Below are 144,179 nucleotides of genomic sequence, written 5' to 3'. Positions count from 1 at the left end.
GTACAGCCATTAAGTACTTTGAAACCAAATATGGCCGCTGTTTTAGTAAATCATTTTGCATTTTGATGTCCTGTAAACACCAGTAAAAAGTGCTATATAACATCATAAATATGAAAACAGCTCTAAGGTAATATTATTTAAAGAAGTGGTGTACATAATTGAGTCAAATCCCTTTTAAACGTTTGTGAATGTTTAAAACCCCACTTATATAAATAGAAACATTTGAGCCTGAAATAATATCCAACAGCAGCACAAACTACATCTTCACATCATATTGTTCCATCTGCACTATGAAAAACAAAGCTTTTGAAACACTTCTTAGTTGACACATCTGGACATGCTTATCTTATGTTGTACTGTCAAAGGAGAAAACGCACCATTTAGAAACGCTGACATTTCTTTGCCAGCTATGACTTCTCAGATGTGGCCAAATACAGAGCAGTAACAATGCAGAAACCAACTTTTTGTCATTTCCAACCATCTTTGGGAAACCCATCAATGATACAATAGAGGTTTTATCAGGAAAATACTTCAGTATAAAGTACAGGTTTAATGGAGAGGAATTGTTCAATAGTTTTTGTTCTTCTGCACAGGATTGATCATTTTAATCATTTCCACATACCTTATACACATGGAGTTATTTCCACACAGTTATATCCATCACAACAACTGTCTTGGTGTATATGGCCATACTGAGACACAAGTGAAATGACTTCAGAGAGTCAAAGATGCCTGAAAAGCAGACACTGAGAGGTATTTGACCATGTTTGTGTCTTTACTACATGATAACAGTCATGCACAGTGTTTTTTGCCAAACAAAAGGAAAAAGGAATATATATACATTAATATTGATAGTTCTTTTTTTAATTTCAGCATTAACAGCAAACTTAAAAAACATCCTCAGAGCAATCCTCAATACATCCCCTAACCCCTATCAACACACACACACACACTCACACTCACACTCACACAAACACAAACAAAACTCATTTTATCCACAGTGGGATCATTAGGGACTGTTTGATGAGTAAGTGGAGAGACTAGTAGCAGAAATGTTTATCTCTTCAGGCAGAGAGCAGCCTGGCATTTAGCCCAATCGCAACACTCCTATCACCACTTAGGCTGTTGTTGTGTGCATTTGCCCATGGCCACATTTGTGTAAGTGGGTTTTCAAAATCCTGTGCTCTGTCTCTGGAAGTGTCTAGACCTGTGACTTCATAAATCCTCAGCTCATTTCTTGAGGAATGTTATGAATGCTTGTGTTTGGAGAGTTGATGCACATCGTCCTGAAGGTAACATCGATTCAGGAAAAAAAAAAAAAGCTTATGTCTATTTTTTTTTTTCATCTGATTTGTTCAATTTGGTGTTGTAATTTCTAAATCTCAAAAGATTCTATACTTTCTAATTAATTTTCTAATCAATTGATTCTACAAACAAGCATAGTGTGTGCTCTTTAGTCTCTGCTAGAGCTTCAAAAACTATTAACAACATTAATGAGCCATTACATTGCACTAATGAACATGGGCGCTGTTTATTTTGAGCCAAACCCACATACAATGTCCCACTGCTTTACTCACTAGTGCAAAAAAATATGTATTCACTTACAGCTGAAATTAGTCTATGGCATTGTTTACTCCTGCTTGAGTAATAGTTGTTAAAAACTACACTGGCCAGCTATTTTAGGATCTTGTTTAGTCTTAAAAAAAATATATATAATTTTATGGCTCATTTTTATGCAGCATCTTGATTGCCGCATACAGGATAGGGATATCAATTAGGCAAGCTGTGTCCTTTAAAGTGATCACCATACAATGTAGGTTTGAAGTCAGTACAGCTATCTACATATATCTTTGTCACCTCTGACTGTTTCTGTTCCTCCCTCTCTCTCTTCACCACCTCTCTGTCTCTCTGCCTCTCTCTTTGCCTCTTTTCTTTTCTGTCTGTGGTTACATAAACTGGTGTGAAGGCCTGGTTGTGTGGGCTGCAGAGTGGAGGAGGGCCTCACCACTTTCGGAACTTTCATTCACTAAGGAGCTCCAGGTTCAGCAGCCTAGCAAACCTTCTCAGCCAGCTCAGTGTGTCAGAGCACAAGACTATTTATTAACCCACCCACATTTCTTGGCACATTAGCATCCCCAAACCCTTTGTTTTTTTTAAATATCACGGTCCCTCCAAAACTATAACATGCACCTTTTGAAGTAATGCGTGCTCTGTTTTGTCTTATATTATGACACCATTGTTGAGTTGCATATTTTTGTTTCTTGTCATTGTGTCACTTTGGTGTGATCTCTTTTTATTATTTATTATTTATTTAAGCGTTCCATTATAAAGCAATAGTTACAAATTCACACATTTTAAAATGTACAATTGTTCTTCTCTTATTGGAGAAACTGGAAGTGCATAACTGCCAAAACAGAAAAATCCAAAAGAAAATGACTTTTGCTGAACAGTGACCACTGTTGTCACAAACAATATTACACACACACACACACAGATATTCAGATTTAATAACATCACTTGTGCAAAGGATATGAAAATGTATGTTTCAGGGTGGTAATGGATGCTAGAGTGAGTGATGGCTTTAATGTAGATAAACAGCAATGTATTCATTTAGAAAGACAAACAAATGCATTCCAGATGTCTAGTTATACTGTGCAGTTACTAATAGTTAATCCACCCCTGCCATCCAATCAGATTCACACATTTTCATTGGCCAAGGTAAAAGAACAGAAATAGATCTAAAAGTTGCTAATATGAGCTACTGGCCATACTAGACAGAGTGAGGCTGTGACATTGGAGAGCACTGAATTGATTAAGGGAACCCAAGAGAAAAGAAATGTCCCATTTCTTCCTTTAAAGTTTACATGGTGCCCATTTAGAGCCCTGTGTCATGTGTATTTATCCCTGTGCTCTGAAACAAAACATGCTGTAGTAGCAGACACCATACAGACAAGAATAACTGATGGCTGAATAAAGAAAGATCGTTCGGGTTTTAATTTCCGTCAGCGCTGATCTTGAAGACACTGTCCAGGCCATACGAAGACAGTCTCATGATGTGGATAGATGGGATTAGTATTAGCGCTTAACAAATGAAGAACATCCTTCATGCTAATCTTTCGTCTGTCAGAAATGAGTGAGCCAGGGGAGACTTCTACTCCCTCACTCTAGATCAGCTTACTACTAATGACACACCCACTGCAGCTTTCCATCCCACCATAATAAACACAGCAGCAGCAGCATGACTAGCCAGACATGCATTTATATTGAGCATGTATCTAATGTGTTAGCCTATTAAGGCTAAATTTGTTAGAACTGTAAAAGGAACATCATTCTTCACAAGAAGCAAGAGCAAAAATTGGGAAGGGAAGACAGAGTGACACAAACAAGAAACTACTTTAACTTTTATAAGAAAGTCATTCATATGGTAAGTTTTTTTAGTTTTTTTATGGGTTTTTTTTTGAGGATTTTTTTCACATTCACTAATTACAAGCATTTGGCTGCAGAGAAAATCAATCACAGCCTATCCTGAGTCATCGCACAAATTCATGCAAAATCATTCACAGTAAAATGATGAAGTGGCAACCATCTAACACTCCTCCTTCTGTCACTCTAGGCTAATAGTGTTCTCCTTCTGTCCTTCTCTCTCATTGCGTCTTATGACCTTCAATAACTTGCTGCCTCCCAAAACCACAAGTAACTACTGGTTTCGTGTTTGCGTTTGTCCTTTGTGTTGTTATGGGTGACTGAGCAGTGCTTTCTGCTCATGTTCTTATTCCCTTTCCAGTACAAAGTCTCAGCCTGTCCCTTGGTTGCTTTTGCCTGTTTATACTGGAGAGAAAAGAGAGGGCTATTTCCACACAAACTGATTAGGTTCAAGGATGTGTTGATGACATGGGAAGGTATGCTAAATAAATGCTGCAATAATGTACAATTTAATAGTGCTGTGGTGGAGAGTTTTCCCAGTGTCATTCAGAGAAGCTTGATCGTGTGTTGTCAGGTTCAGGTGATGCTTCATTTCCGTGGTCATTGACACGCTGGGCAATTAAAAACCAGTATGTTTGTTTTCTTAACCACATTTGGAGCCATTATAATTCCAGACAAACAGGCCACTAACCACAACACATGAATGTGTCACAATGATGTAGATGCTGAACAGTGACAAAAAGAAGTGTCATTGAATACTGCACTGCAATTATTGAAATTATAGCTTGGGTGCACTCACAATATGTCTTTGCTTGTCTCTCTCACCCATTAGCCCAGGATGAACCGGAAACACTTAATGCATGAATGACACAGTGCAGGCAGATGTTCCAACAGCTGTCTTCAGATGCTCTCCCACTTACACAGGGAGAAACAGCACTGTTTCATGCACATGAGCAAGTCAAGATGTGTTTTTTTTCTTATTTCCTGACTTCTGATCTCAGTATTTGTTTTTAGTTCAAACATCCAAAATAATGCAGGTTCTTCATTCACTGGAATGGAACCACATTATTGGTGCAGAGGTAGCGCCAATGCAGAGGGCTTGTGGATAAAAAAAAATGCAGTATTGTCTGGCAGAAAAGTTGAATTGGGTTAAATGCTGTTGGCTAAACCAATACATGCAGGCACACAATACAATTACTTATAGATCTGGGCTTCGTGGGTGGGATTTGATTGTCTCACTGATACCTAACAAAACACACCCACAAAAATGCAGCAGCTTTAAATACAGGACTGCTTTGGTCTGAATTAAGAGTTTTAGGTGCTTTCTTACCTTTACTGGATGTCTGCTAAGAGAAAGGTCGATACAAAACAAGGTATGACATGGAACATGGTCCTCGGATGAAGTTAAACAGGGAGATTTTAGGTGAATGCTGTGCACCTACAGTCAGCCTTTTTTTATACCATCTGTCATTTTTTTCTTCATTTCGTATTTTTGGTCTGAAAATGGATACCTATTGCCAAATATTGAGTCAGGATAGTACTGAGTCACATTATGACATTAAATCCTACATTAAATATTAACAATATAATATTTGTACTCAATATTATAGGCTCTAAGCGGACACAAAGTCATGTAGAAAGAGATCACTGGTTTTAAACATCCACTTCATTACTTATACAACAAGAAAGTGGCATCATTTAATAAATTGAGTGTTTAGCTGTTAAAGCATAAAGTGGGTGGATTTGACGGTCCAGTCCATAGCTGTGTGGGTCTGCCTGCTCTGTCACTGAATTGTTAATGCATTTCTGTTATTCTCTGCTGTTACAGTGCATATGATGAATTTGTCCAAAACCCTTTGTCAGTCAACAAACCTAGCCTGCTTGTCTGTCAGTCTGCTCCTTGCAGCTACAGGGACGAAAAACTACAGACTTCACCTGCCTAAATAAGAACCACTAGAAGAAAAAGTAGCTTTTGATGACCTTATTGCTATTTAATAACAGCAAAAATAGAAATGATAAAGGTCTGAAATATTCTGAGGATCTTCTTTTTTCTTTCTGTATAATTTCTCCATAATTCAGTCCTCGTGTTTATCCTGTGGGCAGAACTAGTAGTATGGTTAGAGTGGATTAAACAAGTAACAACAGCAGTGAAGCCTTTGGACTAAAAGTCAGATGAAAATATGCAGTTTTATTCTCATGTCCTCACTTCATGTTTACACCATACTGCAGCATTAAAAGTCACCACTGTGACATAGAAAAGTGAGAAAGTTACATCAGTACAGAGTTAAGGAACAAGACTAACGTGTCATCCACAGTAGGACTCTGATACAACGGAGCTTAGAAACAATGAATAAATCATCTCTGCTGCATTTTAAAACCGCTCCTTCTTTCCTTCTACCCGTTCAGACACTTGCTGTTATTGCTGTTAATGTGACAGAGCAGAACGTAGAGAACGGAACAATTAGTAGAATAAATCGTGGTCTAACTCTGGTTCAGCGCTGTGGATTTCTTGTTGCTTTGAGGCTGCAGCAGGTAAGGTACTTCACTTAGGACATAAGTAAACTGTCAGTTAGGACAGTCTCTTATAATTCATTGAACTCTGTGTGCGAAAACTTTGGACAGATAGATTCAGACATATATAAGCACACAATGTGAGAGAACCTTTGTGTCTCTTAAAAGGCAGGGTGTAAGGCAGTTAGAGGCAAGGAGACTCAGTCCACTTTCATCCTTCTCTGCCCTACGTAATAGTCTGTAATTGTTTTACACGCTGAGTGCTAACATCCCGCGGGCTTCTCTGGGAATGAGATGGATTTTATTTCCATTTTCAGTTCTATGTGGATGAGTCCTGGCCTGCATTACTAATAAGCAGATTCACCACACTTTAAGGACTGGCTTAATTACTGATTCTTGGCTGACCTTGCTGTCTGAACTTTGCTTTAGAGCATCAATTGTGGCTCGTCAATTTCTATGTTAATGAACACTTGAGGCGATGGGGAGGGACAGGGAGGGAACAATTGTTTTCAGACAGAGTTGATGTTCCGAAGAAGAGTTATGTGATTAAAAGACTCTTAAGTAACCTTGTGTTAAAAGACAGATATAAAAGAAGTAAGATAACAAATGTCTTTAAATGGTTTACTTTTATTGCTACATTTTTGCAGGATTTTACATCTGTCCTTGATCATGAAAATAGCAATGTTGAACTCCATGTATTGTGACACTTGTGTTTTAATATTTCTACCTCTGCACTGTCTCAAATAGAAGATAATCAACAACAAACTTTGAGAAGAAAATACTCAGAAGTTATTGACTTTTGGCAGTAAATCTTTAGTCCATATACGGTAATCCCTTACAGTTCCAATTTTTTATTTTTATCTTAGCATATTCCCATTTGACATCTTTAAAACTTTTTTTATACAGTATATGGTAAAAAGTTAACAACTTTGTGCCTGACAGTCATGGCTTTTCATTTATGTTATATACAGTTATGGCAGTGAGTATTTGGAATATTATTAGTAATATTATTATAGTATTTGGTATTTGCACATGTTCTGTGTTCAGCACATTCAATTTGAATTTAAAAAAAACAGACTAATATATTAAAATGGCACATTTCAGTTTTAATATAATTGAAGTGCATTAATGTTCCTATAACTCTGGGACATGTAGTCCTTTAAACATGTAATGCCCGGTGTTTAAAAGGTTTAAAAGTAATCGGATCAATCAAAACCATCATATTTAATATGTGGTGGACATTCCTCTGCAGTAGCCGTACAATCCCCTGGTGATGCTCACCCAGTCCTCACTGCAATCACCTTCAACTCTTCCTTTTTATGGGGTCTGCTCTACTGCAAGTGGACTGAAACTGGGTGACTAACACAGCCAGCTGAGGATATGCTACCTCTTCACCTTGAAAAGCTCTTTAGTTGCTTGGGCAACATGTTGAGGATCATTGTCCTGCTATATGATGAAATTTCATCCAATTGGTGTTAATACATGTGGTTGAATCTTGTACCTCCACTTTCATCCTTTTGCTTCTGTCAGCAGTGAAATCATCAATAAATGCAGTTTGCCAGTTCCATTGGCAGCAATACACATCCAAGTCATCACAGAACCAGCACCACGTTTGACAGATGAGGTGCTATGTTTTGGAATATGAGCTGTTCCTTTTTTCTCCACAGTTTCTCTTTTGCATCATTTTGATAGAAAATGTTTGATGGGGTGTAAACAAAGTTACACAAATATTTATCTAGATGTTGAATTACACATCATTTTTATAAAACTTGCCATTTATTTAATTTGTTTACTCTAAAAATGGACCGAGAGATTTACAATGTCTTCCATGTTCTTTTATAACTCCCACCAACATGCACACATTAAACACCTAGCATGATGTAGAGGGAACGTTTAGATGGAGCATGTCAGTAGGGCTGTCAGACAGACAATAACCTTTCTCCTCTCTCTCTTTTCTACCTTTCCCTGTATTCCTTTGGATGGAAAAGGCTGATCCTGTTCCAGTCTTCTGATTAAGGGGAAAGCTTCAAATGGGAAAAAAGCTCCCATGATGACTCAGGCTCTTGATTGGCCTCTTGATGTATAATTCAGATTAGATGGCAGACCTTAATGAGACTGGCTAATGATGTTGACAAGTGTCTGTATGCACAACACCTGCAATCGGATCTGTATAGCTTGAATTTAGGTCCATGTAGTTAAGCCATTTTGTAATTTTTATTTCTTTTTGAGTAATGTTTAAGGTACAATGTGTAAAAGTTAGCAGTATCTGAGATGGCAGAATGCAACTTTCTGAGCAGCCCTCACACCCCACCCTGCTTTTTACATGGGCGAGTGCGGGTATGGTGGACGTCACCTTTAAAACGAAATGTTATTCCCTATTTAGAGCCAGTGTTTGCAGTTTGCATGTTCTCCCTGTGCTTGTGTGGGTTTTCTCCAGGTACTCTGGTTTCCTCCCACAGTCCAAAAACATGTATGTCAGGTTGATTGGTGACTCTAAATTGCCCATAGGAGTGAGTGTGAGTGTGTGAGGTTGTTTGTCTCTATGTGGCCCTGTGATGGACTGGTGACCTGTCCAGGGTGTACCCCTGCCTTTCACCCAAAGAGAGCTGGGATAGGCTCCAGCAGATCCCTGTGACCCTGGTTAAGGAATAAGTGGGTATAGCTGGATGGACAGATGTTTGGTTTGTCCATTCTGGGATTCTGTCGAAATAATGTTGGCACAACATGGCCGAGACTTTTTGAATGAGTACTTGCTTCAAGGTCTTGGGAAGGTTGTATGGTTTAAACGTTGCTGTCATCACACAGCCTATTTATTTATTTATTTATTTTTCTTTTTTTTTTTTTTTTTAGATTTTTTCCCTTTGCAATCAGTGTTGATTAATTTGTGGTTTGTAGTCAATGTAAATGCATTTGTTTTTTTTTTTCATCAACACTGTTTTCCAGTAGTCTTGTACCTACATGTTATGTACCTAAAATTGCGCTCCTTAGCTTTCCCACCATAGTTGTTCACAAATGCATTTTCATAGCAGAGCTTTCATAGTGCTGCTCACAGAACGCTTCCTCCTCTCTTCCTCACTGTTTCGCAGAGATTCTGCAGCTTTTTATTTCTTGTGATAATATCTGTGGGTTGGAGACGGTTTGTTGGTGAGCTGCAGAGGGAGAAAATCTAGTTCCTTGCTGAAATATTTAGCAGTAGTCAGCATAGGAAAAGAAGCAACTGTAAGCTGTACAATGCCATGAACGTTACACTAGTTTCTCACAAATTCTTAGCGCAAAGTAAAATAACAAGGCAGAGAAAAAGCTTGGACCGATACAGTGACTACTCGTGCAAGGTCTTGTTACAAAACAAACAATTATGGTCATGAGATGAAAAACAAAAAGGACTGTGACTGTGTCAAAGAAGAAAATGTACTATTACGTTGGAGCGTACAGTAATCACAGATTGACCAATGTTGCATTCAAATATAGGTTGTGTAGGTTTTGTTCCCAGTTTTCTGTCATAACAACATTTCACCACAGTGCCACAATAGCTGCTACATAAGTGTTTGTAGTTTGGAACATCCAGCAGTGGGTGGTACATTCTTGTAAGAGCCCAGACAGACAAGATGTTCTAAACCTACCACACTGTGTGTCCTGTTCTTCTACCTTCCTTTAATACCTGTAATCTCTTCTTTTGTCCTATATTTAAAGTAAGAATCCACATTTGATTTCTCTCAGACACTGGTGACATCTGACATTACGTTAGACAGCTGCACTCATCAGGGAAACTGTACTCCATTTGCCAAGGGAAGCAATCGCAGCATCAAGGGGATGAATTGGCCAAAACAATGAAATAATCAAGAACAAGAAAATGTCTACAAATGTCCCAGAACATTTTCTGTTTTGTTTGTAGTTCATGTTTTCAGCTTCATACATGCACTTGTTGGCAGTATGATCATCTATTATTGATATAGCACTAGCATACAGGGACATTGTGAAAAAATTTACATTTTGGAAGGTAAATCAATGAACAACGAACTAATTCTCATTCTCATATTTTGGGTCTGTTTCCGTTGTCTTCTCTAGCTGTCAGTGTTTCTGTGCTGGCACAGATGTGCATACCAGATGAGCAGGGGAAATGGCATCATCTACAATTACAGGAAGGTCATGACCTGCTGTCACAGCCACTGCTTGGCATCCGTTTGGAAACTGCTTGGCACCCGCAACCTGCAGATTTCATAAACCTGCAATTAGGCAGTGGGCATGTATCAGTCAGCACACTGTGTGTAACATCTGTTTGTTTGTGAGCCCCTGTTTGTACGTTTTTCATGTGTGCATGTGTGTGTATAACAGTAAGAGAGATTAGAGGAAAGACAAACAAATTGATGAGAGGCAGATAATCATTTGGTTGGGCTGCGATACAAGATATTTAGCTGTGTCCTATTCAAGAAAAAATTGCACAAATCCAGTGGACTGATTTATGTTAATGTGAAAGTACTGTCATTGCAAAATTTGGAAGTTTATAACTGAACACAACCTAGGCAGCAGAAAAATAGCAACTAGCTAGTGAACAAAGTTTATTTTAGCAAGTACATGTAAAGAGCCAGATATTCAGAGCTGGTAAAGATTAAACCAGTCAAAAACGTCAGTGGATACTGGAGTTACATTCACCAGGTGGCCAGAACAGAAGAATATATTTTTTAAATAGACAGACTGTAATGCCTCAGCCTGAGCACCCCCATATATGTACCGCTGTACAGTAAAACATATACATTTATCACTTTTCATTAATATTCACTGGTGAATATAATCAGTTTTTCTGTGCGGTCCATCTTTGTGGTACCCACATATTTCACAAACCATGACATCTGTTGTAGTACAGCATATGTTCCAGTGAGAATTCACATTATTTTGGGGATTTTCAATTGGAACCAAGGAATTAATTGTTTCTTTATCTGATTGCATTTTAATGCAAAGTCTATTTTTGTCTGAGCAAAAAAGTGGGACATGATGCTAATTCAAGATATTGCTTTTTAAAGCAAAGTTGGTCCTTTTTTGAACTTAGTGAGCGCTTTCATATGGAGATGTTACTGTACTGTCATAAAAGCTGTTGTGGAGAGTGATTTAGTAGAAGGAGACTGGACAATACAGCAGCAGGAAGAAAAAGAAGTGTGGGAGTAAGATGTGATGGGGTCCTCTGATCTCCCAGCAGTTTCTATGGCATCACTCATGCACCATTTATCTACTGAATATTCAGCACGCTGCAATATGTAAGTGAGCGAGTGAATGAATGAGCGAATGAGGGAGTTTTATAAGGAGAATGAAGAGGAGGATTTATGTCATACCAACCAGCATCTATATTTTCTGCCTGATGGATAATGGTCAGGTACCTACTCATACTCCAAAAGGAAAAACTGTGGAGGCAGATAAGTCGGTGACGAGTTTCCTGAGCCTAGGGCGAGTGTGGTTATACAAGACAGCACTCTTCTTTCCAATTTAAGTTTATAGATGCCGCAGATCTTTATGGATTGTGATTAAGGGTGGGTGCTTATCCTCATATTGACACAAACACACAGGTGTGTTTTCTGTGCACTTCCACTCTCCATTTTGGTTTCATTTTTATTTTCTATCCCTCTTTTTAGAATCCTAGGATCACTGTCACAATTGCTGTTGACTGAGGATAATTCATTTCTAATAAATAAGCACACCTATTGATAATCTCTGCAACTGAGATGATTATATTTAAAAAGGGTTGATATGTTTTTAAGTGACCAGCAGCCAAAAATGAAGAGGGAACTGTGAAGAACACAGTTCGCCTAGCAAAAGTTCTTGGATGGATAAATGAATATTCTCTGTCTCAGCAGTCACTTTCATTTTCACAGGGTTTTGAGCAGCTTTTCTGTATTGTACCATATTGAGATATCATAATTAATACAACAACACAAGATAATATTATTTTAAAAAATCAGATGGTTAGACAAGGCACTCCACGACAATTCAGAGGGAGGGTACCTTTTACTCCACCACATTAATTAAAGGTTTACAGACAATATATGATAATCTTACAAAATATCTTGTGTTGCTATAATCATCAAACTGTTTTTTAGTTACAATTAGCCTTTCCTCTCTAAAACATAAATCACATTAATACATTTGTAATAGTGAGCCAGTGATTTGGGATTATTGCATAACACTCAAAGGGTACTTTTTTGCTAATTTTGTTAAAAACTGTAGTTTTATGTAAGTAAAAATTGGAATACATGTATTGTTAACAGAGTATGTTTCTGAAATGTGTTGGCATGATGAGAGCTTGATGCTGAGTTTTATAGATCTGTATTTGTGTAAATGACCTGTGCTCAGTAGGTGGATGCAAATCATGCAGACAAGGAAGGTTAGAAGACAGAAAATGTCCACAGCACAAATAGAAGAAAACTGTCTAATTTAAGGTCAAATTAAAGGAATGACATCCAGAAGTTAAAAAAAAAAAAAAAAAAAAAAAAAAGCTAAATTATTTGTCAAGATGATGTTAATCATTTACTATTTAACATGTTTTGCAAAAATTGCTAAATATGGCTTAAGTAACATGGTCTTTGTGTCTTACAAGCGAGATAGATTTTAGAGTAGTGAATTTTAAAACGACAAAAAAGTGCAGGGTTTGTAATTATGCTAATAAGATGTATCTGATCAACACCTACTGCTTCTGACAAAAGAAAAGTGGAGTTGAATACATGGACTAAGTCATTAACAATTGTTTTTGTACCTGCACACCCACACAAGTGTTTTCACTAAGTAATAATGTTTACTTCTTACTGAGTATGAAGAGTAATTAAGTAGCTTTATCTCTCTGTTTTTTCTGCACATTTCTTCATAAAATCAGCATCTAGGTCCTACTCTTCAATTTGTAATTTAAATAGCTTTTATTCAGCCATTCATTTGCATTAATCTTCTGTGGAATTTCCTCTGTTCATGAACGATTTGATCCAGCTAATCAGTTATCCTTTTGTATGATGTCCAATACTGTTGTAAGCAGCTTCATGTTGTTGTAGTACTCTTGCAAGAAATTATACTGAACTACACATCGCAGGCATATCTCAACATTACCAGAGGAAATTATGCACCCCAGTATGTGATGGAAGTGTCACTGGAGAGGGCTTCTGTGAGATCTGTAAACGTGATCTCGTCCGTCCTCTTCCTCAGGCTCAGAATCAGACGGAATTGTTAGTTTGATGTATTTTAAACACCTGTTACAGATGTGCAGATGTCAACTTTGGTAGAAATAAAGTCTGAAATGTGGCCTTTAAATTTGATTCCATCACCACATATTGCTTCTTGAAGCAGCTTTCAAAAGTCTTTCTGTGTCTTGTCCCTGCTCTTTGCACATATTTTGTCTATAAATTATCTAAATGATGTAGGGTTAATACCCGCTGTAAACTGGAATGTCACTGAAAAAGATAATACTGTAAATCATTACTAAGTAATGCATTACTGCCCAACACTGCTGATGGACATCTGCTCAGGTTGAAGGTGGGAGGTTTTACAGTATGTTGGGAGATAAGTGATGTAACTGGACTCCGTGTACTGATAAGCTATTTAAAAAAAGGTGTAATATGTCTCACCCTAACAGCTGCAACAAGCTAACATGAGATTCAGATGTCAATCATGTAAAGTCTACAGTATAGCCACACATCTACACCGTCCCTAGAAGAGGCTTAATTAGCCAAAATATTTAAATCACCTGTGTGGGTTCACCAGGGGTGTGCAGCTCGTTTGAACTCCAAGTAAAAACCCATTTAGTCATCACATCAGTTCATTTCTTATATAGTTTACTCTTGTCTCCAGCATGAGTAGATATGCTTTCACAACCTAAACTAAATGTGTCATTTGTAATTTTGTATTTTCTGGACTAATGGAAACTGAGGGAGACTAAACACAGGAAGCAGTATTTTCAAAGAAGAAGAGAGACGGGGGGGAAACCTGTGCTGCAGCTAGCTGACAAGTCAGCCAGTCAGTGTGTTGTTAATAATCTAGCAGTGATTTTTAAGTGGCACCAGCATCTAACTCAAGCAACTGACATTTGTGGGTAAGTTTACATGCTGTTGAATGTGCCTCAGCTACATGCTGCAAAATGACATTAGCACTGCACTTTTCTCCTGAATGTTTCTCAGCTAAGTTGAAAAAGACTTTGGGCCTTGAATCTAATGTGGTTTGCATTTTGACGTCTGGCCTTTGGGTTGTGTTAGCAGGTCTCTGTGTGGCTGCCTAAGACAGAACTGAGATGTTACTGCTGTATACCAATGTTTGATTGACTAAATATTAACATCTTTATCTACATAGACAAATTAATACAAAAATAGTGGTTAGCATCATGAAACCAAAAGATATAGCTGTCTCCCTTTTTTCCTGAAAGAAAGATATGTACAGTGCTCTGTATCACATGGAGGGCAATTTAATTTCAGATGGAATCAAATATTTCATCTGTAGGTGTTTTCTAACATGAGATTACAGGGAGGCAGCTGGTAGACATAACCTATAGGTTGCTATGACTGCACAGCAGGACCTCATCCTTCACTGAGTACAACCGTTGTGAATTGCTTAAAGCTATGGGATGTGCTTCCAGCAGAATTGAAATATCACTGATGCTATAGTGAAATTGCTCCTAATGTTGCTTTAACTGTAAGTTGTTTCTCCTGTGTGCAGGCCAAAAACAGCTCCAAAGTGCTCACATGTTGCCTTATTTAAAGAATCCAGGCCACTTCAATAAACACCACAAACACTTTTTGCCTGGAGCTTTTGATTACTGGCTAACTGCATGATAACACTCAATTGGCTTGAGTTCCATATTGCTCATTATTTCACTGGTCTCTCACTCTTCCATTTCATTTCTCTGTTGTTCAGTCATGCCCTGCTCTATTAAGAACAGCAGCAGTGAAACAGTTTAACTGGAAAAAACAGAGCACCCATTTTAACTTGTCTGCACTGAATCATTTAATTTGCACGGACATTTAATTTAAATGAGAGTTTCAATTCAGACTTTATTCCAGGCTCTTGTCTCGCATGAGGCTGGAACATCCGCATTCTGCGGGACTAACTGTACTGGGGGTTCAGGTTTTAGCCTATTCCCTCTTTCTCCGCTGCTCTAGCTCTCTCCCCTTTTCCCATTTCTACCCACTTCTCTTTCTTCTATCACTCCCTTTCTCACCCCCACCCCGTTTCTCTCTCTTCCAACAAGTGAGGACCCTTTTGCGCATCTCGTTCTTTTCGGCGTTGAAGCTTTTAGCTGAGTTATAGATGTCTGCTGGAATTTTTCCCCCCTCATCTATCTCACTGTTTAATCGATGGAAATGACAGAGTGCAGGTGCAGCCTTGGCGTTAGAGCCAGCAGGGGACGGTGTGTGGTGCACTAGGACCGGGGAGAGATCCTTCTCGTCGTGAGCATTGCAACTACAGAACGAAGCTGTGGAGGAAAACCCCCCATCAGATTTGGCCATTATATACATACATTTCTTTTTCCCACCATCACCGCGGCGCGGCCGAGCGCACTGGATCACACCAACCAGTGCTTCTGGGATGGTCAAGCCCCCAGGAGAGAATAAGTAGCTAATTGAACCCGATTTGCGCAAAAGTCAGCTGTCAGGTTTTGGGGAGATTCTCATTTCGCAGCTTTGCCCCCACGCGTTTTGACATAGCCTATATTTTTTTTATTATTGGCTGTAGTGGTGTTTTTTCTTTTTTGATTTCTACCCATAACCGTTTTATTTCAGGCGCGCAAAGGCACATCTGCGTAGGAGCGCGCTTGGCGCACTTCTTTCCCAAAAGACAGAGACAAGATCTCCATTATTCTGTTTGGATTTACACCGGACGACTGGCTGAATGGGTGACCTCGCTGAAACACAGACTATCATTGACTTGCACCCATTTTATGGAAACGTGTTTTATCTATTGGCTTGGAGTTGTGATGTCCAAACCCTTCCCTACTGACTGACAAACGGCGTTGTACCATTTTGGAATCGAGTTGGTAAGGTAGGCCAGTTTTCCCTTTGGCTTTCAGACATAACACGTTTTTTCTGACCGTTTGACAAAGTTCGGAGACCGAAATTTTCCTGCTTCTTTAATTATTGCGGCAATGAATTGGTCGCCTGTGACTCTGGGTTGCTGTCGGACAGTTGCAGCATTTATTCTAGTAGATAACGCGGTGGGGAGATATAATATTCATGAATTTAAAAAGGTTCTCAGATGAATTAAAGAAGGGAAGTTTCGCACCTGCTTCTATTACAGCAAAGAGAATAGCTCGAATGTGGACCATTATACGCTCCCAACCTTCAGAAAAGCAATAGTTGGATCATTACACTCTATGATGTGTCGCAGTGTGAAAGGGAATCTCAGCGTCTGTAGGTTTTGGACGGAGTGTCCCTGTTTTGTATATTTGGCTTACGATGTTTGTTCAAGAGCTCAGTCGTGGAGCTGCCGGAGAAGCCCTCTGCAGTGCAGTGTGACACACCGGCCCGCCGGGCTCACTGGAGCTCTGTGAAGAGAGGATTTAGATAAAGGTGTAAACGAAGCGGCAGCTTCCCTGAAGGCAGTCTACCAGTAAGCCTTATTATTTGCACAATCCTCTCTTTATACGGACGATAGGCCGCTGCTTGTACTGAGACAAGGATTTAAGAATTAAATCAACACAAGTTTTTTAATGGCTGCACCAAAAAATAACTTAGCCTATCTCTCTCCCTCTCTTTCTCTCTATCTCTCCCTCTCTCTCTCTCTGTGTGTGTGTGTGTGTGTGTGTGTGTGTGTGTGTGATTGAGTTTGAAATGAGTGCGTCACGTTACAGAGTCTAAATTGGAGACACAGGGTACGTGAGATGCCAAAACTCTCGCACACACTGTCACTTTTTATCTCCCCGACAAAGCGCGTCCGTATAACTATGGTCTGTAACTGTACTGAAGTGGCAGCTCTATGCTTCATCAGCGTATAACATAACAGGCTTGCGTCTCTTGCTATTTCAACCTACTGTACGAGTATCCCATGGGGACCAACAGCTCGGTCCCTTGGGTGGAACCGTGCGGATACCGAAGCATGACGCAGGAATATGATTGATGATAATCCTATTTGTGGAAGTGCGCCTGGATGAGAAATGACGGAGCACTTGGTGTCAACCCTCAGGAATGGTCAACCTTATTTATTGTTGTTTTTATGCTGTGTTTGCTCGACCCCGCTAAAAGTCGTTTTGAAGAGAGATGGTGGTCTGTCTGTCACTGGCTGTTTGGCTCATCTTGAGCATGTGCTGTAAGTGAGTGCATAGCGGTGCCAAGATAGACTCTCTCTCTCTCTCTCTCTCTCCCACACACACACACACACACACACGCGCAAACAGAGACACGCACACGTTTGTTTTAATTCCTCTTGGAGACTTTACATTGACTTACGTTCATTTCCTGGAGACTTTCTAGCTTTGCCCATAATCACTAACCTTTAACAGAAACTTCACTCTACATTTCACTGATTTACTGTACATCCGGAAGACCAGCATCCGGGCCCCGTGAGGAAGGCGATTCCTCACAATGAGTACTACAGGCACGCGCACACACACTGTTTTTTCTGTAACTGTGAGGACTCATTTCCATGATGCATTCCCCAGCCTGCTATCCTAACCTACCATCCTAACTAAATGCCAAACTCCAACCCTTATCCTATAACAGAAACCTAATTCTAACATTAACAAAACCTGGTCTCATCTTGAAAAACAAAACTTTGAAATTGTGAAGTGATGGGATCAAACTAAAACATGTCCACATAAGACATGTACACATGCAGAAGCTATTTGATTTGCTTAACACTTCGGTGAAATTCTTCCGGTGCTGTCTTGTTTGTTGCTTGCTGGATTGCAATAGGAAAAGACACTAAGTTAAGTTCCATGTACCCTTAATCAGAGCTGACAGTGTTTTTAGTTTGTCATGTGACTTATATCTGTTTGTGCTGGCAGAGGCCAGTGGGAGGTTAGTCACATCTCCAATTCATGTTTTTAACCAAAAGAAAGTCATGAAAGAAAATGTCTCAATGTCAGTCTGGATTTTTGGTCTAATTTTTATGAGCATGGGGTCTTGCCTTAATGAATTCATAAAGTCACTTCTTTCTGATGTTACAAAGTGCAGCAGATAAAGCTGGCAGGCTGTCACCGCTGCCAGTAGCACCTCGGCGCCGGGAAGATGACAGGAACTGTCCGTGGTGCTGAAACAGACAGCTCCTTTGTTCAGTTCTGGGCTGATTTTGTAAGTTGAAATGTTTGGTGACTGCAGTAACTCTGGCTTCAGTTACATTCCTGTTTAAAAGCATAAGTATCTAATAAGTCACATGAACATGTGCCATTGTGAGTATGTCACAAATATGCGTGTGGGATTAGAGTGCATTATTAAAAAACACATTTAAAGAAGACAGAATAGGCCTACTTTGTCTGCTGTGATGTCTTAATAGTTGAGAAGTAATAGTGTTAATTCTATTTGAGGTTATTTTGCTTCATACATGTTACATGTTACACATCTTATTTGAAACAGCTATATTGTTGTACTGCCCATTGTATAACAAGTTGCTTCATACATCCTGGGCATATACCCTGTGACCCATGTTTTTCTCAGTTTGGACCATACACAGCAATTTACTTTGAATGGAACCACCGTGTGTACTTAGTTGTGTTAATCATCATGAAGTGGTGCTTCCCTTGGCAATGTAAGAGTCTGTTTTGTGACAATGTAACATACCCATGATGCTTATTGGATAATATTTAAAAAGAAAAAAATTATTGCCTTTAATGCTAGTAAAAAATTATAAATCAATCACAGAAAGAATCACACAAGTTTTCTTTTCTTGTCACACATGCAAAACATGCTAAGACATACTAAAATAAGGCACAGAATATAAAGCCCCTGAAGGCAATGTTCCAATACTGAATTCAGAGATTTGCTTTTTCACGTCACATATCAGATTTAGTGTTGTGCTTTATAAATGTGGCTCATAGTAAAGTGCCATCGAGATACATTTGAAATAGTGATGGCTGCACTGACTAAAAGCATTTAATCTGCAGTAATTTCTGTTTAGCTTCTGTGCTTTTTTAATGAACATGGACACACACCATGTCTGCTATAAACACAGTTGAGGAACCAATATACAACCCATATGAAAATCAAATTAACCCTACGGGAACCATGACGTCTACTGCATGCATAATCATCGACACCATTACATTTCTGTGATTATGATTGCTCAGTATGTATTGATGTGTTTGACCCAGTGTGTATGAAAATATCTTTACATTAAAACATTGTATGAGCTGCTCAGTGCCCAGAGCACAACAAGAAATTTGTTTGTGTGTTAATGGTCATCTAATAAGAATAAAGTGCTGATTGGGTCTTTTCTGATCCTTTCTGGATGAGTCTTGTGTTGATAATGAATGATGTGTGTATATTCCCCTAATGTTGATTGAATTAGGCTACACCACAGACCCACTGCTTTTCCAAGGAGTGCTTGGAGGTGATCCTGCAGTGATGTGTATCAATGAGCGGGTGGATGGAGTGTAAGTGGTTATGTTGCTGCGGGCAGGCAGCCGGTGTTGAGGAGGGGGAATACGCTTAGGGAAAGCCCCACTGATCACACAGCAGATTGGAAGCCCTTGGTGCTAGCGTCTGTCGGTCACTGCCATGGGGGGAGAAGGTGGAGCCATACAGAGCTGAACCAGAACCAAACACTGGGCCAATGTCAGTTCAGCTTCGTTACTGAATCCAGCTTAGGTTAGCTGTTATTATTTTTTATATTTGTATTCTCAGGTGCTTTTTGCATCTTCCCTGGTCTGTGTAGCACAAGCCCTTATTCAGTTATTTCTAGAACTGTGATCAGGCGATTGGGTAGTTGATTGTCAACAAAGCTTCTAGCCAGCGCAGTGTTTTGATGGCTTTGTTTTGAAGGCTGGTTGCTTTGACGTGGACCCCCGTGAGGCCACTGGCAGCTGAGCTCCCACTGTGGCAGATTGATATTTGTAATTTAAGGGAAGCTGTCACACAGCATCCTCCAGATGGAGAGTGTCGCGGAGGCACGCAGTCAATTAAACACGGTTTGTTTAGAAATAATCATTTGGATGTGGGAGCTGAGGATTCATTTGAGGCATTCTGGCTCAAAGGTTCAAAATGTTCAATTATGCACAGACGCATACAATCACATAATAACATTCACATGCACATTTTCATCACTAAACTGTTGGAATTGATATTTGGAAGATGGTCATATTTTAAAAGACCATCTCCTCCTTGTCATATTGATTGACAATAAAAAAACAACAGCAAACAGCATAGAGCGACTACTGTTTGATCAATTGCCCTTTAAAAGAACCAAATGTGCAATAAATTAGGTTTCACACTCCTAAATTAGGACCATGGCATTTAGACACAGCTTCGAAGCTTGAACTCTTGAGGCATTTGTGCTTATACAGTTAAGGGCAGAAGTCCCCAGTATTTATTTCTCTGTGGTCCATTTTATTGATAATGTTCTCGCACACTGGCTTGGAGGTAAAACATACGTTGGGCTGTTTATTTCCCTAGACTCAGCACACAGCAGAGATCCCAATCCATCGATACTCTTTTTAGTCTTTCTTTTAATCTAAAACTTCTGTCTCTCTGCCCAAATTACCTGGACCACTTTCTTAGAAAACTTCACTTCCACCTTTAATGTGACCTTGATGGCCGTTGGTGTGGTAAACAAAGTCAGGCCTGTCAAAATCACTTTCATGAGCCTGGCCTTTTCAATTCAGCCACTCGAAAGAGTAACCTATCAGCAGTTAACTCTATTTAGACTAAAGTGGTGTTGATTTTTTTTATTTTATTTTTTCTTTAGCTCAGTGTCACTTCACCCAGGGAAACCCTTCTTTATGTGTAGACATCTATGCAGAGCTTTCAATGCAAAATGGGCAGTGTGTCTAAATCAATGAGACAAGGAGAAGGACAAGGAACAGAAAAAGAAAGGGAAGCAAGTAGAGATAGAAAATGATGAAAAAAGTAGCACTTAAGGAAGGCCTGATGGGCAGAGTGCAGTTAGTGAGAGGTGGAGATGAGGGGATTAGGAACTGTAATAAATGAAAGAAAGTGCTCAAGCTTGTTTTCATTGACTGTACAGCCGGAGTTCTTATTTGCTCCACTGGCTTTGAACCAGCCTTTCCAAAACAAAACAGAGCAAGAGACTTTGAAGGATGATAGCACAAAGAAATTGGCAAGAGCACATACGTTGGAGGCAAATCTTTTAATTGAATGTATACATGCATATAAGTACGTAACGTCTATAATACTAGTGGCAAATTTGCCTCAGTGGTATTGTACCAGAATAAAACTGTTGTCCTAAGAAAAACGAGCATGTCTTTTCAGACATATGTTTGCATTAAAGTGAGAAAGCCCTCTAGTGGCTGTAGCAATTATGAGTCTTGTCCATCTGGAGCAAAGGTATTAAAAATAGAAGTGTGATGTTGCTATAGAGCCACAAGTCTGCAGGGTAGATAAATTAGTAATCAAAACATTCGACTTTAACTTCAAGTGACCACTGTTCACTTAGTGTTCATTTACTACCAATGGTGAATGCAGGTTTCTTTTCACACTGACAGCAGCTGTTCCTAAACAAGTAACTGTTGACCATGATGATGACAATCCACAACTTTGACAAACTGATTATTTTAACCCAAACCAGGATTTATCTAACTTAACTAACTTCTTTATATGCTTAAACCTAACTAAATCTTAACCATAGTAGTGTCTGACCAGGACAGCGCAAATGGCACAGACCAAACATTATTTTGTTGTTTGATTTGGAGGACTTGTTGGTCCAAATACATACAATATTAAATAACAGCATCTTGGGAAACTGTGGGAACTACTAATATACTTGTCTTGTCCTGATGAAGCAGATGAGCTAAGTTAGACTCTGAATAAATGATACTGAATCATGTTTTTCCCCTGCAGCTTATTTAGTTTTGAATTAAAGAAAAAAACAATTTAAATTTTAAACATTCTGGGCATTTTCTAGATTAGGTCTTTTTAAGGCTGTGTCTAGCACAATACAATTGGTACAATACAAGTCATTTAAAACCTCTTACAGAAGAAATGGGACTGAAATCATGGGTAGAGTCAGTGACTGTGGCACAAGAAACCACTGTTCAAACTGTTATTGGGGTTTTCTATTACCCTTTCCCTACCCTAAGCCAGGGGGGTGATTTATTTTTTTACCATGACTACAATCTTCCTTCAGTCTTAACCAGCCGTAGTTCAGACAACATTCATTAGAATAGTTTTTTATAATCAGTTTACAGAGATAAAAAACTACTACTATTACCAGACTAGAGGCATGTAGAGCAAAGTATTTGTAAAGGTTTACAAATACTACGCTGACATTTAATAGTGTGCTAAAATAGGTGCCAGATCTCAACATATGTTGCAGGTTTCAGGCCTCTCAGCTGGTAGTGTAAGCAAAAATGACTGCATGTCTTTTAGGAGAAAAAGCAGCCTGGACAGTGTTGATTATTTCTCAAGTGATGCCTGGTATGGGAAGAAGCTTGAATAAATCTTACTTCTGACCTTATATATATCAGGGTTTCCTCTTACTGTTCACATGCTGCCATCAGTCCTGTCATAAAACAGGAAGGCTGGAGCACACCAGCAGTAATGGAATCATTCTCTCAGCTGTCACTTTGCATTGGTTCTGGGGAAATCTTGCCAATGTCCCACGGGCAAACATGTAAGAAATGAGTAATTCCAACACATGTGACCATGCAGTACACACCAAATGAAAAGACTACAGGCATGTAGAACAAAGAAATGCAGCCTTTCTTTTCTCTGTCTTTCTCTGTGACACACACACACACACACACATACACACAGTTCGCAAATTGCCTTGTCTTTCAGGATGAAATTGTATTTAAAGGTGTAATTTAATCATTTCCTTTTTGTAGAATTGGTGTGAATTGGAAACTGAATCACTTTAGCTGCATTCCTTGGAGACAGATGTTGAAAATCTTAGACTTGGCAGAACTTGTCCGAATTTTAAAAATCAGATTTGCTCACAACAGTTGTAACTGTAAGCTGTGATCTCTGTGGAGTGGACCACAAAAGAGAACGAAAGAGGAGGAACTTCATCTCAATTTTATGTTGCTTGCTTTGTTAACTTGTCTTTGATATCGACTAAGATGTCCTTAGCTCCCAACTATAAAGAAGGAAATACAAAAACAACAGACAAGGTTATGTGAGAGTTGACAAGAAAGACAAAGACAGAGGCATAAAAGATGGACGAAAAGAGAGAATGAGAGGTGTTTCCACTGTTTCCCAATGCTAAAGCATTCTGCCCTGTTATTTTGTCAGCTGCAGTGGTCTGTGCTATGGTGCAATAAGTCCCTAGGGAGTGGGGACTGCGATAAATATTGTACTGTGTGAAATAGTTGTCTCTGATGTGGGCTCACATTGTGTACAGGATGCAGGCCATTAGTGCCATTGGTTGGTAATGAGTCGGTGCCGAGTTCCAGTCAACTGTTAAAAGTCTTTAAACACTCATCCAATCGAGTTCATGGCGGGATACACACATGGCAAGAAGTTAAGAGCAGCAGACGGGCTCCTTGTTAGAGGATGAGCTGAGATCAGAAATTCTTGGATGCACGAAGCTCAAAATATACAAGCACAATCAAACTGCCTTTTAAGTATGTATAATGGTGGACGTTATGTGCTAGTGCCTCAGTTTGTTAGAGCTGTGACATTGCAGTGTGTTTGTGGAAGGTCAGTGACATCTATGTGTCTGTTCATCTTGCATATGCTTGTGTGTGTGTGTTGTGTGTGTGTTGTGTGTGTGTATGCGTGTGCGTGTGTGTGTGTGTGTGTGTGTGTACGCTTGCACACACAGGCCCAGTCAGTCCTGTTCTTGGCTCCAGCAATGATCTGGCACTTCTCCTAGTCCTGCAGCTCCTGCCATGCCACCCCTTCTCCCACCCTCTCCCTGTCCTGCTGCCTCTCCTCCTCTTCCTCCTCCCAATCTTTATTTCTCCCTCAATCCGCTACACCACTGTAGATCAGCCTGCCCAGGGTTTGCAGGTTGTCAGAAAAAAAGAGGCGAGCTGACTAAACTTTCAGCCTGGCTCTCCCGACATGTCTTTTCATTTCTGGCTCTCATTGCAATGGTTTGCTATCCTATGACAGTAATATGGTGGAATTATGTACCCAATTATCATATGCTGCACAAATGATGCAGAATATATGCCCCGTGAAGAGCTGTGGCTGTTCATAACAACTGACAAAGCCCTTTCCACATTTTTTTTAGACCACCCCTTACAGCAGAGATATACACAACTCATACACACGCAGACATATAAGTCTTGCAGTTCTGTTTCTGTTCACAAAAATCCTGTAATAAGATTCTGTCTGAGATAACTGGACTGCTCCCTGCGGGGCCTTTTCCCTCTCTGAGACCCATCGCAGCTGCACAGAAGAATGGATACAGCAGTGGTCTAAGAACAATCAATGATACTGAGTGTGTGTGTGTGTGTGTGTGTGTGTGTGTGGTCTTGTACTGACGTGTGTCTGTGTCTGTCAAGGGCTTTAGATAAAAATTTTTAATCAACAGCAAAGGGAATACTAGATATTAAAGTGTAACAGCCACTCTCAATTTAAAAGGACCAAAACAGTTGTATTGAAATAAATTGAATTCATAAATTTTAATTGAATTTGTGTCAATGTATTTCTGTGTAAAATTAGTGAAAAATCTATCATCTACAGTTTGACACATAATTTCAATATCAGTAAGTCTCCATATTATAAACTCAAGACACAGAGCAATAAGAGATAAGAGAGAAGACAAATGCGGTACATTATCCATCTTAATGATTATTGTCATTATTGATTGGTCTGTTGATTATTTTCTTCATTAATTTTTAGTGTGTCAAAGAAGGTCCAAAAAGGCTAATCACAATTTCCCACAGTGCAAAGTGGCATCTCTCATTGTCTTTTTCCAACCAATAATCTAATACTTCCGTCCATCCATTTTCTATAGCCGCTTATTCCTTAACCAGGGTCACAGGGATCTGCTGGAGCCTATCCCAGCTCTCTTTGGGTGAAAGGCAGGGGTGCACCCTGGACAGGTCACCAGTCCATCACAGGGGAAGAAACCAGAGTACCTGGAGAAAACCCACACAAGCACAGGGAGAACATGCAAACTCCACACAGAAAGGCAGGGTTGCGAACCCAGGACTTTCTTGCTGTGAGGCAACAGTGCTAACCACTCATCCACTGTGCTGCCCCTAGTCTAATACCTGAACCAGAAAATGACTGAAACAATTGATGAAGTGGCTACAGATTAATATTTCTAATCAATTACTCTTTTAAGTGTTGCACTGGTTAAATGATGATACATTATAATGCACTATGTATCATTAGATATGACAAACTTTCAGTCTTCCCAAAAGAAAAACATACACACATCACCTCACATACACAAAACATATCACATTTTTCTCTGGACATGCTGTGTGCAAAAGAAGAAATCCATAGGCATGCATTGACTTTTGTAGGTGCTGGATATTATACTGTATGCTCAGCAGTGCCTTATTCTGAGATATTGGTTTTGGAGTCCCATTGTGTAACACTGTGTGTACAAGAGGGGTCAGGAATGAGACAAACAGGTGAACGTGCCAAGTTGAAAAACAGGAGGCAATTGAAGGTCAGTGAGATGTGTTTTGGGGGTGTGATTGACACAGAGGAGCAGTACTGAGATGGGGGATGTGTAAATAAGAGGACTATATAACAAAGTGAGCACATGTTGAATTAAATATTCTGTGATTCCATATATCCCACTCCCCATTCACCCACTCGTCCCCAGTGAGTGCATGATCCTGTCTGCTCAATAATCTTCTGTGTGTTAGGGCTCGCATACACCTTCTGTTGCTCTGTTTGTGTGTGTGCGTGTGTGTGTGTGCGTGTGTGTGTGTGTGTGTGTGTGTGTGTGTGTGTGTGTGTGTGTGTGTGTGTGTGTGTGTGTGGGTGTGTGTGTGTGTGTGTGTGTGTGTGTGTGTGTGTGTGTGTGTGTGTGTGTGTGTGCGTTTGTGACTTTTGGTTGGCTGTACCTGTTATTCTGAAACACCCACAAGTTGCTCTCATTGGTTCAGTCGCTGATGAAGCCCATATATCTTTCTCTGCCAAAACTGACAGCATCTTAGGTCTTGTAGGCAGCAAAGTATAGAACAGAAGACTTTTCCACCTCAGTGCAACTCTGATATTCTGCTGTTTGTAACTTCACTTTGGTAAGTTGCTCTAGTATGTTTGTGCATTAGACAGTTATTGTTATTTATTGTTATTTTTTTCTGGGATTTGATCGAGCACACGTTGTCCTGGATGGTATCTTACTGGATAATGTCGAAATGATTTGATATTATGCTTTTTTATATTTTACATCTCTGATTTCTGTCATTTTCACCAAATCAGTGAAGTATTTTTCTTTAACTTTACTGTCCTGGTGGAAGGAATCCATCAATAGGAGTTAGTTGTTGCCAAATTGAATCAGACTCAGCCTAAAGTTTTGGTACATAAAGTTCCAGTCACTGTTTTATAGCAATATGCACCCTCTGAAACATTGTGCTAGCTCAGATGAAACATGAGGTGGGTTCAACTTCTGAGTTTTTTCTACAAAATTAAACCTTCAACAAAAATAGCTCAATCCCTGCAGTTGCTTTAAGCCTGGCTTCTGTCAGTCATAACCCAGGCCAGACAGTCAACATGCCACTTACACTGAGTCAGATGCTACAGTGCAGAGAGATGAAGGAAAAGCAAACACACACACAAGAAAAAAAAGCCTTTCTGTGGGCAGAACTCTTGAGTATAGTACAATAATTTGCTGTAGAGGATACGTATGTAACACAGAGATGGCTGTGTGTCTAATAGTGTATCAAGTATATGCACATTTGTATAGTACAAGGAAATGGTTTAAATTCTTTTTGCCACTTTCTTCTCCATTTGTTCCATTTCTCCCCACTCCCAGCCTGTCCCTAGTCAAGCAGAGAATCGATTTTTAAACAGGCAAGACTCTGGGGATCGAGCAGAGGACCATTATTGGTCTCATTTAGGCTCCATTGCCATCGCAATGGCTCCTCTAGACAATAGGATAGACTCACTGTCATGGATACCAAGGCGTAAATGCACATTCCAGCTGAAAACTGCTCAGGCCAGCATTTCCTGTCTTTAGGGAGCTTTATTTAAAAAAAAAAAACCCTGTTGGTTTGAGAAGATGGACTGTGCCTTTCCACAAACTAGTAATATACACACATCTAGTGCAAGCTAGATAGAAGTGTAGTACTGTATATGTACTGGCTTTTTTCTATGGTATTTACTATTTTGGTATTAATCACAACCCTCCTTGTATACCTAGGATTGAAAGGTTTCAGTTAACCTTCTGTATTTCCAGCTACAGCTTATGGACTCATATTGTAGTGATGAAACAGCCATGTCTGTGAACCCCTGGGCTTAGGTTTTTTATGTATTGATGAAGAAACCATTATTTGGAAATTCTGTTACACTGACATTGTCCTGAAGCAGATCTGCATCAAGTGTGTTGTTGCGTGAGAGTTAAGGCAATGTCATGCACCAGCGCACATGCAAGAGGATCACTGAGGTGCAGGAGGGATGCACACATGCATAGTTTCAAACCAAAAACAACATTTTGGACACAAATTAAGACATCTCCATGTAAGTTTGGCATTATTCTTACTTGATATCACAAAACAGCTAGGAGTTGTGTGACAGTAAGTTTCTGACAATGACAATGCCTTACATGTTTGACATATATATATGGAGACGTGAAAAAAACAGTCACACATTGTGTGTTGGCATTACACTGGAAACTTGGATGCCCTCTAGCAACCGCTGTCAATATCCGACTGCAATTTGCCAAATGAAGGACATTATGTTCTACGCCCAATAAAATAAGCATCAATTTAAACTAATCAATAACATTTGGTGGTATTTTTTATTTAACTAATGTGACGAGAGGACACAGTTTAGCATCTATAATAATACTTCGCTCCGATGCTTCGCTACATGATTCAATATGTTGCATCATAAAGACTGACCTTTATATCCAGCTCCCACAACACATATGTGGGAGCTGGATTTTAGGCTGCTTAAAGACTGATAAAGAAAAACGCTAGGGTAGAGAGTTAAGAATACATAACACTGTACATAAGAGTGAAGGCTTAAATGTGTTTTATGTGGAACAAACTGGAAGAACTAATATGAATTCAGTGAATGCTAAAAACAAGATACTGTAGAATCACAAAATAAGTAAAAAAAATACATATATGAAAGACAAATGAGTAGTTAGTTGAACTTTGTAAAAAAATGCATAAAATATAGTTTAAAGCCAAATATTAAGAAAGAACCTAATGCAGCATGAATGTATGTGAAAACTGTTGTGTACGTGCAAACCTCAATATGTTTCTCAGCCTGTGTGCAGGCATGCGTTTGTGTTTGACAGTGTTTTTAGTCTATCTATGTGTCAGTAGTTGTCCGTCTGCTCCCAGTGGGGCGTCTACACTAAATGGCTGAGGAGTTGGCCCCTGCTCTCCATCAAAGGCAGCATTGACTGGAAGCATGAGAGCGTCACGGCAGCCAGGCATCCTTGGACAGCTGACAATGGGCCTGGGCACAGGGGACATAGCTGAAAGCAATCAACAACAACTGGAGGGAAATGCTCCACTGCTGGTGGAATGTGTCTGAACTCAGACCTCACTCGCAACAACCCAGAGCTCTGCTCTTGATTAATCACGTGCAAATGGCTTTAGTTAGCCTTGAAGCTCTTTTAATTAATTATGTACAAAATATTGCTTTTTATGTGTTCACGTTTGCTCTTTACGTGCATGTACTGTTTCTGCGTGTCCATGTGAAAGGTTTGGAGAACAGCAGGGGTGTGGATTGCTTCAGAATCATGTGGTAATTAATCTCACTCAGTGAAGAGGTGCATGTTGGAACTGAGGCAGGGCATTGCTCACTGCACCTTTCTCGTTAACTCTAACCACCTATGGCCAGCCTCTTGAGATTAACGAGGGCTGCCCATGGTCAAAAGCGGTCAAATGCGTTTTAAACAAATGCTCTTTCAGCCTACCACCATGCTTATTTTTTATTCTGAGGCAGTGATTTGCATTACTGCTAGAAAACAACGCGCATGGGGCCTGACTCACACTGACACATCTGGCAAACAGAAGCACAGACACACATGCACACACACATGCCACATAGTACCACCACAGTAACAGGTAGCCATACAGTAATATTGCAATGTGCTGTGAAGTTTATTTACAACACCATTGTGTGTCATTGTATCTGTGACACAGTGACACACAGAATCACCTCCGATACACTTGTTGTGTCAGAGGTGCTTTTTCTTTTTTTATCTTCATCTCTCGGGCTGCTGTACACAGTGGTGTTGCAAAACTAAAATAAAACTACAGATGGAGAGAGAAGAATAGTGAAAGTGAGGGAGTAGCATCTGCACAGTATTATGACCAGCTTGCAGGCCACAACAAAAAAGTGAGATGCACAGCCAGTTTAACCATAATAAACGAGGATTTATTGAATAAAATAGCATAAAATAAATCTGCCATGTGGTGGTGATTCTCAATAATGTAGGAGAATGTGGGAATGCATTGGCATGTATGATGCCATGTTGTAAGTGTAGAACAAATTTAAAAGGATAACAACAAATGCCACAGACACACAGCATCAAAGCAGAGGGCAACAACACAAACTCACTTTCACTTTACTTCTGACTTTCTCTAATTGTTGTGTTTGACTCCAGCATTGAACCTGACCATTACCAGTTGGCTTATGTGTCTCATCAACCATAGCATCAAAGGTTACTCTGGTCAGCCAGGAGCTGCTCAAGCACATAAATAATGTAGCATGGTGATATGGAATAGAGAATGCTATGAGTCTATCACATGTACATATCTTCATATCAGCACATCAGGGCTATGCTCTGGAGAGTATTTTTCCACCTGCCAAATTCTCATTTGATATTCAGCAGTTATTACTCATGCAATATTGATCAAAAACCACTTTTGGTCTTGTAATGTGAGCGTGACAGAAAGTTTAATTTCTTGTATTTACAGCTGTGTACAGAGAGCAGTTCACTAGTTATGCATCTATTGTAGTTGTGTCGCAACATACTGCTGAATGCAAGGTGATGATCCATTCACCTGGGGTACACAATGGAGTACTGTGAATGTTTAGTGCAAAAGTGCTCAACAAGCAACACAACATATTTTCACTGTCTGCATTTCCGGTCCTGCTAGGTTACAGAGCCACATCAAATAAATGCTAGGAAGATGTGCTTTACAAAATACCACAGCGAGGGTGCCTTCAAATTGGATTAAATCCCTAAATCACATGATCAATAATCCACAGCTTGCTATGCCAAGATGGCGGAGCTTTACTTCTCTGTTTTAAGATGGCACATAGCAACAGTAATATAGCTGGAAAAGCGGTGTTTTTAGTTTTAGCATTGGCTCTGTTTCTAAATTGTGAATCTGTGTGACCTGCACAGTCTCAAGAGATTAAAAAAAGTAACGCACACAAAGTTCAGTGCACACACACATCAGAGGGAGTGTGCTAGCAACAAATAGTGTGAGGTGATAATTGAATTTGGGAAACATTAGGGGAAGAGCAGGAAGAGATACAGCTATCCTGGGGGATCCAGTCCCAAAACAATGGCAACAGACAGTAAACTCTTCTGCCCCTTTGTCAGAGCAAGTCAGCAGGAAATGCTGGGCCATGCCCCTCATTCTCTGATAAAAAGCAGCAGGCAAATGGAATGTGGTTTACTGCGTGTGGTGATGTGTGTGACTGCGTGTGGTGATGTGTGTGTGCTTCATGCATTACTGAAGTGTGGATATCACGCCATGCCTCTGTGTGTGCCTCCTCAGACACACCTGCTCCTGACGCCATAGGAAGCAGGAGCAAAGCCAGAATGTCATATTATAAGAAGACGACATGTCTGTACTATACTTTTAACTTCTTTATAGTACGTATAAACTTTTTATAGTCACTCTTCTTTTTTATTAGTCAATCTGAATTTGCTTTCAGAAGTTTTGGGGAGAGTTTCATTGAGCAAAGGCAGCTCAGCAGCACAGGAACCTTTTGCCACGTTACCCTGGAAACAGTGCAGCTTCTAGGCAGATACTTTTACACAAGGCCAGATAAGTGTTAATTGAGAAATTTGTCTTGTAGAATTTAAATAAACTAAATACGCGAATGGTTTGCTAAAATTTCTGGCTTTATTTAAGCATTATAGAGGTGACTAGTAGATAATTTCATGTATGCCTCCTCTGTGTATGACAAGTTAATGAAAGAACCTTCAGGACTGATTGTAGATTTTAAAAAATGGCTTGTTTTATGCTACAAGTTCCTAATAGCTAAATTCTTACATGGCCTAGATCGAGGCAGTACAGAGTCTACAGACTGATGCTTAATACATTAATGGTTTCTGACAATCTGTCCACCAACAGCCTGTAATGGAGGCTACAATGAGAAGTCAGTCTGACCTGTGAGCTGCTGGGTTTTTTGAGCTTCTGTGTCACAGTTACAAATTCTTTGTGCTGACACAGGGAATGAAGAGGGAGGAGATGCGAGGGGACGAGGTGTGTTTGGAGTTTGTGGGGGTCATGCAAGAAGCACAGTGCCCCTCTTAGTGAGGATGGCAGGCTGGTGATGTCATGGCTGGCAGGACCCAAAGTCCACTGAGCGTGTGAAGGCATGACATCACTTGGACATTGTTGTATCAAATCAGACTGTGACCAGGGGGGGCTGGGGGCTTCATCCTAACAGAGTCACAACCTGCCAGTCATTCAGTCATGTCAAATAATCAACTTGTGTAACAACTAGTAACTAGAAAGAAATTCATTTCACAGTCCATGGGCAGAATCAAATCCTACCGAGGGAGTATGGTGCGTGTTCTAACCCCTATAAGTCTGGACATCCCATAATGCAATGAGCTTATATACCATTGCCATTTGTTCCACAAAACTCTGTAAAACAGGATCAAACCACACATAAATCAAGGGTGTCTGCACAGGCAGATTATTTTCAGTTGCTGTAATTAAAACAGGGCTTTAATAATGATTACTAGATTAGGTGACATGTTAAGATAAACAGTCCTGAAATGCAAGCAGACAGCACATTGCTACAGTTAACCAGCAAATTATGAATCAGAAGGTACTGTAGACAGGTGCAGTAGGCAGCCGGCACTAGCAATAAAGAGATTTACAAAGAGCTAGAGAAAAGGTTGTTTACTACTGGTTTTCAGTAAGTAGCCAGGAAAAACTAAATATCATGGTACTAAAGTGGTGGTTTTGTTTCTTTTTCTTTTGCTGGAGTGTTCATAACTTTTCAATTTTATTTCGTTGTCATTGTGTAAGTTAAGTTCCTACCTTGTACTCGTTTTGTTAAATTTCTGGGATGCTATTGCAGGAAGTCTTAGGAAGTGTTTGGGATTAGCAAGTGTAAGTGTCAGTCATTAAAACTGAGGGTTTCAAAAATCTGTAGTGACTTTCAAATTTGTATTTGCACACAGCCATACACTGACCCTCGGGTTACAGCTACAGCTACACACACACATTTCGAACTAACCACCCTATCTGCAAGTGCTTCTAAAGGCTTTTTAGCCAAACAAAGACATGCCAATCCTTCAGTTGTGGCGTTTGCCAGAATGTTATTGGCAGAGCGGTGTTTATCGTCTGAGCACTGTTTCCTAGTAGAATGTGATCGAGGAGGACAGAAAGCCTTCTTTTCAGAGCGGGTCTTGCAACTGTCGTGTAAACACATACTGAGTGAGGCTCCTTTCATTAGCTATGCTAATCTGGAGTGCACGTGACTTGCCACAGACTCCAGGGTCCCTCCTGGCTCTGGCTCTCTTAGCTTCTCTCTCCAGAGGCCAGGATCTGTCTTCTTCTTTGTGGTTCATTGGGCTAATTTGCTATGTTCCATGCTCCCCTTTTCTTAGTCTTCTCCTCTCCTCTTTCTCCTCTAACTCTGGGAAAGAAAGCCAATAAGAACATTTTATCAATATGTTGACCTTTTCCTTTAACACATGTAACATTCAAAACTTTTGCAAATTTCATTCTCAGGTGTTTTTATTCGTTTGTTTTTTTTTTTTTTATTGGAAATTTTATAAATTTTGTATTTATTTTACTGGAAAGCTTCTGTTCTGGTAGAGTGATGGTTAATTTAGATGAGCATTGCTGTCAATTAGCATTCTACATGTTTCTTTAATAACATGTTTTTAATTCATTTACTGTGAAATGAATGCTGTGTATTAGAAGGCAGTTACTACATGTGAGATTATGCCATTTAGTAAGAAAATATTTTGAATATGGAATAAATCACCTTCATCAATTCATTTGAACTGGAATCCACAAGGGATATAGGTGGGATTTTTGCTGCGTCTTTGTGAGTCATAAGGTGATCATTTGAAATTCCCAGCAAGGTCTCGGCATTTTTTAATGAAGCTGCTGATTAAAAGTGGTGTTTCTTACACATGTAATTATTTCTTTATTGATTCGTCAGCACCTTAGCTAATGGTTTCTCATGAAATATACCCCTGTTATAATAAGACGTCTCAGTTGTAATCATAAAAGAAAATCATTACAAGAAAGACTCCCCAGGGAAAACGGCACGCTGATACAAGTGTCCAAGGATGTATGTGTGCAGATTGTTGTACTGCAGTGTGTATATTCTTGTTGTGGTGTTTGGGCTGTTACAGAACATCCCCCTACACTGACACTTACTCTTGTCTCATAGAAACAAGGAGCTACTTGATTTCATGTACAAGCAGTGACTGATGGCTCTTTTTATCCTCTTCCTGCCATCCCTCCTCTCCCTTCTTCTCTCATATCTTTGCAGGCTGTGAGGACGGGGGGAAGATGAGACCTCCCAGCCCTCTGCTGATCCTACTGTATGTGACGCTGTCCAAGAGTGTAAAGGTGGTCTCTAAGAGAGGCTCAGGTATTTAACACACTTTGTTTCTCCAGTTCTTTTGTGACTTCCAGTCTGATGCGCATGCATGTACCCTCTGTATGTTTTTTCTGTATGCCTCAATGACAATGGTTTATAGCATGTGTGCGAACATGTTCTAGTGGTTTTACTTCATCGTGTAGTTATCACAAACCATCAGTGGCTGATTGTGATGACTGTGTTGAGCTGGTGAAAGATTTTTAACTATTGTTTATTGTTGACATTTTCCAAAATGGTACACTAAACAGTTGAAAACTATTGGTGTGGAACTGGTTTGTGTGTTACCTGCTTAAAAAACATATTCTTCAAATAGATGATAGGCAGATAATTGTAAGGAACAATGCCCTTCCCATTTCTGAGAGCGAATGACTGTTGAATGAAAGTTGAGCTGAGTTGAACGCTGTTGAGCAATTTAGACTTTATTGCAGCTTTTTTGCCTGTACCTCATGTCAAATAATGAACAGATATGCATTGTGCTCCTTAGAATTAGTTACCTCAATCTAGAGACAGTGACACAGCTTCCAAATGACCCAATTGCTCAGTGCCTGGGTCACCAAGTGTTAATGTAAAACTCATTTTGGCTCAAAATACCATCAAATTGAGCACCAATTGTGAACAACTGCAAATGTCAAAAGGGAAAATGGAGACAAAAAGACTGAAGTGCATATTTTTCATGACAGGAATACATATAAGGATTCAGGCAATTCTCTGAAGGCAAGCTGTCATTACACCTCTATTATATTATATTATTATGCTGCTATTTTGTGCACTTCATATACAACATGTTAGTCAGATCCATGCTTAAAATCATGCAGGATAACAGTTTTTGTTTCTGGAAAATCCATTACTTGTGTACTCCTCACTCACCAGGGTTTATGTCTTTTTATGTGTCTGAGTGTGTTTTTATTGCAGACATGAGTGAACTAGATTTAAGGACTGACCTTTAGCTAAATGTTTTATATTGAAGAAAGCACACTCAGCACACAGAAACAGATACAAAAAACAGAAGAAACTTATCAATGGATATTGTCCTATAAATAGCAAAGAAGATGGTCACTGGCACAAACACACTTACACCTACAGTACTAAACAGAAAACAAACTTCAAATTATATTAATCAAAACCTATGGTCCATGTAACAGCTTCTAGAGGCAAAATAGCTTCATACTGTAGGTGTAATGTTTTTGTACAAGTATATTCTAAACCTCTCTGCCCACAGTGCTGCAATTACCAACCACCAGCAGTAATAAAAGACTGGATAAGAGTAGATTGTTTTCTTCGGAAAACTAATAGATAATTTTATGCATGGGCAGTAATGCACTAGAACTAATTGTTTAAGATGATGAAAATAAAGCTTGGACACAAGGGTAAACTCATATCAATAAAAGCAGTCCTGTCTTGCCCCTAACAATTGCTTAAAAAGATCAAGGAATATAATCGATTAAGCACTTTAGCACTGTATAAATATTATCCAACTAGCTAAGAGTATATGATGGCTATGGCCATTTAACTGTCACAGCGACCTTTCTGTCTTATGGTTATGTAACATAGGAAAACAGCAGGAGAATAATTCAAATGCATATGCATGCAAATGAATGTGGTTGCACATGTGTGATTGTGTTTTTTTTTCTGTATGTCTACACACACACACACACACACACACACACAAAAAGTATATCTGTGTGGTTGTGCTCTTTAATCTGTGGAGGATTTCCATATAGATCAAAGCAAGGACAGCACATCAGCTCAATCCAGTGGGTCCTCTGGGTCCTTCAGTCAAATATTGATTGGAGTTAAGTCAGTATAACCTTCAAAGAGGTCAAAGGTGATGGAGTGTCACTGGGTGGTTTGGCAGTTTAATGGCACTTTGAAAGGCTCCTCGGTTTGCCTGGAAGATTATAAATAGGGGCGTTTAGAGAATCAGCCAAGCTGGTCTTAAATGTATGATCTGGGATATGAACTCTTTGTCATTTTACCTTCATATGAAAAAAAAGGTAAAACAATGAGTTGGAGCTGGATGACAGTTAAGCCGCTATTACTGTAAATGTACAATGTAATGTCACTGCCTTTTGTCTGGGTGGACAGTACAGATTTCAAAATTTTTACTTACTTTTCATTTTTATAAATGGCATTGCCTCAGCACCCGTCAAATTAATTTTTCTCCCTCATTCTCTTATTTTCTCCAGTACTGGTCTCTGACGAATTGAGGAAGATGAAGGTCAGGTGTCTGTGTTAAAGATGAAATGCTGGGGTAAAGGAGATTAATTACCTGATAAAACCTCTTGAGGGTGATTGTTTTCTAGTTCAAAGGTTTGAGACGTTTGTCTTCATATGCTGGAGATGAAAGAGATGGAGCAGCTGGGCTCTCATGACTGCTGTTAAATTAACTTAAAATTTAATAGCACCTTGCTTTCTACCTAGGTCAAAGTTATTTATAATTGGTTCTTATTATTCTATAAGTCAAAAACAAAATTTTAGTATGAAGTGGAGAAGAAAGTTTGAGACAAAGAACAAAAATATTTGGATTGTTGTTCAAATAAATTATTTGTGGGGACGTTGCTATAAGACGGGAATACTGTATTGTTTTGTAGGATTGTGGAAAGACTTGGGAATTTGGCTCTTCATGAATAGTTGAATAGTTACAGACAGGGATCGACTTGATTGGACCTCAAGAGACACTGGATAAAACAGCTATACAATTGATTTTTTCCTCCCAATATCTGGATGGCATTCCCAGAACCTGTACACTAGCACCCCAAAATCCTTTAATTATTCAATGGAGCCTCCACTTGGGGCTGTATCGCCCAGACTAATGGGTTGCCCAAACCAAAGGTGTGAGTGCTGCATGTAGGGATGGGATTCATACACGCATATATAGCTGTGTTTTACCCACATTTCAAAGTGTGCATGCTCTGCTGCTGTAAATGACGGTTTTTTCTCAAGGTGTTCTGCTCAGAATGCCCTCACACCTCAGCGCGATTGTTCAGTGGGCCGACCAAGACCATGCTGACATTGTGTGAGATTAACTCCCAGGGACTCTGAGCAGGTATCTGACAGAGACAGGCTGTCAGAGTCCATCCATCAGAATCCAGCTGTCTCTGTCTTGGTCCAACTGGGCCCAGTCAGGCCTAAGCAGGCCTGTTCCGGTATTTCTGTTGGATATCAGCTCATAAAAAGACTTTAATCAAACAAGACAAAAATTCTTTAACAGGGGTCTGTGTCTGCTCACAAACCCAATTACCAGTTTCCACCAGTAAGCCATTTTATCCATCTAAGCCATCTATGGCTTAGAACTTTCAGCCGAAATACAAAACCCAGTGGTCTGCACACCACAGCGTTGCATTGTCAAATATTGTTTAAGCAAAGAGACTGGGGTGAATGTCATGAAACTATACAGATGGAAAATTGTATCTATAAGCAGTGCTGAGAGGACAAGTTGATTCAATAAATCTGACAATAGTGATCAGTCAATTAGTCTTTTATCGGGTTAAACTATCCAGCATATTTGACAGGGATGTCTTTCTTTGATTAGATTTCTCAGTCAGTTGACTGATCTCTATTTTTGTGGCTGACCTAAGGCCAAATAATAAAATATTAATTTTTGTAGACCTCAACTTCATGGAAAATAGGGTTAGGGTTAGGGTTAGCAAGTACAGGTAAAACTCTGAATGTTCCTGGTGAGCCGTTTCCTTTAGCTTTTACAGTGCCCATCTGAATGTGCTGAGAAGGTGTCTGGCAAATGTGTAATGTGCATCATGAGTGTGAGTGTCAATTAAGGACAAGAGTACACATTAGACGAGTCATACAGACAGGAGCAGTCGAGGCAGTGTAGCTGGAAGGTGCCAGTCCAGGGAACCAACATGATGAAATCTCGGTTTCTCAGATGCTCTGATCCCGTTAACTCAGTGACACACATCGAAACAGCATTCAGTGTGTGTGTTTACATTAGGTTTACATCAAGTGCAACTAGTGTGTTAAACCATTCACTTCAAAAGCTAAGTAACCTATACAGGGAGATCATGTAATAACTAACTTTATCTATTGCAGGAATATCAGGGTGCATGAAACTGGAGCATGTTTGGGGTCAGAAGAAAAAGCAAAATTAGACATACCCCTGTGGAGCTTGACAAAGCACGTGCCCCGCTCAGGCCACTGGACTGAGACAGAGATTCAGCAGAGATCAGTCAAAAAAAATTATCACTGTGGGAAGTACCAATAGTACCCAGTCAACCAAAATAAACTGCTGTTCCTCCATAGATATGGACTTGGGACTGACAACATTCGCCTCAGTTCTTGCAAACACAGGGACCATCGCCAGCCCAGCTGCACAATTTTTTGGGTTGAGCCCTGACTGTCTGAAGGTTTTCTCAGTGGCTCACCAGGTGCGGAGAATGAACTCTGCGTGGGGACATGCAGTACCTGACCATAAATCAGTATGATCTGGTCAAAAGTTGAGTGTAGTGTATCATCATGAGAATGGTCCACAGGGCTCAGCGTGTGTTGTCCCACTGCCAGATTATAGCCTTGATTATGAATTACTCACAGCTGTGACTCTGGGCTGGGACAACCTCCGAAGCCTCTGTTGTCCCATAGGGAGAAAAAATTAAACACTGCATGAAGACTTTGTCCATTTATGCACTTCAAATGTTGTGACAGAGCCAGACAATACACATCACTAAACACATCCAAGGCCTGCTGACCAGTCTGTTAGCTGGAATAATGTCTTTTAAACACAGCATGCAGGGATGAGTGAACATGCTGCAGCGGAAAACAAGACTCTGCACTCAGCTCAAACATAACAATGGGCGTCTCTCTATGTCTTGCACTTAACCCAGTGGAAGCATCATCTTACAGCAAATGTGTGGCAGGAGTTCTTGAGTTGATTTAATTGCTTGTAATGTGGTTATTCACTCTAATTTAAAGGACTAATGAAAACAAAAGGATAACCTCACTGCAAAAAAGTCAGTTAAACCTGCTGAATTCCGCTCTATATGTAAAACAACCACTGATTTACATGCTGAAGAAATTAGCTTGGCCTTTAAATAGTAAAGCCTTTAAAGGGTAAGGATTGTTGTGGAGCCAAACTAAATTCAGAAACAGAGTATAATTGTAAAAACAGATAGTGCAGGTACCAGCTGTGACTGCTGCTTTAATGTAGCACAGCCACTGCAGTCAGCTCACTGTCTGCATATTCTGATATAACAGGGCATAGCTACCCAATGATCCCAGCAGGAGATGTCAGGAGTGTGTGTATGCACTGTGTGGTTGTATTCATCTGAATGTTTCTCCATGTGTGACTTGCGATATCCTAACCTTGGCCTCTTACTGTTTCTGTGAGTGGGGATAAAAAAAAATGATACAGCCAATATTCTCGATGACTCTGCAAAGACCCGCTCTAAATCCCCGATAAGAGCTCGTCACGGATAACTGTAAATCTGACATGGCCTCAAGGCAGCGTGGGGGATAAAGTCCATGGCACTGATGCCTGAATAACTTCATGATAAGTGCATGGACTGGAAAACAAAACCCAGTCGGTCAGTCAGTTAATTTATTTGTCAAGGTGCTCTCCTTGCAATTCAAAAATCACACTGCTGCAGATTCTCACACACTTGAAAACTGAAATGTGCCTATCTATACATTTCCTCTGTCAGGCATATAGGATAAATGACATACACATTTAAAGTGGGGGGAGACCTTGCCTTTGCTTGTCAGATCTTTCTCATACCCCAAGATATTTCTATTGAACATTCATTCCTCTCATTTCTAGTGCAAGACACCTTTACCTTGTCTAAAATAATAATTTATGTTTATAATATTATATATTCAATAATGTTTGTATAGAATTGTTTAATAATTGTCAAGAGCAATTTTTGCTTTTACTGGGTTCCTCTATTTGCTAAGCCAACAATGCTATGCTCATTCTTGCTGCCTGCTTTCTTGATGTAAGCCAATAAGCAGAGCTGTCTAACTAAAGATGTATTGGAGTGGAGAATATGCCTACCTCTATCAACCAACAAGACATCAATATGGAAACAAGTCAACTCATGGATGACGTGAATGTTATACTACTTTTTTGCCCCTGATTTTCACATATTTACAGTATATAAGCATACATGTACAAGTACACAACAAAGAAACACACAAACTCACAACACACAAAAATGCACCACGGAGGCTGTCCTGGCCTGGTCAATACCGCTCTCTAAATGATGAGGAATGGCCAGCGCTGCAGTAACACTGTGCTGGGAGATTGATCACATGCAGACTACTGGAGATTAAATGGCTTTCTTGTAGAGAGCCAGACCTCCCCTGGATGGTGCATTGTGTAGATAGGAAGCCTTTCCTTCGTTTGCAACAGCTGCACAGCCTTGGGACAGGTCAGCACAGGAAGGCAATCATAATACACTGATTTTTATCGAAAGGTGTAGGATTACATCTGACTGCATCATTTCGTTTTCTAAAGTTAAGAACAAGGAAATTGTTGATTGTATCATCTGTCAAAGACTGGAATTGTTATATTATTGCTTTGTGCCACTGTTGTTCATACCTGAAAGTCTGAGAGAAACTCTATGACAAATCTGTTAATATTTTTACTGGTACATAACGAGGGTAAGATTTTATCGAGGGCAGGTGGAGGGTTACACTTGAGACAACTGCATGATAGTAAGTAGTTTTTATGCAGTAGCCTGTAAAATCCCCTTTGTTTCTATTTAAAGGCCATAACAGTGTGGTATATTACTCCCTCTTTTTAATGTGTATTCGGGAAGATTACATGCATGTGTGTAATACTGTGTGCGTATTTATATCTATGTCTGTGAGTGATGGATGTGGTGTGTGGAGGAGGGAGGCCATATATTCCAAAGCAGATGATTAGAGGGATGTGTGCGGTGATATATGTGTGCTGGTCTTTACTGATAATGAAACAGTTATGCCAAGGAATCATTCATGTTTGTGACACAAGTACATATAGTGTAATATTCATCATGTGCACTGCTGTAACGTGCGAGTTTATGTTTGAGCGAGTGGGTTTATATCTACTAGAGGACTAGATTGCCAGGTAATTAAATGTTCGTAAATGAGGAGAAGTGCCACTAGATGCTTTTATAGACGTCAAGGCAATTTAGTTCGCATTAAATGATTGGGATATAGTGACAGGCTGTGTGCTCTGTTTGTAAATGTGGTGTGATATTTAATTCCCCAGATGCTTTGTGTCTGTATTCCTATCTGTAAAATTTTCCAGCTAAAATCCCTAAATTCTTTTCTTTAATACTGCACAGCCAGTGATGGCAGAAAAATAATATACCCCCCCCCAGAATGTATTTGTGTAGAAGCCTAAAGGTGCATAAAGTCTAAATTATTTTTATGGTTATTGATGTGACTGAGATATTGTTTGTTGGCACCTGGCATATGGAGATGTGTGTGATTCTTCTTTGACAATGATTACGTCAAATATCTTTGGAAAACCTAGAGGTTACACCGCAGGCAGCAAAACTACAAAGACCAGCCTTCTCGAAACCCCTTCAGGCCATTTTAACTACAATTACCCACAGTCCTCTGTTATCTCCTTCACTCAAAGTCATATGCATTCAGTTGCTTTAAGAAGCGCAGACCCACAAGTGTTACACGTAGTAATAAACACACACCCATTCCCAGTGTTTGTGTGTATCTAGCTACCATCCCTCATTAAGCAAAAAGTTACGAAATAGTGAGCTCCATGCTGAGACTGTGGGGGAGGGATCACAGTATGTCTCCAAATGCTAATGAGAGGAGCCGGTTTCAAAAGACTGCTTTGTCTTTGTGTGTATTCATCTAAGCACGTTTGTGTGTGTATGAGTGCTAGCGCTGTGTGTGTGTTTTGCAAAGGTAGGGCGAATTCTAAGCACAGTTATTTTTACATATCATTAGTAGCCCAGTGCAGCCCCATCACCCTGACAACTACATCCCTTCCTTTCTCTTGTGCTTATCACCATAACAACTAATCTACCGTAAATAGTGCTGTCTCCCTATCTGCCTCGGTGTCCTTCTTTCTCTGTTTCCCTCTATCAGCCTGTATTTCTCTTGCTCTTTTCTGCATTTCACTTTCTTTCCACTCCCCTTGTTGCCACTGCACCCTCCCTTGTCTTTCACTGCTGTGGTTCCTTCTGTTCTTGTCTAGTTGTTTTGTTCGAAGTTCATTTTTCTGTGCCGCTGCAGATGTGGGTGGTTCTGGTGACTGCACAATAACCTTTCTCGTGCTTCCTGTTGTCAAGTGCCTGAGCTCAGATGGCGATCAATAAAAAAAGGCAGCTATAACCAGCTATCCAGCAAACTTCCTAACCTTATATTGATTTTATACTTTTTAAAATGCAGCTTTTAAATGCACAACGCTTTGCACATACATAAAGGTGTATACTTTTTTCTTATATTTATAGCTGATTTGATGAAGGTATGTCTTTAGAAGATTAGGCCTTCTCCATGCCTTTGTGTTTGACCCAAATGTGTTATTGATGGTGAGCCTGGACTGACAACTTGATTGGTTTGCTACACTCCAGGATTAACTTGCCAGCCTGGCAGGCCTTTACAATCAAAGCACAAGCCAATGGTCTGTTTGGCTGAATAGCTCTGGGATTGACTTAACAGCCTGATGTGCTAATGCCGTCATCCCAAGGTTGAACAGCATAACAGGGAGACACACATGCTGTTTTGTGGTACATGTAGAGTTGCAATCTACATAGAGACACAAAGTATTCACAAGGTATTTGGAAAGGTGACAGTACACACTAAAATGTGTTGAGAAAGTCGTCTAGAAACAACAGCAAAGCATGTTTATTGCTTCAAACTAGCTTATATTTTATTTATTTTTCCTGCCTCGAATGTTTCCCTTTGCCTTACCCCCCTCTCTTTTAATCACAGTTTAAAGTCACTGTTTCCTTCCCCCTCCCTTGCTTGTCTGAGTCAATCTTTTCATCAGCACACAACCGGTCACCTTTGTGTATCTCTGCCCGATTTCCCAGCTCTTTTCATGTTCTCCATGTTTATCCCCTCTGCTCTTTTCTTTCCCTTTCTCCCCAAAGCTCAAGGGAAGCCCTCTTGGATGCCTTCTTACATAATTGCCCCCCACCCCGCTTCACACACTCACCTGGTTAAGGGCATGTGTAAAAACCAGAGGTAATATCAATATCATCTGTGTTTATTAAATATTAGGTTTTCCACTCTAATGGACAGCCCTGTCAAAGCTAGGCAGAATGAAGCATCTCCGATTACGGCCCAGGATTGCTCCCTTGAGATTAAGTGGAAAAGTGTGAAGAAACAAACAAGAAAAAAAAAAATCATACATGAAGAGTGTTTGGAGCATACCAGTTGAAATTTCACTTGAAAGGACATTCATTCAAGCTATATTTGAAGGCAGCTTCTCATTGGTTCCCATATACATGCTTCAGTGGTTTGCCATACGTGATGCTGTAGCTTGTGATGTTGGGAGTCTGTGAAAGCTAACAGTGCCTACACTCTCTCTCCCCCTGTCCCTCTCCATCTTTCTCTCTCTGCTTTCATTAAGAGGTTGTCTTAAGCTACCCAGCTTAACACTATTTACATTTTCATTATTCTACCGTTACCAGGAAGAAATGGCATAAAATCCAACAATGTTCAGGACATTAGGCAAGCTTCACTCTCACAGCAAATGGATTTACATAAATAAGGAGGTTGATACATGGAAGTGGATAGAAAGAGAAAGAAAAGAAGAGAAAAGATGAGGCAACAAAAGATGGGGAAAAAAGTGAGTGCAACTGAAGGAACCTTTAAAATGGATCAAGAGAACAGTTGTGATGCAGAGGCAGGAGGGGTGAGGGAGAGAGATGTAAAGTGGTAAATGAGAGAGGATTGTTCTCTGGCTGCATAAAGTGGGCTCTGTGGGACTGACAGAGGTTCACTGATCCACTGCATGTGATCAATACAGCTCTGGGTTCCCTCATTACTGCAACAGGCCTCATTGTGTTTACCATACACTGGAGTAGTGGGATCAAACTCTTTATGTGTGTGTTGGTCAGCGTGTGTGTGTTTGTACCTAATAAGGTACCTTAGTTTTGGCCATTTTCTCAAATTTTTTTTTCTGTTCATGTCTTCTGATAAGCAATTTAGCCTACTGTTTTGTGTTATTTACTGTATTCACAATATTGCAGACACTTACTAGCAGTTTTATTACAGTTTGAATACATATTCCCCAGCTTAAGCTCGTATTGATTGGGCTTAAAAAAAAAACATTTTCTTTTATTTCTTGTTTGAGCTAAACACATCAGAAATTTATGAAAAATGTCCAGTACAATTTTTTTGATATATCAGATATCTTGTTTTGTCTGACACCAAACTTTTTTATTCTTTTCTTTTTGTGAGTTCTTGCATAATAAAATGTCATCACATCCATGTATTTTTGTTTTTGTTTTTGCATAGAATATTCACATATATGGCATTCAGGCTAATGTTGGCATGTTTGTGTGTGTGTGTGTGTGTGTGTGTGTGTGTGTGTGTGTGTGTGTGTGTGTGTGTGTGTGTGTGTCTTTCTATCCAAGTTTCACTAGTTCCTTTTGAATGCTAATAACAGATTAGCCTCAGAGACTTCCTCAAGCTTCACCAATTTTCCTCCGGGAATCTCAGCCAATCATGGATGGCATTTCTCCCTTTCAACCTTCCGAGCACACATTCACAACCACTCTGACCCCAAGACTCTCTCTTCAAAACAGGAATAAAGACTGAACAATAACAGGAAAGAACTCAAGTTTCCTCTTTTCTTCCCTTCATCTTCTTTTCATTTAAATTTTCTCAGGATTTTTCTATTTGAAAACCTTTTGAATCCCTCTCTATGGTGTTGCGTGTTGGGTGAAGTCATCACCTGTATGCCCAGGGCCATCTCAGCAGTCCTGAGTGAACTTGAGAAGCAGGAGGAGGAAAGCGTTGAAAAGAAAAAGAAACGCAGTGAGCACATCTGAAAAAGAAGATTTCATTTTAGCCAACCGCTTCTCCTAACACTGTACAGTGATGTCATGAAGAGCTGTTAATGCAATTGTGGATGTAGAATGTGAGTGTGAATATAATGTACTCAGTGGGTGGCCTTTAAGACTCTTTTGAATGTCTTTTGAATGTCGAACTGACTCATATTTAACCCTTAAAATCTTCTTCCTTTCCCGTTACAGTTACTACTTTACTTTACTTTACAGTTTTTTTTTTTTAAATCCTGTTGTTACTCTTGCAGTCTTGGGAATGGGAAGTAAATTACGATAGAAGGTGAATACCACTATAACTCAAGGGTTTTCATTGTAATAGACACATCTTATGGTTTAATGAAAGGACAACAGCGTGAACATACAGACAATAGATGAACCAGTGTGTGCTCAAGAGCTGAGTGCATAGGCTCTGCATACACTCTCCAGACCTCCCCATGTTTGTGAATGGGGGTCAAAGGTCTCCCTCTTTACACACTGGAACATAGAGATGAGAATGTTGTGTTCATGCTGGGAGTGCTGTCTGTGTCTCTTTAAAATTGGAGATTGTAAACCTGTGTCATGATTTTATATCTAGTGATAGCTGTCAATTTTTGTTTCAGTCTTGGAGTTTGATTTACCCATTCCTGTTCTAGGTCTGATTTTGTCTCAAAACACACCAATCAAATTAACAGAGCAGTTCCTATTTTGTAGCTTGCTATGATCCTGAGATGATTTTGATGTACTATACTCATCTATTAACAGGGCATTTGCCTGCTGTTGTCATCCATCATACAGCTAAAGGACAAACACACATACACATTTCCCCAAACACACCCCACACACAGCATCCAAGGGACAGTATCTTAAACCCAACTCTTACTTAAGCTCATCATTGTTGTGTGTATGTGTGAGAGAGAGAGTGTGTGAGAAAGTGGAGAGTAATGTTGAAGGGCAAAATGTGAAGAACATCTCCTCTCCATAGGTGACCACCCTAAAAAGCCCTCATATCCCTGATCACACATTCAGTCCAGTTCTGACTCTCTCTCCATCCTCTGCACTTGTACTGTAGGTTTTAATAATTGAACCCATGATTTCAGCCAAATTGGCTGAATTATTTTTAAGTAGCTGAATGCCTGTGTATCACTAATGGGACGGTGCTTTCAGGCAGATGTTTTATTGATAAGCAGAAGGTTTTAATTCACTTTAAATTTTTGATAAGTGGTGTTATACTTAGATTATAAGCAAACCAATTTTCCTCCTGTAATGGATGGAAGAGCTGTTGGAACAACTTCACAACAAACACCAAATGCTCTAGAGCTTAAGTACATTGCCTGGCTCCCATAGAATGGGACATTTCTATTTCACAAAGATTGTAAGAGACAGTAATGACCATAATTGCCTGCCAAGGCTCATTCACATCCACAGCTCAATAAGCTACTGGTTGTATCTGCTTCCCTCTGGTTAATTTCTGAGCTTTTTTCTTCTTTCTGTCTCTCATTCAGCCTGTTTTCTTTGTTTAAACCTCCCAACATTATTTAATGTTATTCTTATCGCACCCTAAGAAGCCCTTCCACGGTGACCTTCAAGTTTGTTTTCCTGATATGCTGCCTCCAGCCAATATCTTCAGCTCTGTCAGTAAATGTAGCGCTTCCTTCCATGTTCCTCCTGCCCAGCACATATCTTTCCCTGCAGTTCTTACCATATCTCAAGGCCTCCTGCCCTCTCTGTAAGGTCCATTTTAGCATCCAGTCCTCCCACCACTAGCCTGCCTGTTCTATGCCTGTGATCCCTGGTGCATCATTGGCATGACTGAGCAAGTCACAGCTGTTCTGGAGATGGGCAGAGCGGGTATGGGCTCTGGTCCAGGCTTGCCGGCAGCTGGATTAGCAGTGCAGCCATTAGCATCTGAACTCCTGTAATGTGACAATATGACAGGGATTATGCCATCTGAGGGCGAGTGGCAGGAGCTGAGCGGGAGACAGGGCAAGCTGCAAAATGGGGTAGAGTGCAGGACTGGAAAGGCAGTTCAGTGGGAAGTTACGTGTAGCACAAGATTACTGGATGTTGAGTAGAAAAAAGAGGCACTAAAACGTCCTGAGGTTGCAGAGTAGACAGAAAAATGAGAGGCTGGGATTATTGACAGGATTATGCATAACAGAGAAGAACCTGAACTATTGAATGAAAACAATTGAATTTGTGTAAGAAGGTGATATATTGCAATATATTGCTGGGTGATACTCACAAACCTTGTAGATTAAAAATGTAAAAAGCTCCAGGATTTCTTAATATAATATATTATACTGTACTAACTGTACTGTAGCGTACCATTATCTATACCCACTTATTCCTAACCAGGTTCATGGGGATCTACTGGAGCCTTGTACCATACCATACTATACTATTTAGTTATATATCACACTATAAACTTAATATTAAGCATTTATCAATATTAATAGACATACAGTGATGCACACTTGAAATTAGGGCTGCAACTAAGAAAATATTTTATCATTGATAAACCTGCCTAATATTTTCTCAATGTTTCATTTACAAAAATTGTAATTACAATTTCTTAGAGCACAATTTCAACAGTCCAACTTGGTTTAATTTATGCAATTATGCAAATACTACACTTAAAGTCCACTGACAGGTTGTTTGTTATAACAATAGACCATAAAAGCTGCTTCTGCTCACATCATATCCTTGGTCCAGGGGGTCACTAAAAGGTTACGAAGGTCTATGTTAATAAGTCAAGACAAATCAAAGTTATAAGTTGTACAGCATATGCATAGCTGTGTGGTGTACATTATCAGCTCAGATAATCACTGTATGGTTTGGATGTATGAATTACATTACAATTATATTACAATTGTTGTTTCTATTTACATTTCAGATTTCAAGCAAAGAAACTCAGTTATAACAGACAGAAAAAGAAATTTGCATTATGAGGGAAAAAATCTATGAATATATTTATCATATTTACACCTACCACCCAGCTGCAGTAGTGTTGTTTATTTCTGTGGCTTTCTGATACTAAAAGGAAAATAAAATAGTAATTGAGATGGTATGAATCCCAAACTTAAAGTACCAAACTTATTATTATGAAATGTGGCCTTCTTTATTTGGTTATGGTGTTTTGGTTCATTTTTCACTGGGAGTCTCTCTCTGGTCCTGTCACTATTTTGAAATGACTAAGTGGCTCCCCAGAAGCAAGTGAGTGATGATTTTCTCAGGCCCTGATGAGTTGCCATTATTTACTAGAAGTGAAAGGAGTAAGAAGGGCAGGACACACACAAAAGATGGAGCACTACGCTAATTACTGCTGTCAATCATTTTGAATTTGCTTTGAGTAATTAAAACAGTGCTAATTAAATAAAGATCAGCAATTGGCAGCTCATTGGTTATTTTAGCCCCTGTGTATCTGGGGGCCAGACATTAGTCCTCTGTCCTTTACAGCTACCGTAATCCTTTCAGACACTTCTACAGCACACAACCGGTTAATAACCTCTTGTAAAGAACAGTGAACTGCAATCTGCTGTCCAAACTTTAATTTTCAAGACTTAAACCACTGCCGGCTCAATGTTTAACTGGAGTGACACAAGAGCTCTCCTTTTGTATGTAAGCCCCTTTCAGACACTCCTCTTCTTATATATATGATGGTGATCACAATCTTAAGATCCCTGCTTCATGTCTGAATAAGTGCTCAAGTCATTTTGCATAAAAGTCACAGTGGCAGGCTTACTGGGTTGGACCCAGATACATTTCTGTAACAATTTCAGCAAATGTGAATGAAATTATGTTTTATCATTGCACTATGCATCAAACACAAGGAAACAATAAGTCATGGACAAAATTTCTCTAATTGTGTGCCTCTAATTAGTCTATAAAATGTAAATTTTGCTTTACAATGCATTAAAAAATGTAAAAAAATTACAGCTATGCAATATGCATAATTGAAAAATCCAACAAAACCCTTTATATTCTATTTGGACATTTAGGGCAGCTTTATTATAAAAGTAGATGGAAGGCACTGTAGTTGTCATAGTTTTTTCAGGTGATTTGTTGAATGATACAAATGAGGAGAAAATTCATTGGCACAGATATCTGTGTCAGGCCAAGTCCAAACCCAAGATAACTACCTGCCCAATCATTCATCTCCTCACTGACTTGCCCTCGGAGCGAACCCAGTAGGAGCTTGCAGCCGTTGGCCTGCTTCCCTGGGTCCCTCTGGGCTGAAGTGCTTGTCACAGACAGAGCTGCATTTAGACACAATGCTCCATTACATCAATAATAGATAGGAGGATAAAGGAGGAAGGCCAAATAGGATGGGACAACTCACTCAACATGAGATGACAAGTCACAATGATGGGGAGAAGTGTGTGTGTGTTACTATGTGCATGTGCATGTGCGGTATGTAAATGTGTGTGCATAGGGTTGCACATGTTGCATGAACTAGAGGTGCATGTGAGAGGTAGGATGACAAGCGAGTGAGGATATTGACTTAGTGGGTTTCTGCTACGATGGCACCATTTAGGATCAGACTGACCCAGTTTCCACAGAGCCCATACATTTTAGATAATCCCTGAGGAAACTGGGTTTGTACAGTCTGCCTCTCCTGCATGGTTTTACATTGTAGCATACAGCAGGTAGACACAGGGACACAAAATGAAGCACTTAAATGTACATGCTAAATCATGCACAGTTGTGTTAAAGAGCGGATATTCATTTCCCTCTCGCTGCTAAACCTTCCTTTGCTCTTTCCTTCTCCCCCTCCTTTTTTTCCATCTCTCCCTCTCTTTCTCTTTTGCACCAATTGATGTCGTTATGTGGCTTTATGCAGCACCCATTTAAATCATTACCTTTCCCACATTGATCTAGCCAGAAGGTAATTGGCTCAATCAAGAGAATTAAAAGCCCGGGTAAGATGGAATAATTCAGCTCACAGATCAAAAGAGGAGGGGAAGACGAGAGAAAGAGGACGGGGGGAGAGGAGTAAGAGCAATGCTGATTTTAACATGGTGGATGAGAAAGTGAATACTGCAAGTAAAAGGGAGGGTAAAAGAAATTAAAATAAGAGCATTAGCATATGAATGACAGAAGTATATGCTGAGTAAATGATGAAAATTAGAGCAACGTAGTATAAAATGCATTCAGATTCAAGTTTACCCCAGAGCCACAACATAATAATGACATATTAAACTCCTCAGCGTTGTTGTTTCCCATCTTTTGTCTGAATAGAAGGCCAGCAGTGCCATTCTTCCATGCACAAGACTATGTGTTTGGACTGAGATGTGTTCAGGCCGTGCCTCAGTTAATCCTTCAATTAGTGAACAGACGGTGGTGCTGAGTATGTTGCAGAGGCTACAAGAGGCGTTAATTTCCCTGGTCTGACAACGAACCACCCACCTGCTGTCTTTGTAAAGGAAATGGTACGATTTGTGCAAGGTGTTTAAGTTGAATATCACTTCTGTGGGTTTGCCCACCTTATCATCAGTGTACTCATCAGCTTTATTGTTCAGATATGAATCCCATAGGGCAAGCAATTAAATGATTTAACTGACACTGAAATTATCCACCGCCTAGCCACATCTGAATGGCTAGACAAATTTTATTAGGGAATGATGGACATAATCATTACAGTCACGCAATGAGATTTACATACAATTACAGGAAGGCTGCATTCAGAACAACATTATGTGTAACAGGAAAATGCAGCCCCCTAAAACATTTGAAAGAGGCAATTCTGCCAATCCAGTTTTATGCAGCTTAATTCTGCAAGGTGTTGCCTTGATGAGCACAATCAAATACATGCAAGCACACATTCCTGATAGAGTAGTTGTACATGTTGACTGTAGGACTTGTGTAGAATTTCATACTTTAACTATGCATGTGCGTATACAGAATATGAGTGAGATTCAGGTTCCCAGCAGTTGCCATGTAAAAGTCACAGATGAGCAAGCCTGACACAGGCTTTGCCCCCAGGCTGATTAGGATGAGGGATGAAAACATGCAGAGAAAAAAAGGATGTGAGGGATGTAGTGTGAAGATATCACTCCATGACAATTAATGATGTTGATTCTTGCTGTGACATTTTGAAGAGAAGGGAGCAGGGGGAGGGCTATGAGAAAATTGCTTAGAAATGAAATACCAGCTGTTCAAAAGCACATGAATGTCATAGTTGCTGTTTTTTTAATTACAGATGTCAGGTTACAAGGGGCAATTCTGCCTGGAAGCATCAACTGTTTATGTAGCTTTTTAGGTCTCTATTGCCCAAGCTGCACTATTTAATAAATCTGTCTTTGATTTCAGGTCATATCAGTACACCTGATATACCTTTTGCTTTGTTGTGCATTTGAAAACAGATGCAGAAATTGAAATGTTTTTTAACTGGACAAAATGCTTTCATGTAATTCTGCTCCGGTTCTGTCAGCTATATCTGCACTGGTTTCACTGGAGTCTTCATTTCAACTTAACTGTAGTCCCAGTTGTGTGTGCCAGCCTGTCAGTTTTCTGCCTCTTTCTCACCAGTAGCATAGTCACATGAGCCCCATCCCCCTGCTGCGTTCCCTGGCTGGCTGCTGTGCACACTGCTGCAGACAAGCTCCAGAGGAGATGTCTGTGCCTTAAAAAGCACCATCCAGGCAGACTGAGAGAAGGAACACAGTAAATAGATGAATATATTGTATAGCACAGCTGCTATTTCACCCAGTCCATGTAAGTCGTGTGTGTGTGAGATTAAGTTGCCCATTGTCAGCCAATTTCATTGTAGTGTGAAATGTGACATTCACAGGGCTGTTTATGGATAGATTTTAACTGATGCTTGTAATAACTTTGTGAATAGATGTATCGTCTTGTTAAGAATGTTTGCCTTTCCATGAAGTCAGCTGTAATGTTTTGTGATGAATGCACAAATATACACACTCACACTCTGATATAATCAGCATGGTAATGTCAGGAAAATATAGAGGGAGGAAAGTTAGGATATGATAAGAACACCAGGCGGGTCCAGAGCATCATCCATCCATCAATTATCTATACTGCTTATCGTATCAAGGGTTTTGGGGGAGGCAGGGTACACTCTGGACCGATCAGATCCAGAGCATTAGTGCCAAATATTTCAGGCAGCATATCACATTTTCCTCTTCTTCAACTCCTAAATGCTCACTCACACACAAATGATGGATAACTTTTAATACTTCTATTGTGTTTTTGCCCAGCATTTACTATAAAAAGAAAATGGTATGTACCTTTATCCTATGAAGTTCTGTTCAGACATCACACTGTAATCTTTCACTGGTAATGGCTCATGAATTATGGGCAAGGCGTTCATACATCATCCTCATATTCACACTGTACCATGCACAAATTTGCATATGAGATTAGTGAACGTTGCTTGACCTCTAACCAAGGGCATGATGGGTGTGGGAAGGATGTGATGTGAAAGATGAAGCTCTATAATACGAGTCAATTTCCTGCGGGGCTTATCAGAACAGTTTGACTGGCGCGTGAGCACCAAGCGGCCGTCAGTTGTCAGGATTTAAACTTAGGGAGGAAATGAGACACTGGGGTGTGCTCTGAATATCATACAATATTAGGATAAAAGTGAGAGAGAGACTGAAGAGAGAACCCATACACCACATACTGCATATCACTATATAAAGCAATGCTTGCTTTAGTGGTATGGTTAGTATTTACACATCATCTAAAGAGAAGTGGAGGGCTAATCTGTAGTTCTTTTCAGCTGGAGCAGCACTAGTGCAAAGCTTTCCCTGGTGTATTTTGAATAGATCCAGTACTTCACAGGCAGTGCCTGCATCAGACTGTCTGGATGACAGACACATCTTCCTCCCTTCATTAATCTCCATTTAGTTCTGCACTGGAGAGGAGAGAGGGCAGCAAAGAGGCACTGAACGGGGGAAAAAAGAGAAGAGCAAGATTTAAAGATATGGCTGGCCATGAAATCAAAAAGTATAGGGGAAGAAACGATGGAGAGAAAGAAGATGAGAAAAATTCAAATTTAATATTGAGATTGAAGGTATAATTGCCTAGAAGACAAGTCAGGAAGAAAAGAGAAAGGTGCGAGTACAGATGAGCTAAGCAATACAGGTATAAATTGGAGAAAAGTTGAGGCAGGAGAGAACAGCAGGAGGAGGGAAACAGGAGCCTGCTGTTTGATCTTTAACAGGATTATTTTTCCCTGCTGTCCCTTTTATTTATTTGATTTTCCTCATATTTATTCATATGTAAATGTTGGCTGAGTGCCAGCAGAAAACCATAATGGAGTTCTGCACTGCACTGAGCCCACCCTGTGACTGTGCATCACCAATGCACACACAGCCATACTGGGTAATCCTGAAGGGATTTCTGTGGATCTCTGCAGTCCTGCAGTAGGCTTGGGCACAGGCAGCGATGCAGCAGACTTTAGCAGCTACAGACTCCGTATGGACTACATTTTTTTAGTGTTTTGAGTTCTTTTGCTTTAACAGCTCGATCTTGTAGACCTCATAGAAAGTGATATTTAACTATGTGACCATCTGTTTGTTTGCTCTCTCTATGTATATGGAGGAAGATGCTTTTCTAGCATCTGTTCTTTACAATTTCCATCAGCCCATATTGAAAAACACAAAAATAAAACCAAGGCCAGCCTGTGGCCTGGCGATTATCTTGATTCCCTTATTAAAACCAAGGCCTTGGGATTTGTCTGATAGTTGGCCTCCGGGGTTGATAGAGCTTTTCGAAGCTCCTGTTAGAGTGGGTTAAACCCTCATCTGAGTATGCTGGATCCGGTAGTGGATATTGATTTGGCCTTTCTCTCAGATTATACAAGTCTGGCTCTGTGACTGTCAATAAGGCCCTCATTGTAGGAAAATACCTAATCTCAGTGGCCTGCAGCCCAAACAAGATTAAATTATCTCCTCATTTGTTGGTTTGTGTTTGTTTATGAAAATGAATGGTTGATATTTTTAAGATGTATAGATTTCAAACTGATGTACAATTTCCTTATCTCATTTTGCATGGTGAGATACTATGTAAGGTTGTTATATCATGTCTATGCTAATTCATGAAATGCTCCTATGGGTCATATCATAGGGTAGGCACAACGGACTTATATGGCCAATTAAGTTGGAGGACTTATTGGCCTCTGGTGGATGTACAAGGCCATTCCAGTCAATTAGCGGGAACTGAAAGGACAGAGTCAGTCCTCCTCCCGAGACCTCATAGATTCCATATGGTTTGTGTTTGTTGAACATCTACATAGACCCGCACAGGGCTGCTAGTGTACAGACACAGTGTGTCACAGTGTGTGCCTTCTAATATAAACTGAGATGCATAGCCATTAGAGTGGTGTTGCAGCTTGTCTGGTAGGGTGCTCAGGGCAACAAAATGCAATTAGATTCTAGTATAAAATATTTATTTCCACAACACTACTCCGCACCAAATAGGAGCCTTTACACACTGTGCACTTAAATATGAAAATAGCACATACAGCTGCTGCCTGAGAGAAACTGCTTCAATTTGTTGTCAGTGTGGGCTTGGGGGCAGGGCATGTTAATGGATGACTACCGGATTTCTTTTGTTTTGTTCGAATTCTATTGCACTTAATACAGCCAAGCAGTGTTTAAAGTGTTGCATTTATTGCATTACAGTCAGTGCTGAAACGTATGCAAACTTACTCAAGTTCTGTTTTAAGTACAATTTTGAGAAACATGTTTAAGCTGAGAAGTTCCACTGCATTTAATACTACACTACATGTATGCATTTAAATATTTATGGTAGCTGGAGTTACTTTCATATTCAGATTTAACCCAGGAAACCTGTGATAGGTTTATTACATACTCTGCATTGTTACAGATTAAACTACTAATAGTATTTGGTGTAGTTTTACCTTTAAAAGCAACAGACAACTGACTCTGCATTTAACTATCTATCTATCGAACCATCAAGGCGTCTGGTATTGTTAACATACAAGTTACACAAGTGCCTTGTTTGCTTAATTTATTTAGTGCTGTTCCGTTTTTGTGGCTATATTTTTAAATTTTGACCTGTCAGCTGTAAATGAGTGTCAAGCCATCTTTGGTATGACTTTAGTCAAATGATAATATTTACATTTAATATTGTACATGGGCCCTTACAAATAAAATAAATACATAAATCATTTAAGATAAAGAATCGAGTGTGTCTGTGCTGAATGCTCGTTTTGTATCTCAACTCCTAAAGGAATAGGGATTAACTCAGTCTTGCTTTTACTCTGCTGAAGGTGTATTCCTCTTTACTGTGTACTGAACGACCATACAGTGCCTTCTCTCACCTCTCCGGTTTAGGCTGAAGTGCTTACCAACCTTGGCAGACCAGCCTTTTGTGCAGGGCTAAGAGAAGTTTATAAAGTGGTGCTAGATTTGTAAATATCTAAAGTGCAGAAACAGGTGAACTTTGACTGTGTAAACCTTGCAAGAGAGAGTCAGCAAGTTGTTCTGCATTCCCACTGTCTCACCAGCATTATATGTATGTGTGTGTGTGTGTGTGCGTGTGTGTGTGTGTGTGTGTGTGTGGGTGGATGAGTGGGAGGAGGCCAAACATTAAGGAATGAGCAGTGTGGACTGTAGTTAGTATAAGGAACCAAACTCTGGGTAACACAGTTTTCCTAATCATATTCACACTGACCATTCAAGAAAAATTTTTGGTATGAGAGACGTTGAATATAATTTTGTACAGTGAGCAGAATTTAAAAATCGAAAGCTCTCCTGCTCATGCCTGACATGTAGGTTGAATGTTTAGGGGATAGTTTATGCAGCTTTTTAATGTTATATTTTGATTAGGAAACTAAGCATCTGTGTACAGTATGTGCCATATTTATATGCATGTTGGTATGGGCTGTATTTGTGTGTATGTGTGTGCGTCTGGTCTGCACTGAGAGGATTACTGTAGATTTACAAGGTCTGGTAACAATGAGCAGACGCACCCCAGGGACCCATACTCAATCACTATCACAATGAAATGCTGCTAATTCCTATTTAAAGCAGCCGCGCCTGCACTGCCCTCCCTGCACTCCAGGCATGAGAGCATGAAGCTCAGAGGCAAAGTGAGGAGGACTCCATGCTAAGTTAATTCCTCTCCCTGTGTTCATCTTTTAAGCCCCATCTCTTCTGTTTCTTTCCTGGATGTTTATGAGGTATGTTCATGAGACTAAAAGGTGTGCCACTGGAGAGCAGTGTATGCTAGCATCTGTGTTATTTGTCTGAGAAGCGCCCACCCAAAGGCACTATCCTCTCTGGCACCACTCCTTATTTGTGAGCCGCTGAATAATTCAGCAGTTTCAGACGTAAAGGGGATTGCTTTAATTCCTGGCTAGCAGGTTAATGTCAGGAGTTTGCTGTTGCATTAAACGCAGGCAGTAATTTACAATGTCAGCACAAACATAGAAAATAAGCCAATGACTTCGTGTTGTCAGAGTGTATTGCTTCCATGGACTGTCAAGTGCTTTGTTTGTGTGTTGATTCATACTATACAGTGTGTTGCTGAAGCATGTACTTATTGTGTCTTTGGACCCGTGGGGTTTTATGAAACAAACGTTATAATGGAGCAGCAGAGTTGCAGGGTTGTGTTTGCTGTTTTTGCAGACTTTTGCTTTTTCCTTTCCTGGCTCCTGCACAAGCACATTCATTTAGTGAAGAGCTTTAATTGGACTCAGAATCAGGGACAGAAATCTCCAGCTACATAAATACTTTAGAGCAGCGCATTAGACAAGTCTGCCTAGCTGACTGTTCTCTGTCGTTTTCATCTCTTCTGTTTCTCTCTTCTACTTGTACCATCCTGTTACTGTGCATGCATGAAGGTGCACCAAAGCATGTACTCGCTGTATGCTCATGGGCCCACAAGCTGTGAAAGTTTTTGAGAAGCTGTAAGGCTTTTTCCTCTTGGCTATTAAGGGGATGAATTATCGGCACCATATCTATTTTACTTACACAGAGGAAATACGGTTTCATACAAAAGCTGGCAAGCAGACACACATGCACATATATGTTGTCTTTAAAGTGGGCCACAGTTATAATGGGGGTAATATTTTTTTGGATTAATAATGAAGTAGGCTTCATAGTCATCTTAATTGAAAATGTTCTTTCATCTTTAGCACTTGCTCATTTATCCTCTCCCTTAGTATATCTTAATGGTGTCAGGTATAACGTATACTGCAGATAGCACACATAGGCCTATGCTCGTGATACGCATACAAATTACCTGGATACATTAATAAGACACACAAATACATAATGTGTGTGTGTGTGTCTTTTGCTTTTCAATTCAATATCCAGCTTTCTAGCTGCATATATGTAGTTTTTATTATCACTTGGTGGCCTGGTTATATCTGCTTTTAAACTAACAACTCTATGTGTGTATTAAAATGTGATTGTTGTAAATAAAAGAGCAGGAATATGGGATAAGAGGGTGGGATTAAATGAGGGATGTGCACAAGGTAGTGAACAAAGGGGTGAATGAGGATCAGTGATAAGGTGTAAGCCAGAAGGTGTAACGGCAAGAAACCCAGGGAGTGAAACCCATGGTGGGGCCACATGTCGATGAGACATTATACCTTCATTATCCCCTCTGTGGTTATTGTAATGAGAGAGAAAAGGGGGCGTGTGTGCTATAATGCACTCACAGTATGATGCTGAATTGTGTGCTGCATTCATGTTGGTGATCCATGTTGTTGTCTGTGAGAAAAGCTTTTGTGTTTTATCTTGATATATAAAAGGTTACTCTATGCAGTTCTCTGACCTTGTTAACTCACTGCTAAAACACCTAATAACAATAACAGCACAGAGGAGAAGACAGGAGTCCAGGGATCTGAGAGGTAAAGAAGATTGAAGGTGAAAGGAATGGATAAATAACAGGTTTTTATTGACCTGATCAGCTTTATAGTATCTGATGTCAGGGTTGACTGATGAATAGACCTTGCTCTCCTATTGTATTAGTCCCTTGTGGCAGTTTCCTTAGGGGCATGTCATTAAAACACATTTGAATGGAAATTACTTGATCTTTGTGTGTATGTCTATGTTTATGGCTATACACTGAAGACCAGTTTGAGTTTCACACCATGGGAGTGAGGACATTTTGATCAATCATCATGTTTGCACACCTTTTCAAATGGAGGGTTGAGTCTTGGTTTTTGTTTAAAACAAGTTTAGATTTGGTTTAGAAATTTAGTTGCGAATATTACAGGAAATACATTACGTCACCAAGTGTCCTTGCAAAGATAGCTGTGTGATTGTGTGTGTGTGTGTGTGTCGTGTGTGTGTGTGTGTGTGTGTCTTATGTGTGTCTTTATGATCACGTGCGTGGTCTAGGCCTAGGGCACTGTGTCATTAACTCCTCTGGCCCCAAGTGCCAGCTCTCACTGGAGATGTCTCTTTACTAACTGGATGGATGGATGGGTCATCGCTTCCACTGCTCCTCACCCTCATTCACAATTCTTCTGCCATCGCCTTTATTTAACATCACATTTCTTATTCAACCATGGCTATTATTGAATTCATTTTTTGTTTCTCTTGTACAGACTTCCTCTTATACAGCAGGTCTATTGTTTCAGGGTGAAAAGACCAAATTCACCATATCTGCTATGTAATATTTTAACCATAAAATAACTCAAAATGTAGCTAGTCCATAATAATAAAAACATATCTTCTCTATACAAACAATGGCTTGAAAGTTTCTTTTGAGACATACCTACATAAGCTATCACTGCTTAATGTCTCGTCCAAATGTATTAGGAAATGTGGTAGCCTATATAGTGAAAAATCTGTTGTTCTACAACTACCTTCATCTACCCTGAATTCTGTATTCTGTGGTCTGTATTATAAGAACTCATCACAAACATGACTGTTCTGTAAATATGAAATGAGGGGCTGACCTGCAGGGTTTGTTCCAGTCAAACTAATGGTTGGTAGTGTCTGTTTAAGATGCCTATATGTGTTCCTGTCTGAGTTTTACCCCTAGGCAATGGTAATAGAGGTCATGTGCAATTCACGTTCACAAACTCTGAAAAGACTAAATCAAGTGACCCACTAAACTTTTGAAGTAACAGATCAGTATCAGGATTTTATTTTATTTTTTTCAGCATGGGAAGGACGATTTCTGTCACTGTAGTGATTTTACTGAGGTACTGCAGAATCAATCAAGCTAAGGCATGATTATTGGATGACAACAGGATATTGTGCACAATCCTAGCAAGGTCACAGTATTTATGTGCGTATGTGTCATGCTTAATGTGAGAAGTGGCTGTCCACCAAAGAAAAATGAATCCATCAGTCATTTCTTTGTCCCATAATAACACATGTTACGTTAAAGTGACATGGCACTTCAACTGTAGAAATTATGAGGAGGGAGGACATCAGGTTGGATTGGTGAGTCAACACAATCCAGATTTATCTACTACTGACTTTCAATAATGTTGGATTCTTTTAACCATGGACATAGTTGTCCCCTAATGTTAATCATGTGGGTATTGTTACCCTTAACATGATCCGCCCCTCCCTCACAGCAAGGTGATTTTGTGCCTAAATGTAAAGTGATATTTTTGAAACAGCAATGTTGTCCTTTCAGTAGTTTTTTTAATGCATTTCATTTGGAGGTCTATTATTTTTCTCCAATGCTTATATCCCACTGTACTGCAGTTTTTGTCACTGTGAACTTTAATGTACTGTAGGCCTGAGGCTGTAGAATGCCATGTGTTTCTCCCAATACACATGAAGCTACCAGCTGCTGCTTTTTACCCGATAGCCAATAGCTTCACCATAAGGGTTTCTGTCTAGTATTTATGAATACAAGCATACCTTAGGCAGTGACCTTTTTAAAAATAAATTAAAATAACAATCTTCCTGTTCCAGCCTAGGTTTTTGGATTACCTGATTCTGGAAAACACAACTGTGTGTCTGTGAGTGGAATTTAATGTCCTTGTTTTACCTCCTTCATCCTTTCTCCTCCTCTTTATTTTTTGTGTCTCAGGCAGCGAGAGGGAAGAGGGAGAGGAGCATGGGTGATAATGACTTGTCAAATTAGAAGCAATGGAACCTGCAGCAAGTGTAAACACAATTCACAATGTTCAGATGACATTTTCCAAGCTGTATTTCTACTGGGGGAGATTAACGGAGTGACAGCTCAGCCTGAATCTCATGGATCACAGCTGCACAATGGAGGGCCCCAGCACACACAGAGACAGGGTAGAAATTATTGGCATTTTAAAACTGTACAGTAGAATGACATCTGCATAGAGAAACACAAAGATTTTTGTACAGCCAAACATATGCACACACTCACTTTGCATTTCAATTTGTGATTTGAGATGCTACTCCTTGCTCAGGCCTTTCTTCCAAGTCATGGTCCAGGAGTGCTGGCTCAACCAGCCAGCCTGTGTGTAGATTCATGTCCATGTAGCCTGTGCACAGCCCATCAGTATGATGGATGGTGTTCAAACTCGGTCCAGACATTAAAACTTATAGGGGCTTTATTTGTATGTGTTTCCATTTCCAGTAAATCTGCACATGGTGTAGATGCCTAGACGTTTTAGTTTTTAAAATATTAGAGGCTCCTGTTTCTCAGTGTTCTATTTTACACATGGCTGTACTCCCCTGTACGGCAGCAGCAGTGAACAGTGCTGCTCATTTCCCAACTTCGCCTATGAAATAAAGAGCCATTTACGAGGAACAATGTACCGGCCACCACGTCTCCCTCTATCCTGCCCCCACTATTGGGGAGATACTATTGAGAGTCCCGAGCGCATCAATTTGGGCCTTAAATGACTTTCTCCAGCTGGCCAAATCCTGACAAGCTTTCTGTTCTCCTTAAAAAGAGCCCTTTATCATCAAGAGAAAGGAAGAAAGGATGAGCAAGGGAAAAAGAGAGAGGGAGAGTGAGAGAGAGAGAGGAAAGTCAAAAAGCTAATGTCTCAGTGACACCCTTTCTCACACAACAGGGGAAATTTCTGTTCTATAACGGGTTCTGGTTAATTTGAAGTCAATTGGAGAGTTATTAAAAGGATATGACTGAGCTGTGCTGATCTTGGTCAAGGGCAACAAACCCACCCTGGATTCTATATGAAACAATAGAAACGGGACTTTCACCTTCAGGCAAACTTGAAAGTTTGTCTGATTTGCCCACAAACTACTTGTATATGTGGCCTTATGGGGCCTATAACATTTTGCTTTCTCTAGTTGTTTTAGCCACAAATTGATTTGATTACTGATTCTTCCTGAACATCTGCTTGGATTCTGTGTGGTAAATCTCATTGTTTAGGATTTGCTTGAGTTTTACGTATTTTCTTGGTCTATCTTCTCAAGCTTCATGATGCCTTTGAAATTATTCTGCCAATATGTATGCAAATGCCAACATCTACTGCCAGAAATTAGATTTACTTCATTTCCCTACTGTTTCTGTATTCCTTTCTGTGGTCCTCAGGTGGAGGTTCAGTAGTTTAATGTTGCACTGTTGTGCGTTAAAGCACAATTTACAGTGCATGCAGTAGAAATAATGAAAGCAAGATGCAGAGAACTGGAAGCTCTGATTTAATTCACATACAGTAGGATATGATGAGTGTATCGTACCAATGTATGGACACACACATGCACAAAGGTATGGCGAGGACAGGCTTTCTGATCATAACAGAATGTTTATTGTCTTTGAGTAAGTTTTGTCATCACTTTAATTATATTTTTTACTTAATTGCTAAACATAACAGGTACATCAGTAACAATATTAAGCAACAACCTGCAAACAGAAGCAAAGAATAAGGGCAATCTCTAGAGCATAGCTATTACAGCTGACATGAGGGAAGTCCATTATAATACATTCACTGATGCTGTGTGTCTTGTTTAATCTCATAATTATACATAACTGTATATGATCATTCTAAAGATAAAGACTAACTGTGTTAAAATTTGGACTAAGATTATATTGAAAATGTTTGTTTTGCTGATTAAATAAAAAGAGTTTTTGTTATAGACAGAAGACGACAAGGAAATTCATTAAATGTAATACTGGTAAATCAGTCAAAATGAAACAAAACATTTCCACAAGGCTGAGGCAACAGAATATTTTCAAAATATGTTCTAAAAAATTTTTCCATAACATTATAAGTGTAAAATGGAACAACAGCATGCACCTGTCCATTTCATCTTATTCATTATTTTTGACCTCAGGTGGTCCTTGCTCAAATAGATATTGACCTATTTACTCCTATTTAGTTATTTTGTAGTTTATTCACTGGGCTGATGATGAACTTCTACTGCCACAGAAGGTTTGACAATATTAAACGTTCATGGATTAAAAATTCATACTACAAAAAGCACTGCTGTAAAAGGTTTATAAATGAATTTAAAAAAAATTTAAATGACATATGACTGATTGGTTTATGTATGCTAACCTTAACAGTAGGAAAACAGTCTCAAGATTATGTAATGGTCTAAAAGAAAAATAAAATATTGACCTATTATGTCAAATGTGACATTCAGGATTTTATTAATGCAAAATTAAACGTATTTTCATTACTGTATTTGTTTTGTAGTCAGACAGAAAGAGAAAGACAAAGGGAAACAAAGATTTATATGAGTGCTGCTCCCATTCTAACTGTTTTTGGATAGACAGCAAAAGGAGTTAATCACCATTTTTAGAGAGAAATTGTCTGTTTTGGTCCACATTTGCATATAAATGGATAATGGTGAACTGTCAGTGAAAGAGAATGATGTCGAAACAGAAATATGGAGTGGCACAGCACAGAGGGAGAGATTAAAAAGACAGCTATCAAGTTACTGAGAGTATTTAAAAGACAAAGAGAGAAACAAAAAGAAGAGTGAAACGTTAAATGTAAACACTGACGTAATGTATTTCAGTTAACCATGTACAGTATCTTTGTTCGGTAATATATATGTTTCTAAAGTTTTATAGAGATAATCTTTCAGTTCATTTAGATTTTGACTTGACAAAGTCTCAACGCACACCCATAAAATATTTGATATTAGTGTTAATTTAATTATGTCAGTTCCTGTTTAAACAGATGTTGGCCCCTCTGGACCAGAGGGAGGCCAACTAGGACCAAAACAAAGCCAGACTACACTAACGTCAAGTCAAAAAAAACAAAAACAGGATGCCATAAAAATGTATTTTGCCATTTTGCCAAAAGCTGGAGATTATAACTGTGCTTGTACAATCTTTTTTTTCTTTCTGAACTCAAAAATCCTCAAAAGTATTTATCGAAAGAGACCAACTGAATAACGGCTTTATGAACGCAAATCAAATAAATTCTAGTGGAGTGTGGAAGCATATAACGTATATGTGTGTGTCAATGTGGGGATATTCATATCTGCAGGTCCTAGGTCCTGCAGAAAAAGTTTGGGAACCACTGCCTTAATCCACATGTTTTTGAATGGTTTACTAATTAAACCTCAGACAAACCTCAGATGCTTGAAAAACATGCAAACTGAGGGAAGTATGATATATGTTTGTTTCATGTATCAATCACACAAATGAGCAGTCTCTTGTCTGTTTAGTGAACTACAAACGAGGTTATATTTATATCACATGCTACATGTATGCAGTGATTTATTTATAAGGTCTGTTTGCATCATATTTTGTATTTATTGATGCACACACATTTTCTTATCTCATCTAAACATTTCTTGATGTTTTTTGCTACATTTTCACTTAGGATTTTATGGGCAAATTGAAAATGCGTGTAGGAACTGTTGGCTGGAAACACACTTGAGTTCACACAGAGAAACTTGTTATCATTTTGAAGGCTAATGCAAGAATTTTTGCTGCACATGTATTACTCTTTATATTCAATTACGAGCTGGTATCTCAGTGACGAGGACTTAATATTGTAATGTGTGCAGAATTGTGCATTAACGGCTTACACTAGAACAATGAAGCCCCTACAATTGATTCTGCACAAATACGTCAGCAACAGCTCTTATGAAGCCCGGCTAAGACAAAACAGGATTTAAATACATAACTAAGATGAAAATTAAAAGTATAAAAGCTTATCGTTATTAAAAGGGTAGAAGAGGCAAAAAATCTGAAAAATATTTGGGCAAGGAGAGAAGTCAGTGAGTAAGCAGTGGTGGCACCAATAGGCTGGAGTACAGTACTGACCACAAAGGGAGCAAGTCCAAAAAGATGCAGGAGGTTAAAAACAGACATGCAAACGCTGAAAAGCTAAGAAGTGAAATGGTACTATATCTACTGTAGCATCCTGCAAGTGGAACTGGACCAGTATATATACAAGAGGGCTAATGAGGGCAATCAGGAAATCAGTTGATACATCAGGGCAGGTGGGAGTCACAGGGTGTGAAATAACAAAACCGTTAGTGACTATGGCAAAGGCAGGCAGAGTATGAATGAAAAATGGAATGAACTGTGACACTACCTGTATTTGTTGGGCCAAAATGATAACACAGAGACCCTAAAGTGCATAATTAGAATTTATCTAACAATACACAGGCAGAATTGCCATATGTAGTATAGAATGATGGGTAAGTTAACTTTGTGTTACTGGTTTCTAAATCTGTTTCTACAGAATACTGAATGTCACTGTGTTAAAAATAATTTAGAATGGAGACATGGAGAAATAAAAACATCAACGAAAAGGTAGAGATGGTGTCATGTATGTGGAGTGGGTGTAAACTAAAGGAGGAGAGAAGGAGGATGAGAGAGATAGAAAGTTATTAAGAGTCCTTATCCGCATATAGATCGTTGAATGTCTTCATGGCCTGCGAGAACCCTGCCGCCCACCCAACATCTGATAATTACACTTCATTAGGAGAGCAGGTAATGATGAGAGAGGAGAGGCTGACTATTGAGAGCGATATGAGAGAGAGTAAGAGACATACAAGTAGGAAAGTGATGTACACTTGAGTGATGTATTGTTTTGAATGGATAATGGGAATTTGATTATGGGGGATAGAAACGCAGTAGCCCACTCTGATTTTGTGTGTGTGTGTTTTGTGGGGATTGGGTTGTTGCACTTGTGCATTTTCTTGTTTGTGTGGTTCCATGAGTGTTTATTCATGAATGTGGGTAAATTTATTCTAGCTCAGGGGTCTGTATTTATTGCCTTGGTTTAGTGTCACACAGAGATGGACAGGTCTGCCTTGACACAGAATGTAATGAGGTTTCACACACACATACCCTATAGCTTGACATTCTCCCCTTACTATTTCCTTGCACCAGCCATACATATGCTCTACACATAATGGGATGTAGCAATGTTAGGGCATCAGCAGCAGAGTAATGGAGCACAAGCCTGTAAAGGAATGCTCAGCTTACAATGCTGCAGTACAATTCATTGGAGCGAAGGCTGGTTTTCTTCAGTCTGACAGCCAAGTGGGAATGTGTACATATGCAAGCATCCTTTACAATATGGGCTTGTCAGTCATTGGCTGAACAGACTTACTCCTAGAGGTACAGGGAGGAAAAGAGAAAGAACTTGTATGGATATATGTGTAGAGGTGTATGTGTTGTCAGCAGATAAAGTAAGAGGTGGGGACTGCTGTATTCTTCTAGCAGAATGCATTGATTTTCCAGCCCAGCATGGGGATGTGGGAAATGTCAACCCCTAATTGAGTTGATAAAACCATTTTGAGTTTCAGACATAAATATGACCCCCCCCCAAAAAAAGGCCACTGCATTAGACAACTCCCATTGGGAGGTATGTTAAGAATAAAAGGTCTCCTCATTGTGTGTGTGTGTGTGTGTGTGTGTGTGTGTGTGTGTGTTTACATGTGCATACCCTTAAACATGTGGTTTCTCAGACTGCATGGTGAAAGCAAATGACAGGCTCAGCTCAGCTGAGTAAAATGTTTTCTTTCATTGTGAATCAGAATAGAAGCTTGTTAGAATAAAGTGATAGAGGGTAGAAATGGGGAGTGTGAGAGAAAGGCAGAGGTCATATCCATTAGAGCTGTAGAGGGTGTATACAGAAAAGGCTGAATGAAGCCTCCAATGTCCCTGTTGATAAGGAGATTGATATGCATAGAGGGCAAAGGAGTTACCTGCTGCCTTCAATGGGAATTCACCCTAATGTTAGAGGATCAGTTCTCTTGGTGTACTGTTTTTCTAAAGATTATCTTTTACCTAATTTTTTAATTCTGAAAATGGCTTTCTTTTTCTTTTACTCTTTCTACCGACAAAAAAGTTTTACGTACCTCAATTGTTAATCATGTTTAATGGTAAGATACTTAAAAGTTGTATAATTACGCTTAAAGTGCATGGAAACACATACAAGAGTGCACATGGGCCTTTTTGCATTTATAGAAGCTTTGCTGTCATTATTAGGAGTGATAATTAGAACCCACACACGTGCACACACACATAGTTTGTTTCTCTCACACTCATATGTAAGCGTGTACACATTTGTGACTAAGCCTGCTGGTAATTAACAGACATAATTAGACAGACAACCATTTATATAGGGAATGCACACACACACAACAACACACATTACTTCTCTGGTAATTAAGAGTATTAATTACAAGCATAGTTGTCCCCGTGAGGCTCTGTATCACTCACAGACTGGCACGCAGCAGGGTTCTTATTACTTTATCTCACCATCACCACTTCTCTCTCTCTTGCAATGACTCTGGTTACTCATCCACACATGTACTCTCTAATATACACCTGCTGGAAAAACAAATGGTAGTTAATTAGTCAGAGATGGATAGCTGGTCATAGCTTGAAAATACAGAGATATCTTTTGGCTATAACAAGAACAGACCAGTGTGCCTCAGGGGCCGAGAAGCTTCTTGTGTCTTTGATTTTTGTCAAATGTCCTTTCAGCCACCGTTCCCTCTTTTTCCCCCTCTGCATTTTGTCAAACTGTAACTACTAAAGTATACATTTGACAAATCAGGCTAAGAGTTTCCATATGTACTATGTTAGCTTGTGAATTTATCAGTAAATAGAGCTACTCTCATGTCACTGGAGTATGTATGCTATAGCCTAGCTGGAGATGTAGGCCAAACCACTTCAATCCATTGAGGTTAGAATAGCATCTAGTAAAAAATCTGTCCACCGACATGTTAGACAAAGAGCAAGCCCTGCTTGAAAACTAAATATATATTCCCAGTTAATGAACTAACCTTACATCCTGGGGAAGCAAAGCTGTGGTGCTTAACATCATTTATGGAAATATTTTACAGTTCATTCCCAAATGTGACAGTGGTTTTGCCTCTACAGAGGCACTTCTCCAAAAGCTTGTAGACCCTGTAGAACACAAAGAAAAACTACATTAATATCTTAGAATTACATCTTCATGCAATGTTATAATAAAGAAGACACAAACAGATTATTGTTGTTTGCTCATGACCTGGTAATCTTCGTCCCTCTCATATGTTCTTGTTAAGTAACTTGAAGATGCATAAACTATAAACTCACTATATTGTTTTGCTGTAAATCTAATATTTCTTTGTAACTGCTGCTATTACACTGCAAACAATTAGATGCTTATTTATATTTTATTGTTTAAAGCTGTTATTGTTTCTTACACCCCGGACCCTTGTTGATGAATGTGTCTTTTTCTCATTCTGTTTCTCTGTAGTGGACGGCTGTACGGATTGGTCAGTGGACTACCTAAAGTACCGGGTGCTGCAGGGTGAGCCTGTGCGACTGAAGTGCGCCCTGTTCTATGGTTACATCCGGGCCAACTACAGCCAAGCACAGAGTGTGGGTCTCAGCCTCATGTGGTACCGCAGTTCTGGCCTTGGGCACAGCGACTTTGAGGAGCCCATTTCTTTTGATGGCGTGCGCATGAGCAAGGAGGAGGATGCCATCTGGTTCAGACCTGCTGACCTCCAGGATGTGGGCCTCTACTCCTGTGTCTTACGGTAGGAGGAAGAACAAAGAAAGTCCTGGGCATAAATCATTAAAAACACTGGTCATATAATTATTTCTTACTGTAATTTTTTAATGTTTATTCACTTTCTTGCTGAGATTTAGATGACAACACTCATACCACTAATTTGATGTTGCCTTAAGTGTTGCACTGGAGCCTGAAAGCAATTAACATAACGTAGCATAAAGACTGGGAGCAACTACTGTATCTTTGCTCTTTTCAAAGTTGATTTCTACATGTGCCTCTAACACTTAATAATTAGTTTATCACCAATGAATCTGTACACAAGAAAAATGACAATTTAAGGTTGTTTATTGCAAAAAATAGTTTTAGTACATAGCACCATGTAAAACCACAAATTGGCATTCTTGTTTTTCTGCATGAGGTTAAACAAGATACAACATGTAAATTTCGACTTGCTGGAAGGTGAACATTTGACACATGGACAGTCAGACTAGATGTTTCCCCCTGCCTCCAGTCTTTATGCTAAGCCAGGCTATTTCCAATTCTTATTCCATACAACATGAGAGAAGTATTGATCCTCTCATTTAACTGTGATGAAGAATGCTGACAATATTTTTGAACTATTCTTTTTGATCAGAGAAAATATTTCTGCATCTTCTAGGGTTGCATACAGGGCAATATGTGTATACAGACAAAACAAAAACAAGAACACAAACACCCACACACACTCACACACATTAGTGGGCCATTAGTGGGCCAGAGATGCTTCCTAATACAAGATGCATAATTACATGGCATTAACTTATTAACCTTTACAGTGAAGAACATCCCTCAATGAAAGGCTCATTGCAGTTCTTGATTTCAGGGGTTTTTTAATAAAGCCAGTTAAAGGCCTCTTAAAGACCCAGAGAGTCTTGCAGGATACATTGAGTGTGACTAGGGGGAGTGTGTTGGCATGCAGTGATACACCAGCCTATACTGCATTTCATTACTGGCCTCTGTAGGACTAATCTGGCACAAATACTTTCTAGTGTTGTGTCACTCTTAAATCAATATAGTCTTTGATTATTGGCAATTTATTCTGACAAGGACTATTTGTTCCTATTTGTTGTGTTTGAAATTCAGAGCATATTGCAATACAGTTGTAAAGGGTGCCGCCAGCGTTGTGTTTCTCTACTCATGTGGAGCTGGGAGGATTTCAGACTTCTCAGCTACTTGAATCAGAACAGTGGGAGAGATTTGCCTCTGAGCTGAAATCAATTGTCTTTTTGTTATGGAATAAGCTTTTGAGTCACACATTTTAGCACATATGACCCAAACACTCTCCCCTGAAACTCCCTGCAGGCAAAGAGAAGAAAACTATGTCTTTGTCTTCGCTTCACCCCATTTGGATTTCATACAATACATGAGTAGACCTTCATTTATCCAAACCCTAGACATCTGAATTACATCTAATATCACAAAAGCCCCAGTGACATTACTACAGACATCATACAATGATAAAACCATAGTCTTCACTTGTATATGTGGGTCTTGTAATGCTGTGTTTTTTGCAGGAATGGTGTACTGGTTTGGTATTTGAGTTGTCAAATATGTACATAATTAACTGCAGCTCATTAATGTATGCAATTAAGGTGCAATTAAAGCACATTAAGCACATTAAGTGACTTGTACTGCGATTTAAATGAGTATGAGTCTCTAATATTTTGTAAATATTTTTACTAATTATTGTAAATTAGTCTTGAGACCTAATTCATTGGCTGCAGCGACTTCCAGTACCATGTATTTCATGTTGTCATAGATGGTTTCTCAAGTGTTAACTAAGGCTATTTAAACATAAACATAAACATTTTGTTTAACATTTTAAATAATGGAATAATCTCACTCATTTAATAATAATTAAAACTGTGCAAAACCAAGCAACATAATATTTTCCATATCACATCTAATGCTACACACAATACCACCAAGACTGAACCAGAACATTTAAAAAAAAAGATCTAACACAAGGCAACTTTCTACTACAAAAAGAATGCTGTAAGCACACGAAGAATTAAAATGCTTACCCAGCCATTTTTAATTGTCTTTAGCTGCTGAGACTTGTGTATAGAGTATGTGAAATCATTGTTGCTTGGAGACAATAGCTGGGATATGCTACTTGAAGAATGCAATTGCATAAAGAATGTGTATCAGAAATGTGTTACTAGTAATGGCAACGGTCCTTTTACAACTGATGATTATTGCGCTTCACATTATGGAAGCTAATCTGGATGTAAACACACTCAAATTGAAGCTGATAGCTAGTACTTTAAAGTCATAGACAATGTTTCATTTCAAAAACAGTGCACTGGAGTGAAAAAACCAACACAACTAAAATGTGTCACTGCCCTAATACCTTCTGACTCATTGTATGTATGGCAGGGAAGTTTCCAGTAGCTCGGGGTGTGTTGTGTGCTGTCAATAAATGTATTGAAATCCCTCTGTATTACATTCCGCTTTCTAGTGAAGCATTCCTTATGTTTTTTTTTTTTCATAAAGAGATATGGTAGTATGCCTTTTCGCCGAAGTGTGTATCTTTTTTGTGTTGTGTATATGTGTGCATTTAGTGTGAATGTGTGTGAATAGTTACCTTTGTCCTACTCTGTCTGGAAACTTAAATTAAATTAAAATTGCTAGTTTTAATGTGAAGGTGACTTCATTTACATCTCAGTCTCCACATACCAGTTGCTTTTCCCTCTTTTGCTCCTTTGCTCTTTCTCTGCCTCTCTTTCCTCTGCATGTCATCTTCTGCTATAATGTCGATTTGGATCCATCAGTCTTTCTTCCTCTCTTCATTGCCTTGTCGCATAAGCAAACACACACATACGCAAGCACGCACGCATGTGCGTACACACACACACACACACACAGCCACAGTTCCTCTGTCTTTCATGGTATTATTGTATAATAATTCTAGTAGTGATGCTATGTTCTGGAGTGGGTGAAACCATGTGAATTTCCTTCCCATGATTACATTATCCAACATGAGGGATAATAATGTGAGGAGAATTACAGCCAACATAAGCCACAAACTAATATCCAAAACTAATATCCAGCTACACTGAAATAGAATATGACAGACGTGAAAGACACGAGAGGACTGTTCACCGACCTTCAGCTGTCCATCAGTCAGGCACTACCAATGACACCTTCCCACAATGCCACAGGGTGGCTGCTGAATATTTAGCATATAGAGATTTCTCCTGCTAACTCCCTGGGAACTCCCATTTAATGCCTCAGTTGCCTACATGTGCATGTATGTCCATGTTCTATATGTGCATGTACTGTAAGTTTCCATATTTGTGTTTGGTACTGTGTGTTTATAAGAAGAAGAAGAAGAAGAAGTACTTTATTAATCTCCAAGGGGAAATTGTTACAGCAGTTATTCTAATTTAAAGTTATTAAATGTAAAATTTATTCAATTTATTAATTTAATATTATTACATGGTTGTATTTAATTTTTAAGCAGTGTAACATATTTTCCTGTAGACAGGAGGCATTAAATTGAGAATGTTAGATTTTAGCACCAATTGGGCATTGCTCTCTGGCAACATCCTGTGATTTGCATTTGCATCCTACAGCATTTCCAGGTGCCCTTTGAGTCATTTTCTGTATAGTACATGTAAACATCATTTTCTCTCATTCTCAGTTGCTATTCTCTTTCTGCTCTTCATATTACTGTTTACATAGTCCTCCATAGCTACATATGGCTACATTTGTTTTTAAAGCTTGTGTGTGTGTGTGTGTGTGTGTGTGTGTGTGTATCTGTACCTGTGTTTTATGGCCTCAGGAGGTCAGAGGTGTTTATATGAGAGAGGGTGACTCCCTTATTGCTTCCATAACCTGAGTATATCATATGTAACCCTGTCATTTACAGGGAATGAGAGCATCTGGCAAGCCATAAATGTAATTTAATTAAAATGAAATGAAAGCCCATGTGGCTGTTGCACAGCCTCCCATTCAGCTGAGGGTCTGATCATGTCAGATGACAGCCATGCCGGGTCAGACAACAGAGGTCAGAAACTGGCAGACATACATTATAAAACTATGGGTTTGTAGCAGCAGTTTGGAGACAAACCCTTCATATTTTTCAACATCACTGTATACTCATGGAGGACCAGTTCCATAATGAAATGGTTCTTCAAGTCTGAAAGAACTTAACTCACCGATACACAGCACGTACTACAAGCCATGACATCAGTGTCATAGCATTTGGCCTTGCTGCATACCTCTAAAAGAAACACCCTGTCACAGCTACTTTGGAGAGGCAGGTTCAGTGGAATGGCATTATGTCAGTGGTCATGGGGGCTGAAATGATGGTGGCTGATGGTGGTTGATGATGATGATTACAGTGATGTTAATAACAGAGAAAGAAAGAGAGAGAGGGAGACATCCCTTCCCTGTACAGGCTAGTGTGCGTCACCAGTGAAGTGTGCTGATGACCAAGCAGCTTTCCCTTCCTATATGTCGTGAAGCCCTCTTCGTGTTTGCCTCTTCTGTGATTAGCATTTCCAGGGCTGACTGACTCCCCCCATAAATCCCATAGTAGTCGTGAGCGTGAGTCATTGACTCAGTAAAGCTGCTGAACACGTCGTTATTGCTAACCCCTCAAACATGGGAGGGGGAGGGAGGCAGAGGCAGGAAGGAAAAGGATATAAATAACTTAAAGGGCATGAAAGAGAGTAAACCTTAAATTCTACTTGTTTAAGTGCATGTATCAATACGTGTTTATGTAAATGAACATGATGAAGAAATTCTTTTTTCTGTCTTACTTTCTATTATGTAAACTCAGTTCTGTTAATGTGGCACTTGACTAAAGGTAGAGTTACTTTTAATGCACTCCCAGTGTCAGATGAGTAAAAAGTATCCTTGTGTTGCTGTTCTTTACCCACAGGAATTCAACATACTGCATGAAGGTGTCCATGTCTCTGATCGTGGCAGAGAATGACACAAATCTGTGCTATAACTCCAATATGAGACGAACTGAGAAGGCTGAGCTCAGCAAGAGCAAAGAAATCCTCTGTCCTGACATAGATGACTATGTTGAACCTGGCAAAGAGATGGACATCACCTGGTACAAGGTGGGTGAGCTCCCTGGCTATGCATGTTTGTTATTGTGTGGTTGTACCTCTACTGTCATATGATTTGTGTATCTTTGTGACAATTTGCATACATGCCTCGGAAGTTCACCACTATTTGTTTGCATCTCGAATACTCTTATTTTGTTGTACATTTTAGGAAAAAGTAATAATGTGGGCATCTGTCTTTGTGATTACACAACCGAAAAATATTATTGAATTGGTTCCTTGGTTTGTCTTCATCTAATTTCTTAGCTGTTTATGTTTAAAAGGCTTGTTGGAAATGTGGTTCCAGATCACTGGCAGATTATATATAGATGCGAATGAATTACATAAGCTGTGTTTGCAGTGTCTCACAGAGTCTTACAGCCTAAAGAAAATAAGAACTGATCAGAGGGCAGCCACACAGATGATTTTCATAATAAACGCAAAACTTTTATGAGGTGAAAATTGTGCAATGTCACTCTGTGCCCTGCAGAATGAGTGGATGTCCTCCAAATGCTCATAGTCCCTGATCTTTATTCAGCATGCACCTTCTCCTCCCTCACCTGGGTTCTTGCCTTTCCCAGGTCAGGCATGGCCTGCGGACAACAAAGTGCATCCCAGAGAAAGGCTCACGCCAGACTAATCACAGGCAGATCAGCAGTAGATTAGCTGGCCAGGTTCAACCTCTAGGTTTTTCCAGAATTCAATTACGGTCTGGGTAATGACTGGGAGTGCTGGAACCCAGAGTTATTTGGACCACTGCGGAGCCACAGTGATTGAATTCGAAGGTTGCCGGGAGCAATGGTGGAATAAAATCCACAGAGCCATCGTTGTCCCTACCAGAGCACTGAGGAGCTGGAGAGACGATCTTGTCATGGAGTCAGTCATTGTGCCTGAACACACACACACACACACACACACACACACACAGTCACAGCACAAACACACTTATTCTGCCAGCAGAGACTACTGTAAATAACATTCTCTGTCCTCTGTGGCTCTACCACAGTATTGAATGGAGAATATTCAGTTCAGTGCAATAAATCTTGATTGGATAAATTGGATAATGGCTGAATCTTATCATTTTAGCATATTGAGTTTTTATGTCAGAGGTCCAAGTTATACATCCCTGCCACCTCATCTACTTTCATACTGCTCAGTGACATTTAAAATATTTTGTGTCCAGCTAAACCTAGTTGAAATCTAATGGATATAATTCATTATGAAGCAGGGGTTTAGGATAGATTATTTGAATTTGACCTACCTGTCCTTCTCTAATGTTCAGGAGTGCCGTCCAAAGCAATGGCGTGCCAGCATCATCCAGAAGAGAGATATTCTGTCTATCCAGGAAGTAAAGGAAGATGACATTGGGAATTATACCTGCGAAATCCAGTTTGGAGGTTTTCTGGTCAGGAGAACAACTGAACTCACTGTAACTGGTAAGTTTCTAGGAGACAAAAAGACATTAAGCTGAGCATTAAGTGTGTTTGTATACATAAACAGGCTAGTGGTGTCTACAAATCATGCTGTTTTACACAGAAAAAATGAATAGAGTATCAGTAACATTAACTGTTAAAGACAATTAAGCAAAAGAAATTAATGGTAACACACACACTCACACACACACACACACACACACAAACCACTGAGCACTGCAGTGATGTCCTGCTGCTGTGTTAATTGCTAAGGGAGGTAGAATGCTGTGGCCTGACCTCTATCCCTTCTTCTAACTCAGCACTTTCCAGCCAACCAAGCAGTGTTGAAATATTTAAGGCTATAGGCTAAACCCCTTAACACAGAGAGTTAAAGAGCCAGGACCAAGGTCAGGAGATTTACAGTTGACTTAGTCTACTCTATCCATCTCCCTCACTCTCTGTATTTTGCCTTGCACAGCTGCAAGGTGAGCACATGACAAATAAATGCATTAGGGGATTGTTTCTTGCCGTACTGCCCGGTCAACCCCCCCGATTACAGTAGATGAAAAGGTAAGGTGCAGCTTTTTGGTCTCTTTTCTTTTTTCAAGCCTGTCTATATAGTCCCAGCCCCTATTGTACTGTTCCACAACTTAAAATCTAGATTTAATGTGCTCAGTCATGCTGCAGGAAATGGAATGTGCCTTGCTTGACCTGCAATTTGGAATAGTCTTATGGCAACCACCACTATGAGAAAATGGCATTTTCAGAAACGTTCATATGTGCTTTCATTACTTCAGTTTGATACTGCTCAAGATGATGTGTACCATAACTATATATCTACAGAATTAAAGGAATTAAAGTTAATAGGCTCCAAAAAGGTGTCCACATCGATTTTCAATGGATTCACTCCTCACAATAAGCCTGGTTGCTTGGACATTGCATCACATTGTGCGTGTGTGTGTGTGTGTGTGTGGTTGTAAATCAGAAACAATTGGACAACAATTTAATTTAATTGTGGTTTCATCAACTCATTGAATGTCAAAGTGTGTGTGTGTGGTGTTCACACACTGGTCAGCAGTGGGTTAGTGTGGTGTTTACTTTTGTGATTAATCACAGGTCTTATGTGATATGAGAGGGATAGCTGTGTGTGATACACAGGCTATTTGCTATTTAGCAAAGATCAAAACAGAAAGCACATTCCTCAACTGGAGCAGGCTAAAATATGATCCCAGAGGTGTGGCTTCGAGATTAGCTGCTCTTGTGATTGATGGGGCTGCATTTTAATCCCAACATGGCTCAAGAAGTATGAGGCAGGTAAGCAGTAAATACACTAGATTTAATTTTTTCACTATTACCAGAACAGAAAGTACTTCAAGTGCTCAGGATTTGCAGTATTCCCTGTAAAGAGCCTAAACTAGAAATTCCTTGGGGCATGCATGAGTGGCATAATGCTATATAACATGTGAGAGGCCATCAGTATTAGGTCCATTAGGTTTTTAAACAGTTTGGGATTCTGTGCCACAGTTTAAAGGATCACTTCACCCTTCATAGGAAACATATTTTTGTCCTATTCAAGTGGAATCTTTGTTTGTGTGTTTTCCCAGAGACAACATTTGAGTTACTCGTGGACTATTTTCTACCTTTAGTAAACTTGTCAGTCAATACTTTTGACAGCAAAGTCTGTGGACTTCACCGGGTTGTTGTGTCTGGAAAGACATTGCTGATGTGTTTTCATTCTTTGAGCAAGACAAATCTTTTCACCTGTTGGTAGCAGAATAGTTCACCTTGGCTGGAATCAACTTTTTGTGATTAAATTTAATGTTTGGGGTTGTAGTTTTTTTAATTCTTTATTTCTAATGCCTGACTCATTACTGATGTTGCTGTGAATACATGTTTAATGGCTTTAACATGTGTCTGCTATATAGTTTGTATGTTCAGCAAGGGAATTACATGTTAGCTGTATGTTGCATATACCTTGGCTGTATTCTTGTGAATCTGTTAGTCTGTCAGCATGACCTCAATGTTCTATAATGACTGTGGTCATAAAAACTTTATTGGGTTATAAATATACACACTGTACATTAATGATACAGAGAAGGAAAGAGAGGATCGGAAAGGGAGGGAAAGATACAAAGACATAAATAAAGAGAAAGAAACACTGGTAAAATGAAAGACATGAATTTAAATGCCATTTTATTTCAATTTATGAGCCCTCCATCTTGCCCGTACACAATGAGAGGTATAAATATTCAATGAACCTGGTTGAACAATGGGAACCAGAACAATAGAAAATGCTGTATATAATATGGGAACAGGTTAAAATCAACCCTGTGAACAAGAATGAGTCAGGTACAGCAGAAAGGAAACAAATTATGGGTCTACTTTTCATTTTCTCTCACTCGTCATTGTTCTGTGTTCTTACCATTCTAACTAAATCACCGATAGTTTCTCTTATGCTTTTGGGTTGGGCTTGCAGGCACCCATACAGCGAGCTGTGTGTGCTTAGACACCCATACTGTCAATCCACAGAGAAACACCCACACCTTGTCCAAATTACTTAATTGCATGTTTCCCATTATGAAATATCTGTAACTCATTTAAATATCATTATCATTATTCATGTCATTACAAACATCAGTAGCTATTTTGCTTTACATCTTTAATGTACCAGGATGATGTGGGGGAATCCTCTGTCTATTTCTTTCAGAAATAAATTACATGAAACATGCTGTAGTTCAAAATGAAGACAATGTGAAGACAATATCCAACACCCCCTTGTACCCACTTATGAACTACTTGAGTGTGACTGAGGCAGTGTCTCATGGAAAACTTTGTTCCAGCAGAAAATCATCAATGGCTCTCTGGAGATGGTTTCTGTTTTGCTTTGTTTTATAGCATCACAGTGTTTGTCTGTGCCCGTATTCCTCACAAATTCAGTGCCATCAATCCTGCTGCTTCTGTTGTGAATATATAGTTGATTTTTCTTACCACAGTGTTTTGCCTTATTACCATAGCAATGGTATGTCATCCTTTTAAAGCTGTAGTATCCTGCTAGAAACAGATTAGCCCATGCTCAACATAGATTCATTTGCTTTAATAAACCTACACCATCATTGCCTCAAGTGGGTGTGAGATTATTCACATTTTATCACATCCTGCTAAATCGACATTGCCTGGACAGCAAGCATAAAAGGCCAGACTACATCTGAGATACAAGGGCTAATGTTGTAGTTTATTTGATAGGCCAAGGGGATGAAGGAGGTCATTAAGTTTAACTGATCTTAAATATAGCGCAATAGAAACTGGCATTTGCTTCGACCCCGCCTTGCTGCAAATTGTTTCTGAGTGTGTGTGTCTTCGGTTCTTACCCTGTTGTACCATGTAACAGCCTCTATTTAAAGCAGCAGAGGAGCTACCATCTGAACTGAGTTCAGTCTTATAATGGAGGTCAACTATGGGCAGAAACACAGGCTCACTGTGGTCAGGCTGATCCAGGAGGCCCTTAATCAACCACTGAGGCTCCTTAGGTCAATAGAAATGTAAAAGAAACAGCAACTCTTTGCCTCATTTTATGTTCTCTCCAGTTTAAGTCAGGGTGAATTTAAATGTTCTTATTTCATTCTGAGCATGTGGACTTAGGGAGGTAGCACCTGTGCAGCAATGGGGTGTGTACTGAGAATGAAAGACTATTATCATCAGAAGGAAAGATTTTATTTTCTGTTTTCCCTCAACAGACCTTTCACCTCAACCTACAGCTGTAAATAGAGTGCCTTTTTGTGCACTCCTATAATTGATTCATAGACACAACAAGTTGGCTATTTCCCAGTTCCTCTGAGGAATACAGAGCATGGTCAGATTAGTCTACTCTTGTGTTAACCGCTTTCCACAATCAGAGACAAGAGAGGCAACACCTAAGCTGAAACCAAAAGTCAGTTGTGATTAACAGAGATATGTATATAAAGAATGGGCCACGTTATATATGCATAACTACAAATATGTGTTGTGATATGTCTGTTTTTAGCATATTTGACTTATTTCTAACCAACTTTTATGGTTCTCCCAGGTTTTATTCGAGCAGCGTGATGGTAATGCTACAATACTGTAACACCAGATAAAAGCCCTGTTCAGCTGATGTATGCAGCTCCCTCTGTTATGTAGGAAAGAAAATATTCTACAAAGAGCAGAAAAGGATAAAGAGAACAACAGAGTAAAAGTGACTGATAACAGCAAAGAAGAGAGAAGGGAAAGAGATAGACAGAATGAAAAAGATTGAGCAGTTGCTGCTTCTGCACCTTATCTGTATTCCTCTCCAGTGTTTCCCAGCAGAAACAGTGTGTCCAGGACTATAAACAGACTATTATCCTAGTGTTTATCACAGTGCACATTACCGTTTGCCTCTGTCGGACTTACTGTAATGGAGTCGTTTGGTTTGATAGATGCCTCGGGCATGGGTTTCTATCTATTGCTCTCATTATACCTCTGTCTGCATCCACTGACTGCAGAAATGTCTGTCTGCACATTCAGCATAGCCTGCAAGCATGGTGATTGAGGTTATAGCCAATGTAAATGTACCATTTGGCACAGTGAATTGGAGGTGCAGAGGGCAAAAGGAAATCGAGGGTATAGGAATCACCTACCATCCCTCTTGCAGAATATCCATAGTGAGATGTGTTGCTTAGGAAGTTCGGCTTATGTACTATGAATAATTCTATACTGTATATGTGTGAAAGCGAAATAACTGCCTGCTGTGGGGTTTATGTTTGTTTGCTTCTTTCTTTTCTTTATTTCTTTATTTCTTTATTTGTTTATTTAAACAGGGGCCGCACACTAAGCATTGTTGCACATAGGCAACCGATGCCACATACATGGGGCATATAGCACAAGGCTATTGGCATCTTTTTGTTTTTTGCCCTTGCCTCAATGTGCTAGATGTAACATTTAAGGAAGGGCAACATGTATGCTGTATGTGCAGTTTGTATGTCTGTTAGTGAGAGAGTGTTGTTTGTGTGCGTGTTGTAAAGGTGAGGTGTGGGGACGTGATCCAGGACGTTGTCTCATTGCACTAAAAGGTTCCTTACAGTTTCCTATGGGGTCACCTTCAGAAGCATGAACACTTCACTGCCTTATAACATGGTACTGCTTCTGTTCAAGTGTGAGTGAGACTATGTGATCGATTTATTTATTTATTTACTATGACGACAGGCAGCCTTTTACCTGGGCATAATCTTGCTACAGCAAATGTTGAAACTGCAGGAGAGGACAGCAGCAGAAGCAGTCAGGAGAGACACACAAGAAAAGTGGGCTATGGCATCTGACAGCAGTTCTCCTGGCTATCGGTCTGAAGGTGGATAGATGGAGGGAGAGGCAGCGATTAGTGCTGATATTATCCAAGAGAGCAGGGAGAAGAGGAATGAGTAGGGTGAGATAAGAGGTGGAGGGTTAGAAAATGAGATGGGTTTTTTCTCGACTGAAACCTTCTCCAGCTCTCAGTCCATATGCTTGAGCCTTGCATGAATACATCGTGCTTGTGCTGCCTGCAGTGTGCTGGCCTGTTGGGGTCACGCTAAAAACTCAGCTACATGTCCTTGGGGAGAAGATGATAAAAACCTCACCTCAGATAAGTGTTACTCCAGCAGGTGACTTCTCCTGACTCCTCCTGTGTGCACATGGGCATCAATCACACCAACAAGGACTCAGTACACACACTCTCAAAGTAACCTGCTGGTATTCATTCAGTTTGTAGAAAATCTGGTTTGAGGATATCTATGGGGCATGAAGATCTGCACATATTAATAAAACCTCATAAATTTAATGAGCAGCTAAGTTACTCATGAAATAAGTCTTTCCAGTGTAGAGTGGAGCAGAATGGCTCATTAGTTTAAGTTAAACTATCACTCTTAGAATTAACTAATCTTTTTCTTTCTATGTCTCTCTTCCTAACCCCTGACCTCTGTGAATCACTACATCATTATTCACCAGCTGCTAGACCCTACATAGGCCAGGGTTGTTCACATTGTTTTAATTCCATTAAAATCGACATCAATCTGCTTGTGATGAATGAAATTTACATCCTCCACAATTAATCTTGCCTGACCTACCCCCACTGCGCCCATTCACAGATCCACATTCTCTGGTTATCATTATTGTTTTGGCATATAGAGCTGGCACCAGGGCATGAGAGAAATTTAAATTTTAATTTTGTCTTGTGTTGACTTTTGAACTGTGGGTCAATAAGTAAACAGTGTTGATGCACATCTGGAAAAGTCTCAGTTAATGGCTTCAGTTTGAATACCAGAGAACTGGTCTACTTTCAGTAAAAACCTGGAATTCCATTGAGATATTTATTGTAGCAACTAAATATATTACAAAAATATTTGACATATTTATCATAGCTACGTAGAACTCACACAGCTCTACTGTCAGCCAGGTGCATTATGCAACAAAAGATCAGATCTTTTGAGCTGGTATCAATAGAATGATGAAGTATGATTGACTGAATGAATGAATAGTATTTTCATTGTGTTGTTTTGGCTTGTGCAGCTGCACCACAGCACCCCAGTAAATGTTCAGCACAATACCCATGGTCAGATGTTTAATTTTTTCTGTCATTGTCACAATTTAAATTCCAAAGTTAGTGTTATTAACATTGTTAATAAAAGACTGGATTTTTAAAGATAAAGTTACATCTTTTACCACACAAAACTATTTACATTTGTCAGGCTGCTGAAATGAAACCCAGAATCATCCAACCCTATTTCTGAACTGCACACTGGGACAATGGCACACTGTAAGTTCAAAGTCTGCTGTACAGTTTTGTAACTTAAAGCAAGGTTAAAGCTGCACCTACAATCTCATTTTTAACACGGTAGGAGATGATCGTCTAATCCTGCTGAGAAATGTAGAATCTTTCTCTGCATACTTCTCTTCCTTTCCATATATATTACCTTAACAATCATGTACAAGCAGCTTTTGTAAAGCTGTAATTTTGCTTCTATTCTGTGTGCATTTCCTGCTCGAAAACACAAGGTCCTTTTATACTGCACAGTGGGGTAATGGTGCACATGAAATTCAAAGCCCACATGTGGATTACTGTACAATTTAGGACCTTAAAATAAGGTTAGTAGGTTCCTGCAGTCTCATTTTTAAACACAGCAGTAACTCCGGTATCACTAATAGCCTCAGTGTGAGGTTTCATTTGGATGACTAGCAGGGAAGTTTTGTGGGTGAGCATGTTGCTTACAGAAGAACACCTTATATTTAGAATAGTGTTTTGGCTTTTTTTCTCACTTCCACTGCTGTCTTCGTGACTCATGTTTTCATTAATGCAGTTTGCCATTTTGACACTGATCATGTTTTGTCCATTGCTACTTTGATCTCTCTGCAGTTCCCATTCTTTTTGCTAGTATGGTGGTAATTGGCCCCTTTGGTGGTAATTGGCCCCATCTTGACTTATCTCTCCCTGAAGACATTTGCCTTCACCTTCCTTTCCTCTCTTTTTCTGTCCTCTGTCAGACAGTGACCACCGGCATTTACCTTATTGTTGTCATTAGTGGCTGTTTATCTGTTATCACTCACATAATTATGATGCAAAACTGGAAATCTGCACTTAGTAATAGGACAGAAGGTGCATATTACAACAATACGATAAAACTTGGTGACCACTAGTGAGTGTAGTAATAATGATGAGAATAAAAGTCAGATGATGATGTTGCACAGAAACAAAAACCCTGTCAGGAGGAAGTAAATAGAAGATCGCCGTTCACATTTCCAACTTCCAAATGGTAATTATTCTGGTTATACTAGGAAGTGGTTCTTTATTTCCAAATTATGATCTTTCCCTAACCCCTTTTGTGCCTCAACCTAACCAAATAGTTGTAACAACCATGTTCATGTTTGTATCAGTGATGACAGTCTAGCACATGATAACAGCCGACTGAGGAATTGATAACAGCCCATTCAGCCAGCTAGGAAGTGGAATGGGCCACAACTAACCCTTTTCTATGCTCCCACTGAAAACTGTCATAGTTCTAGTAAGAACCAAGTATTGAAAAGAATAGATCCAAGAGCAGTCACAATTGACAGATGAATAAAGTTTATTTAACAACACAACAAAACATGGTTAATTAAAGGAAAAACAAGAATGTATACTGAGGAGCTGATTGGGGAGGTGCACACAGTGTGGTTATCATGGGTGTCAGGACTAGGGAATGAGAGAATGAAAGGTTGCAGGGCAGAGTCAGAGGGAAAGTCCAGGGACAGCTGGAGACTATAAGGAGCGACAGTTCACAGAAAAGTCCAGAGAATAACAGTCAGGACTTGTGACATATGGGCACTGCATACGGTGACAAGACTAGAAGCAAGTTTGTGCACATACATATTTGTATTTATGTTATCTGGCCACTCTGTTCAGGCACACTCAATGCTATACAGTGTGTATGTCCTTCTGCATCATAGTTATTTTGAACCCAATAGCAGTGCCTCAGAGAATGTCGGTTATGTGAAAATGAGCAGGGTTTTTTTCGGTTCCTTCCAGTAAGCCCGTGACTAAACGCTTTAACTGTCATTACCATTTTGTGTTGCCACCACTCTCCCTGGTACACAATGGAAATGATGTCTTTACAGCAGCATGGCTGCTTCTGTTGCTCCCTCTTTCTTTCCTCCTTTGGCATTCTTGTGCAGAAGCTGTCCAGGAAGCCAGTGTCGGCATCTACAGTTTGCCTTCATTGTGTTTGTATGTGTGTATGTATGTTTAGGTACACACATAGTTTGTCATCTGCTTATGGATTAATGTGCGTGTTACAATGTGGGACTGAAACCTGCTTACACACTGACACTGTGGGATCTTAGCCTTCTCAATTGGACCACATGCTCTGTCCCCACTATCTAAATTTTAGAGTGAGAATTAGGTTTAAGGTTAGGGTTAGGATGTGGCAAGTAGTGGGCATGGTTAGGGTGAAGGATAAGTCTCTGGGAAATGAAGTCAATGTACAGGGGGGGGGGTTAGAGTTTAAGGTGTAGGGTTAGGGACTAGAAGTTAGTAATGTTTGTTTTCAGTGCACGGTTGTTAACATCACTGCCACTGTACATCTGCTGTGCATGCATACCTATATGTGTGTGTGTGTGTGTGAAGTATGTATTCATGCATACATAGCTGTTATAAGTTCAAATGAATTGCAGTTTCTGTGCCATCTGTTCATCTCTAACTGCAACTTTGGACACACATATATAAGTCCCATTGCTTCTGTTTGCCAAGGAGGAGCTAGTTTCTCTGAAGCAGGCATTGCAGCAAAAGAATGGATGAGGAATGATGATAGCAATAGGTGTCAGCAGCGCCATAAAGTAGTTTTCTTTGTTATAACAGTGATTTGTAGCAAAGCTACAGGTGGCCAGCCAGTTATGTAGGCTGGAAGGGTGTGTGGGTTTTGTGATTATGTTAATAAATACCTCTGATTGCCACATTCAACTTACTGATTACACTGTCACATTTCTGTCTAGTTAGTCAAATGCTGAACAGAATGTCTCTTTAGAATAATTTGTTGTCTCCATGACCACCTTTGCTCCTTGCTGTGTCTATTTCAAGATCAGATACCTACTGCACCTTAATCATAGGTGTGGGGAACAAAAAGAAAGGTAAAATGTGCTCGCTGGAGGAGTTTGAGTCAGCCTTTGTTACTGACTTGTCAGTATGCTGCAGAATGATGTGGGTGTCGGGAGTGTCATACCATTTTTTTCTCCTCCTGGATATGCTCACTAATTTTCCCCTTTCCTCTCCTCTCCTCTCCTCTCCTTAGCGTCTGCTGTCCTTCAGATCTTGTCTCCTGCATTTTCTTCTCCTCTACCTGTCTTCTGTCTCCCCTTCTCTCCTCTGAGTTCTTTTGTTGTCACTCAAAAACAGATAACATGGAGGCAGGTAATTATGGTGGGTGAGGCTCTTTTCCTCTCCTCTCATTTTCTTTATATTTTTTCTCAAAACATGCTTACACTCTCTCGCTATATTGCTCTCTCTGCAGTCGTCTCTGTAGTTATTTTTAAATTCATTCCTAATTACCTATTTTAGAGAGTACAGTGAAACCACCAGTTATTGTTTCTATGGACACAATCTAAAAACACTGTTTATTAATATTAATATTACTATCATTATTATTATTTTAACTGATCGCTCCTCTGTTACTGCGTGGCTTCGAATCCCAGTTTGATGCAGTGCAAGGGTTGGGTCCATTCCTGCAGTTGTTGTTTAGCAGTGCACTGGAGCAGGCTTTATGCTGATTAACTGCATCACATCTGATGGATTCCTAGCGACCTCTCCACCCCTCAGTATAGCTCTGGGAGCCTTTCGGGGGAAAAAGGCTTCCCTTTTTAATTAGACAAGAATAGGAAATCTATTAGTGAATGCAGAGAAGGCTCAGCACTGAATGGTTGCTGAGTCTTGTTCCGCGTTGAACTAACTACAGTTATCTCCCCTGCCATTACTGCATTCCAAAGTTAACAAGTGATGTTCTCCGCAGTATCTCTCTCTACCACCTGTCAAAAGAAAAAACAGGTATTACATGGATTTAACAGAAACATTAAGAAATACAGAAAAAGGGTGGTTATGTCAATATTACAGAACTATATGTTCCTATAGTGTTGCAATACAGTCTCCAGCTATCAGGTATTTTCCTCTGCAGACATTTCATTCAAATAGCAGGCAAAGCTCAGGTGTTACTTACAACGTTAACAATGGCTCTGTTCCCTGTAAACCACAGTGTAATGGTGAGTCAGCATGTACATATATCAGGACCCTAAAACTGAAGCAGTAAAATAGAATTCATCCTTCATTAATTTTAATATTTCCACTTGTGCTTTTCCTAGTCTAACTTGTCAAAATGTCACACGCCTGTGGCAGAACTCAGCTATTTCAAATGTTAAAACCCCATTAAATGGCCAATATCTGTTGTTATCACTCCCTTAATTATGGTCCAAAAGGTGCAAACTGCAGGTCAGTAGGTGCACAACATAAATACCTGCTATATTTAGGTGAAGTCCAGTGTCCAGAGTAATTGTGACCGGAGCAAAAGCAAGATGACATTGGTCATATTGTATAACTAGTGATGAAGTCCGCCTGGGGAGGAGGTTGGGGCAACGCTGGTGTGATAAACACATTTTCAAATGGGAGACAGGTGTTTGTTTCCCATTAGAAAGCTATAGTCAGTGTTATGAACTTGCTGCCTCAGAGTATAGTGAAGAGACCCTCTTAAAGGAAAAGCTAGCAATATTCTCTTTCTTATGTCAACAAATCTTACAGTGAAACTAACAGTAAACGTATATTAATAAGGCTCTAATGTCTGTCACTGTTGTCAAACTATTGAAGTACATCATGTGTCCACTGTGTTGCAGTGGAAGAAGTTAAAATGTAATTTGTTAATGAAACAAATACACATGCAGTATACTGATGCTCACTACTGTAGCAAATGTATACTCACCCAAAAATGCATGATTACTGTTGTTTACAATTTGCTAATAATTATAGTGGGCAGCTGTTTAAGAAATTACTGAGCATTTAAAATTCAAATGCATTTGTGTCCCATTTACATCTTCAGCAGGAACAGATGGGCTTACTGGTCACTGCATTAGACAGGACAGAGAAGTCCAAAAATACTAAGTGATTCTGGTTTTTGGTCTTTTCTTTTTCATTTGTTGACAATGATAAAAGAAAATATAGAAAACAAGAGCCATATTTTTTGATGGAGGTGTCACACAGTCACACAGATCTTCTAATATACCCCTGTGGTGTCCACGCAGAGTATTCTGCAGTGTTTGTTGTATAAGGCTGTATGATTTTGATAATTAAAGAGCAGAGAGGTCGTCTTCATAATCATGTTATATTCATGTTGAGGGAGAGGAGAGCTTCAGTGCCACAGCACTCTCCCTTGACCAACCACTCACTGCCAGCAAAGACAAAGCCCAACCTCAGCATTTATTACTTTCACAGTAAAATAAATGTTACATTTTTAATGCAGGGGCTGAACTTTGACTGGGAAATGTTTGTTGAATGATTAATACAGAGGCTTCTTTGTAGAGAGGAATATTTGTTTAACAGTCAGCTGTGGGTTATATGAGACTGCCCTTATTTCAGAAAGGCCATCACTTTTCAGTGTTTATCTTGATTTGATTAAATGCTGCTTAATCTGGGATGTGTTTTTTTTTCTGTATTGTGACTCAGGAAGCAGATGCGGATTGTGAGAAACAGAGACACGTAGTGTCTCCCTAAATGCTTTGCTTTGTGATTCTGCACATTCTTCTACACGCCTTCATCTCGTGGCATCTGGGGCGTCTCACTGGGATAACATGTTACATAATTAGCACCAAATTAACACTCAATTAGGCAACCCGTGTTGAGAGGGTGGGGACACACTGTCTTCAAATACTGCAGAAATCATATCAGAGCCTCATCTACCACCTGGTCTACTGAGAATATGTTGTAATATATGTCTATATATATTGAATATCTTGATAATAAAGTTCAAACTGTTCAACAATCTGAGATGAAATGAAGGATCAGGGTTGATGTGTTCCAATAAAATCTTCTTTATGGTGTTTTACCAAAAAACTTTGATTTTTAAATTGAGCCACTCCAAAGCTGGCCAGTTAAAGATACTATTCTTAAGAGCAAAGGGATAAAAAAGGACAATTGTGTACAACTTGAAAGTGTTTTTTTGCCTTAATGCAAGAATCTATTCCTCAAACATGAAGAAATTGGACTTTATCCCGCATGCTTATTTTCCAAAAGCCACCTCAATACCCCCTTTTTTTAAAGTATATACTGTAGGTTTTGTAATTTAATGCTGAAGTTGTCTCTTTTGTAGCCAGAAAATATTACAAAGCTGCAGAATTAACATCCAATCAACATGACTAGAGTCCCGTTGTCCCAGATTATTCCCTCATCATGCAGCCCTGACTGAGATAAGATCCAAAACATCCAAAGCTGAAGGATGCGATGCTTTTTCCTTTTGGAAGACATACAGGAGCACAAAAAATACACAATACCTTCTCATAACAAACCTATCCCGCTGGAGTGAACTCACAAAGCCTTCACCCATCACTTTCTCTTTCCCCACTTCTCTAACTTCTTCTGTCTTGTCCCCTCTGTCTCTCTTTTGCACACATGCTTACACACTCCAGCACACACAAATTCACACCTCTGTTGGGGTGGGGTTCTTTATTTCATTAACAGCCGCTTGCACGCCAAAATTCATTATGCCAGCCTTCTGTTCTCGTGCACCCAAGCATGCCAGCTAACGTGCGGAACAAATTCCCCCCCCCCCCCCCACTGTCTTCACCCTTCCTCCCTCACTCTCCTCCCTCACTCCTGCTAATAAGTATGTTTAGGATGTGATTCACCTGCATCAAAGGCTCCCCGCTTTGTATCGCTGGTCCATGATTAGTCATTACTGTCAAACCCTCTGTTTTTCCATTTGCCGCTAGTCTTTGAAGCTAACAGGTGGTTGTAGCCGAAATGCAAATAACACCAATATATTGTTACATCCTCTCCTGTCTATTAGCTCTTAGAGCATGTGATACTGTAACGCTGGTGGTGCTTCTTTTCAAAGACATAACTTTGTGGAGTAGCAGGATGGAGTAGAGGCCTAGTGTTTGCTGTTTTATTCTCTTTTATCTGAGCTGGAGAATTTGTTGACTGTGACACAAATGTTACAGGGGTTATGTGTGAATTCTAAAAGCACAGGACGTAAAGATGGTTATTACAGTTCATCAGGGTGAGTAAGTTTAACGGCTGTGAGAACTTGGTTTAAATTTTTCTATACTGTGTATTTACAAAGTTGCACTTCAGAGAAAAGTTATCCATGAGTAATATTTACTAAGAGTAAAGGACTGTGTGTTCTGGGTTTCACTCTCAACTGACTGACAGTGTTGGCAACACAAGCAAGCTACTAAAACTATCATTATGTTTCGATCCACATATTGCTAAACCCTGAATGGAGACGCATGTCATCACCCTTTTCTAGCCAGATCCTGTCCATTTAAAATCAGTGAGAAAGGTACAAATAAATAAATGTAGAAAATCTGAAATGTGAAATAACTGGACATTTCATTGCTTATCATAAAAATCTGTTTTTAGATTAACAGGGACTTCAAGAGAGATTCTTGGGACATCATATATAATGATTGGCTCAGTGGAGGTAATGCTGTGTAGCAATGACTAAATACAAGTTATTGATTGCTGTGTTCACACCTGTTGTCTATGATGGCTGTTTGAAATGAAAAAATAAAGCTTTCTTGTTTCATCTCAACTGAATAGTCACCTCCACAGAGACTGTCTTATAGAACTGCCCACTGTACTCTTTTCTACATTTGCCAATGCCACCACCCCTGTTGCTATGGAAATTGATAGGATGGCATCTTAAATTCAGCAGTGTTGTGACAAGTTATTCCGAGTGAAATAAACAGGGGCTTTGTCTTGAAACAAAGCCGTGGTTTAGGAGAGCTTTCTAGCCCTCTGGGACCTGCCTTATTTACGAGGCACCAGTGCTATCGAATAAAACAACCCAACATGACTGCCACTCAGACCATAAGTCTCTAGTGCTTTTTCTTGCCATGAATGTATTTGGGTCAGAGCCTATAAATCGCTTATAGTCCATTCATTTTTATTTGCATTTGCAATATCCTAGACATACATTGACTGAATAAAATGTCAGCGGCAATGCCATATGCAAACATTACAATTTTGGGTTTTCACAGTTTCACTGAGATTAAAAGAGATTTCCATCACAGTAAAGATCAAAGGGTGACACAATACCATTTGGCCAGATATACATGTATTGTATAACCCTTCACACATGCTTGGCCTCTCTTTGCTCATTTCTTGTGCTTTGGACTCTCATTTCCCTCATCATTTTTCTTCATCTACTTGTCATTCTGCCCCGTACCACGTCCTGATTTTACACTTCTTTTACAAATATATTGCCGTGCATTTCTGTTTGTGGTCCACACAGCAGTACCAAGAGTACCAAGGTAGCATGTGTGTCTGACTTTACTCTGTGTACGTGTGTGGGTTTCAGTTGGCTTATAATTGTTGGTTGATTTGTGGTCAAAGAGGGTCAGGCATCCTGCAGCAAACGTGTCAGGCTTTTAAAAGCCGAGAAAGAGAGCCAAGCTCTGCCCCTGTTTAACCTCAACCACCATCCGGGAGGTCAAAGCACTCAATCAGCTCCTCTACCTTTATTAGCTTAAGATTTAGTGTCAAATACTGGCAAGAGGGTGGCTGCTGGTCTACTCTAGCTCATCTCTGCACTTGAGTATTATGCATGGATGTGTGCATACATGTGGTGCCTAACATCTGTATAAATATGTTGCATACTATGTGGCTGAAAAGAGAGAAATGTAAGAATTTGTAGGTTTCCTCAGAGGTTCAAGTATATGTAGTGATATTATTACACATGATGATCTTGGAATCTCATGGGAATTCTTGTCCAAATCTATAGCAGAATAACTGTAGCAACATGGGCTTTTTAATATGTGTGTTTCTTTGGTGAAGAATGCCAAACAAAGACACCTACTCCAAACCTTAGTAATGTTGATGCATAACTTTTATAGCCAAATACTAAAGTCTGACCTTGAAATACTGTTATTGCAGTGTATAACTGGATCAACTTTTCAGCTGCAGTGGTTGCTTCCAAGTACTTTTCATTCTGAAATGGCAGTGTTTGCTTTTTAGCATAATGTTTTTGCTGTCAAAGTGCAAAACTTGCACATGAAAACATATACTTTGAGCCCAGGTGTTCTTATAGGTCCACAAATCATAGCACTAAAGCAGTGCAGCCATTCGTGTAGAACATGGAAAATAGAGTATTTTCCTAATATGTCTAATACATAAGGTGCGAGAACAACAGTTTGTGCTTCAATCCACAGAGACAACACATGCTTGCACGGGACAGATGTTTCTTCCCTGCCACTGCACACAGTAATGACCTCAGGTCAGCACTAGAAACATTGTCATCAGCTCCCAACCATTTAAGCATGTAAAAACCAGTTAGATACTATTCTGACAAGAAGAAGAATTTGGCATTGTTGTATGGTTTTCTCTAGATAAGGGATGGTATACTTTTTAAGAGGAATTGTTGCTCTACTATAATAACACAGGTGGAAGTAAGTCCTTTCTCAGTCACTTTGTTTTAGCTTTACCAGAAAAATAAAGCATTTGAGTTCTCTAATACAGAACACAGTATCGACAGTCATCTCATCAGCTAAAGGCTAAATGTAACAACCACAGAGTTATAATGAGAAAGTAGGAGTCATGGCCATGAAGGAAGTGATGGATTCGGTCCAGATGGTTACCAGTGCAGGCAGGACAACAGGAGTTCTGTTAACACTTTTAAACGGTACCGCAAACAGGCACACAGCAAAACCATTAGAAAGCCAATAATAAGCCTCATCACTCTACAGTGTGGTGTTTATTTAGCCACATGTCTCCTAATGATGGCATTAATGACACAGAGTTATTGACAAACAGATTATACATGCCTTTGGTGGCTTTGGGTTTACTGGGGAATTCCAATCTGAACCTTTTGGCAGATGCTTTGGCAATCACTGCTGTGAAATTCACCATTAACATTACATTTTCACCTCACTTAGTGCATGTCTGTAAAGAAGCGGTGTGTCTGAAGAAATGCTGCTGTCCATGCTTCTGTGTCAAAGAGTAGAGGCATGCAGTGATGGAGGCCTTCACTCTAGGATCAGCAGAGTCTAATGGCTTCTCATCAATTCCTCCTGTCTACGGAAGTGTGTGTCATGGCTCCTGTAACTACTTCTGACAAGAGTGATGAAGCACTTGTTAAAGTTGTAAAATTCTGCTGGAGTTCAAAACCTTTACAGACAAATCTATGTAGAGGGAGATGGACAGAGACAGCGAGTGAGGGGCAAAAAGAGGGAGAGATGAGTGGAAAGACAAAGAGACTTGACAGACTGGGGGAGGGGGGGTGAGAGAAGCTAATGATCTCCATCTGTCTTAGGACGTTGGGAGAGAAAGGCATGGTTAGGCTTTTTGGAATAAGGGAAAGCAAACAAACAGCGGACTTTTCGATGTCGTCCTGGCACTGTGTTACATGACTGGCTTTGAGTCAGCTGGTAAATGTAGCTTGGAGACAGATTAGACCATCAGTTGTGTTGTGCTTATAATTGCTGCTCTCCAGTAAGACTTTGTGTGTAGCTGAATGTTTGTTCACCGTACGTATGCTGGTGGGTTTTTTTGTTTGTTTGTTTGTTTGTTGTTTTTTTACATTTCCATATGTGTGTGTCTGTGTGTTAATATATGTTTTTGTATTTAACCTAAAGTCTACTGAATCAGCATATATGCAGATCTTGCGCTTATGATTACAGATCAGACTATTGAATCTCTAATTAGAATTTGGCACAGACTAATCACCTTCTCTCGTGGCTCTAGGGAATGTGTGTAGCATTAGTGGGGCTACTCATGCTAGCAGTGTGTGTTTATGTCTGGCTGTGAGAATACTTTCTCTTCTGCTTTCCCTAGTTAGTTTTTATCATTGGATGAATTCTTTAAGTCCTCCCTGAAGAGCTGACCAAATATGTTGTTTTTCCATGTCCTCTATCGTCTGATCTGACACCCCTGGCAGCAAGAAAATATAATTTGTCTGTGCTGTTCATAAATCTTACAAATAATAAAGAAACAGAAATAAATCTGAAATAAATCTGTTTTATGACACTATAGCTAAGCTTTGGACAGGTCTGACACTCAAGAAAACCTTGGTTAGGTTTAGTGCGAGATCCTGGTTCAGGTTATAATAATAATAATAATAATAATAATAATAATAATAAAGAAGAAGAATATTAAAAACCAACACTGACCATCCACTGGAAAAATAAATGAACCATCATTTTCTGTATTAAAGTCTGACTCACCCCTGCATGGACTTTGTTGCTCTATATCAGGGCTGCCCAACACTGGTCCTCGAGGGCCACTGTCCTGCCTGTTTTCCAACTATCCTTGCCCTACCCTTTGCTGATTACCTGGATCAGGCGTGTTCAGTCAATCAGAAGCTGGGAGATACCATCTCCAGATCAGGGTGGAGTGAGGGAGCACAGTGTAAATTGGTATCTTCTAGCTTCTGATTGACTGAACAAACATTCTCTACAGTGGAACGGACAACAGAAAAAAAACAAATGTGTTATGGACAATAAGACACAGGTCCAGCAACTCAACGATGTCTTCCAGGCGAATACATGACTATTTTGACATGTTTTCTATATTACTGTACTGTATTTGTTTGTGTTTCTCAGATAGAGGTCTACTTCTCTAAGTTTTGTGCTGACTGACAGTTAAAATGAAACTTAGAGTTGGCAAGTTATCTCTCTTCCACTCCTAGCTGCTCCTCAGCTTATCTTACAATAGTGAAAAGTGTCCACATGCCCTCATCAGTTAGTCTAACATCACCACTTGTTTTACCTTAGAAAATCTATTTTGTGTGTTTGCCCTATCGAACAAGAACCAACGGGGTGCCAATTAACAGCTAAGCTGCTCTGAGGGAGATGTAAAAATCATTTGGTCTGCTGAGAGAACTGGCTCTGCTGACAAACAATTCTCACTGGTTGATTAATAGTCCATTCTCTTTGTTCACTTGTTGAAGTTTCTGATCTTTAAAGGTGCTTTTAAATTATATTTTAAATGACTACTCAAAAAAGTACAGTTCGGCAGAAAAGCATTGCAGAGTATAAACACATGCACAGGTTGATAGAAAAATCATTCTAATTTAACCTTTTCCAATTTGGCTGTCTAAGGGGAAATTAGTACGAGTTGTGTCTGCATAGCCACTGGAATCAGTTTTGAGCATGGGGACAAACCATCCAAACCTTTAGCCGTCACTTTTAATCCCCTTACAAAAACTGTGTTTGAACAGCAAATATGTGACTTTAATATGACAGACCTATTGTACAACAAACAATCCAAAGAGTGCATTGTGGAGCACAGACAACATGGTAAATCACATTTTGACAGCACCATATGACATTATGACAACCAAACAATGTGGTAATATGGAAACAACCCGCAGCAGTGAAGAAAAATGGCCCCATTAGTTAAAAAGTGCATTTAAACCTCAGGATTCAAGCAGAAAATGCAGAGAGACAGCAGATCAATACACACAGTAGACAATATACTACAGGATACTATATATGTATGCATTTATACTATATGTTATTGTATTGTATTGTTTTAAAGAAAAGCTGTGATGCCACTAACTATATTTTCTTAATTTATAATTGTCTATAGCAAAATGTCTTTATAATTTAATAAAATATTGATCTTATGCCTGAGTAATGTTTTGGTTACCTAACATGTAACCAGAGGTTTTATTTTTTCATTTAGCTTTATTTAAACAGGTAAAGGTCTTTGTTAGAGAAAAACAAGTCTTTCAACTGAGAGCTGGCCAAACAATGTTGCAGAAATAAACTAATAAAGAAAACTAAGAAACAACTAAAGCATTGTCACTTGTCTGTTAAAAAGAATTTGAGTTTGAATTTGAAGTCAGTCAACCCAAAAAACAACACTTTAAATTATGTCAGAAACTATGCAAAACTTGATTTGCATCCATTCTACAGGATAAAAATAGCACTGTATTGCAATGTCTCTGACAATCAGAGCACTTTGCTTTTCTTTAGTTACTGCACCTTAACTGAACATTGACACTGATGTACAATTTTGCATAATTCTGTTTTTTATGATAAATCTATAAAAGCGCAGGTGTTCAAGACAATGAATCATGACGTCTCCACTGCAAGGCCAGAAACTTTGCGACTCCACCCCACTCCTGCTTATTTTTTGTCATATCTTTATTTCATTTAATGAATAAAATCTTACATACATATTGAGTAGAAAACAGTGGAGTGACTGCAATGAGGAGTATTTTTGTCTGATATAACTGGATAAGTTTATCACAGAGTTACTGTACAAAGATGAGGGGGAACGGTGGGTTCTGAAGCTGCTGAGGTTGCCGTGGAGATGGGTCAAAGGGAGCTGATGGAGCAGATGGTGGTGAGGTGACCCTGCCGGCTGCCTGTCTGTTCCTCAGCTATTTCTTGTAAAACTCGGACCTGTATGTTTCATTTCAGGTATCCTACTGGCACTGCCTGTTTGTTTACACACCTGGACTGACTTAAGGTTGTGTCCAGCATGACAAAAAAGAGACATGCATATACACACCCTTCCAGTGGGATTATACACACTGCCTGCTGGTTGTAATGTGCCAGGACTGTGTTAATCCTGTCCCTCAGGAGTGTATCCACCTGTTTTGGCTCTCACCTGCAGCTGACTGGGTTAGCCTTGTCCTCCTGCTCTGACACAGTAACAGAATGGACACCAGGCCACCAGGGCTTCCCTCTCAATTGCCCACAGAGATTGGCACTGATTAGAGGGCTAATCCTCTGTCATTGCCTACTGTAGGACATTGCTGATGGTCAGTATCTGTCTTGTTTGAAAATGGCTTTGTATTTCTCTGTTGTGTGTCTGTTGACGATTCTCCCCTTGGCCTATTGTGTGTCTTATGTTTTTTACTTAGCAGGAATGGTTTTTTCATCACCATCCATCTATGGTTTGTTTTTTTGTTTTTTTTACCTGAGGCTGACACATTGTGCACATTGTGCTGTTTAACTCAAGGATCAGCAGCATAAACACGCAAGTGGAGTACATGCAAATGTTTGCATGTGAGTACGTGTGTGTGCTATACCAGGTGGCCAGAGTGTATGCTGGCAGATGACAAGCACTGACTTGCAATACTAAATCTGTACTCACTGTCTGTGAGTCGTGCCCTAATGGAAAAATAGTGTAGTGTATAGTCCACACATTGCGAGACATTAAAGTTCACAATGATATTATCCAAGATACAAAGCAGAGTTACAGGCAAACAAGCTGCAAGTGTGTGTGTGTGTGTATGTGTGTGCGTGTGTGTGTGTGTGAGATTTACTGAAGGGTAAAAAACTGTGGAAAAGCGACAAAAGGACAAAAAGATGACGTTGGGACAAAAAGGGTAAAAACTTCAATGTGAGAGAGGAAGAAGGAAAATATTGCTTTGTGCTACAATGTAAGAGGTTAAGAGTGAAACAGATTAAAAGACTGAGCTGTTATGTGTAGTGAAGGCATAAGACAGATGATGCTAAGCTACACCCTCACAGATTGTTGATGTGTCAATACTACTAAGAAAAATTCAGGTTATGGCCAGAGTCTAGTGGACATTATTTGTAAGGATTTTTTTCTACCTGAAGTTCTCCTCCTTTATATCCTCTTTATTTTGTCCTTACCTCTCCTGCCCCACTTTATTTCATCACCCCCTCCTTGCCTGTTGTTTGTGTTTTACCTTGTTTCTTTCCACTTCATATCCAACCAAGGTCTAAAAAGCAGTAACGTTCAGTGCCTGCTCATAAAACAACAAAAGACGCACTACTTGTGGTTTGCCCTGCTATTTATTCATACTCATTTGAACTTTGAATTACATCACAGGCGCGCACATCCTCACGTTTGATTTTTTATGTATCCTCACAGACACATAACCCTGTGAAGATCATAAATATGCACTGTATGCATCCTGTCTCACACCTTCTGTTCTCCAAGTAAATTTAAATGAACATGCATGCATGCACACTCACAGGCACACACTTGCATGAGCATGCAGATGTGCACCGCACCTGCAGAGCTTGCACACTGGCATAGTTCCCTCCCTCCCTTTGCTCTGTATGGTGGTTCCATCAATAATCCCAATATTTCTGTTGTTTAACTATATGAGTCATTGAAAGATTATAAAAATAGTGTGAACTCTGCCTTGTGAATCATGCTCTTTGCAAGTGCAAGTTGTTTGGCACACAGCATCTGGCAACTGTAAGGCTGGAACAGTCATACTGCATACTGCATACTGTAACACAGAGTGGAGCAAGCCATATGTGTCACAGATCCCTACAGACTGCAAGGAGAGATGATTGCACATGTTTTTGTGTGTGTGTGTGTGTGTGTGTGTGTGTGTGTGTGTGTGTGTGTGTGTGTGTGTGTGTGTGTGTGCGCACAGTGTGGATATGAATTGAATTGTATTGATTTGGACATGCAAGAGTGATGTGAAAGATAGTAAGATTTCCCATTTTGCCAGAACTACACTTGTGTGAAGCAGAATCCGCGTGATATCAATCAGCAAACTATATTTCTCTGTACACAGTCTACAAATTTGAGAAAGACTGACATTTTCTTGTATCTGTGAACAGGCAGGGATGCACTGTATACAAGAGTTTTCATGTTTCTCCTTGATGCTGATGCACAGAGGAGACCATTAAATCTTGAGGACACCTCTGACTCTCTCTATATTCTGGAGACCTATAAAAATGCTCCTCATTCATTTCAAACACTGTTCACATTCCCTGACTGCTTAATTGAACCTCCCGCTGTAAATACAGCACAAGTTATTCTTTCAGCCTACGTAGAGTAATCCTGAGAGTCAGAAAAAAATAAATTGAGACAGTCCTAATGAGGCTGCTTTTTAAGTGGAGAATAATACTTTATTATATTGTGTGGAGCTGCACACTTCCTGAGCATTCACTTTGATGCCACTTTAAAGGCTGACTCGGCTTTAGGTAATTGATATTGAGTTATAGTAAAAGGCCTGTTAAAGTTTGTGAGGAGGGAACTCAGAGCACCAGTAAGATTACTGGATAAAGAATTTATAAGGTGGAAACCATACTCCGATATGGACACATTCCTGCTGAAGAGGTCGGAGCCGTGCTATACCTCCAGTAATCATTAATACATTCTCTGTCTTTTTCCTTTACTAAGAGTCTCTGTCGCTCTCTCTCTCTCTCTCTCTGTGTCACGCTCATGTCATCTTACACTTTGTCTAATCATTTTCTTTCCTTTTAGTCAAATTCATTTTTAATTGGTCTCCATGTAGATCTTATTAGGTAATGAATTGTTAAATGTAGTTTCCATTACTTACTTAGATTATTTTACAAAGACCAGAGCACAGAGCTGTCATGCAAATGCTGATTTTTAATTTCCTTTTTCTTCTTAGTTCACAAAGATATGGATTATTGAGGCCTCGCAGCTGGAACCCTACTTTGAACAGCTTGCTCACTGCCATGTTTCATAATCAGAGCTCTTGGAGAGCTCCTTAGTCGCTGAAGTTTGACTGGCGGCTTAGACAAAAAGGCCAGTTGTGATGATAGGCATTTAATGGTGCATGTGACTGTGATGCAGGAAGCGGTCTAGCCTTATTTGTGGGGCAGAATGCACACTCCTATTGCTTTGATGTCGAAATATTTTAGCTTTGCCAGATGAAGGGCTCTCAGTGAGCACAACAGAAGTGCACAGTGGGGGAGAGTGATTTGGTTTAGGATGAATAGAACTGCTTTTATTACCTTAGTCTGGATGACACCATCCAGCTCCCTGTTCAGCTTCTCTCATGTGGGAAATGGTCAGTTCTGGAATTGAATTCTGTATACTCTGAGGTGACTTTATAAGGGAATCATACAGGATGGTTATTGCACCATCAGGAATGTAATGAAACTGACTCAAAGGTGACAACAGTACAGAGGAAGGTCACTGTTAATATATGGCCATGTCCTGCAGTACAATATAGTTTTCCACCCATAGAGGAGAACTGAGACTTCTCTAGTGAAGCTTAGCAGTCTTGGGAGACTCACAAGTACTTTATGTTTTCTCACGTCTCTTTTCTTCTGTTTTTGCCTTTTTTTCTCCATCTTGACTGCCTTTGTTGTTAAAAAATACTGAGAACCTTTGGGAACCAAGGAGATCAAAGGCCAATGCAGGCCTTGGTAAACCATTTGTCCACACATGAATGTAAATGTCCTGATAGCAGAAGTGCCATTTGTATGTCCGTGTAAGAACCTATACACCAATATAAAGCCCGGGGCAGTAATTTGTACCTTTGATTTGTTTCAGTTTTAAGCTTTTTATTACTAATTTGCTGACAAAATGTTCCTTGAAAGACCTCCACACCCTCAAATTGGACAAATAACAGAAAAAGTCCAGCAATCCAAGTATCTCATCTCCATCCTTAATTCATTAATTTGCTGTTTCCCTACAGTCAGTCACCCAGAATAATCCATCTGGAAAGTCCAGTGAGCTTTTCCGCCACTGGGCAGAAATGGGATTGTGGATGGTTGATCACAAAGCTTATCCCCGCAGAGCCGTACCCTGTGTTAATGTATCCACAAGTAGGCCTGCATCCACACACACATGGCGTACATTTTGAATGTTAGACATTCCTGTAATTACTTTACACATTAGACACTGCATGCTACATTTTTCACTATACACACACAGCATCCATCTCAAATTAAAGTAATATCAACGTACTGTCATGTGGGTGAAGCGTTTGACTTTGATCCTATCCTATATGGCCTGGTCCCTTTAAAACACATTAAAACAGGAGGTAATAACTGAAGGTCATGTCATACCTGCACAGTACCGAAGAAAAGATACTGGCAAGCTCAAACAATTTAACTAACTTTACCTAAGTCTGTAAGCTTGTACTAAATTTAATCTATTCTTTTAATGAGTCTCCTTCAAGTCTAATTTTTGAGAGGATATGTTTTAGGAGGAATAGGGGGCTGTCTGTTATTTGAAGGTTTGGTGATGTGATCCTCAGCTCGCCCTATGCCAAAGTGTCCTTTAGCAAGACACTGAACACCTAATTGCTCCTGATGGTTAGTGGAGCAATTTGCATGGACATTTGAGTGTGAATGACATAGGCAATGTAAAGTCTCTTGATTATTATGTTTAAAAAAAAAACACACAAGTGCAAGTCATTATCATTTTGCAATAACGCCGGTAATAAATATCATTCATTGCCAAACCTGGACATGGGATGGATTTGATTTGATCAGAACTTGCAACCATCAGATAAATACAGCACAACAGTGTCATAACGCAAATCTGACTAAACTCAATAAAAGTTCCTTTTTATTGTGTTGGTGTCGCATGTCTTTTAAAGTAGCAGATGGAAATACATGGGTGGACATAAAAGCAGGTTTTATTTTAAAAAGGTCTTTTAGATATGGGATACACAAAACACATTTCTTTTCATATGATAGTTACAAAACCTTTCATTAACAGCTCACCAGATATATTTGCACGTTTAATTATCTGTTTTTGTCTATGGTTGTTTAATTCCAGACTTTGTCAGGTAGACTCTTTCCTTTGTTAGCAGTTGCCTCCAATCCTCCACATTTTAAATGGTACCACCCCCCCCTCCACCTTCCTCCTGAACCGTGATAATTGATGTATTTCCCATAAAGGAGTGGTAATTAAGATAATGAGATTTTCAGAAGCGTTGCATGCCAAAATGAGGGGGAGTATGTTTCTTGACTGGTTCACTTTAGCTTTATATATTTTCCTTTCCATCCTCTCTCCTGTTTTATTCATTTCACCAGCTCTGCTCTTGTGTCTACTGATGTCTGCCTCCTATCTGTGTTCTCCTTGCCACATCTGCTTTCGCTCTCATCTCCCCATACACAGCTTGTCCTCATTTGTTTGCCCAGTGCATAATTAGCTATAGGATCACCCATTGTGTAATTATGTATAGCAGTTTGATATGTAATTAAAATTGTATCAGTATCCAGTGTAATTTGTGCTATGTGATTACCTATTAACAGTGCAAACAGTTGTGCCTAAAAGCCCGTGACTGCCCCTCTCATAGATGTCATGGTGCTTCTCTGTCAGTATTTACATACCAGCAGGTGCTACAGAGATTCAGACCAACACATAATAAATATTAACACATGCACATCACCTCACAAGGAAACATCTTCCTGACAACTTCAGCAATTGTTAAATATGTCATTCCACCTTAAACCATGGCCTTTACAAGATGATGCACTTTACTTCAGACAAGACCATGCACTTTACTTTGCTGAAAGACTTAGCGCGCAATATTGCATGGCTTGTTCCTCCTAAATACAGACACCAAAATGGAGCAGGGCTTTCAAACGGCTTGTTAGCGAGGTCTTATAATAAGGCAAAAGAAGGGCACTTGTGAGGACACTCTTAATGAAAGCACCAAGCTGCAAACTGGCCTGAATAAAGCACCTTTGCAAATTCACCACTAAGTAATTAGATGTGGTTAAAAGATCTGCTGTTGGGAGCAGCTTTTTTTTTATCCAATAACACATTTGCACAGCTGGTTTAGGAAGTGCTGAATTAGAGGTTGTCTGAATGCATATACACGTAATTGTTTACTGTAGGCATCCTAGTCTGTATAGTCTGCTGCTGTGCATATGGTCATAGCTTATACCTTTCTTATCTGACCTGCTGTTAAAAAGAGAATGTACAAAGCTATTACTATAAATAAAAACATTAACAATATAGAGCACTGCACCTTGCAGCATACTGTTTTACATAACTACCTTGTTTTAATCCAGTAAACTCCATCTTTATTTTCAGCCTTATGAACCCTATGAAGTATAATTAGAATTGTCTGCACTCATTTTAATACAAAAGAAGAAATTCCAAGGTCTGTGATCATATCAAACATGTCATGCTTGCTAGCAGTGAAGTGTGAGTTATAATGAGCTTAACATTCTCCTATTTTTCCCTCATGATGTAATGGAACAGCAATAAAATAATGTGTTGTAGATTTGACTGTATGGTTGATTCAAAAAAACGGAAAAAATCAGGACAGAGCGAACAGCTACATGAGTTTTCTTTTATATAAAAAGGCACACAAATAGCTGGTCTTGTCCAGCTGTGCCAATACTTGCTGTGACTCATGTCCACATCTGAATTTAACATCAGGTCAGATGTCAGGATTAATCCAAGCACAACTTCCTAACATGAATACAAATCAAATTATGCATAACAAAATGAAATTTCATACATTCAACTTGAACAAAACTGCATGTATTCATGAAGACAGCATGGTAGCTTTACTTAGTGGGAGGAAGGGCACACTTTGCCTGTAGCACCCTGGCACAAAAGGTGTGAATTCAGGGTGAGAAGCATTGATCCAGGTGTTCAGTGGTCACACAGCTGCTGTCAGAATACATAGATTTATGTGCTGGACTGTGGGTGAATCGATAAATGTTTCCCTGTTAAAGGTTTGTCTGTGCTTTAACTGTCAGTTTCTCTGCAGGCTTTCATTAATGTTGTTAGCATTACATTAGCAATAATGTTTTCATCGCATTGACGGACATTCGCAGCTTCTGACAGTAATGACAATGATTGTAAGTGTGAGGCTGACTAGAAAAAAAACATTCAAAATGATTCTAAATCAGTTTTTTCTCCCTGTATATTAATGTATACTGAAGTACTGGACATCATATACCCTCTTTTGATTTTTCCTAATTTTTCAGCTTTTCAAAGAACTCAGACTTTTAACAACAATTAAAATGCTGCTTGTTCTGGTGCTCCCCGAAGGAAGGTCTTCAGCAGCAGGTCTGACATCCACCGTATGGATGATTAGCATCATTAGAGCATCAGCTGCTCCCTCTCACTCTGACATACACACACTACATGATGGCTCGTCAAATACCTAACACTCAGATAGATAGATTTAATGATGGCTTGTTCTTGGCAACTATGTGATGTATTTTCAATTATAAGATGAATTGAACCCAAGCTCTACAGGCACTAGAGAGCAAGAGTTTGTTGACAAGGAATGAAAACAGACAGCAAGGTGATGAGCAATTTTAAATAGAAGATAGGAGATAAATTCTGTCTATACTCTGTTTAAATGCTAACAATGCTATTTACAATAAGGCACAGAGGGCTGGAACTAAAGTACTATTGAATGGAAGGACACTGGGAACTATGAAAAAATAGCTAAATCAGAAATTATCACTATTCTTCAGTGGTAGTTTCTGCATTGTTAATTTTGTATTATACATATTTAAATTGTGTGTGTGTGTGTGTGTTTTTTCCCCTTTTCAGCTCCTTTGACCGACAAGCCGCCAAAGATCCTGTTTCCCTTGGAAAACAAGATTAGCAATATGGAGCTTCAGCTAGGTAAGAGAATCATGGGATTTCCTCCAGCTGCAGTCAGTGCTATCTGTGTCATTTCCAAATGACAGGATATGTATGACTTTACAAATCCTTCCAACACACCTCCAAGCGATTAATGCAGATTGATGATGGCACTTTTATTTGCTGGAAAAATAACAGAAGGAGAAAAAAAAGTGTTTTCCACATATGCAAATGGTGGGTTCTAATGTCCCTAAGGCTGTTTTGTCAACAATGGAGAGCCCATGTGGTGCCACGGTTCCATACAGTGGCACCACATGGAGAGGCAGCCGATTTCTATTGCTGTTGTTTGTCTTCTTTGACGTGGGGTCACAATGGGCCTACCCATATATACGTGGATGAGTGAGTCTATGCATAAGGCTGTGTTTGTTTTTTATTTTTATTATGACAGCATATTGCTCGATTTCTGGGCACATTCCACTGTCCACATGGTGCTTGCTGCTCTGTGAATGGCTAATGTGTCTGTCATGGTGAAGCCAATGGGACAAGACTGAGAGGTCTGCAAGGCAGAGAATGATTAGATGAGAATGTGACACAAAAGGAGGGGGTGGTGACAGAGACAGGGAAGGTGCAATGAATTGCTTAGTGGTTACCTTTTGTCTTCTAGCTGATGCTTTTGAAACCCAGGTATAGTTCATTTAAAAACGCCTGTACGGTTGGCTGATCAAGAGTGAAAAATTGCTGCTGTTGACAAACTGACAAGCGCAGCCTCACGTGTGAGCATACTCACACCCATGCATGAGCAGGTTGCACAATGTAGGCCCTTCAGCTATTTGTGTCATTTGTCTCCGTCTTGATTTCTGTGGGTTTTTGAAGAAAGGTTTGATTTTTTTCTTTGAAACTGTCTCACAATTATATGAAGCCTCAATGCTAGTTCTGCCTTAGGTTTGCTGTGTGAATAAGTGTTTTCTTGTGTTGTCGATTATGCTTGTGTGTATTAAACGATGGGTGCACTTAGTGCCGCACAACAATTAAATACAGCACTTCCATAAAATGTGGGAGACCTATGGGAGAGAGAATGGCCTAAACCCAAATCTCCAAAAACATTTTCTCTGTATTTCCCATAATGCAATTCAATGGCATCCCTTTGTTAATCTCTTTATGTCTTGTAAACACATCTTTCATATTTTCATGTCCCCAGTTTGTAATCCATTTTATCTCTAAGTCCAAGTCAAAATAACCAAGGTGGCATCATTAAGGATATTTTGTTAGACTTAAAATAAATAATTCATACCAAGGCTAATTAATGAATTAATCATAATGCCTCTAGATATATAAAACCAGTGGAGGTCCACTCTAATGGTATAGTACACGAGGGCTTGGTGCTACCATCTTAAAAAAAGAGTGATGGGCAAGGCAAAGAAGAGAGACAAAATATTTGTGATGTCACACAGTGAGACCTGACAGACTCACAGCACGGTGTCTAAAGCACAGGCACCGAGGTAAATATTTTACAGCTAGGCTCCATTTTGTGTGCAGAAAAGTTGTCTCTCCCTGCAGACAAGAGTTTCTCTTTTATTTAGCTTTATTTATTCATTCTCCTCTTCCTTAATATTTGTTGATTCATGCCTTGAGCAGCTTTATGGAGCAGTGTGGCGGATTTGTGGTAGTCAGGACATGCACAGAGACTGGTCCCTTATGGAGAGTGGAAGACAGAGTGAGAGAAAAGGAGGTGAGATCCAATGGAGGCCAGTGGATGGGCTGTAAAGTCAGAGCAATAAGCAGAAAGATAAATCTGCAACAGTGCCTGGAAACACAGACCCACTTTATCTACTCTGCCGCTGCAACCAATGCAGACCTCAGACGGCCAGTGTCACAGGCAGCTTTACATGACAGACACATTCACTGACAGAAATAAAGCATCTATGTTATATAAACTCTCACAGAAGACATGTAGCCATGAATGTAGAGGACAGTCAATGAGAATGAGGCAGAAAAAAAGAGCATAAAAGTCCATGAAAAGGAATGAAATTGAAAGTTAGAAACTGAGAAGCAAGACGAGTGTCAGAGAAAAGAGGATTGTTGAGTGAAAAATTTGATGGGGGATGGGGGACAGGGGCATCAGGGAGAGTTTATATGTCTCAGAAGCAGGTTGTCTTGTCAGAGTATCTCATCTCTCCGTAAGTCTTCTTAGATGCCCCTGCCACCGTGTCCCTTTCTGCTGAAGAGCCAAAATATAGCTGCAGATCCATACTGAATCCCAACACCATCACAAAGCAGCATGTGTTGATCTCATCACAGCTCTGCAAGGCTACAGGGGTTCCTGAATCCTTAGGGATGTATGACTGCGTGAATGCAGATAGCAGGCCTGCAAATATTACTTTAGGACAGCTTGACATTTTCAGAGTAGTTTCCAAAGGAGACACAATCAAGGTTGTGTAGGTTAGTGTGGATTTTGTCAGCAGTCATCCAGTTTTTCTTTTGGCAGATTTACTGCTGTCCCCCAGTGGTGAGTTGGTGCAGTCCACTTCTTCCAGAATAGGAGAATGATTCATATTGCGGGGTTTCAATTTGTATCTGTGCGCTGGGGTTGGTGAGAGTCTACATGGAAATACACACACTTACATTATGTGACATATTACACATAGCTCCAAATTTAAAACACACACACTCTCACTGACTTGGTGTTGATTCCATTGGGATAATTTGTCATGGATTTGCTGTCCCAGATGGTGAAGCAGAGGGATTTAACTCCTGCTTACACAGCACTCTCTGTTTCACTAGCTCTCCCTGTTCATCGCACAGATACTGCACACACAGATATTCGCACACCCCTACAACACTTGGGGTGAGTAGGTCAAACACATGCTTGCAGAGCAGTCTTCACAGCCCTGGGATAATTGTAACTGATTTTAGGATTTTACTGTCCCCCTAAGCCAGCAGTTGGGTGCACTCTTCTGGAAAGGAATTAGAATCCATCATTTCAGAGGGCAGGACCCTGCAGCATGGGTGGGATGGTTTGCAAGAGGAAGATAACTCTTATACCTACTTCATTACAACATAGAACCGGGCACAAACTCAGCCACTGCACACACACACACACACATGCTCTCACACCGTGCACAGTCAATGGTGACTATTTGTAATAAGTGAATTCACTCAAAGATGCTGAAATACTTTAGAAGTATGTTTTTTTACAAACAAGGAATGAGAAATAGACAGTCTGGATGCCCTACTGTGATCCTACTTTTTTCTCAGTTTCCTAATTACCTTCATCTTCCTCCCTCACAATCTGGTAACATCTGTCTGCTCATCAGACAGTTTCAATTCATTTTAATGGATTCACTGCAATCAATACATTTATTCATGTAAGTAAATTAAATCCCTGGCATCTCTTTTGGAGAGTATAAACTGCTCCGCAAAATGCAGAATTGGTTTATAGTCATTCATGAGGCAAGAGCTGATAACACAGCTAAAACTCTTGAATAGACTGTGTTCCTTTATTATGCAGTTAGAACAGTTACCACGTGGTGAACAGGTCAGAAAGTTTGGTAATTTACTAAACAGCATTCCATAACGTAAAATAGGGAATAACAGAAGCAATATGGAATAACTATTGTGCCAAATTCTGATCTGACTGGACACCAAGATACAATCAAAATGCTGCTTATTTTATTTTCAATAACTCGTTCAGTTAATGTTTTCATAAATGGGTTGCACCTGTAACATGTTTTATTTTTATATCTAATTCTGCTGAAACCAGCTATTGTGAGTTTGTAATATATCCACAACACTGACTGACTGACCATCTTTATGTGTCAGTATTCACTGGGTTGTTGTAAATCTAGCACTATAAAGACCTATGCAGCTAACAGTATGTGAAATACAAATACAGTCCACACTGTTAAGTATAAGGCCCCACTTTTTCTTCTTGCCTCCATGCCTGACTCCCCTACCCATGTTCTTACTCGCTCCCTATGCTCTTACATCCTTTTATTCCTTAAGTCTCCTTTGTCCTTATTGCCTCACCTATTACTTCTGTTTATTTGAGGATTGGAGGATTCCACATGAAAGATCTACTGATTTTCCAAAGTCTGTTGGAGTGGGTTAACACTCCTGTTGACCTTCTCCTTTCCTCATTCTATGGCTATGACACTGAGGACATTCTCGAACACCTAACTATGACACCAGACATGTCACCTTTCCATGGCGAAGGGTCAAATTGAAATTGACATTGCTCTAGAGAGTTACTAAAGGTCAATGCAGAGTCACTTCACTAAATTACTCTCAATCTCTTTCATGCTCTCTTCCAGTCTCTTTCTCGCTCTCTTTCTCTCACACACACACACACACACACACACACACGCACGCACACACGCACACACACACACACACACACACACACACACACACACACACACACATACACACAGTGTAATTTCCTCAATTGAACACCATACCTCTGACGGTTCCTCTCTCTCACTCTGTAATGCCTGGTAGGTGTAATCTTTAATTGGGATTGCTCAGTAATTATTCATGGAATTCACCTTAGGAACTTACAGAGTTATTCTCTACATTTGGTTTATAGTTTACATTTAGAAATAAGCTGCTTTGTAATGTAGGTTCTTTTAAGGCTGTTACTTGAAAAAAAAAAACAATCAAAAGAAACAGTAAGCCAACCAAAACTGAGAACATAGGTGTTATTAGGCACCCTTACCATTCTGAGCAATATGTAACCTGACCAGAGCTTAAAATAAATAATTCAATGCATTAATTATTCTAATGTCCTTTGTAGCATGGTCTTATTATGAGAGTGATATATTTAAAACCTATTTAGCCTGATATAACAGATGAATGTAAATTACAATACATGTAACTGTTGATTTAAAATCATTTATATATATAAAGGTGCTAAAGGTTGTTAGCTGATATGATGTGTTTGGCACACATATACAATACTAAGTATTGGCTTCCTTTTATGTTTTTTCCTCTCTCCCATAAATGACATGAATATACAAGCAAATTCAAAAGCAGATATATTCTTTGGGAAATGAAGTTGTGACCCATTAACATTTGCTGTTAAAATAATGAATATATGTTGTTAATTTAAGTAACTGGCAAGTCACAATCAGTAAAATATACACTTGTACAGTATAATTCATCTTTTTTATGGTTGTGCTTAGGCATTTGCTTAAGGTTTGGAAAAGACTGCTCTGTTTTAATAAAAACTAGAATAAAAACTCTTCAGACACAGCATGTTTGTTTATGTTTAATCAAAACCATGATTTTTGTCTAACCTTAAGAAAGTTGTTTTGCTGTGTAACTCAACTCTAATGTCTCTGATGTGGCATTTAAACATAGTCCAGCCAGCTCTTAAATTTGCTACATTTCCTGCTGTTGCATTGTAGTTTTATGTAAACGTAAAATCTAAGGACACACTTATGGCATTACATCAATGTCCAAACTAGAGGGGGCAAAAATACAGGGCGAAAAATATAGACCTTTACATTTTAACAGTTTGCAAGCACATATTTCTCACTTGGGAGCCCGAATGTGAAGCTTGCAATTACAACTGTGAATTTTGTACGTACAGAAAGAAGACCTGTACGCATGTTTATCATAATATCACACTCTAACTGTGTTTTTTCCTCCTCAAATGCTTTTTTCCATCTCCATTTGATAGTTGTCCTCAAGCGGCAAGTGGATTTCCCTTGGCCGCTCTCTATGCTCAATTGACATTTTTGTGCCGACATAACATGAGGGTGGTTTTGATGATTTGAGGGTGGGCTCATGGACGTTTCTGTCAGTAAATGCTATTGGTTCCTTTTGTGATTAAATGTACATTGAATGATTGACTGTCATTGATTGACAACTTCCCCAGAAGTTCCACCCTCAAATCGTCCAAACCACCCCCTCGTTTTTCACCCTGTTTTTGCACCCTCTTGTTTTGACATTGATGTAACACCATTCACATTGTAAAAGCGTAGTCAAAGTGGTGTACATTCATGTTTGAATTTGAGTGCGTGCCAAGAGAATCCATGAAAAAAGCAACAGCATTTGTTCTAATAAATGCTTTGAAAAGGTCACATTACTCATGTAATGCAAAAGAATCTATTCTATTCTATTCTGTGGACATGTATCTATATCTTTTAGGGACAACACGCTTCTCAGCTGGCTGGTTCTGTTTAGTTAATTTTTCTGATACATGACAGAGAAAATTGGCTCTTAAAGGTCACACGTGGAACAATTTTTTGTGTCATTGTCATTATTTTGGTCATAGTCCCATAGTGGCCCAGCATTAAGTAACCCATGGTGACCGGTATGGTAACTAGTGTGTCAGCAAAACAAAGCAAAATGTTTAAGTGTTTGAACGATCATCATTAATCATCGGGTCTGGGGCCCAGAGCAGGAGTCTGCAGTATGATAAATGAACTATCAGCACCTCTACACATGCCTAACAGGACAGGGCCAGGGAGCTAGGAAGGGTGGGAATGAGAAAGTACACATAGGAAGAGGCGGGAAGAACCCCACATAGCAGGCAATAAAGACTGACGCAACACCCCACTGTGCATCGCATACTGCTTGTTTATTGCTGCCTTGCCTCAATGCAGCCTGTGAGGCCAGTAAGAAGATGCAAGAAAGGTGTGAACCCCTTCTTGATTTGTACCAGGCTGTTGGTTATTTCTTCTCTGAGGCAGCAAGCTGACGTTGGACTGTCAGGCATAGTCTTTGAGCAGCTGTAGTTTTAGCAGTGTGTCCAGCACTGTTGGTTTAATTAGACCTTATCAGCAGCTGCTCAGCCGATTCCGCATGTTGAATCGGCTGAGCAGAGGCAGAAGAGAAAAAGCTGTCTGACTGGCTGCTCAGCACAGTGAATCAGTTTCTCCTTAGTTTTTGCCTTTTCTTATTCCAGCAGTACAAAGCAAAGAAAAAGTTTTACAACTCATTATCAGGCACATTCTCAGTTATATTAGTCTGCAAAGCATTGTCTTAGAATTTGACTTGTATTCCATTTAATTAAATCCAACTTTCTTATGGTAAACCTGTGTACTCACAAAGCCCAGGAGGCCGGGAAAATCTTTAATGAAGATCTATTTGAAGGTTCACATGACAACATAACAGCAGATGATTCTTATCCAAAAGTTATATCTCAGCCCAATATCAACCTGGCATTTTATTCCTGTTTACATGCCATTACAAATGTACCTAATGCTATGACATGGTACAAAAGCTAATTAAAAATTGTCAGATTCTTCTACATCTTACCAGCACCATGTTGTTTCTGAAGTGTTTGACTCATCCACAAAAAAATTGCCTTAGCAGATATTCTTATAATATCTTTTCCTAGCACTCGCAGCAAACCTTACAATAGGTAGCTAATATATGCCTACCCTATGGCTCAAACAAGCTGTTGAAACATAATAAAAAGGTGTGAAAGGTGATGAAGAACATTGTTTGTTCTCATGCTTTTAGGAATCAAAACTCCCACCTACTGACTTGTCTACTGTAGTCTCTGCTGTATGTCCAAGTGCTACAATACTTAGAAGACATGAGGCGACATGAGGTGATGCATCCGCTTTTGTCACGCTTTCTGTTTGGTGTGTCACGTCAATGAGCTCTGGTCTCAATGAGGGCAACAGATCTACTTTGCTGCTCTCTGTCCTGTGCCCAGATTCATGCTGTCTGTCAGTGTGTGCATTCAGCTTTGTCACTCACGTCTCGGTGCATGTGTGCCTGTTTGTTTGCCGGTATTTATAACACAGCCATTATCCAGGCCGTCTCGAGCAGTTGTGTTAAATCAGGCACCAGTAAGAGTTTCTCCGCCTTTTGTGCCAAGGGGTGTCTTTAAAGAGAGATGATTTAGGCAATGGTAGCTTTTACCTCTTCTGCCTCTGATGCTCAGGCTCACTGACAGGCAATCAAAGAGAAGGAGCACCCCCCACTCATCACTGCATCACTCTGTATTTGTTACATCAAGGGCAGACAAGAGTGAGAGGTAGACTTAATGAGACCTATCTTTTCAGAGATTTGATGCTTCCAGCAACTGGACCTTTCATTCTCTTTCTTCAGTCATTGCAGGCTGTGTTTGGTCAAGGTGGCAATGACCAGGTTTGGGAATATCATCTATAAGATCAAATTGACATCCAGAAATAGAGACACCATACATAAAAATGCAGTGACAGTACAGTAATTGACCCATTTGGCAGAAAGCGATGGTCAGTAATAAGAGTAGATGGGGAAGTGAGAAAAGAAAAGCAAAGGATAGAAAGAAATGGAAAGGAAGCCAGCAGTGAAATGACATGCATGAACAGCAAAGCGAGCAGGGGAAAAGACGGCTTTGCCATTCACTTTGAAGCTTGCTCTACTTCTGTCTGTCTTACATAACAGAAAAATGAAGAAAAACAAGTGCCAAAAAAACTAGGCAGGGTAGAGAGAGGAAAAAAAGAGGCAAGACAGAACTTTAAAACTTCAGGGCTCTGATGTTTCCGGCAAGTGAGTAGAGCAGCTGTATCTGGACGATGGAGTTAGTCACCATGCGGCACAGAGCTTTGGTGTTGAGCGAAGGGTAAAACAGTTAGCAGAAAGAGGGAGATCAGTCAATGGTGAGAAGAGAGACAAGAAAGGAGGGTTGAGAGGGGGCGGATGGACAGGAAAAGATAAGGAGACAGAGGAGGAGGGAGGATAAACCAAAAGGAGTGGAGAGGGAGCATACTGAGCATCTGAACCCCAGAGAACAGTCTACAGTAGCTCTCTATCTTCCACCCTCTCTTTCTTTGTGTTACATAAACTAGTCTCTCCATCCTCACTGCTGACAAGTATTTGAAGACCAGCTCAGGCCCTTCACATATCTCTGTTCTTTAATAGCCAAGGAAGACCCCCAGCTGAAGGCCACGGCTTCACCCGGCAGTGACAAATGCTGCTGCACTTTAGCTGACTCCTATAATACAGTTGCCCTCTTCCTGCTGTACCTTTGCTTTTTTATGACAATCAATCTTCATGATGTCACTAGCGCCCACGGCACTGAATGTTGCTATGGAGATCAGTAGATCTACTCCGAACTGTTGCCTAAGGGAGGGTGTATGCGAGCTTACGTTAGTGTGTGTGTTTGTGCGCACATCCTTGTGTGTGTGTGTGTGTGTCTGGGCACACTGTTCATCTTTAATTGCCATCTGCAATCTGCATCCTGAACACAGTCAGTAATTCAAGAGGCCCAGCGTGGGGTAAATAGCTGAGACTCATTTACTAGTGTGTTAATGGACTTTCTCTGTCTTTGTCTTTCTTGTTTCCCTTTCTCTCTCCCACTCTGCTTCCGTGTCAGTCTTAATCTAACCCGTGCCCCCCCTCCCTCCCCCGCAACACACACACACACACACACACACACACACACCTCCACAGAGCAGTCAAACATTTCACAGCAGATCAAAACATATTCTGCCAAGCAGAGCAACAGCAAATGCACTATAGACATGGTTTAGCATAATTTTATGAATATACATACTGTTTTAGGCAGATAATTATGTTCAATTTTGTCATTACCATAAACACTGTTAGACTGACTATAATAGCTGCTGATGCTATTGTAAAGAATAAAAGTTGACAGGGCCTGTGCAAGCCTGGGGTATTGCCGACAGAGGAGTATAGACACAGAATGACACTGTCATTCTCATTGCTGTTCAGGAAACTGCTTAGGATGGAAGCAAAATTGTGATCAATTTTAAATAAAAAAAATCAGATTAATCTTTTTTTAACTGTAATTTACCCAGTGGAAGTATAAGAGAAACCCTAATTTCCTTTAGCTATTTTAACCTCTACATGCAATTTCTCCCCTTTTCTGCTCTTTTCTCCTCCCTACGTCTTTGCTTCCTCCCTTAACTACACTCTTCAACCCTTGAAATGTGTTATTAGTATTAAACAATGGAAGAATAGGCATTTTAAGTAGCAGCTTTACTTTCCTTAATAACTACCCTCAATGATAATAATTACCCCCGTTGAAACAAAAGAAAAAGCCCTTTTTGGGTTACTAGGCAATGGGCATACAGCTGGGATTTTGTGTCTTATGTGTTTCTATGAGGGTGCACATATATAGTTGAGCATATATCATCATAGATTGTGGACTTTCTGGCTTCACTTTCAGTTTTTTGTGTTTTATACAGCCTACATTACTCTATTTTTGACTTTGACAGTAATCACAATATGTGTATATGTTTGTATACAGCTTTGTATATGCCTAAATACTTACCCTCAATTTTCACTTAACTTTCACTTAGAACATCACTTTTATACCAAATGTTCATTGAAAAAGCTACAAATTACTGTGATCACTCGTTTTGTTAATAGTCACCGTAAACTGTAGCAAAAATACAATGAATGAGCTGATTGAGAAAACAAAAAATCAAAAACATAAAATTAAATAAAACAACACACCTAATGTGATTGCTAGAATGTTTTTCTTGACCTCAGCTTTGCATGGAAAACCACCAGAAAACCTGGAGGGGAGGTGCCAACAAAGGTCAACAAAGATCCATCTGCACTTGCTGCAGATGCTGCTGTGTGTCTTAACCAAAATGGCACCACATTAGCACAGAGAACTGTCTTTAATGTGATCGTTAAGGTCTGACCAATACCCAATCCACTTAATAAGGTCAGTGTTGGTGCAAATGCAGTACTGATCTAGCAAATTTAGTGACTAATCAACTGCAGACATAATCATACTGTATGTGAGTAGTGCAATAAAATCACAATCTATCCTTTAACTCCGTTAGTCCTTTGCCATTTTGGTGGGCTATTAACACTGGCCTCATGTCACATAACCTATCAATAATAACCACTTAACTTGCTCATGCTGAGCCAACATTGATCTTGGTGACTGGTCTATGCAAGATTAGGAGTATGGATTGGTTTTGCTAACAAACCAAAAAAAAAACACCAAAAAAAAAAAAAAACCCAGCTTTCTCGTCGCCTTGGCCTCTCTGTCTATGTGCTTTTATCAAAGTTTTATGATTGAGGCTACAGACTGTGACAATAGGCAATTGGTTTATTTATATTATATTTATTTCTCCTCCCTCTTTTTGACCAGATGAATTAAATTCAAAAACTCTACCAAACCGGTCACAATATTTGACTCTACCAATAAATCAGAGTCTAATAACTGTGCTTTGCAGCACCATTTCCTTCCAATGATACAGTACATTGCTATATGTCAGAATAAACAATTTTCAAACTTCAAGTCGGAAATTTGGCATTCATTCTCAACGTTAGGCTAAACTTAATATGCATCACATGTGCATAACACATGCTAATAATGTAACTAGGCAACTGTTCTGTACTTAAATTCTTTCACGCAGCATGTGTGTTGTCAGGAGCACAGTGGAGACACATTTGTGCAGCATGGTGCTTGCCGCCTGATTCAACCCAAACCATAACGTGATGTATTGAGGATCCTGATTAGACCTTAAAGTGCTACATCACACAGTGTTATGTACTGTAAGGAACCTGTAATTGATTGTAATAAGCTGTTTCAGGTAGAGTGTGAAATCAGTAGGAAATGTTTTTTTTTTTTTTGTTTCTGCATTCAAGTGAAATGCCGATCTGTCCAATCAGCATACCTGCACTGGTTGGGAATTGTTCAAATTCTTAAAGCGTCATTAAAATGCAGTATAACCTGATCACCAGATTGTGGCAGATCACAATGAGCTCATGAGAAACACTTTTAGAACAAGCAACATGGATGGCGCCAATAAATAAGCTAATTTTTTAATTATTATTACATGTTCCCAGTTTGTTTGTTTGTGTGTGTGAGTGAGTGAGTGAGTGAGAGAGAGAGAGAGAGAGAGAGAGAGAGAGAGAGAGATTTCTCCAGGTCTAATGGTGACCATGAGACATTGTCACATACTTAGACCTTCCTGGCCTGTCATCTCTCCTCTCCTACTCTCACCTCAGGTTGCGGTCACTGTCTATCTCAGAGGAGGTGTTTTTTGAATTTCTGTAGAGCTCTCGCCATCTGTCCAGTGCTGCCTGCTGGCACCAGAACCTGCCTGTTGTGAGGACTCATTCGTCTGTGCATCTAACAGCAGCCAGAGCTGTTTGAATTTGATGCTTCCTTTTAATCCATGTTAGTCAGTTGACATTGTGCAGCATTATGAATATGATTTTTAGTTTTTCAAACAAAAAAGAATGTGTATGCTGTTTTTTTTTACTTAGTAAAAAAACAAGTCATTTTCTCTAAACCCTATTTACTGTAACCACATTTTTTATTTCTCCTTCAAAATCATTGGTTGTATTGGTTGTATTGTATTGGTTGTATACAAAAAGTTTTTGGTGGAAACAGTAAAACCACAAATGATGAAATTTGTACTTAGATAAGAACAGTATTATCTGGGTATTTTTTTCTGTTTTTGAGTCTCTAATTCAAAGCATTCTTCTGTACTCTATCTTGAATAATGATTTTATTTATGAACCCATTTAAGTGTCATCATATTGGAGTGGCCTTTTCCATGTGAGGTGTGGCAACACAGGCAATGCCTGGCCAGCAACAGCTTCACTCCACTGACTATTTATTAATATCTTTCTCTTCTCTTACTTAATTTTTTCTCTACTCAGTGGCTTTTCTAATCGCATACACTCCCCTATTAGAGATAACATGACCTTTAGTGTGTTGGCAGTTTCCTGTGTGACCTTTAAGAGTGAGGCAGACTGAGAACAGCTGTGGATCAAGTAGAGCATAATGTGGGGCTAAAGTGGACCCCATTATGGAGTTCAGCCAGGGAGGACCATTACAACACTTTGTCCTCAACTGGAAAATGAGAAAATTAGTCACCTTTACGTTTGTGCAAGTGTAGCCAAGCTTACATGTATTCATATTTTGTTCTCTCCAGTAGAACAGGCCCTTAAGATCACAAGTCATCTGTCGCTTTCGCTCATTTTTGGTGTTCCTCCTGATCACATTCTTTGCTGCTCATTGGTTTTAGACTCCTGATTCTATTTTCACTCTCCAGCTCCATCACCCATTGAATTTATCTCCCACCCTGTTTCTCTCTCTTGTGTGATTCTCATTCCCAGAGTAAATATGTAATTTTTCACTGAAACCAAAGAGGGGAATAAGTAGTAATCATGCATAGTTTTATTTACAACCCCTCATCTCAGGTAAATATATTGAAGTTCACCTTATTTGTAGTACAGAATTGAAATTAACTTGAACTTGTTTACTTCTATGTTTCTTTTTCGCTACTTTTCCTTTGAGTATCAAAAATAAATTGTGTTTTATCGCCTCTATACACCTTACTCACTGGTGAGTGATAATTATATTGAAAGTAATTTAGGAGTAAGCATTTTTAATACGCTAGGCCTGGCTTTATGGCTATAGTTAATGTTCAGTGGCTGGTTACTGAAAGCAGTGAAAAATACAGCTTTGTTATAGTATATATGGGCACTGCAGAAGCACTACAAGCACTAATGCTGTCTTTCCCTATAGCAGGTTCTACCTTCCTTTAGGTGTGTGGCTATTCAACCATACACTCATGTTTAAACAAAACATCTCTGTTTAACTCGATTTGTGAGTCAAATAACTTTTTCATAACCCAGATTCCTCACGCTCTGTAGGTATCTTAGTTTTCCACCTGTGTGAATTAAAAGCATGCACACCTGAATTAACACACCAAAAACACACATACATGCACACACAAATAGGCACACACCAACATGCCTGATTAAAGAATCATTATTATTGTTTGATGGATTGTCCATATCTGCCCATTTTCTCATACATTAGTCAATCCTGCAGGATCCTAAGGGATCTTAATTCAGTACTTTGTTAGAAGCCCCTTTGGCAACAGTTACTGCTTTGAGTCTTCTTGGATAAGTCTCTACAAGCTTTTGCACACCTGGATTTGGACAGTTTATCCCATTCTTCCTGGCAGATCCTCTCAATCTCTGTCCGAATAGACGGGAAGCATGTGTGAACTGCCAAAACTGCAAGTTTCTCCACAGATGTTTTATAAGGTTTAAGTCTGGACTTTGGCTGTGCCATTCAGGCACAGCCAGAGATTAGTTTCAAAAGCACTCCAGTATTGTCTTGGCTGTATTCTTCAGGTCACTGTCATGTTGAAAGGTGAACTCACACCCCAGTCTCAGGTCCTGTGCACTTTGGACCATGTTTTCTTCCAGAATCTCTCAGTATTTGGCTGCATTCATCCTTACTTTAAATCTAACCAGTCTTCCTGGCCCATGCCTCACCATATGGATGTTATTAGCTTGTTGAGGAGCAGTGCCTGGTGTTCACCACATTAAACAGACACTGTGTTTGGAGTTCTGCCAAAAGTGTTAATTTTTTTGTCTGATCAGACCAAAGTATCATTGGTGAAAACTTTATCAAAAAGAAAAATGTTTCTGAATAAATATCTTCTAGTGCGTTAATGTGAATGTTAACATCCCAGACATGACAGTGATGCGGGGAAGTAAGTTTTTAAAAGCATATCTTTCGATTACTAAACTTGTCATAACTGACTTTCATTCAAGTTGTATGTGTCTTGTCATGAAATTGTTTCACATTTATTCAAATTGGTTTTATGTTTGTGGATGATGTGTTTGCGTGAACCTTAATACACTCACGGTCGAAGTTGCATGTTTGAAAATGTTGTTTTTGTCTGTAAATCACATCAAATGCATTGGTTACCAGTATGTTAGAATAATTTCCGTCTATCAGTGAAATTTAAATGAAGTTCCTCTGAAGTTCTGAATAGCAGCCATCCAACGTCACTGCTTGCAGGAAATTTCACAGATAGCTTCCAGCCTTCGTGATGATCATGTTTACTCGAAACTCTCACACAGCTCCATGTCCTTCATCTCTATTCAGTGATTTAGAACCATCAGAACCTCAGAACACATGTATATATGCATGCTGTTCATACTGTATATGCCCATGTGTATACTCACACACAATGTCCCAATTTGTGCATTGCAAAGATTATAAAAAATATTTCCCAGTTGGATGTTACATTTACGTAACATAATTTATATTTTAATTGTTCCAATTTCTCTGATGTGGTCTGTGGGAATGAAATTGCAGTGCAGTGAAAAAGTACAGAATGGTAATGATATCCTACAGGAGAAGTTCCAGTCGTGCAGCGATAATCATTTCTACAGGATTAAGTCTTGACCCACATCAGCCCAGCATATTAGCATTCTGAAAGCGTACTGCAACAAGATTCCACACAGACTAAATGCCTGCAGTTGAGAGGCTGGGGAAGAGGAAGGAAAATAGGACTTGGAGACAGAGTGAGTGATAGGATCGGAAAAAACAACTAAATGTGGGAAAGAAAGCCAGTCTTCACAGTGTCTCAAGACTTTTGTGTTTTCTGGTATTTTAAGACAAGCCCTGGTACTAACCTGCATTTGGAGCTGCACACCATGAATTCATCTGCATCCTAAATTCAGGATTGAAGGAGGAGATATATGTGAAATATCCTGCATCACGGTGACATTGGGTGGCTGATATTCAGAACTTTAGATGAACTTTATTTAAATTTCATTCTTTTTTGTGTGCGTGTGTGAGCGTCAACATTTAAATGCGTATGGCCTTGCCACTGAGGATTTTCTTTCACATCACACACCCAAGACACCTCAAGCTGTGTTTATCTAACAAAGATCCTACTCCATGACACTTTTCACGTTTTTCTGTTTTTAATTATGGTGCAGTCTTCGATATCTGATATAGTCGCTGGTTTCTAACATTACAATGCCTCCAGTTGTCATTTTTGTGATAGAAGATTTGATAACAACATCGTGTAGTAATTCCAAAGTTTACCAAACAGCTTTTTAGTGAGTCTCTGCCTTGAATCACTCAGATTTACATTCGTGGTGGGTGCAATCTATATTTTTTCACTCTGGGCTTTTGGCAATCATTCTTGTTGATTGTGACAACTAACTAACTGCTTTGCTAAAGCTTCATAAATGAGCCACAGCTCATAATCCTGTTTTAAGTAGTGAAGTCTCTGCTGGTAGTAAAAGCCAGGGATAAACCTGTGTCGGCTGTCTCACATGAATGGATCTAACGTGGACTGAACTCATCTCCTGTAGCCTGTTCATGAAGATGTTAGCTTTCTATATACGCCTTCATTTTTCATTCATCTTTTTCTGTTCAGTTTCCACATCTTAATGAATACAGAAGGTGCTGCAGGTCATCCATCAAGTAAAAGTAGCCCTGGACTTCAATTGTCAAATCTTCAGTGTGATTTTTGGAGTCAGAGAAATTTACCCAGTAAGAGATGAACTGCTTAATATACACACAACTAACAAAACACAATTACAGTCCAACACAGTTTTTCCCTCTAATTAATCCCAAATCATAAATAGCTCCTTTCACCTCACAAGGAAATTAGAGGGTGAGGAATGTGTTTAATAATTTCTGTTCAACCTGGGTGTGCAATTGATGAGCAAAGTCCTTGTCTTGATATTATGTTTATGTCTGTTAAGGAGAAAAATCAAAGACATATTTTATAAGAGATTAAAAAATGTGTTGTGTTCATCTATAATCTTTACATTTCTCCAGTTGAAATGTCTGTCAATTTACTGCTTTTCATTTCAGATTGAAGTGAGTAATTACACTTCAAAGTGAGACAAATATAAACCGCAGTGACAGTGCCAAAACTGTATTGAGGGAGTATCTCCTCTCTATGAAATATAAGCAGCTATAAACTAGATTATATAAGATGAAATAGGCTACTAGTCACTCTGTTGATATTTGATCCCAAATTGAAATTTAAAAAAAAAAGCCTCTTCAACCTCTCATATATTTTGTGCTTGTTTCAGAGTCAAGAGGTGCCAAGTGTATATTTGTTCGAGTGTCCTGTTTGACTGGCTAAAGAAGGCTTTTTGTGATTGGAGCCCCATTAGACAGTTAGCAGAAGTGTGTTTGGAGAAGTCTGACTGACCTGATGGCAAACAGTGGAGGCTTTGGGACCTGCATGTCTTATATGTACATTCTTAGAATGATAAATTTTCCTGAAAGATGGTAAAATCCTAAGCAAAATTGGAGAATAGTTCAGTTTACTTATTCATGAAGTATCTTTTTCATTCAACATACTCATTTTTGGCATAGGCCAGTTAATCTGACAGTAAACATGTGGATTGGCTGCTGGAAAGGATAAGATTTTTACCGTATATTCATCTATTTCCCCTGCCTGCTAGAGATTGATCTTCACTTACAGGGAAATACTTTTAATGGTTGTGACACTGTTTAGTCTATTCATAACTAAGGAGATTGTAAGGCCAGCTTTATGGAGAAGTGAGAAAGTACCAAAAGAATTAAACTTAATCTACTGTAACTGAGCAGTGTGATTGAAAAGATCATTCATTGCTGTTTATGTGTTTATCTTGGAGAAACAGTTATTTTTTTTGTAATCCCAACCTACTAATGCACATTCAAACACATATACACACATGCACATTTAAATTGCATTTTTTAGGAGTCCAAAGATATTAGAATCAAGATTGCGGTGATACACACACTAAGCTTGTCTTTTTTGTGCGTGGAGTATCTCCCAGAGGAACCTGCCTTAGTTGAAAACACATCTAGTGAGAAAATATTTGTAATAATCAAATGTGACTTCAGAATGTATTGTATAAGCTTCCACTGTTTCAGACATAGATACACACACACACATCAACACACCTCCCCGTAATTGCTACCTGTGTATATTTCTGTGTATTTCAGAGATACTTGTCTATGGAATGAATTATCGCACTACCTCACCACTAATACCTGTCTCTTTATGGAATCAATTCCAAGGCACGGCTTCTGTTGTCTCACAAAAAATAATCACTCACACTTTGTCTGAGCCCAGCGGACCATGGCTAAATCTAGGCAATTGTACAGTTTAGTGGTGGAATGATTGTTATTTTTCATTTAAAGACGGCTTACCGTGATGAGGGAGCATCTGGGTGTATGTGTTCAGTGTTGTGTGTTTATGCTCTCTAAAGATCTGCAGGATTTTAAAATGAAATTAAAACACCTTTGAGATAGCACTTGATGGCACGCTCAATCTCTTTTTTGTTTCATTGAAAACATCTTAGTGTATGTACAACATTATTTACATGTCAGGCAGTGGATAATCCAATTTATTCCTATAATGTAGGAAATAACTAATGCAAATGAAAGAATCTTAAGACTCTACCTTTACTCTTTAATATACTCTCGTTTTGCAAGGTTCAGCCTGAAATACTAAATTTTTTAAAACTTGAGAACCCTATGAGACATTTGGGCTTTTTTTTTTTTAAGAATTTATAAAGAAGGTAGGGAGACAGTACTTTTTTTTAAGGTTTCTGTCATATGTGTTGTCTTGCATTGTACCTTTTGTACCAGATTTTTTTTTTAATCAAAAGATACATACTGCATGTTCCATCTTCATATTTTTGTAACTTTTCACTTTAGGCAACTTTGTCTTGTTTGTGACTGGGAATGCAAACAGAACTTTTCTGTTACTATAAAAAAACAAATCCCAGTTGTATTCTTTTAAAACAATGATCCTTAAGGACAAGAAGTATAAAAGTGAAAATAGGATTTGATGTGATGCATTCTGATGTCTTTAAAATAGGGTCCTGGCAAGGAGTCTTAGTTTGGATCATCAAAAGGATGATTCTCTGATAGATTTTTTCCAGTGATCAGGTTACTGGAATAAAAAGGTACATAAGACTGGTGAAACTGACAGAAATGAAAAAGTGTCTGAATTATCATTGCAAGTATTTGTGCAAGTATTCTGACTCTTTTAGAGACAAGGAGGCACTGATTAATGCTGAGCTCTCGCTGTCATGATGTAACATGTATATTCTATAGGTCGACACAGAGAGACATATAAATCACACAGTCAAACATGGCCTGATCCTCGCAGGAAATTACTGCCATAATTAACATCCTAGTGTGCTCCTGCATTTCCACTCTGATTGCCTGAAAGTCAGCTTAAGAAGCAGCTCTGCACAGTTCCCACAGGTATTTTACCAGAGTGAAATTATCCCGGCACTTGGCAAGTACCTGGGGAGATCATCAGCCTGTGTTAGTGTGTAAACATTTCTGTTTTCCCCAGTGCCTCTGTCCCAGTGTCTCCAGCCAGCTCGGCACAAGTCATTTGTCAGCCTTGATTTAGATTTATCAACACACAGGCCTCCTGCGGCTGGAGCTCAATCTGCACAGCCATGGCCATGATCTTGTAATATTTGAAAGCTCGAGGAGGGTACATGAAAATTAGGCGATGTGATTGTGATGTGTTGGAGGGGAACAAGAGTCAGAATTTAAAACATGGGCGAGATATAAATGACAAGGGAGGAGGGTGAAAGAAAGTGACGTGTGAGACAAACAAAAACAACTGGGGGCAGACCGGAGGGTCAGATGGAGTACAAAGAGGAGAGCACTCTAGGCACGATAAGAGGCTGAGTGTGGGAGGTGAAGAGGGGTGGGTACGCTTTTTATATGACAGAAAAAAAGAGGACTGAAACTGTGTGTGTGTGTGTGTCTGGATGTTCAAAGGTTTTGCTGATGTTCAGAAGACAAGCCAAAGCTTTGGTTGGAGGATATAAAGCCATGTGAACTGCCAGAAAACGGCATAGCTGCAAAGTGGAGTCGCATGCAATATATCTGGAGGACACATAGAGATGTCTCTTTCCTCAGGAAGTGAAGATATGTGATCTCTTGTTTGAGAAAGCAGATGAAAGAGAAATAGTAAATTAATTCCTTAGATCTGCTATTTGCAAGACAGGGTATGTGTGTAAGCCAGGGATGTGTGTAAAAAAATCAGCTTGTGCATAAAGTTATTATATTTAGGTACAAATGGCATTGTTTTCTTTTAACCGCAAATAAGTATGCAGTACTGTTTCTTACTGCTACTGGGGGACTGATCGTCTTTTCTTCATAAAGTGACATGAGACATGTCACATGAGAGTGTAAAGGGGTGTGATAACGCCCACTGTGATTCTCGGGTTAATCGTGGATGATCTGGGTTGGTGTGACCTAATCTTGTTTGGTGAGCTCTACTTTTGATCGAGTTATCTGGCTTCAGTCAGTATCCTGGTCACTGGGTCAACGCCTGAAGCCAGGCTCCTCTTGGGTTCGTTAAAGTGATGTTCCTCATCAAGTGTTCATATCATACCATTTAATTGGCCTCCAGCCCCCTGGACAGGAACCAATTACAGCTCCCTCTCCGTTATGCTCTGGAGGTCTGCACTTGTCTTTAAGCTGCACTGTGCTTACTATTCTTTTTCTCTATATTTTCTTTGTATTGTGATTTTCATAATCATTTAAATTTCCATTAATTCGTATTTTTAACATATTTCTTGGTCAGTGGCAAACCTCAGGGGGGAAAGTTGCAGGTCTTTCAGAAGCATGACACCCAATGTCACTGAGTTAAAATTAAAGTTACTTTCTCTTTTCTCTTATTTTTGCCAGAAAAGAAGATTTTATATGAACCCAGAGCAGAGAGAAAACATTTTGGTGTTTACATAATAGAAATATGAAAGACAGAGTGGACATGGAGCCAGCACCAATGATGAAACATGAGTGACAAAGACACTTTGTATGAAAACAATACACAGCAGTTTCTCAGTATGAGTGCAGAAAGGTTAGAAAGTAAAGGCTTCACAACATAAAGAGCTGGGGGGGGTGTTGAGGAATTTTGCCGCTCTTCCCATGGTGCATGTGTTGCATATCATATTTTCATGGTACAGTATATGGATGAGACAGACTTTGGAGTAAGAGATGAGATACATTACTGGTATTTGTTGCCATGTTGGTCCCTTGATCAGTATGAAATTGCTAGAAAGATAATGGAGTGTTTGTTTAGTTCATCATCTCATCATCATATAATCCCCCACAATGCCTCTGATGGTATAATGGGTCTCTGTCTCCCAGTGCCTCGGACAGAGCACCTATTATATCATCAAAAAGGGCCGATTAGCAGACGAAAAGGGAGATGAAAGCGAGGGCACCAACTACCTGTTCACAAAGGCCGTAATTTTTATCGGTAATTAAGGGCTTACATTTCCCTGACAGATCATCAGGGGCCATAGAACAAGAGGGGAGAAGGAGTGACAGAGAGCAAAAGAACCAGGATTCTCCTCTGCTAAAAGCTCTCAGGCTTGTAATGGTAATTAAGGACTTGTCTCTGGAGAGGGGACGATATTAGAACAGTAGAGAGGCTGAATCCGTGGAGGGGGTGGGCCCCAACTCTTTCATGTTCTCATTGCCCTTACGCATTCCTCCACTTATTGTGTCTAAATCCTCCAATCCACTTTTTTATTGTAGTTCTTACCCCTCCTGTTCCCCCATCTCTCAGCGATCTGCACTCTTCCGCAATGCAGAGTAAAAAGTTCAGCTTATCATCATTTTGCACTAGCTCACTGCTATGCCTCGAACAAAAAGCCACATCTTTACACACAGTAGAGCTTTATTGCAGGTATAATCATTAAAAAAATGTTTATTAAGCTCAAACAATTTTCTGCTTGTGTACACCCAAAATTTTGTTTTAGCCATTCTCTAAATTAGAGTCGACTTTGATTGCTGATTGCCATTGGCACAAATCTGTAGAGGTCCTAATATGGCACAGTACCTGCCTTTACTGTATTTTCTGTCCTGACGGAGCCTGCAGAGCTGCTCCTATCCAGCACACTAGCTGTTGTCATGGTAACCTGCAGGTGGCTAAAGAAAAGGGATAACAGATTTGGACTTTTCTAAGCTCAACGCCGCTCTCCTGATACAACCAGACAACAGTAAACACACATGCCCGGAGTTCTCTGGAGATGCCGCATGTTGGATGTACCTCCGGCTGCTACGTTGAGCACACAAACACAGACATATACACACACACAATAGTAAAATGGTGAATGCGATCTCAAATATACCACAAAGGGCCAGTCAGTCTGAAGACAGTTTGAAATATATCATAATTTTGTTGTTGAGAGCTACACTTGTCTATTTATTGCTTGTCTTGTTCTCTCTCTTATCCTTCATGTGTGCAGAAATAGCATTACACAGTACCATGTGCACTTTTTCGTGCTTGTTTCACACCTTGTGGGGGAAGAATCATGACTGACAGGACGTGTATTAGATTCTCCTGCAGAGATATCTCCAGGAAATCTTCACACACACACACACACACACACTCACTCTCTGTTTCGCACACACAAGCACTTTCTGCTTGTGCATTTTAATTAAAGCTTAAAATACCCAAACTCTGAAATTAAAGTCTCTGTCAAAAGCTGTAGAATATCACTACATTGGATGAAGACCTTATATAATATCTCAATTTATCTCAACTGAATTTACATTTCCGTTGAAGGGTTATTTGGCCTTATATGGAATGAAAACGTTTTCTCATTCTTTGTTTCATAATCTCCCTTAAAATCTTATTAAATAATGTCAAGCTAAAAACAAGGCTGCTTTATTCTGCTGCTCTTAACCTGCCTCTTAACCTGCCATATGATGATATTTGAAGAATATAAAGTTTTCATCCAAAAACCTGTCTGTGTGTTACTGCCAACATAATAGATCAGCGGTGCACCATCTTGGTTTCCCATAAAAGCCTCAAGAGAACTCTCACTGACTGACATTAAGAGGTAGCATCAACTGAATGTCTGTGGTATAAATAGAGGAAATTATAGGTTTTTAATCTAATGGCTCACTTGCAACAATCAGAGAAAAGTGGTTGTGATGCTTGAGTGCAGGAATTAAAAAAGACTGTAAAAGTCAAGACCCCATGTTTTCACAAAATAATGAGGTACAGTTTTATTTTGTGACACAATGATCACACAATATGTGCAGTTACTGAGGCCATTTTTCTACAACAAAATGTATTCATGTAAAAGGAAAAATTACAACCATCAAAATACTATATTTTTGCTGGTTAAATTTGAAGATGTTTTTAAGTGGTTATTGTCAATAACAATGACAAACATGAATTTGTTCCCCCGAAACAACTAAAAAAGGGGAAAAAAAGGCTGCATGTTACTGTTTCCACATTTGTCTGCTGTTCTGTGAATGTGAGACGGGTCTGTTTGGCCAAATCTTTGTGACACATCAGTCAGGGTGAAACCCACTTATCATGGCCCAAAAATCATATTGAATGAGCACAAGTGGGACCTTCAAATCCCCAGTGCACATTATTGTACTCTTAGATCAGACTTGAGTGAAGTTGGTGTCAGTGGGTGTCCGATGGTCATAGTTCTGAAACTGTCAGATCTTTCCTGTGAGATAAAATGAGACTGAATAAATGCCTCTAAAGCTTTTTACACTTTTATTTTTTGTAAAATCTCCACAGAACAAAATAGAATTCAATTCAGATATTTTTACGTGCGTCACCATGTGTCTGAGCAGGATAGTCACTTTGCTGTATGGAATCATATTGCTAATATGAATGCTCATTAAAATGAAATAGCGCTTTCATCAGACAAGATGACAAAAAAAGATGATGTATGTGGCTGTTTCCCATGGTAACCTCATGTTTTTGGATGAGCACACCAAAAGAAGACTGGTGGGAACAGGCAGTCCTGAGGATGTGATGTTAATAGGAGACTGGTTTTCTAATTATAATATTCTCGCTGTCAACTGTGAAAACTTTTTACATCAAATGTATCCCCAGACCCTTAACATATCCTGCATTTGATGCAGAACTGGGAAATTAACTGCACACTGTTAGTTTATTGGTTTGACTGGGATCTTGTGGTTATTTTTTTTATTAGCAAATTGGTATTTGGCTGTTTTGATTGTATAAAAGTATCTTATCAGTGTATGCAACATCACTTTAGTTATTGTAGCTGCAGATAGAACACACTGTGTTTGTCCCATTCCCTTTACATCGAAGTAGAGATTTTGATAAGAATGACAGATACATGTTAGAAATGCATAATCAAAATGTATATTTTCACCTGCGTTTTCTGTATTTGGTCGTGCTTACTGTACATTTGGTAGGCTGAGTTTATTGTGCATCTTCTTCCACCTGCAAAAAATGAATCAAATGAATGAGCAAAGTTCACTTTCGGGTGAAGGAAGCACCAACATGTAGTGCTTTGTTTGTACCAGATGCCTGCGTTGAAATGAAGCACTAAGAGAACATCGGGTTGTGCTGAAGACCAGAGTGCGGTATGAAACATCAAACAAACTTTGACTATGATTTATTCAAAAAGCACACCAGACTGTAGCTTATTCTACAAATAAAACATGGTTGTGGCTGTCACACAAAGCAACGCTCAAACCAACTCTGTTCTAAGCAGTGACATGTGAAAGACAAGGGTCCTATTCAGTGGATTCAAGGAGAAAGAGATAAGACAGAAAAGACAAAAATGACATTGATGTGTATGTGTGTCTCTTCATTTGTAATCATGTTTGTATGCGCATGGTTTTATTGGGGGTTTTTCTCTGTCTGCCTGTTCATTCATCTGCCCTTTTGTCTGTGTATCTGTCAATCTCAGTGTTCTGCGTGCATCTGTGCTGAATTTGGACAGCATCTCCAGAGTGTTTTCTGTGCAAGGTTTGTTTTCCTCTCATCTGGACTGAAAAGTATTCCTCTGTCAGAATCTGAGTGCCAGCTCTGTGAAGCCTAATTATCCAGAATTCTGTGAAATCAGCTAAACCTGCACCAAAACGTTGATGCAAATCAAATTCCTAACCTCACTTAGTCATTACTCAAACACTCACTCACGCGTCTATTTATTCACTCATTCATCTGTCCATGCAGTACAGAGAGAGCAAGAGACCTGCCTCACATCACGGTGTGCTTGTGTTCCACTGCTTTAGTAACTGAATGCATTTTCTAAAAGAGCTTCTTTTATTAATCTTTTAAAAGGCATGATGCAGTTTTATGTTTACATCCTTATTTGCATGAATGCACTTAATGTAAGTGCTTTCAATACACACATTTATTTAATGACTGTAAGTCACTTAAGCCATAAGAATCTGCTAAATGCATACACTACATAGTGTATATGCAGTGGTGTGTATCTGCAGATGTACTCTCTGTTAAAAAATTGTCACTTTAAAGAGTAATTTAATACAGAAAAGGCTAAAAAGCACACTTTTACTGCTATTTCTGGCTAACAGTCATGAGTCAGTGTACTGAACACATAGTGGTACATTTACACTTCAGCTGCTATTAGTTGCACTTTAATGGAATAGCATGACATTTTGGGAAACTTGCTTTCCTGCCAAGAGTTGGATAAAAAAAGGAAGAGTGGTATTGCTCATATGTATGTACACAAAATATGAGGCTATATCCACTAATTGAAATATTATTATGATTTGTTTAGTCCAAGAGATGACATGACTCCAGTTTTTTTTTTTCTTTTTTTTTTTTTAATGACATGATGTGTTAAATGATCAACTTTGATTCATTTCAGCAGAGTAAGACCATCTGTCCCCCTCTTATTCCAGACCTGTGTTAAATTAAGCTAACCCGCTGCTGGCTATAGTTTCATTTTTACCTATCAGATGTGAGAGCAGTATCAAACTTCTCATCTAACTTTCAGCAAGAAAACAAATAAGCATATTTCCCAAAATGCCTATTGACTTATTACATTGTTAGTTTTCAAAAGCAAGCAGAAATAAAAGCAATCTTAAGTCTTCATTTCCACCAGGCACTGTAAGCAACTCTCAGCTGGGGGGAAGATGTCAATAACTCAGATTACATGGATTTGTTCCACACCCACACATGCTTGAAGGCAGAAACAACACACAAAGATGTGCACATATAAAGAAACACACACTCATGAAAACACTTAATCACGCTCTTATGCTGTACAAGGCTCACAGTCAGACAGCGGGGGATATTTTTCACATTAAATCTTGTATTATAATGTGACATACAGTATATTTGTCAACATTAAAAAATGACACAGTGACAGGCTTGAATTTCTGAGGGTTTTTTTGTTTTTGTTTTTTTTTTTGCCAAAGGGCTAGTATCATGTCAGTCCACAGACAGAAGTGCAGCAAAAACAATATTTCTGGCACCCTGCGAAATTTTATTTTGCCTTGGACTGTTTTGTTACCAGTGTACTAAGGGCATGTTTCTTTAGTTGATTCTGTGTTTTCACAGTATCAACTAAGACATCATGGTAACATGATAATCACAATAAAATAAAGATAAAAGCAACTAAAGTTCATCTTTTTTTATACTGACAAAGTCAGTTTTCAAGCAAAGATGTAAAATATTACCTTGTTTAATCTTCTGTGAGAATATCTTCATTGTGTTTTTACCAGCATTTAAATAGCCACATTATTTATAGTTACATAGCTGAGTAAATAAACTTCGGATGCATTATATGTGAGCATTTGCACTGGTGGCACATTGAACGCCTTTAAGCTTTGTTATTCACTAAACACAGTCCATGACATTTTGATTTTTTTGTTGTGCTTAACTGAATGGAACTAGTATGATGTGGAAATGACCTCTGGGGTTAGTTATATTTCCATCTGACCATCACTTTTTAAAGGTGGATAAGAGCTCACTCCAGTGCCAGCCCACCGCTTTCTCTGGAACATTAAGTCTATGAGTTTGTTCTTGTTTTTTTATGTTGTCCTCTAAAAAACGTCTCTGAAGCCCAAGGTCATAATTTAACTTTCTTTGGTTTTTCCTGCCCTCTGTGCTGCTTGTATTGGAGATTTACTGCAAACCCACTCTTCTTTTAAATGTAGCAATAGGGCTTTAATTATCCTGGAGTTTTGATGTGAATGTGTTTCTTCTGTTATGAAGCCCAAGGTGGTCATTGTTGGATCCTTACTGGAGCTTCCTCCCACTCGCACACAGACACACACACACACACACACACACACACGCACATGCAGACGCTATTCAGAGTTACACACTGCTCTGAAAATAATAATAGATTATAATAATAGTGACACTGCTGTGTGATTGGACAGCGGGGGAGAACAGAGGGATTTTGAAAGCTGCTCCTCCTCCTCTGTAACTTGATAGTGTGCAAATGATTCACCTTATTGTTTCAGTCCTGCTTAATAGTCTTCCTACCATCTGTTCAAACTTCAGCCGGCCTGACATCATAGTAGTTTCTTGGCTCAGAAGCTACTGACAGAGTCATGCCAACCTTATGTAAAACTGTCTTGTCTCTGTGCCTGGCTAATATTGGTACGTCTTTTTCAACAGCCTCGCAAACACATTCCATTGCTTTTCACACTGACAATTTAAACTGCAGCCGCAGGTATGTGCTGTATATGTAACACCAGGAGAGACTATATGTTACTTGAAAAAAATTCTTTCAGCTGCATGCTGGATGGTTCTGGAAATAAAGGAAGAGCTCTAGAGGAAGGTGAAGATAGATTAAATGCAGGCAAAGGACATTATGTGACCATGGATATATTAATAGAGCTGGAAAGCAGAGTAAGCTTTGCGGCCAATTTGTTTCTATTGCCAGCTGCAGTACAGCATCAAAAAAATTCATTTTCCCCCTAGGTCACCATTATAAAAGACACGTGTCTGAGGCTCTTGACAGAACATCTTGAATGCTGCACAATGGTCTTCATTTTCTGGATAGTTAATGGAGCTATATATAACATATTTAAGATGTGTTTTTGGAATATTTGTCATTATTTCATAGCAATGGTTGATATGATATGATAAATGAATTACTGTTACTAATAATTTTGAGACTGAAAGTTTCTTTTTTTATATTGACAACTCCCAAAACGAGATCTGTTAAAAGTTACAGAGCAACTTTCAGTTACATCACATCATCGTCCTTTTTTAAGAGTTACTCGTCTATGTTGGCTTAAAATTTGTGACTGACGGTTGATTCTTCATTAATTCTTCTCCAAAAAGCCAACCTGAACAAGAAGTCCTTAAAATACATAAAGAAACAGAAATGTACATATTTAGATATTCACAGACTGCATTTATTGATGAAGTCCATGTGATATGATAGAAAGCTCCAATCCAACAATGTCAAGCTGTCATTGTGTGTCCGTGAATGTGATTGTGATATTTGCAAATATGACATTATCCACTGGTGTTTTTTAATGGTGGAAGAAGAAACAAAAGTGACTGTCAGAGGGGTTTGGGGTAGTGCTGCACCTGGATTAGATTGAGACAGCATGGGACTGTCAACAATTTCCTGTGATTCCTATGGAGCTCAGTGGAAACTTCCTCGCCAGGCTGTGACTGCCGGCACCATGACATTCCAAGTTTGCAATTGATCTGTGGGATCAACTATGAGCACAGGGGAGATTTATTAACTCTAGAAAAGGGAAATAGTGCGTCTCACATGCTGTTAGTTAGCGAGTTACAGTTACACCGTACAATATGTAGTTTGCACAGTATAGTTGCTTTGCACATTTGCTACACAAATAATTAATCGTGACTGTACAGTAAAGTATCACTGCACCAAAACTTGTGGGTGTGTGCGCATGTGTGTGTAATCATACATTTAGCTACAGCTTCCTGTTTTGTAGGTACAGCATGTAGCCTTTGTAGAACCGGCTGTGCACAAATACCAAGCTGAGAGTGGCTGTTGAACTTTGGAAATGTCAGCCACTGCTCCTCACAGTACTATCAGTTCATTCCTGGGTGTCCTCCCATCTTCCTTCCCTGCATGGCATAAAACTTTCCTTGTGCCGAGAGTGACCCACCGACATCTTCTGAAGCTGTGTCTGGGCCGTGGTGAGGGGTAGCACAGAGGGTACATGCCCTCAGTTCAAAGTCTTTCAAAAGTGACCTTGTCAGTTTTGCTATGAAGATATTTAATCACAGCCAGGGCATCTGAGAAAAAGGTGCAGAGATTTTAGTTTGTGCAATTGTTCCAAAAATCATTCCATTGGCCAAAAAATAGAAACACCTATGACATTTATTGTGATCCATTATAATAATCTTGCACTAAATAGTCGTCCCTGCTGTGTCAGAAAGGATCTGACTCAAATATAGTTAATCTTGAGGTTGTAGTTAAACAGTAAGGTTTGACTTCTATTGCCTACATTAGACACTGGGGAGCTGACCATGGTGCTGTAACATGCTAAGTAGAATTAATAACTACATGCCTCATACCAGTACAGTTTGCCTTGTGCGCCTACACCCAGCTGTGAAAGGGAAATGCATCCTCTTCACCCCCATCCCGTTCATGCCTTTTTCACAGTGCTTCCCAGTTCACTTGCCTCAGAACCAGTCACAGCACTGGCTCTCCCAGGAGGAGCACCCTCCACCGTACAGTTTGAAGTATGTGCTGCATTATGAGCCTCAGTTGGCGGTGTTGTTTACATGTTGCTGTGTGGTTTGCTGAGAACCAGCGTAATGTGATTGCTGCACCCAAGGCCTTTTGAGAATACCACTTCAGAGGAATGCTAAATATGCATAGTATATGCCAACAGTGCTCTATCTTTATGTTCAGCAGCTTAATAGATGCTGAAGATTTTGCATGAGTGCTAAAATGGACCCTGTATGCCAGCTTTAATCTGCTGCCACAAGTACAATCTGTAAGGTTAGGTTTACATTTTCCTCTTTTTCTGTTAGTACATTGGTGCATCATGTTTTTTAATCCTTCAGTAAACTTGCCTGCTTTGTTGAACCAAGGAGATAATCCATCAATTCACGAAACAAATACTTCATCGGCTCTTCGGTGACATATCAACTTTCTGCAAACTGCGGCTGTTGACCCTTGTCCTTCCTTCGTACCCAGCAGCAGCAGCTCTAAATAAAATAATATTATTGTCTGCCTCTTTGCACTTGGCTTCATCGGTTCTCTGGTGGACACAGTCTCGAGGGGGCGGGGGGATTAAAAAGCTCTTGAGTGCCCTCATGTGTTCATTACTGTTTACAAAATTTCAGATAGTGTATGAGTGTGCTATTAACATCGGCAAATCAAAACATTTCCAGAGATGTTTCCCTTGAGTCTAAAAGTGAAAGGAAAAGCTGTCTGCTTTTATCAAAGCTCTACGTCCTCGAGGGTTTGCTGAGGATAAGCATCACATGTTCTGTTATGCAGTCACTTTTACATGAATTTTGTGTGTATGTTTGTGTGCCTGTGTTAACACTGGCAAATACATGCTCTAGGATCTGTGTGTATGATCTTTAAATGCATAAATAAATTCACAAGTCACCACTTGTCATCAACAAAATAACATGAAGTGTTTCTTTTTGTGTCTCTCTTTGAAGGCACTTGTATGATGTGACAGAACTTATTGGGCAGCGGATATGAAACACATATCTTTAACAAGTCAACAGGACAAGCATGACAACATGTTATCTCCTGTCTTTGCAGGAAGCACTTTGAACCTAACTTGCCGGGCGTTTTTTGGCTACAGCGGCGATGTCAGTCCACTCATCTACTGGATGAAGGGGGAGAAATTCATAGAGGACCTCGATGAAGAAAGAGTCCAGGAAAGTGATATCAAGTAAGTAAGACACAGCTGGAGTTTAAATAATTTCACTGGACTCGACAATAATGAGGAAGTAATAGGAGATGTAGATAAACTCAGTGGCAAATATTAAAAGACAATATCAATGGTTTTGCATGTTTCACCCCATTAACTCCAAATTGCATAAACCGAGATTTTCGAGAGATTTATTTTCTGCCTTCCATATCCATGCCTTGATATCCATTTATTTTACTACGGTGTGACTATCTTGCGGAGACTTGATGCCTGTTTTTGGATCATTATTCATTCATTTTGTCACTTTAATTAATACACCTGAAAGCAGCTGGAAACAAGATGACCCATACATCACATGCATGGCTACAGTACATATCTGTAAACTGAAAAGGAACCCATAACTGGAGAGAAACAAATTACTGAATACTGAACATTGTTACTTTAATATCACTACACACTGCAGCATTACAACATATCACAGGATTAGTGCACTGTGCAGCACTGCAGTATTGCTTATTTGTCCCAAGCCTCATTGCATTTACCAGCTACATTGTCAAAACAATCGAGCCACGAGACAAAACAATAGCAAACCTGTAATGCACGCTCTAAAAATACAAACTGATGATTTGCTGTTTCTTGCATTAAACATTACATCTGAAGTGTTTGCAGACCAGTGTTTGCGTGAAGCTGTGGTACAGGCTCTGACAGCAATCTGAAAATGAATGCAGGTCTTGAATAATGAATTTTAATTTTATTATTGTACAGTAGTTTAAACTGTTGTTGTGTAAGACAATACTCTTCTTTAAGTTGATTTTCATCATTTACCTATTAAAAACTCTCATGCATAAATTTGTTGTGCATTCAATGTATGAAATGTTAATTCTGTAGTATTTCTATTAAGTAGGTACTACTATGACAACTCATACTAAAAACAGATTTGTTTGGTGTAATGTACTGTCTAATCATTTCTTGCCTTGTTTTTAGTTTTCTTGTTTATCTCCTACAGAACAGGATGCACTGGTGTTACAGTCACCACGACAATGTGAAGCCATAGTTTTACAAAAAGTACATGTGCAACATGTGCATAACATTTTGCTCCATGGATGAAAGTATTACCATATGTACATCTTTTTTTTAAAAAAAAGCTATTTCTGTATCCTATTTTCTCTTATCGTCACTTTTCGGTATCACATTGTATAATTTGCCCAACAGACCTCACTTTTAGGCCTCTAAGACATTTAAAACAAGCCCATTTTCTTGTCTGTATCTCCAAAACAAGTCCATTCCCAGGTCCATGTGCATGTTTCCCATTAGGGCTGTTTGGAGAGGCTGCCGCTCCGGGGAGACAGTCCTGTCAGATGGTTAACAACCGCCATTTTTCACACCGCCACCACTATCGCTATCTCCCTCTGTGCACCCACCTATAGCAGCATGCAGATGGGCCGTGGGGAGCTGAAGAGGAATGGTAGGACAGGAAGCGAGGGAGAGGCAGAGAAAAAAAGAGGGAGCAAAGAGAAAAGTGGAAAGATTAAGAAGTACAGTAGAAGTCACTGAGGAGGAAAGTAAAGAAGACACATCTGTGACAGTGAATTTGCTTGTACACTGATATAAACAGGCCACAGAAACAAATCTCATTTTTACCACCGCTACTACTCTCTTGTCTTTCTATATCTGTCTCTGTCCCTGTATCTCTTTTCCTCCATTAGTCCCTGACACTAGGATTCCCCCACTCACTGACTAAGGGGTTATCTTTTCAATAATTCATACCAATATTTCATTCAGTAGATCAATAATGTATTTGATCATCCACTCAGTGTTGCAGATGCTGCTACACTAGGCTTGTTCAGGCCCGGTCGGTGCTGTGGTTTTACTACCTTAAAGACAGCAGAACAAGGAGCAGTAGAGAGAAAGGACAGCAGAAAATAAACACGAACAAATCTGTGCTCACCCTCCACCTGTCTTCCTTTCAGATGGTACAGTGGGCATGTTACTGAGGTTTACCTCTCATCTTCAGTCTACTTTTAGCTTTATTATTAATGCATCAGCAGCCAAACTTGAGGTTAGACAAGACTGGTCATACATTTAGCTCAGAGTTTCTGCAGGCATTTACACAACTCTGAGCCTATTGATTCAGAGGAGTTCATTTCTATGGTAACCCAAGCCCATAAATTCTCATTTGCACCACTGGGACAGGGCTATTGTTGTTATTGTAGCACGGGTGACTGGACATTAGCATAGTATGCAGAGATTAATAAATTAGCAAAACAAATCTGGCTCAGCATATTAAGAAGGTAATCAATATGTTGTTGACCCAATTCAGTTGGGGTTTTGCAGGTGTACATTAGAATTGGATCTACAAGAGGAATGAATAGTTAGAAATTGATCACTAAATGAGCAAACGCGGAGGTGTTGCTAATGAGTAACAAAGAGAATATTGAAAAGAAAAAGTGCCCGTAGCAAACAGTCTGAGAACATGTCCACAATTACTCATTTGGCAAAATCTTTATCAATATACTCAATCATCCAAATGAAAAGAAGTGGATTTTACAGATCCACTGGTTCAGCACTTGTGTTTGGCACATTCTCTTTTCATCTCCAGCTCATGAAGTATGTTGGGATATGTTGGGCCACGAAGTATACGCCTACAACAGATGAAGCCTTTGTTTCCCAGAGAAAGAAGGCCTCATTTTTCAGCCGCATTTGAAGGAGCCTTCGAAATGGGACAGCTTGTCGCGACGCTGTGATGCAGTCTGCCTTCAAATGCAGCCTTCGAAGGATTGGGACACAGCTACAGTCTGATATTTTGAGTTCACTCATCAGTTCTAGTTGTTCTAGTGTGTGTGTGTTAGGAGCTGTCATTCAGGACTTAACTGTATCTTTGTGCTTCACCTACTTATCCACCTACTCTGACTTTAGGTGCTCATCATTTCCATTTGAGGCTCAGGTTGAATAGTGGTCATTATCCATCAGGTTGTATGGCAGCACACTCCACCAGCTCACGTAGTTTGATAATGTGAAACATGGGGCTTCAAGGCACCCAACACTCCCTGGAGGAGAAATGAGTTATTCTCGTGCCACCTTCTCTCAGCGCCCCAGCTCCCAAACCCACTGCACAACAAACTCAGCTGAAACTACAAATGTCATCAACACTCAGCCTCTCTACACAAAGCCCATGATACACTTTCAATTACTGATGCCAAATCTCCCCAACAAGTTGTCCTTATGTGCAGTTTATCAACTTGAAGGCGAGATAGAAGAGAGATGCTTAAGAGTCATTATCTCCCTACTCACTCGAACACACATTTACACTCATGTGCTTTCCTCTTTCCTTATCCCACTCCTCCTTCTCAACATGAGCTGTTATTAACACATACAGTAGATGATGCACAAGTTTACGTGCTCACATGCTTGCGCACACAAACAGAGGCGACTTCTTTCTAATTTGCAGTGTTTTCTCCCAGGTGTCATTTCTGCTGCGGGTGCTGTAAAAGTGGGCTAAGTAGTGTGTCTAAGGTATGAGGGAGCATTATCTCCCCATTCCCTCCTCCATCAGGCTCAACCAGCCCAGTGGGGGACACTCATTTACTTTATGGAATATTACTTTCTCTCCTTCTCTCCGTTACCATGGCAGCCGCTATAAAAAGATTTTCTTCTCATCGCCATTATTTGATTTTCCCCTCCGCATACGCAGAGGAAGAGACCTTATTGATTTTCATTTCTCAAATGTTTTGAGTCCAGGGAAAGAATTAACATAGCATGAAGTACTTACAGTAACACAAAAGGGGCATCATCGAGATACTCGATGTAGAGAACCTTGCTGCTTGTGGGCGTATTTATGGCGTAACCTTTATGAATTGTAGCATTATATGTTTTGTGATGGCTGCATATGATTCTTCCCTTCACGTACACGCTGCTGAGGTCACATTCACTTGCACTGATTAAATCTTCTTGAACAGCAGAAATGAGCAGGTTGACTTGCTTCAACAAGCTGCTTCTCATCTAAAGCCTTCTGTCTGTAAAACCGGCGCTGCAAAGCATAGATCAGTAAAGTTTTTAATTTTTTTTTATCTTTGTAGGGTGGTCAAAGAGCATCTTGGTGAACAGGAAGTGGCAATTTCCTTGACTATTGACTCTTTGGAGGAGGAGGACCTGGGAAATTATTCCTGTTATGTGGAAAATGGTAACGGCCGTCGCCAAGCAACCATCCAGCTCTTCAGGCGGGGTAAGGGCTCTTTGACATAAATTTGCAGAGTTTTAACAGCTAAACTTCAAGTCTTGGCAAATTTTTTTTCACATAAGTGGCTAAAGGTTGTAAAAATCATTTTAAAACTCTGTCTGACAGCTTCGTATCAATTCTGTATTAGCTTGTTCCAGCTTTTCATTAAAGACCTATGATATGTGAAAGATTAAAAGCCTGGCTGCACCATTTCATCAAATGGAAATATTCTACATGTCTTGAGCATAATTTTATACACATTTCCCCAAAATTCAGTCTGATATATTTGGATATTTTTGAGAACTCTTACATTTCCACTAGATTAAACAAACTTTGACTTCACAGCATTGGTTTGATACTGACCCACGGGTGCATTGCTGTAATTAATATTTTAAAACTAACAAAAAAAAATAAAAAATTGTAAGGCAAAATGGTTTTGATCATATTTCTGTATATTGTTTTTATTTTAAAGCTCTCAGATTTACTGTTATGGTTCACATTGCTCAACAGCATCATTTTCTGCAACAACAGCTAATAAACAATGTAGTGCAGAATGAATGAATTAATATTCTTTTAACAGATATAAAAAGTATAAAACCATTCATTCATCTGTCTTTCTGGTCTGTTACTTATTTGCTCCTCCATCCACACTTGTGTTAACAATCTTTGCTTGAGCTCCATTTTGTTGTGTTGTTTCTTTATACATGTGCCCCAGCAGCTGTGTGGTTATTTTGGCACTCTAGCATGACTGAAGCTCTCTTCATGCACTGGTTGTCACCCTACAAAGAGAGGTAATTTGAGGCTGTTTAAACAGCAAATTGGTCTTCAGCTTTTCCAAAAAGGCCAATAACTTCAGCATACAGTTACATTTTAAGTCTTTAATCTCTGTCTCTGTGGCTGTCTTTTGTAGACTGCCCAATTCCATTTTAGTGCTGTCTTATCTCAAAGTAATATTTCTAAGGACAGGGATGCTAAGAAAAACTTCAGGTCCCTCTCTCGCTGTTTTTCTTTCTGTGTCTTTCTAACTCTCTCATCCACATTATTCTGACATTTATTTCATGTTTCCTTTTCCACAGTGCATCACTCATCAGCCCTGTAGCAAGTCTATGAATGTCTCTGCAGGTTGCCTTTCCTTCCGTCTTAGAAAAAAGAGAGCAAAGGAAGGAGAGTAGGTAGAAGAGAAGTGGCGATCAGCTTCTAATAAACAACTTGTTGAATGAGTGGTAACGATTGCTGGTAATTAGTCAGAGGCGCTGATGTTTTTGAGAAGGTCAAAAAACTGCATATTAGAAGACCAAACCAGCAGCTCTGAGACACAGTAGTTTTTAAAATGCATTAAATATAAAGTGCCAACAGATATCTCTCTTTACAATTTGAGGGACTAGATTAGCTTAGCCTTTTACAAAAAGTTTTAAACAGTATATACACAAAATTTTGTGACACCATCCTGATGCTATTATGACTTGTAAAGGTATGTAAGTGCCGATACGGTCCACATAATGTAGAGACTGAATTGTGGTTGCCATGGCAGCTGTGCTGTGTTTAGCCCAAAGTGTGACATAGATCTAAGGTGAACCTTTTCTAGCTGAGCCAACCAGGTAAATGCTGCTTTAATACACACCATAATTCAACTTTTCCCAAGCTGCAACTTTGGAGAGAAGATAATAGAGAAGAGAAATGAATGGAGGGAAAACAGGGGAAAAGAAATGCGAGATGTGATGGAGAGGCAAGTGAGATGAATGAACTGAAACCGCTTGTTTTGAAAATGCCTCCATCCATGTCCACAATTGTTACAAATCCCACTATAGATGACTGCCAAAATGAAGAGCTGTGTCACTGCTGCACTGCTCCAAACAAACAAACCCAATTTTTCATCATCTCTTTTTATTTTTTATATGTGTCTCTTTGCACTGTGCCCTCTGAAAACACTAGCGATTGTCCTGTTCTATATTATCTGCCTTCCAGCAAATGTAAATGTGTTATTTAAGTGCCTCATTCTGTGAGTGTAAGTGGGAAAAAATAATGAAGAGAACCTTTGAGCTCAAGTTGGTGCAGGATCAATACGCTCTTTGTGTGTCTTCATAACAGGCATAATGAATGAAGTTCGAGCTGTGATTGTCTCCAAAGTTTTAAATATTTTGTGTGTGTGTTTGTGTGTTTGTGTGTGTGTGTGTTGCCCTCAGCAGAGCTCATGTACACAGTGGAGCTGGCAGGAGGGCTAGGAGCGATCCTGCTGCTACTCATCTTTCTCATCTCCCTCTACAAATGCTACAAGATCGAGCTGATGCTCTTCTATAGGAGGCACTTTGGCAGCGAGGACGTGGATGGTGGTAAAGACAGTGCAAAACATCTCAAGAAATCCTGTCTCTCTCTCTCTCTCTCTTTCTCTGTGTCTCTCTACCCATAGCCAGACCATTCTTATCCAAACTTTGCTGTCATGTTAAATGTAATTGACTGTATATGTGCAGTCTTTGTGTTCTTTATTGGCATATTTTTTTACAGTCACAAAATATTCCTTGGTAGATACAGATGTCTTCCCCATTTCTATCTCAGTGACAGCAGCCCATTTCCTCTCTTTCTATCTCTCTCTGCTGTTGGTTAGAGGTGCACGTGATTGTGATTGTGTGTGTACATTGCAGCAATGGCTGCATAGGGAAGAGAGGAGACAGATTTTCAATTTATTGCCCATTTAAAAAGAGATCAGTCTCAATATGCCATGGGATGATGCCCATCTTCTCCTGTTGAAGGCTGCATAGTGGTACATGGGGACTAGACAGGCTCGAAAAGCCTTCCCAGAGTGACAAATTGGAGGGCAAGTTTTTGTTTTCCAGAACAGCATTAACTTTTACCTCATTTAGGATTTGTCTGTCTGTATCCCAGTAAGTTCTCATTTTTGCTTTGTTTTTTGAGTCTTTCTGCTTTCTTTTCAACATTTCTGGAAAGACTGAACTCCTTTTTAAAATCATTTGATTGTTTCTACAGCGGCATGAATTATCTATTACACATTGTTTTGTTGACTGAAACTTTCACATGATTAAGTCATAACGTCAGGGATGGCAGATAGAAGCTGTTTTTGATTTTCCACGTTTGCTAGGTGGTTAATTTGCAAGGTTCGTTGCTAATTTAAAAATGGGGTTTGATGTTTGGATCCTTATTGAGCACAGCCCTAGCCTTTCCAGTGAGTTTCAAAGCTGTGTGTGCTCCTCGCAGAGTCTGTGAAAAAACCCCTCTTCCCTTTATGGCTGGCCCACATTCCAATTTCTACAGAGCATAATGACTAGGACTTAGTGAACATGTCACCAGGACTGCTTTTTTCTACCATATATTTTCTGCCTTTTTAGTTTTTCCCACTGTCTTCTGGGAAATCATCTCAAGGTACAAAATCGCTTGAATCATGATTTGTGTATTTTTGTATCTCCCCAATTTGTTTTTCATATACACTGCATGGCCAAAGGCATATGAAGGCGATTGTTCTTTTATAATCTTGGTCTAGGTCTGTTTTTGAACTAGGACACTTTGTTCTAATGAAGGATCAGAAAGAAAACATATTTTGACAAATTTGTGGGAACAGCTTGCGAAAGGCTGTTTCCTGTTTAAACTTGACCATGTCTCCATGTACAAAGTGGAATCCATGAAAAAATCCTTTTCCTAGTTTCATGTGGAAGAACCTGACTGGCCTTATCAGAGCCCTGACCTCAAATCCAGCCAACACCTCCGGGATGAAGTGGAACAGTGACTGTGAGCCAGGCTAATTGCCCAACGTCACTGCTTTGCTCTTGCAGCTAAATTGGAGCAAACCTTGACAGCCACGTTTCAAAATCTTGTGGAAAGTTTACTCAGAAGAGCTGGGGTTTTTATTGCAGCATATTACAACAGTATACAATATACTGTATATCTAAGGTTAAATGTCTTTATGAAAATGTAAATGAGATGAATGTTGTTGTAAAGCTGACCTGCAATTTCTTTGGTATAGTTGTTTGTATAATATTTGAGGAAATGACCACTGAATACTGACATTATTTGATAATGATTAGGAATGCAATGTTTATTTGATAATAATATATTTTAAAATGAAATAGGTGTGATGCTCTGATAAATACAAATGAATGATGAATCACCTATTTAGATGCAGATGTTTTCATTTTGTGTGCTGTCTTAGATTTAGACTTTGGAATTCAGTCTGAGATGTGCATAAATAAAAAGCAGGTGTAATATCCAGCTGGGTACGTATATATGCCCATCTAGTGTATTGTGTATTGTAGTGTCTGTACAAGTCTCTGACTGTGTCACAAGGACTCCAGGGACATTTTGCCTTTTTGCGCTAGATGTCACTGCATTTACTGCACCTTTGTTGTACCGCTCTGTTTTTCAGAAAACAAGGACTACGACGCGTACCTGTCCTACACCAAAGTGGACCCTGACCAGTGGAGTCAGGAAACCAGAGAGGAGGAACGCTTTGCCCTGGAGATCCTTCCTGATGTCCTGGAGAAACATTATGGCTACAAACTTTTCATCCCAGATAGAGATCTTATTCCAACAGGAAGTAAGCACTATGACTGTCTGTGTGTAAATACATTAGCACACGTACTGTAGAGGAGTGTGAGGGCATTTACAGTTGCTTGTGAACTGTCATTGCTGCAGTGTTTGGCACATTTCTTCCTTCCACTTAGTCATACTTCGAAGTTTTCATGTGTGCTGTTTGTCGTCAGTGTTGTTTCAAACTGTCACTGTCCTGTATTTGTCTTGTGTTTGTCTAGCTTGTATTTGTGTGTTGTTATGGCAGATGCCATAGCAAGCGGAGTATATCCAAACTTAAAAGTGATGAATAGATGATTATTTCAAATTTTCAAACTCAGGGAAAAGAGGAAAAGATATATTCAGTCCACCACTGTCAACCAGAAGCCTTTTTCTTATATCCTCTCAAACCTCTCTGGATAAAAGAAGGACACTATAATATTTCTCATTTACTGATAGTATCCACTACAGATATGGGAATACAGTATACAGTATGTACTGGGAGCTGATATATAAAACAAATGTATCATCTTCCTGCGTTTTCATCCATGCATTAATAAATCTACACAAATTCTATCTGAAAGTATTCTCATGTGCGTTAACTCTGCCTAGTAAGTGCCAATCTGTGCCAGCAGTACACAGTGTGCTTTAGTTAGTAGTGATGCTGTGTGTTTGCACTGTGGGTTTCATGTGGAACTGATAAAACGCAAACACGTCCTAGTTGGTCCAGACAGAATTAAACATCAGTGGGAAATGTGCAAAGGCTGAGAGCCCTGCTGACTGAGCTGCCTCTTTCCTTTTATCAAAAGAAAATTGCCGCCAGCATCGGTTCCAAGCAAAATTGTTCCAGATGAATTTTCAATCAGGGAAACATGGAATGTGATTAATCATAAGTGAAATAAAAAGATGAGTGAGAGGAGATGCAGCCACTCTTACGACTATGCTGAGCATGTTTCTGTGTCCGTACTGTGTTCTTCTTGTGACCTGAATGTTACATGTTTATGTTTAGGTCTCACCAATGAGCATTACCAGGATGACACACGACTCTTTGGAGGTACTCGCCAAAAGTCTTTTCCTTTTCTATCAGCTGCTGCCATTCACCTGCTATGTAGTTTCAAAGGGACACTTAGAGTGGTGATGTTGTTAGATCTGAAACATTAGGCTCAGTTCAATACACAGCAACTCAGCTTAATCTTATAGGCTGTGTAGCTTTATCAATCATATACCCCCATCTAGAGCCATTTACTGCAGCACTTAGCTTTGTAACTTTGACTAAGGGTCTGCCATGCATCCAGAATATTGACTACAATGCACAGAATAATACTTCACACTGCACCATAATGAAAGACGCATATTCACCTGCAAAATACCCTGTTAATAGATGTGTATTTGCATGCACATCTACAGTTCGTATGCCTTTCTCTACACAATAAAAACTACAGAGTACAATTAGTTATTAGAACAGATCCTGGAGGTGGATATCAAACACACCACTGCCATTGTCTTCTGTTTTCTGTTCATCCATTGTTCAGTGTTATGGTCCTGTCCACATTTAAATTTTATTCTTAGTTCAAAATATTCTGAATGTACATCACTCAACTATTTTGCTTCTCTTATGCTTTTGCATTTTTTCCCTGTAGCCTACATAGAGGATGTGGCACGCTGTGTTGACCAAAGCAAACGCCTCATTATAGTTATGACACCCAACTATGTGGTGCGGCGAGGCTGGAGCATCTTTGAGCTGGAGACGCGGCTGCGCAACATGCTGGTAACTGGTGAGATTAAAGTCATCCTGATTGAGTGCGCCGAGCTGCGCGGCATCATGAACTATCAGGAGGTGGAGGCTCTTAAGCATACGATTAAAACCCTCACTGTCATCAAGTGGCGTGGCCCCAAGAGCAACAAGCTCAACTCCAAGTTCTGGAAGCAGTTGCAGTACGAGATGCCATTCAGGCGCACAGAGCCCATGCTCACCCATGAGCCGGCGCTGGACGTCAGCGAGCAGGGCCCCTTTGGAGAGCTGCAGACCGTTTCTGCCATCTCCATGGCAGCAGCCACCTCCACCGCCATGGCCACTGCCCACCCAGAGCTGCGATCCTCTTTCCACAACACCTACCACACCACCATGAGGCAGAAACACTACTACCGCAGCTACGAGTATGACATACCCCCAGGAGGAACCCTGCCACCACTCTCCTCTCTGGGGAACCAGCACACCTACTGCAACATCCCACTCACACTGCTGAACGGTCAGAGGCCTCCCGGGAAGAGCCGAGAGCACAGCCTGGAGGAGGCGCATGCCAATAACGCCATGCTCCCTCTGCTGCCAAGAGAAACCAGCATCTCCAGTGTCATCTGGTAATTGATGAACAGACTTTGGCTGTAGGAAGCTCAGTCAGGGTCGGGCACGGCCAGGCTCTATCTGGTAGCTCTAAGGACCATAGTTCAAGGTCATGACTTCAGGTGAAATGTGTTTTGGATGCATTTGGTTCCAAGTGCTGTTAACTAGCAGCAAGTAGTGGAAATACACTGGACACTGTTACCCATGTTTATTTTTTTCCAAGTGGACAGCACCTATGTCACAGGGGATGTTTTCTACATGAAACTACAAGAGATTTAATGAAACACTGCTTCATCAACTAGCAAGACACGGACTTGCAAGAACTCACTTGGCAATTGTGCACATACATGCATACATATACGCTCACAAATGTGCATACATACAAACACAAGGAAAACAGGGTCTTGTACATATATTTCAATTTATTTGTAGCATCAGTGTTTTCCTGTTTTGTTATTTTGTTTGTTTTATTCAATCATGTTTGTTGCCTTCTCTACTGTAGGACTTTGCTTTAACTTGTTAT

The 144,179-nt window shown here is 39.6% G+C and overlaps 1 protein-coding gene across 1 annotated transcript; it reads left to right on the top strand.

Moving 5' to 3' along the window:
• The first annotated feature begins 33,877 nt into the window (after nucleotides 1-33,877).
• Nucleotides 33,878-143,677, top strand: il1rapl1a (interleukin 1 receptor accessory protein-like 1a). The gene is made up of 11 exons (XM_026295524.1): nucleotides 33,878-33,959; nucleotides 67,503-67,788; nucleotides 72,694-72,880; nucleotides 74,148-74,301; nucleotides 102,209-102,283; nucleotides 132,473-132,605; nucleotides 136,661-136,806; nucleotides 138,984-139,130; nucleotides 141,173-141,343; nucleotides 142,325-142,369; nucleotides 142,956-143,677. The coding sequence occupies exons 1-11, from the start codon at nucleotides 33,878-33,880 to the stop codon at nucleotides 143,675-143,677; spliced, it is 2,148 nt and encodes a 715-aa protein (XP_026151309.1).
• The last annotated feature ends 502 nt before the right edge of the window (nucleotides 143,678-144,179 follow it).

This window comes from Mastacembelus armatus, chromosome 21 (genome assembly GCF_900324485.2).
Source record: "Mastacembelus armatus chromosome 21, fMasArm1.2, whole genome shotgun sequence".
NCBI classification, from domain to species: Eukaryota; Metazoa; Chordata; class Actinopteri; order Synbranchiformes; family Mastacembelidae; genus Mastacembelus; species Mastacembelus armatus.
This window is presented reverse-complemented; position numbering and strand designations above follow the sequence as displayed.

What these genes read in the sequence shown, in the direction of transcription:
- il1rapl1a (XM_026295524.1), top strand. Translation starts at nt 33,878, where the DNA reads ATGAGACCTCCCAGCCCTCTGCTGATCCTACTGTATGTGACGCTGTCC. An exon ending in AACTGAACTCACTGTAACTG is followed by an intron (nt 74,302 to 102,208) that starts GTAAGTTTCTAG and finishes TCCCCTTTTCAG; the next exon opens with CTCCTTTGACCGACAAGCCG. An exon ending in GTCCAGGAAAGTGATATCAA is followed by an intron (nt 132,606 to 136,660) that starts GTAAGTAAGACA and finishes TTATCTTTGTAG; the next exon opens with GGTGGTCAAAGAGCATCTTG.